This window comes from Neofelis nebulosa, chromosome 16, assembly GCF_028018385.1.
Source record: "Neofelis nebulosa isolate mNeoNeb1 chromosome 16, mNeoNeb1.pri, whole genome shotgun sequence".
NCBI classification, from domain to species: Eukaryota; Metazoa; Chordata; class Mammalia; order Carnivora; family Felidae; genus Neofelis; species Neofelis nebulosa.
This window is the reverse complement of record NC_080797.1, coordinates 14,089,656-14,207,928: the sequence shown is the minus strand read 5'-3', so window position 1 is coordinate 14,207,928 and position 118,273 is coordinate 14,089,656. Positions and strand designations below refer to the sequence as shown.

General features: G+C 61.9%; 10 protein-coding genes across 33 annotated transcripts; 4 read left to right on the top strand and 6 right to left on the bottom strand.

The window, feature by feature from the left end:
• Nucleotides 1-6,675: 6,675 nt before the first annotated feature.
• NOTUM (notum, palmitoleoyl-protein carboxylesterase) lies at nt 6,676-15,150 on the bottom strand. 2 transcript variants are annotated; one of them, XM_058703878.1, is made up of 12 exons: nt 15,061-15,150; nt 13,453-13,814; nt 12,297-12,349; nt 12,121-12,216; nt 11,589-11,649; nt 11,090-11,148; nt 10,619-10,721; nt 9,714-9,905; nt 9,489-9,589; nt 8,797-8,944; nt 7,585-7,632; nt 6,676-7,354 (listed from the first exon to the last, which is right to left on the bottom strand). In XM_058703878.1, the coding sequence occupies exons 2-12, from the start codon at nt 13,785-13,787 to the stop codon at nt 7,048-7,050; spliced, it is 1,503 nt and encodes a 500-aa protein (XP_058559861.1). In that variant the 5' UTR covers nt 13,788-13,814; nt 15,061-15,150; the 3' UTR covers nt 6,676-7,047. The 2 variants fall into 2 exon arrangements, with proteins under 2 accessions (XP_058559861.1, XP_058559862.1); XM_058703879.1 differs by lacking the exon at nt 15,061-15,150 and adding an exon at nt 14,689-14,798.
• A 14,054-nt stretch (nt 15,151-29,204) lies between these two features.
• Nucleotides 29,205-56,601, top strand: ASPSCR1 (ASPSCR1 tether for SLC2A4, UBX domain containing). Of its 13 annotated transcripts, none has more exons than XM_058705431.1 (17): nt 29,205-29,402; nt 30,624-30,679; nt 32,256-32,370; nt 33,687-33,787; nt 41,044-41,101; nt 42,015-42,088; nt 42,438-42,837; nt 49,319-49,458; nt 49,591-49,672; nt 50,046-50,112; nt 50,876-50,938; nt 51,497-51,549; nt 51,679-51,773; nt 54,784-54,835; nt 54,970-55,039; nt 55,119-55,294; nt 55,552-55,654. In XM_058705431.1, the coding sequence occupies exons 1-16, from the start codon at nt 29,301-29,303 to the stop codon at nt 55,283-55,285; spliced, it is 1,695 nt and encodes a 564-aa protein (XP_058561414.1). In that variant the 5' UTR covers nt 29,205-29,300; the 3' UTR covers nt 55,286-55,294; nt 55,552-55,654. The 13 variants fall into 13 exon arrangements, with proteins under 13 accessions (XP_058561414.1, XP_058561412.1, XP_058561410.1 ...); XM_058705429.1 differs by lacking the exon at nt 55,552-55,654 and adding an exon at nt 55,427-55,520; XM_058705428.1 differs by lacking the exons at nt 29,205-29,402; nt 51,679-51,773 and adding exons at nt 29,576-29,819; nt 30,078-30,366 and having other exon boundaries at nt 55,552-56,601.
• A 259-nt stretch (nt 56,602-56,860) lies between these two features.
• CENPX (centromere protein X) lies at nt 56,861-60,248 on the bottom strand. 2 transcript variants are annotated; one of them, XM_058705444.1, is made up of 5 exons: nt 60,122-60,248; nt 57,655-57,706; nt 57,444-57,497; nt 57,110-57,198; nt 56,861-57,014 (listed from the first exon to the last, which is right to left on the bottom strand). In XM_058705444.1, exons 1-5 carry the CDS (start codon nt 60,149-60,151, stop codon nt 57,000-57,002), a joined length of 240 nt encoding a protein of 79 aa, XP_058561427.1. In that variant the 5' UTR covers nt 60,152-60,248; the 3' UTR covers nt 56,861-56,999. The 2 variants fall into 2 exon arrangements, with proteins under 2 accessions (XP_058561427.1, XP_058561428.1); XM_058705445.1 differs by having other exon boundaries at nt 57,110-57,195.
• Nucleotides 60,249-60,386: 138 nt separating this feature from the next.
• Nucleotides 60,387-68,556, top strand: LRRC45 (leucine rich repeat containing 45). 3 transcript variants are annotated; one of them, XM_058705425.1, is made up of 17 exons: nt 60,387-61,048; nt 61,604-61,665; nt 62,087-62,157; nt 62,408-62,586; nt 62,839-62,967; nt 64,024-64,136; nt 64,467-64,525; nt 64,777-64,854; nt 65,130-65,265; nt 65,351-65,428; nt 65,519-65,630; nt 65,754-65,824; nt 66,254-66,346; nt 66,650-66,742; nt 67,294-67,464; nt 67,539-67,686; nt 67,897-68,556. In XM_058705425.1, the coding sequence occupies exons 1-17, from the start codon at nt 60,829-60,831 to the stop codon at nt 68,091-68,093; spliced, it is 2,010 nt and encodes a 669-aa protein (XP_058561408.1). In that variant the 5' UTR covers nt 60,387-60,828; the 3' UTR covers nt 68,094-68,556. The 3 variants fall into 3 exon arrangements, with proteins under 3 accessions (XP_058561408.1, XP_058561409.1, XP_058561407.1); XM_058705424.1 differs by having other exon boundaries at nt 60,388-61,048; nt 67,291-67,464; XM_058705426.1 differs by lacking the exon at nt 62,839-62,967 and having other exon boundaries at nt 67,291-67,464.
• A 465-nt stretch (nt 68,557-69,021) lies between these two features.
• RAC3 (Rac family small GTPase 3) lies at nt 69,022-71,349 on the top strand. 2 transcript variants are annotated; one of them, XM_058705442.1, is made up of 6 exons: nt 69,022-69,156; nt 69,699-69,770; nt 69,993-70,110; nt 70,240-70,302; nt 70,713-70,872; nt 71,118-71,349. In XM_058705442.1, exons 1-6 carry the CDS (start codon nt 69,122-69,124, stop codon nt 71,246-71,248), a joined length of 579 nt encoding a protein of 192 aa, XP_058561425.1. In that variant the 5' UTR covers nt 69,022-69,121; the 3' UTR covers nt 71,249-71,349. The 2 variants fall into 2 exon arrangements, with proteins under 2 accessions (XP_058561425.1, XP_058561426.1); XM_058705443.1 differs by having other exon boundaries at nt 70,713-70,876; nt 71,118-71,315.
• Nucleotides 71,350-73,169: 1,820 nt separating this feature from the next.
• On the bottom strand, nt 73,170-75,064 carry LOC131497443 (L-xylulose reductase). The gene is made up of 8 exons (XM_058703710.1): nt 74,938-75,064; nt 74,765-74,862; nt 74,152-74,306; nt 74,016-74,058; nt 73,842-73,941; nt 73,689-73,753; nt 73,481-73,598; nt 73,170-73,354 (listed from the first exon to the last, which is right to left on the bottom strand). The coding sequence occupies exons 1-8, from the start codon at nt 74,987-74,989 to the stop codon at nt 73,251-73,253; spliced, it is 735 nt and encodes a 244-aa protein (XP_058559693.1). The 5' UTR covers nt 74,990-75,064; the 3' UTR covers nt 73,170-73,250.
• A 5,442-nt stretch (nt 75,065-80,506) lies between these two features.
• LOC131497588 (carbonyl reductase [NADPH] 2-like) lies at nt 80,507-82,823 on the bottom strand. Its single transcript, XM_058703973.1, has 8 exons — nt 82,668-82,823; nt 82,095-82,192; nt 81,837-81,991; nt 81,701-81,743; nt 81,514-81,613; nt 81,333-81,397; nt 80,986-81,103; nt 80,507-80,896 (listed from the first exon to the last, which is right to left on the bottom strand). Exons 1-8 carry the CDS (start codon nt 82,789-82,791, stop codon nt 80,793-80,795), a joined length of 807 nt encoding a protein of 268 aa, XP_058559956.1. The 5' UTR covers nt 82,792-82,823; the 3' UTR covers nt 80,507-80,792.
• Nucleotides 82,824-95,928: 13,105 nt separating this feature from the next.
• RFNG (RFNG O-fucosylpeptide 3-beta-N-acetylglucosaminyltransferase) lies at nt 95,929-99,841 on the bottom strand. Of its 2 annotated transcripts, XM_058702770.1 has the most exons (9): nt 99,495-99,841; nt 99,013-99,061; nt 98,362-98,464; nt 98,073-98,226; nt 97,735-97,823; nt 97,476-97,641; nt 97,150-97,296; nt 96,907-96,992; nt 95,929-96,825 (listed from the first exon to the last, which is right to left on the bottom strand). In XM_058702770.1, exons 1-9 carry the CDS (start codon nt 99,774-99,776, stop codon nt 96,744-96,746), a joined length of 1,158 nt encoding a protein of 385 aa, XP_058558753.1. In that variant the 5' UTR covers nt 99,777-99,841; the 3' UTR covers nt 95,929-96,743. The 2 variants fall into 2 exon arrangements, with proteins under 2 accessions (XP_058558753.1, XP_058558755.1); XM_058702772.1 differs by lacking the exon at nt 97,150-97,296 and having other exon boundaries at nt 99,495-99,838.
• Nucleotides 99,842-105,268, top strand: GPS1 (G protein pathway suppressor 1). Of its 5 annotated transcripts, XM_058702769.1 has the most exons (15): nt 99,860-99,960; nt 100,281-100,365; nt 100,927-101,019; nt 101,545-101,726; nt 102,180-102,344; nt 102,425-102,560; nt 102,668-102,745; nt 102,923-102,983; nt 103,420-103,505; nt 103,723-103,817; nt 104,064-104,169; nt 104,249-104,329; nt 104,415-104,552; nt 104,637-104,771; nt 104,859-105,268. In XM_058702769.1, exons 3-15 carry the CDS (start codon nt 100,942-100,944, stop codon nt 104,931-104,933), a joined length of 1,416 nt encoding a protein of 471 aa, XP_058558752.1. In that variant the 5' UTR covers nt 99,860-99,960; nt 100,281-100,365; nt 100,927-100,941; the 3' UTR covers nt 104,934-105,268. The 5 variants fall into 5 exon arrangements, with proteins under 5 accessions (XP_058558749.1, XP_058558748.1, XP_058558752.1 ...); XM_058702766.1 differs by lacking the exon at nt 100,281-100,365 and having other exon boundaries at nt 99,842-99,960; nt 102,926-102,983; XM_058702765.1 differs by lacking the exon at nt 100,281-100,365 and having other exon boundaries at nt 99,842-99,960.
• A 265-nt stretch (nt 105,269-105,533) lies between these two features.
• DUS1L (dihydrouridine synthase 1 like) lies at nt 105,534-111,110 on the bottom strand. Of its 2 annotated transcripts, XM_058702763.1 has the most exons (14): nt 110,954-111,110; nt 110,273-110,519; nt 109,728-109,836; nt 109,197-109,247; nt 108,813-108,925; nt 108,196-108,278; nt 107,862-107,965; nt 107,622-107,766; nt 107,417-107,513; nt 107,240-107,328; nt 106,689-106,834; nt 106,311-106,348; nt 105,991-106,066; nt 105,534-105,887 (listed from the first exon to the last, which is right to left on the bottom strand). In XM_058702763.1, the coding sequence occupies exons 2-14, from the start codon at nt 110,507-110,509 to the stop codon at nt 105,817-105,819; spliced, it is 1,359 nt and encodes a 452-aa protein (XP_058558746.1). In that variant the 5' UTR covers nt 110,510-110,519; nt 110,954-111,110; the 3' UTR covers nt 105,534-105,816. The 2 variants fall into 2 exon arrangements, with proteins under 2 accessions (XP_058558746.1, XP_058558747.1); XM_058702764.1 differs by lacking the exon at nt 105,534-105,887 and having other exon boundaries at nt 105,985-106,066; nt 107,413-107,513; nt 110,954-111,108.
• Nucleotides 111,111-118,273: the final 7,163 nt, after the last annotated feature.

Below are 118,273 nucleotides of genomic sequence, written 5' to 3'. Positions count from 1 at the left end.
GGAGGTGCTGGGGCTGACCCTGGCGCAGAGTTTTTGTTCTATTTGGGGGTTCATCACGGAGCTCCTCGCTCGTCCTTCCTCAACCTGTAAACCAGAGAAAACTCAGCTCTCCCATTTTGGGGCAGAAGTATTCATAATGTGTGAAATGCTTTTGAAGTTGGAAAACAACTTTCTAACTGTAAAAGTAGTACCTTGGAGGCCCAGTCAATACAGGAAAAGACAAAGAAAAGTCGCCTGTAATTCTGTTGCCTGACCATGAACGTCTCCTGTATGTGTGCCTACTTCTCTGGACTTTTCATTTAGAAAATTATAAAATTTGGGGCGCCTGGGGGACTCAGTCAGTTGAGCGTCCGACTTCTGCTCAGGTCACCATCTCACGGCCCGTGAGTTCGAGCCCCGCGTCGGGCTCTGGGCTGACGGCTCAGAGCCTGGAGCCTGCTTCCGATTCTGTGCCTCCCTCCCTCTCTGCCCCCCTCCCCCCCTCCCATGCTCTCTCTCTCTCTCTCTCTCTCTCTCTCAAAAATAAATTAAAAACTTGGGGCGTCTGGGTGGCTCAGTTGGTAGAGCGTCCGACTTCAGCTCAGGTCATGATCTTGCGGTTCACAAGTTCGAGCCCCGCATCAGGCTCTGGGCAGACAGCTCACAGGCTGGAGCCTGCTTCGGATTGTGTGTCTCCCTCTTCTCTCTGCCCCTCCCCCGTTCATGCTCTGTCTCTCTCTGTCACAAAAATAAATAAACGTTGAAAAAAAAATTTAAAAAAAAATAAATTTATTTTTGATGAAAGAGAAATAGAGAGTGAGTTGGGGAGGGGCAGAGACAGAGGGAGAGAGAGAGGATCCCAAGCAGGCTCCGCACTGTCAGCACAGAGCCTGACTCGGGGCTCAAACCCACAAACCGTGAGATCATGACCCGAGCCGAAATCAAGAGTTGGACGCTCGACTCGCTGAGCCACCCTGGGTGCCCCTGACACCATCTTTTTGAAGATTCCAGGCCAGTGGTTTTGTAGACTGTCTTTCAACGTGTATTGGCTGTTTCCTCGCGGTTATAGATTCTGCTAAATGCTCTTGGCAGGAAAACCACAGGGAGACGCGCGTGGCCTCAGGGTGCCCGTCGAGAGAATGGTGACGGGATGAGTCCAGAGCGGGAGGCCTGGCTGTCGCTGGGGTGGTGTCCCCAGCACGGGTCTCGTGGCCCCCGCAGTCCTCCCAGGCTCTCAGCAGCCTCTGGAGTCTCTCGTGGGCAGCGTTCTCCGTGAACACACACCCCCTTTACAAGTAGACTCGTAGCTGTCCTCTGACCTGATGTGCCTGTTTATGATTTTTCTGGAAGAGTTAATATTATCATAAAAGAAAGGATTCGTGTTGGTTTGCAGGTCGTGAGTCCTCCGAGATGGTGTCTGGACGCTGCAGGCTGGGGGAGGAAGGCCTCGCAAGGTACACCTTCCAGTCCACTGACACTCAGGAGGAAGGCGACCCCGCGTGCGCCCTTGGGAAGGGTTCTGCTTCGTCCCTCCAGGCGTCCGCCACGTGCTCTGCTGACCCTGGACCAGGGAGCAAGGGGACATGGGCCTCCGGCTTGGGGGTGCAGGGAAGATGGGTCAGCTCCCACCGCCCTGCGACCCCAGGGAGCTGGAAGGAAATCCTCTGCTCGGAACAGTTTCATTTACCACAAGCGGACCATGCTTTAGCCAAAGTTCATGGCTCAGCAAGTGGTAACGGTGAACCAAGCCGCATTCCTCAACCGCTCAATCGGTGGCTGGGGCACAACCCCCCGCATCCTAACCGAAGGGGTCCAGCTTGTCGCACTCGAAACCCTGAGCATTTGGGGAAGACCAGGCCCGGCGTGGCCAGCGCCATGGGGTGGCCCTGGGCGCTCAGGGATGGCCAGCACACCTGTGCGGGCGGCAGGCAGCCTCCCAGGCACCCTGTGGGAGGTGCGGTGAGTGAGGGGGCACCGCTGTGGGCTTCGGCAGAAGTCGACTCCCTTCCTGAAGACCGGACACCGCACAGACCTTGCTGGGTTTCCAGCTGCCAGCACGGAGATGCCTGGAAATCAGGCCAACATGCAACGAGAGATGCTGGAGAGGGACAGGCATGGCAGCAGCGAGAGTGTCCCGGCAAGCTGGGACATGGCCTGATAGTGGCCATGGAGTCCAAGTAGGGCAGCATCCCAGGGCCAGCGTCCATGGCTGTCCCACGTCCCCCCGCCCCTGCGGCCCCCTGGCCCTGCAGAGCACGGGGGGCCTCAGTGGCCCTGCCCAGGAGAGAGCTGTGGCCGGTGTGGCCCGGCCAGGGGCCTGGACGGAGCAGCAGGCGCTGTGTCTGAGCCTGGGTGAAGCCCCTTCTGGCCACTTAGTCCCGCATTTCCCTAGCTCCCTGCGCGTGGAGCCCGGCCCTGAGTTCTCTGTGCAGGCGGGCCTGAAGCACAGGGAGAGGCAGAAGAAGGGGGGTGGGGGGGTCTGCTCAGGGGCAGCCCCCCTGCCTGGGCCCTGCAAACCTCCCCTTGCCAGTTCTTAACCGCTCCCCGCCCGGAGGGGCCTACAGAGCTGGAGAGATCACACCAAAATCGGCTTCCTTTGCTTTGCAGTCGGGCTCTGCTGCCCACAGCGGTCCGCGTGGCCACGCTGGGGAACAGAGGCCAGGCTGGGGGGCTGCTTCGTGGCTGGGATGGTAGCCGGGACCCCTGGGAGCCTGACATGGGACACGTTCCAAATTCCAGACACAGACTCCCCAATTGCTTGGCGCAAGGCTGCTCGGTGGTGACGTCTTCTGTTCTCAAGCCTCCACTCACTTGTCACAATTAAAAAAACACCGAGAGGGCGCCTGGGTGGCTCAGTCGGTTGAGTATCTGATTTCAGCTCAGGTCATGATCTCGTGGTTCGTGAGTTTGAGCCCCGCGTCAGGGTCCGTGCTGACAGCTCAGAGCCTGGAACCTGCTTCACACTCTGTGTCTCCCTCTCTCTCTGCCCCTTTTCTGTTCATGCTCTGTCGCTATCTCTCAAAAATAAATAAACTTAAAAAAAAAAAAAAACACTGAGAATCTAGCTTCTTGTAGTGCGGAAACAGCAACTAAATGTTCAGTGAATTTAGCCTTTTTGGGGGGTCAGTGAAGGCCCCTCTGAAGAGGGGACAACTTGGCTGTGAGCTGAGTGATGCCACGAGCAGGTGTCCACACGACAGAAAGGCAGGGGTGGCTGCTGTGTGTGCTCAGGGGACACGGAGGCTTGGTAGCTGGAATTTGGGCACGAGGGCTGGCGGTGGGGGCAGGACAGCTGGGAGGGAGGCTCTGGAGGTCCCAGCCACTCTGATGGCAGCCACGGGGAGCGTCCGTGTGCACATCTTGCCCGTGCTGTCGGATATTTTGGCTTTTTTTTTTTTTTTACATTTCTATTTATTTTTGAAAGAGAGACAGAGACAGAGCGTGAGCGGGGGAGGGGCAGAGAGAGGGAGACAGAGAGTCTGAAGCTCAGAGCCCCACGTGGGACTTGAACCCACAAACTGTGAGATCATGACCTGAGCCAAAGTCGGACGCTTCACCAACTGAGCCACCCAGGCGCCCCGGATCTTTTGGCTTTTTCTGAAGTGCGGAGTTGAAGTTCCAGGCTTCAGGTCCCGGGCAGCAAAGCTTATGCTCTGGTCATCACGTACCGGAAAGCAGGGCCATGGGTTTGGAGTGAACGTTCTGAGCACTTTTTTAATCAACTTTTTACATCTTAGAGCAGTTGCAGGATCGCAGCAAAACTGCCGGGAAGGTCCAGAGCTTGTCCGCGTGCCCGCCCCTCGCGCACAGCCTGCCCACGCACCTGCCACGGTGCTGTCGGAAGCCTCGTGCAGGGACGTTTCGCCTGCTTGTCCCTCCCCCACCCCGGCAGCCCTGGATCCTTGTCCTGTCCCCAGAGCTCTGCCTTTTCCCAGGGTGCCTGGCACTTGGAATCACACAGCCTGGAGCCTTTGCAGACCAGCGTCTTTCACTCAGTAATATGCATTTAAGGTTCCTCTAGGTCTTTTCCTGGCTTGGTAGCACATTGTTTTTTAGTGCTGAGTAATTGTCTATCGTTTGGATGGACCACAGGTTATTCAAGAATCGGATGCTCGGGGCGCCTGGGTGGCGCAGTCGGTTAAGCGTCCGACTTCAGCCAGGTCACGATCTCGCGGTCCGTGAGTTCGAGCCCCGCGTCAGGCTCTGGGCTGATGGCTCGGAGCCTGGAGCCTGTTTCCGATTCTGTGTCTCCCTCTCTCTCTGCCCCTCCCCCGTTCATGCTCTGTCTCTCTCTGTCCCAAAAATAAAAAAAAAAAAAAAAAATGTTGAAAAAAAAAAAAAGAATCGGATGCTCAACCGAATGAGCCCCCCAGGCGCCCCTGGTCTTTTTTTTTTTTTTTTTTTTTTTTTTTTTTAAGTAGGCTCCACACCCAATGCGGGGCTTGAACTCACAACCCTGACATCAAGAGTCAGTCGTGTGATCTATCGACTGAGCCAGCCAGGAGCCCCCAACCCCCCTGTATTTAAAGTATGTCCTGAGTTGGGGCGCCTGGGTGGCACAGTCGGTTAAGCGTCCGACTTCAGCCAGGTCACGATCTCGCAGTCCGTGAGTTCGAGCCCCGCGTCGGGCTCTGGGCTGACGGCTCGGAGCCTGGAGCCTGTTTCCGATTCTGTGTCTCCCTCTCTCTCTCTGCCCGTCCCCCGTTCATGCTCTGTCTCTCTCTGTCCCAAAAATAAATTAAAAAAAAAAAAAAAAAACACGTTAAAGTATGTCCTGAGCATTTTTGTTCCCATGGGAGAGTAAAAGCAGCACCATTTCTAGAAAAGCCGAGAACTCAGTGTGGAGAGCCCTGCGTGTCACTTGCTGAGTACTGAGGTTTGGCCGCCCCACGGTCCTTGAGTGTCCTGGGCTCGTTTTGTCACTGGTCCGGCAGTGAAGCACAGCCCGGACAGGCCACTAGGCCGGTGGTAGGTCTCATCTCTCTCTTCTTCCTTGTCGGGAACGCGTGGAGAAGGGTTTGTTCATTTGGTGACAGAAATCCCGTCGGGTATAACCCACAGGTATGACGTTCAAAGGTGCACAGCCATCTGAGGAGCTGCCTGCTCACCCCCCAGCCCGCCTCGGACATCTGTCCGATGGTGCCGATGTTGCTGCCCCCCGCTCTTCTCTGCACAAAGAGCTGGGGTTTAGACGGCGCCGCTCGAGTCCCCTGTCCAGCTTGATTGTGGCCCCTTCCAGTGAAGCCCCCCCTGTTGGCCCCTCCCAGCCCCCTCTCCCACCGGGAGTCCCCCATCCACGGGGAGCCTGAGGAAGGGCCGCTCCCCCGAGCCAACAGTCCCCCCTGGATTCCCCTTCTTTCGTCTACAGCCCTTACCCACCCCATCCCTGAGCTCACTGTCTCCTTTGCCCTTGGGACCGCACGGGTTCCCACAGAAGACCATGGGGCCGCGGTCCCTGGAGACCCCAGGTGGGCCGCTCAGCGCCACCTGGGGAAGCCAACATTGGTGATGAGCGGGCCCAAGGTGGGCTGGGAGGGGCCGCGGCGCTGCTCGGCAGATGACACGGGCCCTCGGGTTCTGCCCCGATCCCTCTCCGCCCCACGGTGGCCCTGATGTGTTGGCAGAGCTAGCCAGACCCCAGGGCACGGCCCCCGACCTTGCTGGGCCAGAGGGTGCCGGGCCTCTGAGATTCTCCTGTTCTGGGAACAGGTCTGGGCTCCTGACACGTGTGGTGGGTGCAGAGCCCAGGCTGCCTGACAGGGATCCTCCCTCTGTCACAGAGGCGGCCTCTCCGGGCCTCAATTCCTTCATCTGTCACTTGGGGATTGTAATACTTGAGGGCAGCTGGGGCGGTTGGGGGGGGGGGGGTTGTCACCATGCAGGTATGCTGGGGTGCCCGAAGCAGGGAGTGCCCGGCTCCCCTCAGTAAGCCCTCTGGGCTCTTTGCCCCCCCGCTCCCCCTGCGCCGCGCGAGGTGATGTCTGTCGTCCAGCCCGAGGCGACAGGAACACCACTGGTACACAGCTCTGTGGGCCTCAGACACGGTGCGTGGTGAAAACAGAGGCCACAACAGAGGGTGTGCGTGCGTGCGTTTGCTGGGGTGCAGGGTCCCCGGGACCACCCACGGGAAGACTACCCCTGTGTTCTGGGAGGCAGGGTGGGGGCTGGGCCCAGCGGGTTCCGCCCGGGAATCTGCATCTTGGCGTGTGCACGGGTGACCTCATAAGAACCAATAATGCAGTGCAAGCTTTTAAGAACGCTTTAGCTGGATAGGGAGTGTTTTTCCGGGGTGAGACAGTTTGGAAATGAGATTGCTGGGGGTGGTGTGTTGCCGAAGGGGCAGGTGCCCCGCCAAGCACTCTGAGTGGCCTCGGTGCGCGCCGTGTGAACGTCCCCAGACGGGAAAACAGAGACATGGGAGCTGTGATTGCCATGTTGGTGTCTCACCTGTGCTGTGCCCGTGACTGGTATTTGCTGAGTGGACGAACAGGACACGAGGTGGGGTCCGTGCCCCCCACGAAGGGGTCAGAGGTCAGGGCTCCCTATGGCCCCCGCCCCCAGTACCCCTGCTGCCCTGGGGATGGGGGAGGGGGTGTGAAACGGGCAAAGTGCCCATTCAAATAAACACGCCTGCAGGGGGAGGCTCTTTTGTTGTCTTTTTTTTTCATTATTTAAAAAAAATATGTTACAAAACAATATCATTAATCATATATTTCTTATTTTCCTTTTTTAAAAAATTAAAGTAATAAAAAAGTCATTTTATAAAATAATACAAAAGGCCAGGAGAGGCTGAGGCTGGGGCTGGGCCAGCGGGCTGGAACCCGGCGCCTGGGGCTCCCCAGCGAGGGCAGGCGGGAGGCAGGGCTGGGGCTGGAGGGCAGGTCCACGGTCTCCCCTGGCTGGGTCCCCCCCTCCCAAGGCAGTGGTAGAGGGGCAGCGAAGGCTGCTGGGAGGATGGCCAGGGCCCTGTCTGTCCTAGGAGGGGCAGGAGAGGCCAGGCAGGTGGCCCTGGGGTGGGGAGCCCGTGGCGGCGGCCGGCCCTCAGTGCCAGCTCCCGGGGCGGGACCCCTAGCTGCCGCTGCTCAGCATCCCCAGCAGTTTACTGGGCTCCAGGCCCTGCTGCTGCGCCACGGTCTGCACGTCAAAGCCCATGTGCATGAGGAACTGGGCCACGTTCATCTCCTGCCCCGTGAACTGGTCCCGGATGGTGGGGCAGGAGGGGTTGCAGTGGGGCCAGGGGCAGCTGTCCACCAGGTGGACGGGGCAGCCCTTCAGGGGGGCTTTGCCGGCCTTGTGGCTGTCGTGCAGGCTTCTGTCCCAGCAGTGCAGCGCCCGCGGCAGCGAGGTCCCCTTCACCTGGACGTCCGTCCAGTGGCTGCAGACAGAAATCCAGGTGGGGCTCGCTCGGCATTGCTACCACCGGAGGCGGGCTGACTCTGAATTCTTGCCACACAGCCGGTTGTGTAAGCGGCATCGGAAGCCCGAGACAGAAGCCCTTCATACAGAGCCAGAGAAGGCAGGTGGCGGCCAGGTGGGGGGGTGGGGCTGTGGACGTTTGGAGCGAGAGCCAGGGATGCGATCTATCCAGGGCATGGGGACACTGACCTTCGGATGATGATCTCGTGGGAGAGGCAGGCGGGGGCGAAGCTGGCCCTGTTGGGGAGCAGACAGTCAGCTCACAGAGAGCACCTCCAGCATCTTCCCCACCCCGGTGCCCACAGGTCCTGACGCTCCAGCCCACGCCCCTGGGCACCTCTCTCTGGCTCCCACCTCCTTCCTGTACCTACTGCTCTGGACCAGGCCTTGTCCCCACCAACCCATGGGCTCCCCTACAGACCCTTGTCTCTTTCTGCCTCCTAACCCGGCACAGAGTCCACCCCTTCCAGGCACGGCCCCCTGGGCCATGGTGGGATGCTGACCCGGACAGGTGAATATTTTGCTGTTTGTTTGTTTGTTTGTTTAATAGGCTTCATTTCTAGATTCACATTAAATTTTTTTTTTGACGTTTATTTATTTTTGAGACAGAGAGAGACAGAGCATGAACGGGGGAGGGGCAGAGAGATGGAGACACAGAATCGGAAGCAGGCTCCTGGCTCTGAGCCATCAGCCCAGAGCCCGACGCGGGGCTCGAACTCACGGACCGCGAGATCGTGACCTGAGCCGAAGTCGGACGCTTAACCGACTGAGCCACCCAGGCGCCCCTCTAGGTTCACATTAAAATTGAGTGGAAGGTATGGAGATTTCTCACACACCCCCTGCCCCCACACCTACAGCCTCCCCCATTATCAGCATCCCCCACCAGATGGCGTGTCCGTCACAACTGACGAACCTTCAGTGACACACAGCTATCGCCAGAGTCCAGAGCCCCGGTGCACTCTCGTGCTGGACATCGTAAGGGTTTGCACAAACGGATGCTGACGTGTGTCCATATCACGGTCTCACACCGAGTAGTCTCACTGTCCTAGGAATTCTCTGTGTCTGTGCATCCCTCCCCCTTTTCCCAACTCCGTCCTCGGTACCGAGTGAGCTTTTTACGGACCCCGCAGTTCTGCCTTTTCTGGGATGTCACAGAGTTGGAATCGTACGCTATGTGGCCTTTCTCGGACTGGCTTCCTTCTCTTGGTTACGTGCGTTTACGTTTCCTCCACGTCTTTTCAGGGGTCAGAAGCTCATTTCTGTTCAGCGCTGGGCAATGCCCCTGCTCGCAAGGCGGCTTCCTGTTTTGCCATCTGTGAGGCCGCTATCTTTACGTCAAATGGTTTACCGCCTACCTAGAGGGGCGGGAGTGGGGTGGGGTGGGGTGGGCAGGACACTCACGGCACATCCTTGAGCGTGTTTCGAAGCTCGCGGCCCAGGTTCTGGATGTACAGCCACTGGCCCTCCTGCACCGGCTGTCCCGTGAGATGCACGTTGTCCACAGTCAGCTGGGCCTCATCAAACAGCCACTGCACCACGAACACGGGGCCTGGGGGGCACAGCTCAGCTGGGCCTTGCCTTGACACTCTACCCTCCACCCCGGGGCTAAGGGCCGCTGAGGTCCAGCCAGCTCCACGGCAGGCTCACAGGCCCTTGGAGTGCTGGCTACCGGCCCCCCTCACAGTGTGCTTGTCTGAAGAAGTACCTTGTTACCTCCCCCACCAACCTTGGCCTGGCTCCCAGGGTGTGCACTGTGACCACAACTTGGTGGTGGTGTCCCTTCAAGTGGGGGACTGAGGAGGGACGGCCGAGGCCCACCGAGGGCGGCACTAGGATTCAGCTGCCAAGCACATTCCTAACTGTGACTGTGGACAGGGTGACCCACTGTCCTGGTCGGCCTGGGACCGAGTGCACTTTCAGTGCTGAGACCAGGCAAGTCCCAGGCAAACCTGGACGGCTCAGTTCCCCCGCCCCCATGTGGGTGGCCTGCGGTCTCTGCACCCAGCTCTAGACTCCAGGCTGGAGGAAGCCTAGACCCACACCCCCTGCTCCCCACCCTGCCCCGCGAGTCCCGCCCGCAGCCGGCCCCTCACAGCGCAGGGTCGGGTAGACTTTGTAGCCAAAGAAGCAGTTCCACTCCTCGCCGTCCTTGAACTGGTGCCGACAGCGCTCCGGGACCACCCCGTTCCAGTACCTGCGCCAGGGCTGGGGGTCAGGCAGCCCCGCCCCGCCCCGCCACCTCCCCCCCCCCCGCAGCCCCGCCCCAGGCCCTCCGCCCCCGAGCCGGCGAGCCCAGGAGGCACCCCCGGGTCTGGCACCTGATGCCGCGGCGTATGGCCTCCGTGGGCGCGCACGTGACGGTGTCGACGCAGTCGGTTCGGCGGTACTGCTTGTTGTCCAGGAACCAGCCCGAATCAGCCAGGCCCCGCACCTGGATGGCCGGGTAGCCCAGCTCCTCCAGCTGCTCGGCCACGCGGTCCACGTTCAGCAGCACCCCCGTGCCCCCCGCGCTGGGGAGGAGGCAGTACGTGAGGCCGGGTGGCCGCGGTGGGGCGCTCGCCTCCCCCGAGCCCGCCCTGCCCCAGCCTAGGCCCGAGAAGGGGCCGGGATCCTGATGCTTCCCAGCTGCCAACACGCTCTGTGTTCCACATTCGTGTGCAAGACCCACAGGCCTTTGGGGGTCACGGAGGCACAGGAGGGGCTGGCAGAGCTCCCGACACTGAGCTAAGTGGCAGGTCACCCACTTCCTCCCCCTCCTCTCTCCCTTCCTCTGTCTCTGACTCGGTTTCCTTATCTGAAAACGAAGACAAAACATATGGCCTCAGACCCCCTCAGGTATTCCACCGATGTCCTCGGGGCCCTGCATGCCTGCAGGGGTGCAGCCACCAGGCGTGATCCCGCTTGCAGGGACCCCAGGCCTTGGAGAAGGTACACCGGTCCACAGCTAGCCCCTAACCGACTACCTAGGCCACCGTCATCCAAGGCTTCCCTGGCATCCAGCAACCTCGGAGTCCAGAAGCATCCTCCGGACAGCTTCCAGCTACACAGCACTGTGGAGCGGAACCCCTGTGACGCTCCAGTAACACAGACCCTCCTAGGTGCCCTCCCAGGCCTGGAGAGGCGTGAGCTCCCTGGAGCCCAAGGCGCAGCCCCTCCTTGCCCTCCACACCTCTAATCCCGCCACACCCCATGCACACACAGGCCCCCGCCCTGCCTGGCCCACCTGCTCCCTGCCAACAGCAGCACCTTGGCCCCGCTCAGCCCTTTGCCCAAGAGCTCTCGGACCACCTCCTGGATGATGAGGGCACCCATGAAGGCATACTCGTCTGCAAGGAGGAGGACCGTGGCTTCAACGGGAGGCCTGGACAGGAGCAAGGCCTCCCAGCTCCAGGTTGGAAGGAGGAAGAATTCTAGCTGGGGGTCTGGAGGTCCTTCCGGGGGATAGGGTCAGGGGCTGAGGTGAACTGAAGGGAGGTTGTCAGGTGCGTGAGAGATGGGGCCCCTCCCCAGGGGACACGCAGGAGTGAGGACCTCCGAAGGGGTCAAGCCAGCCCTGGACAACAGGCAGTGGGTGCTTGGGGCAGGCATCCCGGGACACACGGTCAGAGGATTAGAAGGAGTTACAAAACAGGGGCCCTGTCCTTCCTGCCGTGTCCTTCGGGGCAGAGAACAGAAGTTACAGCAAGGGACTCACTCTTCTCAGACTTGGACGAAGCCCCACTCCAGACATCGCTGGAGCAGTAGGGGATGAAGCTGTGACAACGGACGGTGTGAGTTTGCCATAGTCCTCTGCTGCCCAAGGCCCTCAGGAAGGACCCCTCCCCAGGAAGGGTCCTGAGGACAGGACCGCCTGGGAAAAACCTCTCGGAGGACAAGATCCTCCCAAGGACAGGACCTCCTGGGAAGGACTCCCCCCAAAAGGAAGGACCCTCCCCAGGGAGGAACACCCCCCATGGGACTCCCCTGGAAAGACCCCCCCCCCACCCAAGGACAGGAATCCCTCATAGGTAGGAACCCTCAGGGAGAATCTCCCCAGGAAGGACCCTCCAGGTGGGACCCGCCCCCAGGAAGGACCCCACCCCCGCCCAGGAAAGACCCTCCCCAGGGAGGAACACCCCCCATGGGACTCGCCAAGAAAGAACCCCTCCCAGAAGGACCTCCCCCCAGGGAAGGACCCTTCTGCTCCCTCTTACACCATGTTGGCATTCCACCAGTGGGGGTTTTCCTCTGGCTGGGAGGACAGGATCCCTGTGCCTGTGGTGTCGGAGGGCAGAGGCAGTGGGTCTTTCTGTTGGGAAGGGGTGTGTGGGGATGGGAGCTACGGGAATGTGTGGGGTGTGGGGGATCCTACTTGGCCACGACAAGGGAGGTAGGCCAGACTAGCCATCTGGACGTGACCCCCGACCTCCACCACCCAGCACTGGCTGCTGTGACCTAGGGATGAGGGGTGTAGAAGCAGCCATAGTAAGCCCCCCCCCCCCCCGCCGTTCCACTCTGTTACCTGTGGAACAGAGTGAAGGATGATAGGTGGGTGCCCCCTGACCTTAGGAGGGTGGGAGAACTGGGGGGTGGGCGCAGTGGGGGCTTTCCTAGGGCTCTAGGGAGTGAGGAGGGCAAGGGTTCTTCCAGAACTTGGAACTGTCAGCCCTACCCTACCCTGCCCTACCCCTCAGGCGGGAGCTGGGGTGGGGGGTGGGGTGAGGGGGGGATCGGCGACTTGCTGACCTGTGCGGGTGCGCGGCCAGTCTCTGGAGCTCATGAGGCGCCGCATGGTGTCATAGCGGGAGTCGCAGTTCTCCCGGTTGAAGCAGTACCAGCCACCTGCGGGCACAGCCACCATGTCAGGGCCCGCACGCCCAGGGGCCTCCGCCCTCCTCGCCGCCTCGGCTCCGGGGACGCACCTTCCAGAAAAAGGAGCCACCGCCGACTGCCCTTGGATTCCTTCAGGTAGTAGCTGCAAGGAGGGGGAGGGGGACGGGCGGAGCGGGTGGTCAGCTGGGGCCCGCAAGGACCCAGCTCTGGGGAGGAAAGGGTCATTCCACCTGTCGCCCGGCGCACGCGCCGGCCGCACGGGGGCGCCAGCGGCCAGGCCCCGCGGAGCGCGCGCGGCCCCGCCAGCGGTGGCGGGTCCCGGGAGGTGGCGCTCGTGGGGCGGGAAGGGCCTCGAGGGGCTGTGTGGTCCGTGGAAAATCCCCACGGCCCGCCCCGCGCGGGACCTGCTGTAACCTCGGCGCCGGCGGCGGGGCGCGGGGAGGGGTGGGGGCGGTCTTGCTGGGCTCGGGACCTCCCGGGGACCCGCAGTGGTGCTCGGAGACCGAAAAGCACCCTCTCTAGAGGAGCGTGCACGTGGGGCGGGGGCCCTGGGACCGCCAGGAAGGCGTGGAAGGGCGCGAGTACCACCGAGGCCCGACCTAACGTCCGGTCCTCGGGCTGTCGACTTAGCTGAGGGTGTGGGGGCCCCGACCCCTCCTCAACCCTCAGCCTCACATCCTTCCTTCGTATACATCGGGGCTGGACAGGGGTGAATGCCGCAGCCCAGGTCCTTCGGTCCCACCTGCGCCCCTTCCCCGTCCCTCTGGCTGGCTGGGATCTCAGGTAGTCCCGGCAGCAGCAGGGGGCGGACAGGGTCGCTGTGGAGCTGGGGTGGGGGTGGGGTACCGCAGGACTCTCCCCGCCCCGCTGCGTCGCCTCCTGCTGCTGGAGCCAGGGTCATCTCCCCGCCCAGAGACCGAAGGACGCGAGCAGCGGGGCAGGGCACCGGTGGCCGAGGGGTCAGTGCCCGGCCTGGCCAGAGGCCACCTCTCCGAGCGCTGCCCCCACCCCACCCCACCCCACCCCCGCTGCGGGTGCCCGCCCCGGGTCCTCCGCAGGGCCAGCTCCTCTGCGAGCCCGACGGGAGCCCTCTTACCCCCCACCCCGAGGAGGGGGGGCGGGCGACCAGCGCCGAGACTCCGTGCGTCCGAGGGGGCACGGAGGCCGGATGGCGGCCGAGCCCGGCGGGGCGGCCTGCAGGGGCGCGCCGGTCGGGGCGGGCGGGCGGGCGGGCGCAGGCCTTACCCGGCGGGGCTGCCGTCGTTGCAGGTCACCGACGTGTTGAGCAGGAGGTGCAGGCGCAGGTCCTCGTTGAGCTGCTGAGCCGAGCAGGGGTACAGGGACTGGGCCAGGCTTTTGACCTGCGCCATGAAGCTGTCCATGTTGCCCTCCACGGCGGTGAAGTCCAGCGGGAAGCTCTCCACCGGCTGCCCGGCCGCGGGTGCCGCCTCGGCACGAGGCGGGGAGGGCGGCGGGGGCGGCTGCTGGCCGCGGCGCCGCCAGGTCTTCCTGCCCTCGCCGCCCCCGGCCCAGTGCAGCAGGCCCAGCAGCAGCAGCAGCACGCGCACCCCTCGGCCCATGGCCGCGCCGCTCGGGCCCGCGGCCACCTGCGGAGAGCGGGCGGCCTTGAGGCGGCGGCGGCGGGGGTGGGGGCGCCGGGCCGGGGGCGCCGGGGCCGCGGGGCGCCGGCCGCGCCTGCTCGCCCGACCGGCTGCCCGCGCCGGGCCCGGCGGAGGAAGCGCGGGCGGCTCGGCGTCGAGGCTCGGGGGGCCGGGCGCCGTCGGCCTGGGCTGCTCGGGCTCCGCGCGCGGCCGGCGAGGGCAGCGCAGGGTCTGGGTGCGCTGGCTCCGGCCCGCGCCAATGAGCGGCGGGGGCCGAGCCTGGGCGTAGTTTGCGGGGGCCGCGGCGGCCCGGGTGCCCGCGCGTTAGATGTGCCGCCGCCGCCGCCGCCCGGCTCGGCGGAGGGGGAGGGGGCCGCGCTCGCTCTTTTCTTGGCGGAGGCATCGCCTTTTCTTCCCAAACCGCAAGCCTGACGGAGGGGCCTGGCCTACCCCGCCGCGGCCGCCGGAGGCGCTCCCGGCCCGGCTCCGTGGGGGGCAGCGCGGCCCCCGCGGTCCCCGGCGGCTCCATTCCCCCCGCGGCCGGCCCGGCGCCGCCGCCGCCGCCGCCGCCGCCGCCGCCCCCATCCCCACCCCCGCCCCGGGGAGGCTGGAAGGGGCGGCGGGGGCCGAGGGGAGGGGGGACGCCACGGGCAGGAGCGGGGCTTTTCCGCGCCGGGACTCCGCCTGCCGCGCAGGGGCCGGGCCCGACGGGCCTGGGGGCGCAGGGCGGGCGCGCTCACCTGAGCCGCCGGGGTCCCCCCTCACCCTGCTGGCCAGGCCCGGAGCCGCCGGCGGGCGACCCGGGCCCCGGCCCGCACCCCACCCCCACCCCCACCCCCTCCCACCGCCCGCCCCGAACGCGCCCGAGCCCCGCGCTCACCGCGGCCGGCCCCGCGGCCCCGGCTCCTCGGCGTCGCTCGCCCTGCGCCAGCCCGCTGGGACGCCGGCTCGGCTGCGCTCCCCCTCTGGCGCTGGCGCGGAGCCGCCCGGGACTTTTATCCAGCGGGGCCCCCGGGATCAAAGCGACGGCGGACACAGGGCCCCGCGCCGAGGGGCCGGCAGCAGCGGCGCCGGGGCCTCCAGGAGGAGCGGACAGGTGTGGCGCGGGGCCCCGGCGCCCTCGGCGACCTGCGGGGAGGCACCGGGCGTCCCGGCACGGCGCCACGGGGGAGTCGCCCGATCCTGCGCCCGGATGGACGGATTCTGGGCGGCCCTGGGAGGCAGTGGGGCCAGAAGGGGCGCTGCCACTTACCGAGGTCGGCGGGCCTCGGGGTGGGGTCCTGGATCCTCCCTGCGTGAGCCCTGGCTGAGTGCTCCACGCCGAGGACCCCCAAGAACCTTTCCGTGCCCCGGCCGCCACTGAGAGATGGGGAGGGGAGGGGGCGAGGATCGATGAGAGGCCGGCTGGGTCTCCCCTCAGTGACCCCCCCATGTGGCCCAGTCTGTCTGGCCCATCACCTCACCTTCCCAGCGCACCTCACCGAAGACAGAAGGAGATTCTTTCTCAGAAATCAAAACGGGGTGTGTGTGTGTGGGGGGGGCAGGTGTTTGCTTAGGAGGCTTCTACGGGTGGGTGGGGAGAAAAAAAAGCGTTTCTTCACCCTCCACACCCACAAAGTGCTGTGGACTGCTTTAGTAGACCTTTTCTCCTTTCCCCTCCCATCTACAGTCCAGCGGATGCCATCACACCCATTTTAAAGATAGGGAACAGGCCTTGCCTTTGGGGACAGGGGTCCAGAACTGGGTTGCGGGGGGGCTTCCTGAGTCCGTCTCCTAATTCAGGGCAACGGGGAGGCTGTGTTCACACACACACACACACACACACACACCCCCGGGAGGCACCTGCAGCCCCTTCTGGGGCAGGAGATTAGAGGCTGCCACCCCACCTCAGCCCCCCTGGATTGCTGCTGGCCCCACTGCTCTCTGTCCTTCTCACCAGGCCCGAGGCTGAGTGCTGAGCTGTACACACAGCAGGCAGCTCTGGCTGGGCTCTCAGGAAGACCAAACAGGGCCCCTGAGAGCTGGTGTTCGGGCACTCGAGGGATGTGAGGTGTGTAATGGAACCCTCAAAGCCTAAGATGAGTCTTAGGGGCCCCAGAGGTTGGCCTGGGCTGGAGTCATTCAGCTAAGAGAGGGCAGGCTGTGTGATAAGCACGGGTCCTCCCCACGGGCACCTTCAGGGAAGCTGTGTACCCATTTTCCAGATGAGGGGGACTGAGGCTCAGAGAAGCTCACAGATGTGCCGAGAGTGAGCTCTGTTCACTCAAAAATCCACACTGGCCGTCCCACCCCCACGTGGTTGGGTCAGTTTAAAGGCTTGGGACTGCCGGCCAGAGGTGGTAGCTTCGCACAGATTCCATCCAGAGGCATTCCACCTTCCCGCCCCCGCTGACCTAGGTATTGGGGACAACCTGCCTGGGAGCCCCCTACCTCTAGGAGCCCATTACTCCAAGTCCCAGGCGGGGAAGGTCGGCTTCCAGCTGGGTGGCATCATCGGGTTGGGTCGTGCCCCACACTGACCCGGCTCTGAGCCGTTTCCTGGCTGGGAGATCCAGGGCAGGACCTGTGACCTCTCTCTGTGCCTCCGTTTCCTCTTCTTTAAAGTGGGGTAATGACCGTACCTCTATCCGAGCTTCTCTTGTGGGATTATGGGAGCCCATGCGTGAAAGTGCTCAGCACGGTGGGCGGCCAGGACGGCAGTGGTGATTGCCAACGAAATTCCGGGACGAGGGAGAGCATGTATGTTGTGCTCACCGGTGTTTGCCGTAATGCGTTTTAGCCTGTACGTTGAACCAAAATGAGTTCTTGTTTTGGTTTATTCGACATAACTAGCAGAAGCGAAAAGCTTTCCCCGGAACGTTCCTGCCCGTCTGTCTGTCTGTGTCTCCGCCTTCGCCATTCCTGCGCCGTGCGACCCTGACCTGTCGCGGCAGTTGGCTGTGACACACTGACTCTGTCCTCTCCCTGCCGGCCCCCGAGGGGCCAGCTGTACCTTCTGCGCCCCAGACTCCCGCGCTCAGAGATTGCAGCTCCTGCACTCTGCCGGGTCCTCCCAGGACAGCCGGCCCTTCAGGCTGCCCAGCGCTGGGCCTCCGCTTCCAGGCAGACGCACCAGGCCCCGAGGCCACGGAGGAGGGCAGACCCTCGGCTGAGCAGCAACGGGTCAGATACCGCCTCGCAGCCAGGAGGATGGGCCGCGGTCAGAAACACGGGAAAGGACAGGCATTGGCCGGGGACGCATGGAGGACGTGTGTGCGCCGCTGGCGGGAACGTAAAATGGGGCAGCCGCTGCGGGAGACAGTTTGGTGGCTCCTCGGTGGGTTAAACGGAATTATCGTGTGATCTAGCCATCCCATGCCCAGGTATAGTCTCAAAACAATTGAAAACAGGTGTCCCAACAAAAGCCTGTATGGCACTGTCCGTGGCACCAGTACGTACAGTCGTCAAAAGGTGGAAAACCCGGACGTCCATCCACAAGTGAACGGATGGACAAAACGTGGTCTATACCATTCAGACATAAAAAGGAAGCATTGACACGTGCTTCGTAATGAGTGAATCTTAGCAACGTGAAGCCCAGTGAGAGAAGCCAGATACAAAAGGCCATATATTTTATGATTCCGTTCGTGTGAAATGGCCGGAATGGGCGAGTCCACAGAGCCAGAAAGCAGACTGCTGGTTGCCAGGGCACGTGGAAGAAGAGGGAACGAGTGACGAAAATATTCTGAAATCGGTCGAGGTGGCAGTTGCACCTGTGCGTGAACTCAATGCCGCGGAATTGTATACTTTAAAGTGATTGGTTTTAGGTTATGTGAATTTTACCTGGGAAAAACAAACAAACAAACAAACAAACAAACAAACAAACCCTATAGCTCCAAGGGGTGTGACCCATGGTGGTCACCAGGCTGGACGTAGGACACCACGTGACTGAGGATGTGCTCCAGGTAGACTGAGTGTCCAGGTGGGACATTCTCCCAGGACATGTGATGTGCACCCCCCAGCTTGCTCACTACATGGACGTCCAGGGGCCCCACATGGTGGCGGACGGAGCAGCAGAACCCCCAGCACCTGCTCTCTGCCCCCCTCCCCCCGCCTGGGGCTGGGTCTTGTATTGCCAGGTTTCTCACCTGTAAAGTGGAGACAAGAACAGCACGTGCCTCCCAGGGTCGTGAGAACAGGAAATGAGGCAGGACCAGCAGAAGCTAGGGGGCATGTGATATATGATGGTTATTACTTTGGCGTGCGTGGTGGCCATCCCCGAGGGACCAATGTAGGCTGAGGTCATGGCACCAAAGGCTCATGGAATGTCTGGAGGGTAGGAACTTAGGTTTGGGGACAAGGAGCAGGAACAAATCATCCTCCTGCGGTGGCCCACAGACCAAGGACGCCACAGATGCTGGATGTGGGGCTTGCCCTTCTCTGGCCTCTCCCCACGGCCACGTGCAGTAGACTTTGCTTTATTCCTGCCTCTTGGCTTCCTGGCTCCCATTCAGGGGGGCAGGTGCTTCCAGCTAAGCTCAGATCTGGCATATGCTCAGCTGCAAGGAAGCTGGGGAACTGAGAACCTGGAGTGGGGTTTCTTTTCTTTAGGAGGGGTATCCCCAGACACGGTTTGGGGGTGCAGGGGCTGCCGCCTGGGCAGGAAGACATGGGGGAGGGAGCCGGAGACCTCAGGTGAGTACACGGGTAACTGATGGGAGCTGTGTTCCACGTGTGAACATGTGCCCAATTCCTGGGAAGCGGCAGGCAGAGAATGAATGAACGTTTTGGGAAAAACAGAGCTAGGGCCCAAGCTGGGGCAGGTTCAGGGCCCAGGCTGGCCGAAGCCACTGAGGGAGAGGGAAGAGGGCGCGGTGGAGGGCAGTCCGTGGTGCGGGGGTCCCACCTGAAACCCCGTGTGAGGCCTTTCAGACCAACAGCGCGGCCAGAGGGCCGGGCCTCCAGGACCTCCGGTCATGCGGCAGCTGTGGACCCGGCGCCCTTGCCCAGATGTGGGACCGCCCTACACCGCACGGCTGGCTCCCTCCTGGGGCCCCTTGAGGGCCCTGAGTCTGGCTTTGCATAGCAGGAGGGCTGCTCTGAGCTCCAGCTGTGGCCTGCCCGCCGTCTGGGGCCCAGATGCCGCCTGCCGGCCTCAGCCGCCTCGCCTCGCTCTCCACCACCTGGGCAGCTCCACACCCCAGCTGCTGGCTTCTGAGGCCCCAGAGGGCACACAATCCTGCTCCCCCCAGGGGCTTGCTCTGAGAGGAGGCCTTGCTCCCTGGCCAGGCAAGAGCCCATCTCCAGCTCTGAGCCAGGGAAGGGGCCTCAAGGCCAGAGCCTGCAGTCACAGAATCTGAACCCTCTTTTGGGTTCCCCCAGGGTCCCCCCTCCCCCATTCATTAGCAGGAAATCCCCCCTGGCCTCATACTCCCAGACCTCGATTAGCAAAACGGCTTGCCTGGTGCGGGGGTGTGTGGGTCTAGGCCCTTTACAGACACTTCTAGGCTCGATGCGGGGACATGTCCTCTCCTGAGAATCAGGTGGCCATTCGCAGGCCTGCCCTGAGCAGCCTTGGGATCACTTGGCAGAAGGGACCATATATATACCCCTTATCCTGGGATTGAGAGAGCCCAGGAATTAGAGCCCCATTCACGTAGGGGTGAGGGACCCCAGGGCTGCGAGAGGAAGCTACATCATAGTGCCCCCTGTGACCGCCTCCCATCCCATCCCATCCCATCCCAGCGAGCAGAGGACCAGTGCAGGCTTTCTTGGCCCCAGACTCAACCCCTGAGGGCCTTGGGTCCCATGCAAGGTCATTTGGCAAGACCTGATTGCCTCTCTGCGCCCCTCCCCCATCCTGCCCCCCCCCCCCCCTCCCTGCAAAGCCTCAGCTGCCTGGTGGACCGTCCTGGCTGGAGGACCCTCCCGGACGCCGGCCGTTGGCTGCCCCCTGGGCTAACTGGAGTGTCAGGGCCCACCTGGGAACGGCCACCCTCCAAAGCTGGCAGGAGGAAGGGGATGGGGATGGGAGGTGCTTCTGGAAGATCTGTGGAGATGGGGCTTCCCAGGGTGTCACAGGTGCCCCACCCCTGCCGTACAGGTGAGGAGGGGCCTGGGGAGGTCAGGCCCCATGGGGAGGGCCAGAGCGGCTCCCCCTCGGCTCTGACAGCTGCTGGCTCCTTTGCACCCTAATGAGCTCCAGGCCAGCTGGTCCCCATCCGTGCAGCCTGCTGGTCCCCAGTGCCGGCTGCAATAGCGGCTGCAGGCCAGGGAGGCCGGGCCATGTGACCTTCGGCCCGTCCTCCCTCCCACCCTGTGATCTGCACGTGGCCTCTAGGGAGGCAGAAACAAACCCTCAGATCTCGTCACTGGGAACCTTTCAGCGCCAGAGACATCAAAGGGGGCAGCGGGGGCGGGGGCGGCAGATGCTTCTCTTAAAGGGCCACACCACTTTTTAATTCAAAGCAGATTCTGGGAACAGCTGTCTAGCTACCGCGTCCTCCTCGTTGTCGGAGGAGGGAGGACAGGGGCCAGAAGGAGTGGGGAGGCAGCGATCCCTGCCCTCCCAGCCCACGGCATTCGCTGCTCAGAACCCGTGAGAGGGTAGGTAGGGACAGTGCTGGGGCCCTTCCAGATTTCAGAAGAGGGCACTGGGGCTGAGTATGTCACTTTGCCAGCCGGCAGGGTGGCGACTTAGAAACTCAACTGTTTCATGAAATCAATACTCTGATCATTCTAACACGTGTGTGTGTGTGTGTGTGTGCGTGTGTGTGTGTGTGTGTGTGTGTGTGTGTGTGATGTTCTTAGTGCCTGGGGACCACCCACCTTGCTCCATGCGGGGGGGGGGTGGGGCGGCAGGGACACTGTTGGCTCACCTGAGCCCTGTCCCTAGGCTGTCTTCTGGGGGATGGGGCAGATGATAGGAAAACAGCTGCCCCAGGACCCTCATGACTCAGAGCAGAGTGGTGAGTGTGGAGGTCGCCCGGAGTCATTGTTTCATTCTCTGGCAGTGAGAAGTCACTGCCTTAACGAAAACACAGATAATTTCCAGAAAGATCTATGTTGGAAAATAGATGAGGCTGGTTAAGTTAAAAATGCCATGTAACCACGATCGTGTGTGTATGTGCATGTAAACACACACACGCATGTACATATATTTTTTAAAGTTTTTTTTTTTTTTTACTTATTTATATTGAGAGAGAGAACAGAAGGGGCAGAGAGAGGGGGAGAGAGAGGATCCCAAGCAGGCTCCACGGCCCCCAAGCAGAGCCTGATGCGGGCTCAAACTCACAAACTGTGAGATCATGACCTGAGTTGAAACCAAGAGTCGGACATCTGATCGGCTGAGCCACACAGGTGCCCTTATACGTATCTTTTAAATGCGTTTTGCTGAATTGTAAGTATGGCACCGGGCAGGGCCTCCCCCAGGGGCCCAGCACAAGGTGAACCCTCAAAAACTACTTGCTCCTGGAGGTAATAGGAGCTTTGTTTCCCAGGCCAGCCAGGCGCTTGTAACCTACAACATATGACCTGAGGTCCTAATAAAACCACATCATTTCTTTGAGCCATCATTTCTCTGGAAAATACAGCCTTGGCCCCATTTGCAATGCCCAGGAAGGTAACCTGTATTGCTCTCCTCCTCCCTCAGCATTTGGGTTGGGCCAGGCCAGGAGATTCTGTGCCTCCTGGGGCGAGGACCCCAACCTGGTCTTGCGGCCTGGCTCAGGGCCAGCAGAGGCCCACTGTGGGGCACTCACTGCCTGTGATGTGCTCTATGGCTTGGCCCCATCTCCTCGGCAGTCAGGGCTGCTGCCGCTGTCCTTTTACAAGTGAAGAACCAACCCCCACCCTCCATGCAGCCCGGAGTTCATGCCCTGACCCCTCCCTAGGCTGTCCAGCTTGTGACCTCCCCTACAACATCCGCTTGGGGACGCTCGGCACTCTGGGTGCGGTGTATGGAGGTCGAACTGGTCCTCGAGCAGGGTCATGTGGGCTGCGGTGAAAATAACACACAAGGGGACATCCGTGCCACCCGCTGGGTGAGAAGGAAGGAGGGGAAGAATTTACACCCATGTCCCTTAGCATTCCGATACATGCACTTGCTTATCTTTGCAAAAAGAAACACGGAACGGCTACCTCAGAACTGAAAGAGGATGGTTTTCTATGGGGTGAGTAGGAACGGACCAAGAGGGAGTGATCCTTTCTGGCTGTCTTGTGTTAAACTTGCAACTTTTGATGCCCATAAATATCTTGTATAACCAAACATAGCATTCAATCAAAAAAGATGAAAAAAAGACCCTAAGATTCAGAAATAAATGAACCTATGTACCAGATGACCGTAACTGCACAGAAAAAGAGAATTAATTCAAATAAAATTTGAACACTATACTCTGTACTTCTTTAGCGGTATCTGTTCTGAGGACAAAAATAACTACAAAGAGATCTTGAAATTTCCTTAGTAGGTCGGTAGTTAATAGCCAGATTGCTGTGGTGATGCTGAAGCTATTTGGAGGGAATTTTGTGACAGAGAATGGGTTTTTTGTTTGTTTGTTGCTGTTTTAAATTTTTTTTTAATTTAACATTATTTATTTTCGAGAGAGAGTGGGGATGGAGGAGTAGAGAGAGGGAGACAGAAGATCCGAAGCTCGATGTGTGCTGTGACTGCAAAGTCCTACGTGGGGCTCGAACTCGCGGACTGTGAGATCATGAGCCGAAATCAAGAGTGGGCCGCTTAACTGGCCAAGCCACCCAGGCGCCCCTTGTTTTGTTTTTTATTTTTTTTTTAATTTTTTTTTTCAACGTTTTTTAATTTATTTTTGGGACAGAGAGAGACAGAGCATGAACGGGGGAGGGGCAGAGAGAGAGGGAGACACAGAATCGGAAACGGGCTCCAGGCTCCGAGCCGTCAGCCCAGAGCCCGACGCGGGGCTCGAACTCACGGACCGCGAGATCGTGACCTGGCTGAAGTCGGACGCTTAACCGACTGCGCCACCCAGGCGCCCCTTGTTTTGTTTTTTAAAGTAGGCTCCATGCCCTATGTGGGGCTTGAACTCATGACCCCAAGATCAAGAGTCACATGCTCTACTGACTGAGCCAGCCAGGTGCCCTGGAACAGAGAACATTAGTAAACACACTGTTACTGAAAACAAGCATTGTCACTGTGGGGAAAGGGATACCTGGTTGAACCATGTAGATTTGCTTTTTTTTTTCTTTTGTAGAATAAAAAATGGTTGAATATTGGTAATTTCATATTGTTCAACCAAATATAAATATGGAATGAGGGGAGAGGAAGAAGCCTGAGATGTGGTTTGGAGGGAGAGACATTCTATGCCATCAGGATGCCAGCTCTGTCCCTGGCGAGGTCGTAGAAGGCAGAGGGGCTCCGTAACGCTGAGCACGTTCAGCTCCAGGCCTTGGCTTCTAAAGCCCACTCCCTTCTCATGGAGACTGGGGCTTCCTTGAGAAATGGCAGATTTAAATGGCTGGGGCAGGGAACATCCTGGGTGAACCTAGGACATCTTGAGTGGCAGAAGTGAAGTGCTCCGAGCAGAATGGAAACACTCAAAAGGATGCAGGGAAGATGTCACTGAGAAAGGTGCCTGCAGACCAGCTCAGAGTATGGTATCCATGTTAGATTTCCCAATGGTGTGTAGAAGTTCGGTGATTTGTAAGAGATTGGCTTGGCTCTTGGGAAACACACACCGAAGCACTGAGCGGCAAAGGTGCACGGTATCTCCAATTTATTCTTAAATAGTTCATCAAAAACTTACACATCTATATCTACAGAGAGAGAGAGATCATAAAACAAGTGGGCGGCAGGTTACAATTGGTGAGTCTAAGAGACACACAGGAGTTCCTTGTGTTGTTCTTGCAACTGTCTTCTCCTCTTCCTCCTCCTTCTCCCCTCCCTCCCCCTCCCCCCCCTCCTCCTTCTTTTTTTTCTTTTTAATTTTTAAAAAAATGTTTTTATTTATTTTTGAAGGAGAGAGAGAGAGACAGAGCATGAGCGGGGGAGGAGCAGAGAGAGAGGGAGACACAGAATCCGAAGCAGGCTCCGGGCTCTGAGCTGTCAGCACGGCGCCTGATGCGGGGCTCGAACTCATGAACCGTGAGATCGTGACCTGAGCTGAAGCCGGACACTCAACCATCTGAGCCACCCAGGCGCCCCCCCCCCCTTCTTCTTTAAAAAGTGTTTTATTTATTTTGAGAGAGAGGGAATGAGTGGGGGAGGGGCAGAGAGAGAGAGAGAGAGAGAGAGGGAGAGAGAGAATCCCAAGCTGGCTCCTCACAGTGAGCAGAGAGCCTGACGCGGGGCTGGAACTCACCAACCGTGAGATCGTGACCTGAGCTGAAATCAAGAGTTGGACACTAATCAACTGAGCCACCCAGGTGCCCCCTTGCAACTTTCTTCTAAGTTGAAATAATATAAAAATAAAAGTCATCCCCCTTCAAAAAATAAATAAATAAATAAAATGGGAGCATAGGAGCCAGCTTTAAGGAGGTCTCACTGGCTAAATTTGGATCAATTTGACCATCGAAAAGAATAATTGAATGGAAAAAGAATCTATGAATTCATATTAACATTTAAGAATTTGTTTTTAATTTTTTTAATGTTTATTTTAGAGACAGAGAGAGACACATAGACAGAGCATGAGTGGGGAGGGGCAGAGAGAGAAGGAGACACAATCCGAAGCAGGCTCCAGGCTCCCAGCTGTCAGCACAGAGCCCGACGTGGGGCCCGAACCCATGAGCCCAGCGAGATCATGACCTGAGCCAAAGTCACAAGCCCAAACGACTGAGCCATGCAGGCGCCCCAACGCTTAAGAATTTTTTTGGCATTTCTTGACCAAGAAAATGCCTAGTAAATGTGAAGGAAATGATAAAGTTAGAAAGTCATGATTTTGCAATCATAAACGTAACGATGGATTCAGACACTAACCGTCAACTGATGCTAAAACCATTGGGTAAATGGTCATTGAAAAACATATTTACAGTCTCAAGGAACTACCCCACACATGGTTTATTCACTCTATGAGGGACCTTGGCCACGGAGGAAGCTGGCAGAACCCACCCTGGACGAGTGTTCAGACTTCACTCCCCACTAATAGGACAAGCTGATGTCCTGGACCTCCTGATGGGCTGTCGCCTTTGCTGCCTCACTGATCCGAACATTTAATCCCGGAAAGGCTGAGGCAGGACCAGACTATTGAACAGTCTAAAGAAAACGGGTCTGGGTTCTTACCAAATGCAAGTGTCATGAAAAATTAAAACAAGCAAAACAAAAGATCGAGGGTCTGTTGTGGATTAAAAGAGTGTAGGCAGATGTGATGAACAGACACAATGTGACAGCCAGCAGTACAGGACTATTTGGGGACAAGGGTAATTCTACAGTGAGATGTGTATTAGATAATATCCTTCTGTCCATGACTGTCTGCTTGGCAGGCGCAGGGGTGGGTTGTTGTTAAGTAGGGGAAGGTCCTGCTTCTTAGGGGGTGCTGCTGAGTTGTTTGGAGGGAAAGTGCCTGGATATTGTCAACTTACTTTCAATATAAACAAATATGCAGATATATACATTTATTTATTTATTTATTTATTTATTTATTTATTTGAAGAGGGGGTGGGGAGAGAGAGCACATGGGGAGAGGGACAGAGGGAGAGATTGAGAATCTTTTTTATTTATTTATTTATTTATTTATTTATTTATTTATTTTTTAATATATGAAATTTACTGTCAAATTGGTTTCCATACAACACCCAGTGCTCATCCCAAAAGGTGCCCTCCTCAATACCCATCACCCACCCTGCCCTCCCTCCCACCCCCCGAGACTGAGAATCTTTTTTTTTTTCAACGTTTTTTTTTTTATTTATTTTTGGGACAGAGAGAGACAGAGCATGAACGGGGGAGGGGCAGAGAGAGGGAGACACAGAATTGGAAACAGGCTCCAGGCTCCGAGCTGTCAGCACAGAGCCCGACGCGGGGCTCGAACTCACGGACCGCGAGATCGTGACCTGGCTGAAGTCGGCCGCTTAACCGACTGCGCCACCCAGGCGCCCCTCGAGACTGAGAATCTTAAGCAGGCTCCACACTCAGTGCAGAGTCTGATGCGGGGCTCGATCCCCCGACCCTGGGATCATGACCTGAGCTGAAATCAAGAGTCGGACGCTCAAGTGACTGAGCCACCCAGGAGCCCCAGCACATATGCAAATATAAATGCACAGAAAGAAGGCAAATGTGACATGATGTTAGCAGTGATGCATCTAGAGGGACGCGTAGAGAAGGGCTGGAGAGCAGTACTTTATTAAGTGTTTAGCTTGTCTATAGATGTCCTTTATTTTCAGTTTTCATTTATTTAAGTAATCTCTACACCGAATGTGAGGCTTGAACTCATGACTCTGATCAAGAGTTGCATGACTGAGCCAGCTGGGTGCCCCTAGAGGTCATTAAAATTATTTATTATTTATTATTTAAAAAAAATTTTTTTTTTAACGTTTATTTATTTATTTTTGAGACAGAGAGAGACAGAGCATGAACGGGGGAGGGTCAGAGAGAGGGAGACACAGAATCTGAAACAGGCTCCAGGCTCTGAGCTGTCAGCACAGAGCCCGACGCGGGGCTCGAACTCACGGACCATGAGATCATGACCTGAGCCGAAGTCGGACGCTTAACCGACCAAGCCACCCAGGCGCCCCAATTATTTATTATTTTTTAATGTTTTATTTATATTTGAGAGGGGGGGAGGGGCAGAGAGAGGGAGACACAGAATCCGAAGCAGGCTCCAGGCTCTGAGCTGTCAGCACAGAGCTCGATGTGGGGCTCGAACCCAGGAACTGGAGATCATGACCTGAGCTGAACTCGGACGCTTAACTTACTGAGCCCCCCAGGCACCCGCAGATGTCATTTTTTAATTGAGAATTTTACTGAGGTGATTAGAGAGTCATGTGGAATCGTAAGAGATAATACAGAGCTATCCCTCGTGCACTTTGCCTGCTTTCCCACCATCACGGCATTTGGCAAAACCACGGACGAGATCACAACCAGGACGGGGACGTGGGTACTGTGTACCCCCCCCTTCCCATTTCCATGAGGGTCCCTGGCATTGTCTCCCTAGATCTACACCGGCTTCGTTCCCTCCCCCAACCCAGTGGCCCTAACGTCTGGCGACCCTTCGTTTGTCTACCATTTCTAAGATGCTGCCCTTTCCATAGAGCTGCATCCACGGAACTGGGATGCCCGTAGCCTTAGGGGACCGGCTTTTTCTCACGCAGCACACTGCCCTGGGGAGTCGCCCAGGTGGCTGTACCCGGAGCTCGTTCTTCCAGATTGAGGGGTGGTGTTCCGTGGCGCGGCCGGGCCTCCACGTGCTCAGCCGCTCACCCACTGACAGACATCTGGGTCTAGGTTTGGGCCATCACAAATAAAGCTGCTGTGAACACTGAGGTACAGACCTGCCCTTTTCTGAGATAACAGATTTGGAAAGAAAAACACGAACTGTAAAAAGATGCCCGACAGAGACCTAAGTAAAGACTCCCCTTCATGGCCTCGCATACCTCCCAAAGATGCCCTTTGACCCCGCAGTCTCCTCCACGGCCTCCACTGTGACTGCTCCCTGGAATCTGGGTAGCTCAAGGCTGTGTCTGAAGTGCCCGTAGGAGGTGATGGAGCCCTAGACAAGTGTGCTGAGGTGCAGAGACGAGCTGAGGGCGGCAGGCACAGAGAAGCAGCCTCCCTCCCAGTAGAGCAAATACACGGCCCTAATGTGTGTGTTCAACCCTGAGCGTGCACACACGCTGAAGGCAGGTGAGGGGTCTTCCTACTGTGGTGGTGAGCTAGCATGTGCAGGACCTGGAGTTTTGGGTGTTTCCTGCCTTCAGAGGCTTGTCAAGCGTGGGTCTGGCAGACCAGGGCTCTGAGCCAGCATCCAGTGCTCATCCCCGGGGCTTGTTTCCATAGGTGCCTCACTGTATACCTGGTCTGTCCTGCCTGGTCTGCATCAGGTCCGGCCCAGCCAGGCTACCAAGGGGAGGTGGTCTGCCCTGACTCTCCTACCTCCCGTGGCCAGTGCCCCAGTGTAGATGTCACTGAGTCTGGGGTCCCCTGCCTCTGCCAGGTGAGGATGGGCTGCCGGAGGGGCAGGCACAGTTGCAGGGGACTATGTATTTGTTGTACTATCAATGGTCAAACGGATATCTGCCAAGAACCTGTCCCATGCCAGGCTCTGCTCCACGCACTCTGCTCTGAGTCCCTGCACAGTGCAGGGCCCCAGGGTCGGGCCTGCTCCAGGTCGGGACAGCAGCAAACCAGTGAGCAAGCAGCAAAGTCCTGTCCCTTGGAGACAGGGGATCCCGAGGGGATGCCTGTAGGCTGACATGCTGAAAAGGCTGGGCTCAGGGAGACTTGGGGTGTACGGGCTTGGCCGCCACATTACTGCCGTTGGGGCTCCGATGGGTTAAAGAGTGGGGGTGGAGAGCTTGGCCAGGCAGTGATTAGAAATGCCCCAAAAGTGTCTGCTCACAGACAGTGAGGCCGATGTGAGCAGGCTGGAGTGGACAGCACGAGGTGATAGCAAGAGACGTTGTCTCTTAGCCAGCAAAGACCTGGCAGTGGCTGGTAACCGGGCTTGACCAGAAGACCTCCCAAGTGCCTCCCATGTGAAACCTCCAATGTCCTGGGATGCTCCCTGGCCTCAGGGGAGGGGCGTACTGAGGGCTCAGTGGGACACTCAGGTCACACTGAACCTAAAGGACTGCTGCCTGGACAGTCAGGCAGGACCGTGAGGGGTGTCTCTGGAGTTGCCCCGTTTTCTTACATATGCATGCACATGTGTATTTGTCAGTATACGGGTACGTGTGAGATGAATGTGTCACCCACATGAAAGTGAGACAGCACCCACACAGGTGGGACAGTAGGACCCGACACGCCCCTCCTCTGCAACCTTCCAGACTCCCACTGAGCCGGGCTGCAATCAGGGCAAGCACCTAACACATAGAATGTTGGTGTCAGACTTGCTCTGCTCTTGAGCTCGTGGCCGGCCTTTACCCTGAGCCGGTCCCTGGCCTTCACACCACCCCCCAGGGCCGCAGGCGTAGGTGACCATTGGGGACTGGGGGACAGTGGGCAGGAAGGGGGGCAGGTAGGCGGGCACTGGGGTGGAGGAGCCAGGGTTGAAGGGCAAGCGAGGTACAGGCCGGCCTGGGCGCGGTGACCCTGCGGGACCGGGAGCCCAAGCCTGGCGAGCTCGCAGCCCGCAGGGCCGGGCCGGGCCCAAGAGCCACACTGCGCCCGTTGGGGTGCCCGCGCGGGGCCACGCGGTATCCGAGAGCTCCCGCGCTCAGCGGCGGCGTCGGGGCGGGGCCAGGGCCGAGGGGCGGAGCCCGGACGCCGGGGCGGGCCCGGAAGCGTGCGCGGGCCCCGCCCCCAGGCCCCGCCCCGCGGCCGCGTGGCTCTGCGTCCGGGCTGTTGGCGATAAAGTGGTTTGACGCCGAGCCGGCGGCGGCGGATCACGTGAGCGGAAGATGGCGGCCCCAGCAGGCGGCGGGGGCTCCGCGGTGTCGGTACTGGCTCCGAACGGGCGGCGCCACACGGTGAAGGTGACGCCGAGCACCGTGCTGCTGCAGGTGCGGTGGCGGCGGCTGCGGCGGCGGCGGCGGGCGGTGGCGGCGGGCGGCGGGGGCGCGGCGCCGGGTCCGCTCCTGCGGTTGGCTCTGGAGCGCTGCGGGGGCGGGGCCTTCAGGGGCGGGGCCTGAGGGGGCCAATGAGCTTCCTTCTGGCGCGGCGGGCCCGCCCCCTTCAGCCCCGGGCTCCTGCCTCCGGGACTCCGCGGGTCCCAGCGGGGGCCGGGGTCTGGCTGGCTGGAGTCGGGGGGAGGCACGTCCTTCCACCCCTCCGAGTCCGCCGCAGAGCCTCGAGCCGTGTCCCCATCCTGGGGCGTCCTTCGGCCAGGTGTCCATTGGATGTGCGGCCGTGGCGTCTGGAAACCGATTTGCTGAGTCACTCGCTGCACTTCCCTCCCGGGCAGCTGTTGCATTAAAAAGGCTTATCGGGGGGCGCCTGGGTGGCGCAGTCGGTTAAGCGTCCGACTTCAGCCAGGTCACGATCTCACGGTCCGTGAGTTCGAGCCCCGCGTCGGGCTCTGGGCTGATGGCTCGGAGCCTGGAGCCTGTTTCCGATTCTGTGTCTCCCTCTCTCTCTGCCCCTCCCCCGTTCATGCTCTGTCTCTCTCTGTCCCAAAAACTAAATAAAAAACGTTGAAAAAAATAATTAAAAAAAAAAAAAAAAAAAAAAAAAAAAAGGCTTATCGGGCCCCGCGGTTCAGGGGCCAGTGCTCGCCCTACGGTCTGCCGGGAGGAGCCCCCATTTGTGGGGCGGTGGCGGTCTGAGCCGACCCGAGTAACTCAGTGTGTCTGCCGGGCCCGGAAGCGGGGATCTCCCGGGCCAGACGGGCGCCCCAAGACCCACCTGCGCTGGCCGAGTGTGCGGGTGGCTCATGGAGAGGACGGTGAAGCACTGCAGGCAGTGGGGCCCAAATTTGAACTTTACTCTCTCTGCGTGGGGCGAGTGTCCCAAAGTGCGGAGGGAAAGGTTTGTGGCGGTGGACTGTTGGAGACCCAGGGTGGAGGCTGTCCCGGGAGCTGGGTGACGAGGCAGGCCCAGTGAGGAGAGGGAGAGTGAACACGGGTTGCAGGTGAGGCGTGTGGATCCGTTGAGTGGACAGTCCCTCATGTGGTTTGTACTAGGCTTGGCCTGGAAGCCAGTTAATCAAGAGTTGGACTCTGTGCCTGCCGACCAAGTCACCAGGCCAGACCCAGTGGCTCACAGTCCTGTCGTCTGACTCCTAGGTTCTGGAGGACACATGCCAGCGGCAGAACTTCAACCCCAGCGAGTACGATCTGAAGTGAGTGTGCTAGGGTCCGGTCCTGGTCTGTCGGGGCCATCCGCCCCTCCCAGGACCCTGCCTCGGGGTGTAAACCAGCAGAAACCTACTGTCTCACAGAAACCCCAGGTCCAGGTGTGGGGCAGGGCCACACTCCCTCTGAGGCTCTAAGAGAGCAGCTTCCTTCCCTGTCCCAGCTTCCGGGGCCTCCAGCTGCTCCCTGGTTTGTGGCTGCACTCGGCCTCTTCCTCCTCCTCACATGGCCTTCTCCCTGTGTGTCGTGTGTCTTTTCCTTTTCTGTCTCTTATAAGGACACTTGTCATTGGATTTAGGGCCCACCCAAATCCAGGATGACCTCACCTCGAGATCCCTAACTCAGTTTTATCTGCAAAGTTCCTATTTCCAAGTAAGGTCCCATTCATGGGTTTTGGGGGTTAGGATGTGGATGTGTCTTTTTAGGGGTCTCTGCGGAGGGTTTCCGTGTGTTTGTTTGTATCTGTTCTTGGTGGGGCTCTGAGGGAAGAGGAAGTGGTCGTGCAGATGTGGGCAAACCTGCAAACTTTCCCCCGCAAACAACTGTGTGGATCCTGGCGGCCTCGCGGTGCCCCGGAGTTGCATGCCTGGGTCTTAGCGTGCGGGCGTGTTTCTCAGGAGAGGGCTCTTGGCACGTCCTCAAGTGGTCTATTTTTTTTTTTTTACTAAAAAAAATTTTTTTTTTAACGTTTATTTATTTTTGAGACAGAGACAGAGCATGAACGGGGGAGGGTCAGAGAGAGGGAGATACAGAATCTGAAACAGGCTCCAGGCTCCGAGCTGTCAGCCAGAGCCCGACGCGGGGCTTGAACTCACAGACCGCGAGATCATGACTTGAGCCGAAATCGGACGCTTAACCGACCGAGCCACCCAGGCGCCCCTCAAGTGGTCTAAAACAACAAAGGAATCAGCACCCTTCCTTGGTGGCCTGTGGGTTTCTGTCCCACCTGAGGAACTTCTCCCCTTAGTGACTTGTCTTGGTGTGGCTGTCCTCACCTCAGACAGAGGAGAGCCTGTGCTGCCACTGAGAATCCCAGGGCCCTGCTCCAGGCTCCGGGCTGTGCCCTGGCATCCAGTCACAGAGCTTCGAGCTCTTTCTGGTTTCCCCGACCTGCCCGAAGCAGGTTAGAACTTTCCCGAGCAGAGCTAGGTACATACACCCCTCAGTAGCTCTGGGGTGCATTTTTATTTTCTGAATCTTCTGGGCCTGCTACTGCTTCATGCCTGGGGAGGGGACTGGGGCGCCCCCTGGTCTGTCCACGAGGGTGACCCATTTCTGGTTTCTCCTTCTTGCTCTGTCCTCGGTGGCTCAAAGCTGAGTCAGTGTCTACTTTTCCTTTCCTTTGAAAGCTCCGCCGCAGACAGGCATCCACTGTCTCTGCAAGCTGGCAGGCTGTACCTGTGTTCCTGCAGCCTTGGGGGCACTGGCTGGGGAATCGCCACGTGGACGCGAACACCGCTCGGCTTAGTCCCTGCTCCCGGCAGGGCTGTGCTGGGCACTGTGTGCAAGCTGGGCTGTATTAGGATCTGCAGGGCAGCCCGTGAGCTGTGGCCTGTTTTGCAGGTTTCAGAGGAATGTTCTTGACCTCTCTCTCCAGTGGAGATTTGCCAACCTGCCCAATAACGCCAAGCTGGAGATGGTGCCTGTCTCCCGGAGCCGCGAGGGGCCCGAGAACATGGTAGGTGGCTCCCCTGGAGGGGCCCGGCAGCGCTGCGTGTGGCTCTCGAGTCCGGGCTGTTGGGACGACAGGACGCTGTAGCGGGCTGAACGGGTGGGGCGAGCTGTTGCCGTGATCGGAGGAGGGGGCGGCGGTGAATGGAGGGATGTGCCGGGCGAGGCTCGTGTCCTCACACCCTCACCACTTTCTCAGGGTTGGTGGTTGATCGGAAACGAGTCTTTCGGTCCCTGCTCTGAACTGGTCTTGGGGGGTGGGGGGCTACCTGTGCTGTCAGCCAAGCACCTCGGAGCCTGCGGTTTCCTGTGGACGTGGTGCAGCCTCGCTTCTGGCGGGAGCGCACGTGGCCCAGGGGCTCAGGCCTCACCCTGGGCCTCCTCACAGTCCTTGCTGGGACCACAGCCCGAGTCTTTGACCGTGGCCTGCTTCCCACCAGATCGATTACTTAGGACCTAGAGATTGAGCAGACGACAGCACAGTTGCCGTGGGTGGAAACAATAACCACAGTGCTGGTGTATCTCTGCAAGCCCCCCAGACACCGCAGGGGAGGTGGTTCATCCCTGCCGAGAGACAAGGCGGCTTGGGCCTGCGGACATCAGTTAGCACTCCGGAGCCCATCGGGAGTCGGGCGGCGGGGACCGGCCCCAACACCCCTCTTTTCACATGGAAGGAACCCTGACTTCCCTTGGGGATTTCTTGGGGCTGCCGGGGGTGGTAGGGAGCTTCCCTCGCGCTTTCACACAGAGCGGCTCGTCCTCTGTTACTGGGACTCCATGTAAAGGCACGCTTGAAGAAAAGAGTGTCTTGGCCAAAGTGGCAGGGATGCGGGCCTGGGCACCCAGCACTCACCGTGACACACGGGCCTCAGGGAGGTGCTCGTGGGCGTAGGGACACATGCTCGCCCCGGCTCTGCGCGCGCGTCCTCCGGTGTGTCTGTCACTCAGCGGAAGGACCCGAAAGGAGTGTCTTCTCTGGGGCTGTAGACTTACGTCCCCACTCGGTGCAACAGTTGTTGCACACGGAGCTTCAAGAACAGTGTGTTCGTTTGTGAAAAACGCTCAGAAGACGTAACACGCTTGTCATTTGTCTCTGCGTAACAAGTTAGCCCAAACTGTGACGACTGAAGACACAGCGACGAACGTGTGTGGGGTGTGCGGGGGGGGGGGGGGGGGGACAGCGCTTCCTTACCCCCAAGAGTCCGCGTCCTGCCGCCCACGGGATCCCGAGGCCCCGAAGGAGAGGTGTGTGTGTGTTCTCTGACCTGTGCCCTGGGCGGCTGCTTCTCTTCCTGACTCGGTTTCCCAATCTGCACCCCTCAGGTTCGCATCGCTCTGCAGCTGGACGATGGCTCCAGGTTGCAAGACACTTTCTGTTCAGGCCAGACGCTCTGGGAGCTTCTCAACCATTTTGCACAGACCAGGTGAGCGTCAGCGAGCAGGTTCTGGGCCCTGCCCTCCATGGCCGAGGCTGCTGCTGGGTCGGCGGGGCTGGTCTGGAGCCACAGCCCGAGGTTCGCCGCGGCCGGAGGGTGTGCCTTAGGGCCCTCCGATCTCGCCGAGAGGACGGGTTTGAGATAAGGGGGCCGCCTTCATCAGCTGCCCCCAGCAGGTGCTGGCCACCGCAGCTCATCCTTTTTCCCTGGCTTCCTGTCGTGACGGTGGCGCCTTGCCCTCCCGGAAGACAACGCCATGCTTCTGTCCTCGTGGGGGGCTTGGTGAGCGGTGAGGGGAACAGGGAGCTTCTGGGCTCCTCGGTGGATAGAGGCTTTAGGTATAAAACTTCCTTAGGAAAATGGGTCACGTTTGAAAAGAAACCGTTAACGATATTTGACAGGTGTCAGTTTCCATCTGGTAATTAATGGTTTAAATGTTAGTCCTGAATGCGTCAACGTGGTAGCGTTTTACTTTTCTGTCTTTCATTTTGGCGTGGAAGTCTTTGTCCTCTTTTGAAGGTCTTGGCCCGCGGCATAGAAGGGACCGCGGGAGGGCGCAGTGGTCACTGTGTGGCCCCGGACAAGTTGCTTGCCGTCAGGGGCGGTGTGAGGACAGGAGAGCAGGGCCCGGCCCTGAGGTTTGTCTGGGCCCGCACGGGGACGGGGTCGCCTAGGAAAGCCCATCTAGTCTGACTGCAGTGCCCGCCGCCCCTGCCGTCACCGCACCCGGACTCCTGCTCCCCGCCGGCGTCGTCCCGCGCGGGCTTCCTCTTCCCGTGTCTCCTGTGTCGGACCTTCTTCCCACGGGGCCGTGGGGGCGGCTGTGCCGAGAGCAGGGGGCTCCCCTCCGCTCCTACGGGCCTGGGCCCCTGCGGCCGGGCCTGCCTCCCCTCCAGCCAGCCTCGACATCCTCCGCGGGCGCTCCTGGGGGCCTTGGCAGCCCCTGCTCGGGGGTCTTTGCTAGTAGAAGCACGTGGCACGCCCGACAGCAGTCCGCGGGCCGCCTCACTGTGGCGCCTGCTGTCTTGCTTTCCTAAGGGGGCGGGGGTGCTCCTGCGGCTCAGAGCCCTGTGCCGCCGGCACCTGCCCTCTCTGCTGCTGCTCCGTGCTGCTGGGAAGATGAGGCCTCCGTGTCTGTCTCTCCTTTGTCCTTTCGTTCGTCCGGCTCAGGCCGGGCGGGGCTGAAGCAGGGAGCCGGGGCCTGGCCTCGCAGAGCTGACCTCTGTGAGGAGCTAACAGGCAGTCCTGCAGAGCCACAGGAAGACTTCGCAAGGGAGAAGGCAGGGCACCTTGGGACGCGGTGGGGCAGCATTTTCTGCGTGGCGGGGGAGGTCTCAGGAGCAGCTGTACCAGGATCTGGGAGGGAGCCCTCTGGGTCTAGGGGGCATTAAGTGCAAAGGCCCTGTGGCAGGAACAAGGAACAGGAAGAATTCCTGGAATACAGGTGTCATTCTCCCTCCCAAAAGGCAACTAAAACGATAGGAGAGGATTTTACAAAGGTATTACTCAGAGCCCGGGCGATGGCAGCACTGGGTCACGGGTGAGGCGGACGATGGCTGGGCAAGGAGGCTAGAGTGGGAAGGCAGGTGGTAGATGAGGTGTAAGGAGCCATGGGGCCTGAGCTGCCTTCTGCTTTATGCTGCCGGCCCTGGAGGTGGTCCTGGGTGTGGAGCCTCAGGGCTCCCTGGACAGGGAGGGGTGCCCTTACTGTTCAGGCTGTTGCAGGAGCATGCCCCCCCTGGGTAGCTCCCAGAACACTCGCAGCTCCCACTATAGGAGGTGTGGGTGGCTCCCCGGATCACTGCCTGGGCACTGGCAGCCGACTGCACTGCCCCTCGGAGCCCAGATGTCTGAGCAAGCCTCTGGCGTGTGAGGAGGAGACCGTGAACTGCGGGGACAGAGTGACAGCCTCTGTTCACGTTCTGTGGACGGAGAGGCAGGTGGAACAGAGCTGGGTGCGGTCGAACAGGCAAGTGCAGAGACCAGGGGGAGCCCTTGGAAGCAGGTGGGGAGGCGTATGGGTCAGCCGCACCCGTGGCTCAAGTGGCCACAATCCTTGCTGCGCGTGAGGAAGCTCGCGGGTCTGAGGACCCGCCATCCTGCTCGGTTGCCTGAGGCTCGGCGGGGCGGGGCTGGTCGGCGGCCGCCCCTGGAGTTGAGGGTACAGGGTCCTGGCCGTTTTGGCCGAGGCTCGGGAGGGAGCTCACCTCCTCTGCGGGAGGAAGAGACAGAGCCAGGCGGCTGAGCGTCAGGGTGGGACAGGCAGAGGTAGGTCTGGGGCCCAGGCAGCTGGCTCCGGGAAAGAGAAGAGGGAGGCGGGGGGTGGGGGGGGGGTGGGGTGGGAATCGTGGCAGTGCGGTGGAAAACGGTGCCAGGGCCGGACGCTGCATGTCCAGACTGCGGCGCACCACTGTGAGCACTGGAGCCGGACGAAGGGACACCGCAGGCCTGCGGAAAGGCCCCAGGCTCCCGGCTGCACCACCAGGAGGGCGGCTGACCGGTGCCTTCACCTGCTGCAGAAAAGCGTTTCTCCTACAATTACCTGTCAGAATATCAGAGGCGTGGATGGAACCAAGCGGTGTCTAGGCCTGAAAGGTCGCACGGTCTCCCCTTGCACGTGCTCTGAGGACGCTGCCGGGGCCACCGCAGCGAAGGGCAGGCAGGGTCCACCCGGGAGGGGCTGGACACGCGCGCCAAGAGTCCCGCCTGACGGAGGGATGCGTTGGCTCCCTGCTCTCGAGGCTGGGGCTGGCGGCGAGGCGTAGCTCAGAGTCGGGCAGCCGGGTCGCCCTGCCGTGAGATCCTCCCTCCAGAGGAGACTGCAGTACTTATGTGCAAATGAAACCGAACAGCGTCGGAAACCTGGAAACCGGTGTTTCCAAAAGACCCCAGTCCCCTGCGACGGATTCTGTCCCCTGCGGCAATGCGTAGGATCTGGTCCCTCGGCCGGTGGTGGCTGGAACTGGACAGGGTTCCGGTGGAGGGTGCCGAGGGCTCTGGGACTGGCCTTTCAGGACCGGCCGGTGGGGTCAGCTGTTCGATGGAGTGTGAGGAGCGGAACAGGGGAGTGGAGACAGCTCTTGGGAGAAGCTGGGTGGCTTCAGGAGGAGCTGGGCCCCTTATGTCGGTTTAGTTGGCCGCGGGGTGTCCGTGAATGTGCGTGAGTGGGAGCAGAGCAATTTGCCTCCTCTACGTGCTGCTTACGAAGGTACCGTAACGTCTCTAGAAGTTTCCTCCCGGCACCCTTGCCCCAGCCGTGCGGCTGCTGCCCCATCTGTGTCCCATCGGCTCCAGGCAGGGGGGCGCTTCTCCGCTCGCGCTTTCCTGGGAAGCTGGCGCCCACTAACCAAGGAGCAGGGTCCACAAGAGGGAGGGCAGGCAGCATCTGTGGCCACAGTCACGGCCCCACGCCTGATTCACAGGGCTGGGCGGAGCCGAGCTAGGATCTTGCAGGGGCTGTGCCTGCCACTGTGGGACACCGCTGGTGTGGACGTGTGCATGATCCTGGGATGGATCCTCACGCAGCGGGGACGACGCGCCAGGACTCAACGGCAGCTCCCGTGCTCGCGGCGGGGGGGGGGGGGGGGGGGGCAGGCAGCTCTGGGAATTCCAAGTCTTCACAGGACAGGATGAGCGGGAAGCGGGTTTTTCAGGAGGAGGTAAGCCTCTGAGCAACAGGCTTGGCAGGGAGCCGTCAGGTGAGTGCGCGTCCTGGGTCCGCTGTGGGTCAGGTCGTGGCTCCTGTGCACGGTGGCTCTGCCCTGACCGCCAGCGTCTGGATCACCTAACTGGCCACGGGACGTGCCACATGTGCCACACGTGTGGGCTGCAGAGGTAATTCAGACTTTTCTGGTAGCCACATCAAAAGAACAGGTGAAATTAATTTCAGGTTATGGCGGACTTGACTCAGTGTGCCCAAAGTACTGTGCTTTGAACATGTGATTAACGGGAAAATGAGACATTTTTACATTCTTTGTTGGACGGAGAACTTTGACATCTGGCGCGTCTCACACTTGGACTGGCCTTCCTACGGCTGCAGCCGTGTCCGTGCTCAGTGCCCACGTGGGCCTCGTCGCCGCCGCCGCCTCTGCTTGGCCTGACCGGCCCTCCCCCCACCTCCTCCTCGGGCACGTGCTGCAGGGAGGGCCACCAGGAGAGGGGCTCTGTCCTGGTGCCCCGTGTCCCCTGCTCCAGCCCGTGACTCTGTCTCTGAGGTGCGTCTGACCGGTCAAAGCAGCAGGGCCTCGAACATCCTCGAGAGGGGCTGCCTGCGAGTTTGGGGACCAGCCTGCGGTCACACTGAGGGGGTGCATGAGCCACGCCCCAGAGCTTGCGGGCGGCCAGAGGTGTGGATGCCGGGGTGTTCGTTCAGAGCTCTGGGGCACCGTCCCCCATCTTTCCTTGGGAAGAAAAGGAAACTTCCCTCTTGAAACTGACCCTGCTCGGTCTGCCCTGGAGGAGGGGGCCCCGCGGCTCCCTGCGGCCCTGACCTCACCTCCCTGTTGGGATACGAGTGGCCCGGCCCCTCGGGATGTGGCCTTGCCTCCTCGTGGCAGCCGAGGCTGAAGTCACAGCTCTGTCAGTCCCAAATAGGTAATGTAAATAGAAGGGTCCGGATGTCTGGCTTGCCTCCCGCATGGCGTCCTGCCAGGAGCTGGCCCTGGGTGGACAGACATCCCGTGTCCGTGGGGACAGCATGTTTGTGGCGAGTGAAGCCAGTAGCAACAGAGTCTCTGCCCCGCCCGGCCCTCCCGCCGCCCCGTGGCCCAAGTGGGAGCGGCTTTGCAGATCTTCCGCGGGGCTAGAGCCATCCTGCTGACCGAGGCGATGTGCGAGGAGGGGCGGGTGGGCATCCGCGGAAGGTCTGCGTGACGCCCGGCCTTGAATGACAGTGCTGCCTGGGTTGGGGACCCAGCTCCCTCCAAGAGAGTCCTGGGGCTGCCGAGGTCTGCTGCTCTGGAACAACCCCCCCCCCCCCCCCCCCCCCCCCGCCTGCCGTTCTGGAGGGAGAGCCCCGCTCATTGGCCCGGGGGGTCTGGAAGCCGTCGCGGCGCCCCTCCCCTGGCACGTCTACTGGCCTCTCCATCAGATCCCCACATGGGAATGGGAATCCGATCCCTCTGGAGGAGCCGCACATCAAAGCCGGGCTGGCGTTTGATGTCCAGGGGCCTTGAGGGCACAGAGATGAGCAGGCCTTCCCCGGGCACCGTTCCTGTTCCGCTCCGCTCATCCGTCCCCACCACGACGTCAGGTGCCAGAGGAAGGTCCTGGAGACGGCATGCCTGGCCGGGGCTCCTGAGGGAGCAGCGAGGGCCCACTCGGACCTGGTGGGCGTCGGCTCAGCCAGCGTGTGGCCGGTTTTCTGAGTCCAGGTGGTCCAGGACCCCATGTCCCCACTCGCCCTTGCTGGCCCTGGGATCTGGTTTGCTAGAACACACCTTCCTTGGCTGAGGTCCCTTCACTTTCCCTGTCTTGTCTTCAGTAAGAAAAGTGCGTGAGCCTGGCCGGGGGACGTCACCGACACTTTTGGGGTCCTGTATTTTTCTGAGGCCTGGGCTCACTGAGTCTTGGGCCAGTCCCAGGTCTGCAGGGGTGCTCCCTGGCCCTGCTGTGCACGTGAGATTACACCTTTTGTGGCCAGCCCCCTGCGTGCCTCTGGTTGAGGCTGGCAGCCTTCTCTGGGGACCAGCTTCTTCACAGCTGTGGGTGTGGGGAGAGCACGGGTGAGTTCCGTGGGGGCTAATGGGCCTCCCACCTTCCTTTGGGGACTTTGGGAGGGCTGGTCAGGCTTGGGCAGGGACTCCTCCGGGGGTCCCAACATCTAGCTCTGGACTGTGGGTCCCAGCTCTGGGCAACAGGCAGAGGAAAGCAAACAGGAGGAACAGAGAGAAAAAACCCACCCAGAGGATGGGATCACGGGTCTTGGGGACGGTCCTAGGCAGCCGTGCGCTCAGAGTGTCCGTGTGCGGCTGGAGGCCCTGCTGCTTGTGGTCACCAGCTCAGCTGCCGAGTCGTCTCGGCCGAGCCTGCATGTGAAGCCCTGAGCCCTGGTGGGGCCGTGCAGCCTGGCCTGACGTCACCCCAGGTCTCCCGCTCTGGCGGGCCCTGCCCCTCCGACTCGCCCTTCTCATGGGAGAGGGCCTGGACAGGACACCGCAGGCGTGGTCTCCAGTGGGTGTCTATGAGGGCTTATTTCAGTGACGTGTAGGAGACACGCTTTGCTGCCTGCAGTGGGAGGGCTCCAAAGCCAGGCCTCGGCCTGCCCGCTTGCCCCCTGACCTCCACGGTCAGCACAGGGCCCCTAGCACAGGTGGTGGTGCACAGGTGCGTGGGGGGGGGGGGGGGCAGCACGTGTGCGTCCTGCTGTCCTGTGAGCGCGTGCAGCTGTGCTTCCTGGGCCTGTTCCCTCCCGTGTATGGGTCCCGTTTACGTCAGTGGCTCGGTCTGGTGCAGGTGGGTGCCCGCCGCCATCTTACCGGTGAGCACGGCCTCGAGGAGAGGAGGGAGGATGGAGGGGAGGGTGGCATGGCAACCTGGAGGACGGCGGTGAGGGGTGGGGACACCTGGTGCCTTTGCCCCTGCGTTGCGTTGGCCCAGCCTGTGCGTGTGACAGCAGCTGGGGCGCCTGTATCGCCCTGTGCGCCAGCACCCGTGCCCTGCCCTGGTCTTCACCTTTTTGGTGACTGTGGTTTCAGTGGCTGTTGTGAGCCCAGCCCTGTGCGGTGTGACCGCTGGGCTGCGGCCAGTGGGTGTGCTCCACAGGGAGGCCCCTCCCTGTCCTCCCGCCTCACGGCCCGAGGTCACGCTTGCCCCGGGGTCTGGGCAGAGGGGGCAGCGTGCCTTTGCTCATGGCCTCGGGGGCCTGGCCTCTCTCCTTGGAGTCCACTTAGTGGGTGCAGGCCCTGAGCTGCTCCTGGGGCTCTGGGGTCAGCAGTCCTCTTAGAGGATGGCTTCCCAGGGCTCCGGGATCCTTTCTCGTCGTTGACCTGCTCAGCTGACCGTGATCTGAGGCTTGTCTGGGAGGTGGCTGGTGCTGCTCTGGGCTGTGAGGCTGGGAAACACCCCCACGCCCTTTGGGCCGGTGGCTCCCCGCCAGGCGTTGGCCACCTCCTCCTGGTGGCCCCGAGGCGGCCAGGGTGGGCCCGGCCCCGGGGTCCTGCCCGGGTGCCCAGGGGGCGCCGTCTGAGGGCACCGGGTGTGCCTGCGGCTGGCCTGTGACGTCTCCGTTGCCCCCCCCCCCACAGGGAGTGCCTGGAGCAGCCGAGCGAGGCGAGCCCGGTCTGTGTGTACATGCGGGACGAGGTAGGTTAGCGGCCCGGCCCCACCCGCCTGGCCCCAAGTCACCACACGGGCCCGGCCCCACTTTCCAATCTGGAAAATTCACTCTCTCAGACCCGCCTTCAAAGCAGCGAGCGGGGAGACGGCCTCTGAAAGCGTGATGTGTTCCATGGAAAAAAGCGGAGTGCCGGCTCCGCTGGCACTAACCACGGGCCGCCCGGGCTGCTCCCCAAGCCTCCTCAACGCCCTGTTTGTTTTCTCAGCGTTTCTCAAAGCCCGAGAGTCACAAAAGTGGTTTCGTTTTAATAAATATTTGCTTTGCTCCGTGTTTTGATCTTTTTCAAAACCGAGGGCAGCATAGTGTGGGCGTAGCCCGGCTCCGAGGCCCTGCCCGTCCCCACCCGCCCGTCCGTGACGGGGGGCACCCTCCTGCTGCTTAGTCCCCTGCCTCACAGGGGCTTTTTGTTTTGAGCCTGGCCAAGTGCCCTTTTCTGGCCCGGGGTGGCCACTGTCCCCAAGGGGCCCCGGGAGGATGCTGGGGTTTATTTATCCCAGTTCGAGGTCCCCTGACGCAGGGCCGTGAAGGGCGGGGGTCCCAGGGCTATCGGTGGGAGGGACCTGCTGGGACCCATCCTCCCGTAGAGGAGACAGACCACGGGGCCCCGGGCGCTTGGGCCTGGGTTGAGGCCGTCGTGGTCGGGTCAGCCCACGGAGGGGGTCGGCGGGCCGGATGTGGCTGACTCCGGCCTGAGCCTGCCCACCCAGGCCGCAGACCAGTGAGCGTATGCTCAGGTGTCTGGCTGGGGGCCCCCGTGGTGCCTGTGCTCAGGCCGAGGGAGCTGGTGTGAGGAGGGCTTGGCGGGTGGGGCTCACGGTGCCCGTGTCCGGGCGGCCAGGTGGGTGAGCACTGTCAGCAAGTCCTGCTTCCTCCTCACAGGTGACCGGCAGAGCCTCCTTGCAGAGCACGACGCTCAAGTCTCTAGGTCTCACCGGGGGCAGCGCCATCATCAGGTGGGGGAGCCCTCCTGTCTTGTTCACTGAAAAGAGTGGGGTCTGAAAGAAACGGTGGAAAAGTGAAAGAGAAGATGTGCCCCATCTCGGTCCTCTCCCCTTGATCTGAGGCCACTGCCTGCTGGCTCGTCCTGCCTGGGGACCTGGGGGGGCGCTTGGTGCCACGGGGAGTGGCTTGTCGCTGCGTACGGCCAGCGTAGTGGCCCCTGGACGGCGGGCCGGGTGGGGGCGGCAGAAGGCGCTGAAACCGGTTTGCTCCTTGCCGGAGGACCTCCCTCAGGGCCGTGAGCCCCAGGAAAGGGAGGGCTCTGTGTGGCGTTTCACTTGCTTTCCGGGTCTGCGCCCCCAGGTTCGCCATGAAGCGACGTGATCAGGAGCCTGGGGTCTCCCGGACCAAGACCCCAGGGGGCCCGGCCCCCTCCCTGTCGGCCGACCAGGCCACCGGCGGCCCTCTGCTCCCGCTGAACTCGGCGGGGCTCAGCCAGGGTGACGTGAGCCATCAGGATGAAGTGGGCACCTCGGGGGCCAGCCGCGTGGACGCTCCAGCGAAGCAGATCTCGAAGGAGCCTGCCCCCGCCCCCTTTGTTCCTTTCTCAGGTGGGGGACAGCGACTGGGGGGCTCGTCCGGGCCTGCCAGGTCTCTGACGTCACCTTCAGCCAAACCGCCGAAGTCCTTCTCCGGCCCGGGAGGCCCCTCCAAGCCCAAGAAGTCGAGGCCTGGCCAGGAGCCCGGGTCAGAGCCGGAGCCGGTAAGGAGCCCCAGGCCACGGCCGGCGGGCAGGAGGGCGCGTGGTCGGCTCTCCTGGGAAGCCGTGGCTCGGGTTCTGTTTGGCCTCAAATCAGTTGCGCCGAGGCCCCGTTTTAGATGTTCGGTCTGGTGGGTTTGGACCAACTCGTGCCCCTGGGACCGCGTCACAGCCGGGGGAGCCCACCTGCCTGGTGGCCTCTCTGTCCGTGTGCGGGCTTCCGACGCTCCCGCCCTGCGTGCCTTGGAGCCGTCGTCCCGCGCCCTCTGCCTGGGCCCCCGGGCCCTGGCTGGTACCGCCTCGCAGGCAGCTGTGGTGCTGGCAGTCCCCTCGGTCTGCTGCTGCTAGCCGGTGTGCGGGGCGGGCCTCCTCCTCCGGCGCGTTCGCCTGGTGAGGTTTGGGGTTGATTCCCCGCCGAGCCATCCTTGCGTTGCAGGGACCCGTCTAGTTGTGATGCTCTGCGTCCCTGCTAGCTTCTCTGTTGGTGGGAGTTAGCGTTTCAGTGGAGGGTTAGCGTTTGTAGTGTCTGTCGTTCGTAAGCAGAGCATCCCGTGGGCATCGTGGGGCCCTGGCACCCCTACCTGCATTCCTGTCTCCTCTGGGGCCCTTGTCGTTCTTCCAGGCCGCACACCTGGGGAGGGCGGAGGGGCAGAGGCACCTGTGCTTGTGGGGGTCGTGGGCAGGGGGCGGCTCGGCCACAGGATTGAGCCTGCGTCCTTTCAGAGGGCCGGGAGGCTGGGGCTTGCTCACCTGAGTGGATGGGGGCCGAGCCAGTCCCGAGGCTCATGGACGTCCACCCTGGAGAGGTGGTGGTGCTGCCGCCCCGGCCCTTGTGCTGATATTTGGGCCATGTCAGAAACCCATCCGCAGTCCCCACTCTCCTGGCCTTTGTGACTTGGGCCCAGAATCAGTGGCCAAAAGCAGACCCGTGTGGTTGGGGTGAGCGCATTCTGGGGTTCTGACTCCCAGTGGGCCGGCTCTTCCTGGGGATCTCTGGGTTTGGGAGCTGGACGCTGGGGCCAGGGCGGGCTGTCCCTTTCTCCCATCCTGAAGTCACAGAGGACTGGTGAGTGGGGCTTGTGGACGGCTGGCTCGGCCCAGGCACTCCCTGGCTCTCTGGGTCCCTTACGAGGCCGCGCATGGCCCTGTGGGCACCTGGGGGGCAGGGGGCGGGTGCTGGCTTATGCTGTCCTGTAGCGGGTGACTGTCTGGGCACAGGATCCCAGTGTACCCCCAAGCACTGAACCTGGGGCCCCCAGGCAGGAGAGGTCCCAGGCAGGGTGCGCCTGGCCGCCAGCAGCGTGTGCCTTTGATCTGGGGGCCCCAGCAGCTGGTTGATTGTGGAGCGTCCCCCACGGCTTGCCCGCCCGCCTCGTGCCTCCTGTCACTAACAGCCCCACACCCGGAGGGCTGGCCGGCCACGTCAGCCCTGGGGGGGGAGGGCAGAAGGGAACAAAACAGAACTTTTGGGGGAACTTCAAAGGTACACTTTGGTAATCAAAACGAGTTTCCAAGTTTTCCATTAATGTTTTGCCTGTGTGTGGTTTTGGATTTAAATAAAGAGTCAGAAGAGACAGGATAAAATATAGGCAGGTCCTCGGCTGAGAACTGGGATGGTTTACAGACCCGGGCGGCTCTTGCCTTTGATGTCAGAACATTAATTATTAGAAGGTAGTTTTACTGGCCATCAGAGCCGGGCTCGGGGAGAGGCTGGGGCTGCCCGGCGGCCCCTGGCCTGTCCTTTGAAGTCCTTCCGCCGGCCCAGGAGGCCGCCCCACAGCCCTGTGCGTGGCTGGGCCACAATCCCAGCAGGCGCCCCCCACCCCCAGCCGGTCCAGGGGTCTCTGATCAAAGGCCCCGATGCCCCGGGCAGGACAGGCGGCTGGCAGCAGTCTTCCCTTGCCTGACTCTCCGCCCTCAGAGGCGGACCTGGGGCTTCCTTGGTGTCTCCTTGGTGCCTCCTTGGTGCCTCCTTGGGGCTTCCTACCTGCGTCTCCAGGCAGCTGGCCCTGGCCCTGGCCCTGGCTGGCCCTGCCCCCTGCTTTATGGGCAGGTTGAGTGAGAGCACGTGGGGCTGGGAGGAGCCCAGCCAGGGCCTGGGGGTCCGAGCAGGCCCCCCTCCTCTCGTGCTGGGGCGCCTCTCCTAGCATCCTCCCCTGAGCACACCCCACTGTCCCCCGCGTATGGGTCCAGGGCACGGTTCGAGCCTGCGTCCGGCGTGTGCGTTCGGTGCTGTGGCCGCCCCGGGCTCCGGCAGCAGCCCAGGGGCCCAGCTGTCCCCAGAGGCACAGCGGCGGCCTTAACGGGAACGCCGCTGAGGTTGGTCGGCAGATGGGGCGGCGGCCCGGAAGGTGCTGGCCCAGTCTTGCAGCGGTTTTGAGGGCTGCCAAGGGCCCTCCAGCCGTCTCTGCCACAGCTGAATGTGGGGTGGAGATGCCGGCCTTCGAACCGTAGTGGAGAATGGGTACGCGGGGTGCCCTGGTCCGCAGAGCTCCGGCAGGGCCAGGTGGCCTTCTGTGGATGGGCCGGGGGTTTCGTTGGCAGGCCCTCATCCTGAATGGACCCGAGGGGCGCTCTCTGTGGGACCGTTCCCGGTCCTCTGGCGTGGCACGTGTGTCCCCACCGCGTGGGCGTCCGCCCCCCTGTACCTGCTGACCTCGGGCCACGTGTCCTCCCAGGGGCAGCTGGGAGGCGGAGGGGACCCCGCACCACACCTTACATTTGTGTATCTCCGTACCGTGGGGCGTTCGTGCGCCTCCTTCGCGGTGGCGAGCGTCTGGTCACGCCACGGGCGTGTGGGAGCCTCGGCCCGTCCCCCCATTTCTTGTGCTCAGGGTGGGCGGCCTGGGGAAGGCACCGCCTGCCCGCGGCCTCGGGTGTCCTCGGCGGTTCCCTCGAGCAGCCCCGCCGGGACCAGGCCTGGCCTCGCGCCGGCTCGGCCCTGCGGAGGGCGGAGGGCGCCGGCTCTGTGAGTAACTCGGGAGGTTTGGCCCGCGGCCCTGTGTACGGATTCATTTAAGCTCCAAGCCTCAAGGGGAGACGCTTCACATTCCCTCTGACCAAAGACCATTGTCAGAGGACAGTCTGGGCCGGGAGTGGGGAGAAAACCAAGAGCCCTCACGGGAAAGCTGGAAAATCTGGGGTTGAGGTCACCCCCAAATAGTTTTTACATTTTTTCTCTGTGTGTCATCGCGTCCCGGAAAATTACTGTCAAGAAAATGAACCCTCAGCCGCGGCAAGGCCACTTCCGACAGGAGGGGACCCGTGTGCGCGGTGGCCGCTCCGCCACCGGGGAGGCAGCTGCTGGAGGCTGGCGCCCGGCCCGCCTGGCCCTCCATGCCTGGTGCCGGGCTGGGCCTTCAGCCGCGCTGAGCCTGGCGTGGGGCTGGGGGTGGGCGAGGCCCCCTCGGCCCCCTCTGCAGCCTCCCTCACTCGATCCGTCCTGGCGAAGCAGGGCGCTTTCCAGTGTGGCCGGGGAGCTGGGCTGTCACCCACTGCAGGGGCGCCTGGCCAGTGTTCGCGGCTGTGCGGACAGCTTTATGTTCTCTGATCTGTCCTCCGTTGTCCTTTTCCGGACGTCCTCTTGTCTGTAGGACCCTGGGTGGAGGCCAAGTCCGAGAACCTGCCGGGTCCTGCGTTTGCCAGACAGGAGAGCCCTGGGCTGGGTCACGTCGGCACCTCCTCCCTCAGGGTCACACCTGCACCTCAGTTGTCCCATCTGTCACGCACACTCGGGACAGACCCTTGGCCCTCGGGCTGTGCCCCCATCGTTCTGCCCGGCCCCTCCCCAGGCACTTCCAGGATAAGGGGTAGGGGTGAGGAAGACGGGCCAGGCCTTGAGCCCATGAGGCGGGCAACCAGCACCTCTGCAAGGGTGACCCGGGCCCAGTGATGTCATGCTCTTTGGAGCCGCTGTCCTTTGCATGGCTCCCCCGCAGTCTCTGGAGCTGACCTGGAGATTCGGGCCCTGAAGGCCAGCTGTCAGGGTTCCTGAGAAGGTTCTGGGCTCCATTGTTCTCAGCCCCCGAGCCTGTGGCCCCAGCAGCTTCTCCTGGACCCCACGGCCCTCAGCCAGCGCCTGGGAGCTTGGCGCCCTGTGCTGAAGGTGAGGGCCACAGCCCCCGTCACACTTGATGCCACGTACGCTTTCTCCCTGAGGATGTCTCATCTCAGAGCTGCACTCTCTGTCTAGAAACATCCGTAAACCCGCCTCGGATGGGAGCCGTGCGTATAACTGCTGGGACCAGGGAATAGTAGAGGAGGGCGGCTCGCTGGCCGAGCGTCGGCCGTGAGCAGGACGAGGGCTCGGCCTGGAGTCCGCCCGGCTCTGGCCTCCCCAGCCCCACTGCGCCTCCCCGTCCCCGCCGGCCCCTCCTGTCTGCGGGGGACATGCTCTCCTGGGGAAGGCCAAGGGGAGGTATTCGAAGCCCCCTGGCTTCTCCCTCCATCATTTGACAGTGGGATGGTACTTTGGTCCATTCTCGTGGGCCAGGGCCTCCTGGGCCAGGACATGGTGGCCGCCCTGAGACTCAGGAGGTTTGGCCCCGAGCTCTGCGGGGTGGCTCGTTCCCAGCTTTTGGCTTCTGCTTGACCAGATAGGTTTTTGGAGCAGAGTGAGATGCAGGAGGAGAGAAGGAATCAAGGGTAAATCCAACACTGAGAGGGATTTTGTTAGGTTTATTTTCTGACCAAAAGTCAGTGGCCCCTGAGCGGCACGAAGCCGGTGGCTGGTGTCCTCTGTGTCCCCCATTCTGGGAGCAGTCTGAGGAGCGTGCTGTGGGCCTTGGGCTTATCGGCATTGCCGGGGGCCTGCAGTCCTTTTGGCTGCCCCAGGCTGTGCCCCGGAAGTGCCAGGAGGAGGGGAGGCCCGAGTGGGCAGGGCTCCCTGGGGCTGGCTTTTCCGCAGGGGAAGCGCTCAGACTCCATTCGGTGCCCCGGACTGCTGGATTCTCGGGCCAACTCATGCCCAGGGCTGGGTCCTCCAAGGGAGAGACTGTGATACGGTGGCCTTAGAGCTGCTCATTAGCCTGCAGGCTTCGTGCTTGAGTGCCTGGGGGCCTGGCGCTCGTGCCCTGGCGGTTCCTGGCTCAGGCCTATCCGCGTCCTGCCCTCGCTCCCCCCAACACCCTGCCCCAGGCGCCCCGGCCGGCTCTTGGCCCTTCTGGAATGCAGGCGCCGTGGCTGTGGGGGGCAGCCTGGCGCCTGGCATCTTGTTATAAAAAGCTCTGGTGAAGACTGCCCACAGTGGCACAGGATCCTGTGGCTGCGAAGGGGCAGCCCCCAGGGGCCTCAGCCAGCCACCTACGGGCCCTGCTACCCAGGCTCTGGCCAGCCCTGCTTGGCTGCTCTGCCCCGGTGCTTCAAGGTCAGGGGGGGCTTCCTGGTGAGAGCCCACCCCCCTCCCCTTCAGCGGGGGAGAGCCGTATCACGAGGCGTGGCGTCGCTGGGCACTCGACCTGAGACTGCCCAGGCCGACAGTCCTCACGTGTGGCTGGGGAGTTAGCCCCGGAGACGCCCAGCAGGTGCGCTGGTCCCCAGATGCTGGGCGGCCCTAGCCCTCGATTGGCCTGAGCGTGGTCGTCCCCCGGGCGGTGAGCCTGGCCTTCGGGGCAGGCTGGACCGTGTAGAGGGCTCTCAGGAGGGACCTCTGGGGAGGTGTGCTCCTAGAGCCTGCCCGGCCCGTGCCTGGGTGTGGAGAAGAGGTGAGGTTCCCCCACAGGGGCAGGGCCAGAGGGCTGGGACCTGCGCGGCTCGGTCGGGCCCGGCTCCAAGGCCGCCTTGGCGCCGAGAGGGGTCACACTGGCAATTACCCACCCGGAGGCGCCTCCGGCCAAGCGAGCCCTGCCTCGCAATTTCCATCGTCGCTGCTGCCAATTAGGAGTGATGCCGTCCCTTTCTGCGTCCCCAGGGTGGTCAGAGGGTGGGCTGGGCTGCTCCCCTAGAGAGGGGAGGGGGGGTCAGCCTGGCCACGTGGCCAGTGGCTGGCAGGTTTTTGCCAAACCTCTAATTTGGGGGCTGTCACTTCCCCTGCCCTCTTGTGGAGTCCCCGATGTGGCCTCGCCCGGGGTGCTGTTCCCTGAGTTTGCTCTCTATTCGGGGGACCCTGATAACTGGCAGCTCCGGAGGCCTCTCGGTGCTGGGGCTTCCAGAGACGGGAAGTGAGCCAAGTAGCTACTAGGGGAGCCTGTCACCCCAACCCCCAAGTCCCCCGGCAGTGAGGGTGCCTGCCTGGCATGGCTGAGCCAAGACTCCAGGGCCGCGTGCTCTGCTGGTGAATGGGGGTCTCCATGTCAGTGTACCTGAGCAGGAGGCATGGAAGGAGGGTCTCCAGTCCTGGACACCTGGCCCCGGTCACGGGCTGACAGGTGGGGCCGGTGAGGGTATGGGCTTGGCTCCAGCTGTGGGTCCTGGGTGACCCGGCCCCACGGAGTCAGGAGACCAGGCTCCTGGGGGCCTGCGGCAGCCGAGCCCTCTGCCCACCCAGCCGGTGGATCGGGACCCCGTGGTGTGCCACCCGGACCTGGGAGAGCTGCTCCAGGCTTGCCCTGCGGAGCTGCCGGATGACTTCTTCGAGGTGACCGTGGACGACGTGAGGAGGCGCCTGGCCCAGCTCAGGAGCGAGCGGTGGGTGTGCCCCAGCTGTGTCGGCGGCGCTTCCTGGTCCCTCGGAGCCCGGGGGTGGTGGGTGTGGCTCCTCCTCACTGGCTGGCCAGGGAGACCCCCGACCTTCACACGCAGACTCGCCACCCCCTGCAGGAAGCGCCTGGAGGAAGCGCCCTTAGTGACCAAGGCTTTCAGGGAGGCTCAGAAGAGGGAGAAGCTGGAGCGGTACCCCAAGGTGCGTAGAAGGGCTCGGGGGGCGTCTGACCACGCCGCTGGCTGTGGTCACCGCCTCATTGCAGGCTTGCACGGCCACGGTTCGTAACCAGTCAGCCCTGTTCGTGATGAAAACACGCTGACGTGTTTTTACAAACGCGCGTGGTGGGGCTTGACCAGTCCTCGTGTGCAGCCTGTGGTACAGTGAGCTGAGGCCACAGCCCTGGCCAGTAGCATGGTGGGGACAGCCGGGAGCGGGTGCTGGCTGGCACTTCCACCTGCCCTGGGCCTGGTGTCTTCTGGCCCGGGTTGGGGGACCGGCCATCGTGGGCCCAGGGTACAGCCGGTGGGGACTTTGGCCGTTCCTGCTGACAAGTTGCCTTGTCCTGGCCCAGGTGGTCCTGAGGGTCCTGTTCCCTGACCGCTACATCCTGCAGGGCTTTTTCCGCCCTAATGAGACAGGTCAGTGGCCCCACCGGGGTGTCTGGGCGGGGGGGGCCCTCTGAGTCCCGCCTGGCTTCCTTCCAGGCCATGGGACTGCGGCTGCTGGGCCTTTGGGGGAGACGGGCGTTTCCGGGTTGTTGGTTGTATCTGTGGGGCAGCCTGTGAGCTTGCAGAGCGTGTTGGGGGTGTGGGCACGGGGCCGGGGGGCCAGCTCGTGTCGGATGTGTACCTGGCCAGCCTGGTGGTGCCCCCGCGTGCCCACCTGTTCAGGGCACGGGTGTGATGGAGGGGTACCCAGAGGAAGGGTGGGCCCCCGCCCCCCTAATGTGGGAGTCTCTGGCTTGGAGCTGCGGCTCCCCTGGAAGGAAGGCAGCAACGCTGCCAGTTCTGAATGAGGTCAGCGACCTCCTTGGTGACCTGTGCCCAGGTCAGTGAGGGTGGCAGGCAGGCCCCCACGGTCCCTGGGATGCTGTGTAACCAAACCTTTGTACCCGGGGCCCCCATAGGGCAGAGCTCGGGTGGGCAGGGTAAGTGGTAAAGGGAGGGATGCTCCCGCAGCAAGCTGGGGGCCTAGCCAGGCTGAGGGTCTCAGAGTCCTGTGGAAGGACCATGCTTGGCTTTTCACCCCTGGGGTGGAGGCGGCTGAGCTGCCTGGGGCTGCCCGTCCCATGGGGTGTAGGGGGCTCTGCACAGAAGCGGGACGTGGCTTGTCCCGTCCCAGAACGCGGACCGTGCCCGTCCCATGGGGGCTCTCGGCTTAATCCCGTCCTCCCTCCTCCAGTGGGGGATCTGCGGGACTTCGTGAGAAGCCACCTGGGGAATCCTGAGCTGCCATTCTATTTGTGTGAGTCCTCCTGCTGGACACGTCCCGGCAATGTCTGGATCTCGGTGACCCCCGACCCGTCCCAGCTGGGGCTTGGAGAGATTTTCCTCTAGAAAACAACATCGTGGGGTGGGCTGGGCTGGTCATGCAGTAGCCCGCCTACTGTGTAAGCCCCGCTGGTGTCTGAGGACAAGTCCGAGGAGAGGGGAGAGGCAAGGGGAGGTTGGCTTTTGCCCCCTCAGCACCCCTGCCCTGCCCCCTCTCCCTGACCTCCCCTCCCAAGGGCGTCTGGGTAGGGAGGGGTCAGACCACTGGGCTTCGCGGGGAGTTGTGTGGGGCTGGGGCTCCTTGTAGGTGGGCCCGCCCCGGGTCACCCACCCCCCAAGCCCCTTGCCCGGGTTGTAGTAGTAGCAGAGAGGCGGGCAGAGGGCTACAAGCTGAGGGGGCTCCTTGGAGATACCCCAGCTAAGGCCTTGGGCCCGGGGCCTGCCCCTCCCCCTCAGGCCTGTCCTCCTGTGGGGGTCCGGGGATGGGTGGGGGGCGAGGTGGCTCTGGGCCCAGACACTTATCTTTTCACAGTCATCACTCCTCCAAAAACCATCCTGGATGACCACAGGCTGACCCTCTTTCAGGTACTGGCACCCTGGCGGGGATGCGGGGGGCCAGGGGTGCAGGTGTGGCCCGGCTGGCTCTGTAGACGTTGGGGGGGGGTGCACCAGAGGGAGACGAGCGCCTCTGAAGCTGGTGCCGGGCCTTTCCAGCCTCCCCCGCTTCCTGCCCTGGCGGGGATGGGCCTACCCGGCTGGCTGCCAGCCTTCCCGAGCCGGGACCGCCTGCATCCTGCCCCGGGGTCTGGGTGAGAAGGGGCTGGGGGGGGCGGATGGAGGGTCAGAGGCCTCACCCGCCTGTGGCAGGTCCCCTGGGGTGGCAGCTGTGGGGCTAGTGTGGCACCCGGCTGCCCGGCCTGCTTCCCTGCCCCTGCTGGCAGGGCCGTGATGGGCCCTCCCCGCTAGCTGGTGTCTGCTTCGGCCGACCCTCCCCACGGCCCCCAGAGCTCCTGAAGGTAAGGTGAGGAGTGTTGATCCTGTGCCCTGCTGGGCTGCCTTCCAGAGCCAGGAGGAATGTCCCGTCCCTTTGCCCCCCGGGAGCGTAGCCTGGGGCCTCCCCAGCCCTCTGGCCTAATGGTTTCCTCTTCAAAGTCTTTTCAGATATTTTAATTAGTAACAGAGGCCGGCCCTTGTTAAGTGGCTGGCAGGCCCTGCAGAGGTCTGAGTTGGGCCGAGGGGGTGTGCTTGCTGCCTGGGGCTGCCACCATTGTCAGGAGGGCGGGGCAGGGGCTGGAAGCTCTCCGAGGAAAGGAGTCGGGGTGAAGTCAGGGCAGGCGGGAGCAGGGAGCTGTGCCCCCCGCCCCCAGCTCCCCTTTCTCAGCCCTCGGGAGCCCCAGAGGCACTGGGCCTCTTCCTCCAACCCGCCCTCCCACCTTCCCTCCCTCCCTCGCTGGCCAGCCTGTTGATAAACATTGAATTTAGGAGATGCTTTGGAATGGAGGGGGACCAACGCCGGTCCCGCCCCACCCCCACCCCCCTCCCCCGCCCACGCCCCGATTAGGAGCCCTGGGGTGCTGTCTGTTCTGTCCAAGCGGCCTGATTCCTGGTGACACCCTGCCCCCTGCTACCAGCAGCTGTCTCCTTTCATCTGTCAGCTCAGCCTGGAGCTGCGGGGGCCTCCGCGCGGGGTGGCGTCCCCGCCCGCCCGCCATCAGAGAGCTGGCAGGGCTTGGGGAAGGAAGCCTTCCTCCCTCGTGTGGGTGAGCGGGCGTGGGCGCGGAAGCCGCCGGCTTTCATGTCCCTGGCACGGCTGTGCTCCGGCTGCTGGCTGCCTGGGAGGCTGCCGGGAGGCCGGTCCCAAGCTCCAGAGAGTGGCAGCTTGGGGTAGGTGAGAGGGACGGTGGCCCAGCTGCCCTTTTTGGCCACTGGGCCAGGGCACTGAGTGCTGGGAGAGGTGGGGCTGAGGACGAGGCCTGGGAGGATGTGGGGGGGGGGGGAGGTTTGCGGTTGGCAGGCACAGGCGCCCCCAGTGCCCATTGGATGGGCTTCCTTTTTAGTCCTGGTGCTGCCCTGGGCCCCGGCACCTCTCCCACCACCTCGCTTAGGGCCCGAGTAGCAGCCTTAGCCGGTCCTGAAGACTGCCGTGAGCTGCGTAGACCTCAGCCTGAACAGAGGCATAGACTCCTTCCTGGTGGTCACAGCGGCCTTCTGTGCTGTCCCTTCACCCTTTGTCTGGTTGGGATCGCAGAGACGCGAGCAAGCTAGTGGGATGCTTCTGGTGGGTGCTGAGCGGGGAGGCAGGGAGGCTGGGTTCAGGAGGAGTTGCCCCAAGGGCCCGAAGGACTCCCAGCTGGGTGAGAGGGGTCCTTCAGGGCTTTCAGCTCCACGGCCCCCGGCTGTCCTGCCAGGTGGGTTCCGGCGGGGTCTTGGGAATGTGCCGAGAGTGGTCCAGGTGCCTGGGAGGTCAGCCAAGTCAGGGTCCGGTCAGGCTGGGGCTCCCGGGGAAGCTCGGAGCCCTGTTGTCTCTGCCCCCCTCCTGCCCCCAGCTTCTGTGCCTCCCGGGCCCTGGGGCAGCCCTCTGTACGCCCCACAGGCTGTCCCTGTGACCCCAGGTGTCCTGACAGAGTGATGGGGCCTTCACATCAGCCTCGTCTTTGGCCTTGGTCTCAGCGTCCCCAGGCTTGGCCTTTGAAACTTCCTCCCGGAGAGCAGAGGGGGCGCTCTCACCTGTGGCTGCCCTTTCCAGTGAGGGCTGAGGACCAGGACCCTCTGGCCAGCTTTGGGGCTTGCAGCCATGGTCCTCGGGTACAGAGACCGGAGCGGTAGACCGTGGGGCCCCTTTGTGGGCGGCCCTGAATCTGCACCTCAGATTAGCCCCTGCCTCCAGGGAGCACGTCAGGGCCTATGTGACCCATCCCTGTCCTGCACCTGAGCGAGAGCCCCGCACCACTACCCCCCCGTGGGAGGAGACTCTGGAGAGGCAGTTCCTGGACGCCCAGGGCGGGGTGTGGGGGCCCCGTTGCGGTGCCCTCCCTGTGGCCAGGGCTCCACACCAGTCACTTCCAGGTGACCGCCCGATGCTGAGTCAGGGACCTCGAGCCTGAGCTTTGGGGTTCTGGGTGGCGGACACTCAAAGGTAGCTGACCCGGTACCTCCCCGCCCAGGACTTTCAAAGCGCCTTGGCTCCAAGAGCCCCCGCTCGCCATGCCTGGGCCTGGGCCGGCTGAGGGGCCCCCGCTCAGCGGGTATGGGGGCTCCCCCTCCCCCTGACGGCAGCCCACCAGCTGCTGCACAGACCCCCGCGCTCTGGGTCCTCTGAGCAACACTGCCTGTTCTCTTCCTCCACACCAGTCCCGTGTATCTGTTTTCATCTCCCCTGACCCGTCGGCCTCTTACAGGCTCCGCTGAGGGTGGGGGCTTCTAGGCCTGTTCCCCTGGGTCATCAGGAATGCCGAATGCATGTGCCGCGAGAATGTCCTGCTGGTGTTGGGGCTGGCTCCCGGAGGGACCCCTGTGGTCTCACAGCCAGCCCGGCTCGTGCTGGGGATGGGGGGGTGGCACAGCGGGACCCAGTAGAGCCGGGAGGGGTGGGGGGGGCAGTTCCCGGGAACAGGGCAGTGGACTGCGCTTGTGGTGGGGACCTGGCTGGGGCGTGGCCCTGGTCGGCAGAGCCCTGGGCCCGGTGTGTGGCGCTTAGCTTCCCATGCAGCCCCCAAGAGGCCACCACGAAAGTGGATGCGGCCCGCCCTGCCCACCTGCCGCGGCCTCTGCCCACGGTGCCCACCTGATGCCCCGAGCCCCCTTCTGTTCTCCCTGCAGGCAGATCTCTTCCCTGCTGCCCTCGTGCACTTTGGAGCTGAGGAACCAACAGGTGGGCGGGGAGGAGATCTGGGAGGGAGATGTGTGCCCAGTACCCTGTTCCCAGGCCGCGTCCCCTCCCGGAGCAGAGCAGCAGCAGGGGGAGGGGGGCCCTCCATGGCCTGAGGTGGGCTGGGTGTCCCGCAGGCCTCTTCCTGGAGCCCAGGCTGCTGGAACGCACCGTCTCCCCGTCTGCGGCTGACCTGCTGGTGGCCAGGTGAGTGCCCGCGGTGGGGAGGGGCGAGTCCCTGCTGTGGCGCATCGGCCCTCCTGCATCTCGGCCTCCTGCCCCCCAGGCGCATGCCCCGGGCTGCTGGGGCCCCGCCCCCGATGCCAGCCCCTGACCCTGCACCCCGTGACTTGGAGCCAACGGCTGAGGCGGGGGCAGTGGGGCTCCCTGAATCCCGCCCCGAGACGGCCCAGCCGGTCAAGAGGGATCTGGGCAAGGTGCCCAAGTGGCTGAGGCTGCCAGGTACCGTGGCAGGGTGCAGTGAGGGAGGGGCTGCCTGCCGATGGGGAGGCCCTCGGGTCATCTTGGAGCAGCGGAGGGAGGGGCTGCCTGCCGACCCGGGGCCCTCGGGTCACCTTGGTGTTGGCATTGCAGCCGGCAAGAGGTGAGAGCCACCAGCCTGGAGGTGCCCTGTCTGCCAGCTGCGGGACCCCTCCCCACCCTGAGCGGGAATAAAGGCGTGAGCTGCTCTCGGGGTGCTTCTGTCGTCCTTTCTTCAGAAAGGGACCCCACCGCGCCCTGCGCGCAGCTCCCCACCCTGGGCTCATTGATTCTGCAGCCGGTCTGGACCCGCGTGGACCTGGGGGATGCCGCTTGCCGGGACCTCACCCTGGCGAACAGAGGCACAGACAGGTGTCCTCCCTGAGCCCGTTAATTGCCCCTCCTGTGAGGACCCCAGCGGCCCCAGGCGTTCACTGCCCGGCCGCCTGTCTGAGCGCAGTGGCCGCGGGGCACGGGCTCCCGCCAGCCTCCTCTTCGGGTCTAATCACTTCCACATGCTCCCGGCGCTTTGAAGCCCCTAACGCTCCCTGAGGAGAGGGGTGGGGGAGGAAAGTTGGGGGGCCATCATGGGAAGGGGTGCAGGAGGGAGCCAGCGGGGCTAAATTAGGGAGGACGGGCTTGCTGTCCAGCCCAGGCCGTCCTCGGGTGCGGGCTGCCCGCAAAGGCGCAGATCCGCGTGGCAGGCGGGGCGGCTGTTGTCCCTCCCCAGGGGACACCCTGCGGCTCAGGTGTGGGAGCCCCAGGGAGGTGGGTGCCGTGGGGTGCCCCGGCCCCCGAGCGCCCGGGGGCAGCCGCACCACCCAGACGGACTCTGGACAGGTCCCATGCAGCTCGGTCTCCGGCGGGGCACGGCCTGAGGCCACGGAGCCACCCTGACCTAGCTCCAGGTCCCTCCTGCCAGCAGACCCTGCCCACACGGCAACATTGCTGGGCCGTGGCAGCCCCACAGCCACGCACCCCGCCGGGAGCACCGTCCGGCAAGCGGCCACATGCGTGAGGGCTCGGATTTCACTGCCCCTCGCTGTGGTCCGTGGCAGGGTGCTCACAGGCGCAGTTCGGTGTCCTCCTTTCTCAGGGCTGGGCTGCCTTCCTACCAGCACGGAGAGGGGCGGCCCAGCAGGCTTTGAAGCAACTTGACTTTGGGTGATTAATGCATCAGGGAGGCGTGCCCGAGAGGCGGCTTTGATTTATTGATGTTGCCTTGTGAGAGCAAATTTATGGCTCAGGGAAGCACCTTCTGAGGGGAATATCAAATGGTTAAAAGGTTACACAGCAGCTTTGATGTCGGGGTGTCAGGACCGTGCGCACCTCCGCTCACTCGAAGGCGCACAGGCCACCTGCTCCAGCAGCACCCCGCTGCTTCCTGGCACCTGCATTCGGAGGACCGGGCGCTTCCCTGACACCCGTGGGTGTGAGGGGAAGACGCCTGCCTCCCCGTCCCCTCAGCGACCTTCCCCACTCCATCTGCTGTGTCCAGGCAGTCAGCAGCGAGGCAAAGGAGACACCAGGAAGGGTGGGGTGTCTGCCAGGACCCAGCTCAGCCCTTGGGGCCGGCGGAGAATGTCGGGTATCAGGAGCTGCTTGTCTGTAGCCAGAGGCCACCGAAACGTGGGCACGGGGCTTCAGCCTTGACTTGGACAGCAGGCCGCAGTGGGGGTGGAAGTCCCTAGAAGTCCAGGAGCTGTGGAGGGGAGAGGCGCACTCAGAACCCACAGGTGCCAGCCCCGCTCCTGCTCCCGGAAGGGCAGGGCGCAGGCCCCAATGGGGGCCACCTACCAGCTGAGGCAACACCTTTTCCAGCTGGTCCACGTCCACGAGAGCCAGGTCCTCCGCCTGGGCCTGCCGGACGCTGCGGATGGCTGCTTCTGCCGTGACACAGGAGGAGAGTGTGCAGGGGTGGAGGACGGGGTGCACCTCCCCCCAACCCTGTGCGCGGCTGGCAGCTCAGAAACATGGGGCTCTCCAGGAACACAGAACTTAGGGGCTGGTGGGAAAATGGGAAAGAGGTGTGTGTGTGTGGTTTCCCAGCTGAGAAACGTGAGGGGAGCAGTGAATGGTCGGGACCGGCCTGGGGGCCACCAGAGGACGCTGCCGGGGCCCCTTGGCTCACCCACAACGAAGATCTTCAGCAGGTCCGCCGTGAGCCGCAACGCATCCCCGCTGACTGCAAGGTGCAGGGGAGTGAGTCACAGGATCCGTGCCCCTCTGGCCACCCCTGTCAGGGGCCGTGGCCCCACCCCGACCCCGGCCTCCCCAGGGCGCTGGCCCTGTGCCTGGCGGTCCCTGGGTCTGGCCCCGCCTCCCAGCCAGTGCCCACGAACCTTTGGTCTTGTCATCCTTAAAATGCAGCTGCAGAAGCTTGCCCACCAGCTCCTGGGGGGGGGGGGGGGGGACGGGGGACAGAAAGGCATCAGTGGTGGGCCAGTGGCCCAGCACCGTGCCCTGCCCGTGGCAGACCCCTTAGGCACTCAGTTCCGGCTGCTGGAAAGACCCTCTGTCCAGGAGCCTTCTGAAAGCTGGGAGACTGGGTGGGGAGAGGCCTCCAGGGGAGGATCAGACACGCGGTGGACAGGTGGGAGCGGCCCAGATGCCAACCCGCTGCTCCCTGGGCTCCAGGACAGTCCTGTGCTCCCACCCCTGGGCCCCAGGCACTCTCCTCGAGGGGCCCCTTGGCAGGAGTGTCCGCACCACCAACACTGCCTAGCTTGTTCCAGACCCTGCTCTCGGCGCCAGGTCAGCTCCATCTGGGGTCCCTCCCCGGGGTCTACCGCGTGCGGGGCCTGCAGTGCACAGGGGAGTCTTCCTGTACGGGCACGGGTGCCGTGAGCCACACAGCTGTGCAGGGGCCGGGCTGCTCCATCAATAGGCGGTCAGGGTGGACAGGGGAGGAGGGGAGCGGAGCCTGGGCGTGTCTGCAGGGCCTCCAGACAGGAGGGTGGGGCGAGGGCGGGTCCAAGCTGAGACTCCTCAAGGTAGGGGACTTGAGCCCCTGAAGGATGGCACCTCTCTGCAGAGCCGGGGGAGGTGGGAGGAGGGGCAGCCAGAAATGGGGTGTCATGCAGGGAAGGTGAGTCGGGGGCTGGCCAGCCCTTGACTTTAGCCACAGGAGGTGGCGCTGCTCCACCCGGTGCCACTCGGCAGAGCCTGAGGGCAGAGCAGAGGGCAGGACAGGGAGTGGATGCCTTGGGGCCCAGGCTCAGGAGGGTAAGAACTTGCCACAGGGTCCCTCCAGCAGTGACTGTGAGAGCTTGGCGCCACCTGCTGGTCTTTCTTGCTGCTTCACCAAGAAGGTACCAGGAAAGGCCCAGAAGGCCCTGCTGCCCCACCTGCCGGGGAGGGGGGGGGGGGGGGGGGACACGGACCCCAGGAAGACCTACATCAGCAAGGCTGCTGCACCCGGGGGGGGGGGGGGGGGGAGGGACGGCGCTGTCCAGACCACTGAAGGGGTCGGCACCAGCTGAACACGGTGGTTCCCTAAACAAACAAGTAACTCAAACTCGCGTTGGGCAGGACAGCCTATAGGCACTATGGTGCTCTCTGGCCCTCACCTGGGACAGCCCTGCTCAAGGGTAATGATCGTACCCCCAGCTCTCCAGTTATAATTGCGGGGAAGCACTCTCATGACCACCACTCTGCCAAATCATTCCAGCCTCAGTGACTTTCCCTGTTAGGTCACAACCCCTCCTGGGGTGGCCAGGGCTGAACCACAAGCCCGGGTGACGAAGAAGAGGGGGCTGAAGCAGAAAGTGAGCCACAGAGGATCCCTGTGTCTGTGCAAGGGAGTGACTCCTACCCCCCGGGACTGGCAGACCTCCCTTCTGCTATCAGGGGCTCAGAAACCACTCATAGCGGGCAGGGGGCGGGAGCCAGCGGGGCCTCCGTACCCACCCAGCTACCCAGAACCGCCCTTACCAGGGCAAAGGGTGAGGCCCTGAGTGGAATGGCCTGAGTGTAACCCTAGTTCTGCCTCAGTTTCTCCACCAGTAGGTGAGGAGGGTCCCAGTACCCAATTCCTAAACGGACTCATCTGTGTCAAGGGCCTGTAACCGAGCCTGACCCAATGACACTGACTGCAGAGCCACACGCACAACCCGGATGGAACACAAACAGAAATGGTTTCAGCTTGGGGCACCTGGGGGGCCAACTTCAGCTCAGGTCATGATCTCGCAGAACCTCAGTGCAAGCCCCGGGTGGGGGCTCTGTGCTGACAGCTCAGATCCTGGAGCCCGCTTCGGATTCTGTGTTTCCTTCTCTCTCTGCCCCTCCCCTGCTCATGCGCTCTCTCTCTCGCTCGCTCTCGCTCTCTCAAAAATAAGTATAAGTAAATAAGTAAATAAAAAAATAAAATAAGTTTCAGCTTGACTCAGGTGAGACACAAAGCCCAGGACTCTTGATAGGGAGCAGGCCAAAGGGAAGCTTTAGAGGATGCAGGCCGCGGGACTACCTGCGAGCCCGGCGCAACCACTACGCAAGGTGGTCGCCGGATCCCGGAGCTCCCGTGGCTCGGCGGGCGGCGAGGGTTGGGGTCACACGCCTCTGCCTGGTTTCCGCAGACCCTCTCCCTCTGGCCGCCAACCAGGCTGCCTACTCCACCCTAGGCTACTCGGCTGCAGGACCCCACCCGCGGAGAGCCAAGGGCGCGCGGGGCGGGGGTCGCGGTCGGGTTCTGGGAACGGGCCTGCCCCACAAAGCACCAGCGGGCGTAGCGGGGGCGGCTCGGGGCCCGCACGTGAGCCACCCTGGGGTCCCCCGCCCGGTCCCCGCCCCCTGCTCCGCCGGTGCGCTCACTTTCCGGAAGCCGCCGCTAGTTCCTTCCATGACAGCCGCCGGGACACGCGCGCTACAGGGTCCTGGGAGCCCCAGGCCAGTCTGTCCCGGGCGCAGCCTCCGAAGTCCCGCCTCCGCCCCTCCAGCCAATCAGTCCGGAGCGCGCCCTCCGCATCCCCGCCCCCTGGGCCAGAAGCGCGTGCCCACCCCTTCGTCCCTATTGGCCCGCGAAGATCGCTCCTCCTCCTCCTCCTCCGCAAAGCCTCCTGGGAGTTGCAGTTTGCGCTCGCCGTTCCCGGCGCGCCTTGCTCTTCCTGGATACTGAGGTTCGCGGCGGCCGCGCGGACTGGCGTCTGCACGGGGACGGTCCGGAGCGTGAGGGCTGGGGCCTGGGGCTCGCGGACCGGCCTCGCCGCGGGAGGTGCCGTCGACGAGGGGTCCTCACCCCCGCCGCCTGGAGCGGCCCCCTGCTCACTCCCCGGCCCTGCCCTCATGGGGTCTCCCTCCTGTAGAACCAACTCACTTTGTTCCTCTTTCCTCGGCTCCTGAGAACTTAGGGGAGTGCCTGTGCTCCGCACTGAGCGGTCCGGCACCGTAGGCCCCCAGGGGACGGGCCCTGCCCCCTTGTCCTCAGGGAGAAGAGCCGGGTAGCAGGAGCAGGCAGTCGCCTTCCCTCTGCTTCCCAGCCCCAGCCGGCTCATGGTGAGGCCTGTCCCCAGGAGTGTGCCATGGAAGAGTTCCGGCACTCCTACAGCCGGCTGTGCAAGGAGAGTGGGGCCGAGCCCCAGGAAACTGTCCTGCAGCAACTGCAGGGGCTGCCACGGGGTCGGCTGGACCTGGCCACTCAGAGCCTGACCGTGGACACCTGCAGGGCCTTGGGCGAGCTGCTGCAGAAAGAGACACTGCTGACGCAGCTCACCCTGAGCGACTGCATGCTGAGCGAGGAAGGTGGGCCGGCACCCGAGGGCCCGCAGGGGCCAGGGCAGCCCTTGCAAGGTTGGGGTTGGGGTCAAGCCCTTTGCCTCAGGGCAGCCTGGACTTGCTTTGTTTCTCGCGGTTTGCTGCGCGTGGTCCACGTTCCTTGGCAGCCTCTGGCTCAGAGGTCTCCCGTCCCGACCGTCACACTTCATCTTTGTGAGGTTTCTACTCTGTGCTGCAGGCAGTTGAAGCAAGCGGCAGCGCCCCTGACAGCTGCTGGCAATTGAAACCTGGCAGCAGAGGGCAGTTTCTCTTTGCAACAGAGAAGTGCTAGGTTCCCCTGAGGAGAATGCCAGGGTGCTGGTGAGCATGAGGTCAGGAGCCTGGCTCTGTGCCTAGCAGAGGTTACAGATGTCTCAGACCTGACACAGCAAGCAGGGCAACTCAATTCGGGCATGGATCCTGACCAGTGGGGGCCACTGGGACAGTCGTTTCTCCCTTATGTCTGGGAAGCTGGGCTGTCCCAAGCTGGAGCCCATGGGGAGGAGCTCAGGGGCACAGAGTGACCGTCCTGCCGCCTTACAGGGGCCACACTGCTGCTCCAGGGGCTGTGTGCCAACACTGTTGTGCGGTTTCTGGATCTAAAGGTGAGCAAGTCTGCACTCGGGCGTGGGACTTGAGACCCGGAGGGGGGCGGGGGGGCGGGGGGGCGGGGGGGGGGCGGGGTGTGTGTGTGTGGAGATTTGAGTGTCCTAGCAACCTGCAAATGTGGATGGTGGCTGGATACAGTATCTGTAAGTGCTCTCGGCACACAGGGCTCCCTACCGTCTTCTGGTGGTCTCGACTGGGGGGTGGTGTGTGATTTGAGGTTAGGAATGTGAGTTCCAGAGTGTTCGTTCAACAAACCGCTCCAGGAGGCCCACTCTGGTCAAGGAAAGCACCTCCCGCCCACAGCCGGCCACCTGGCCTCATCCACTGTCTGACCAGGGCCCTGTGGGGTATGGACATGGCATTTGGAGCCCAGCGTGTGACGATGGGGAATTACCAGGCTGCCTTTTCCTGCCCTAGGGCAATAACCTTCGAGCTGCAGGGGCCGAGGCTCTGGGAAAACTCCTCCGGCAGAACAAGTCCATTCAGAGGTGAGATGTGGTCCTCGGGTCGGCCCCAGAGGGCACGTTCTGAGGCCTGAGAGAGTTCTCTTGAGCCCTCGTGGCCCATTGTTTGCGTTTCGTATCCGTTGGTAGGGAGCTGACAAGTTTAAGTTACTCACGTGGCTGCAGCTTTTCTGCTAGAGACCCTGAAGCCTGCACCTCCCCTCAAGCCCCTCCAGACCCTGTGGCAGCAGGGTGCTCCCTGGGGCCACACGCCTCACGTCCGCCTTTCCTGCAGTCTCACGCTGGAGTGGAACAACATGGGTGCGTGGGAAGACGCCTTCGCCACCTTCTGCAGGGCCCTGGCGGACAACGGGGCCCTGCGGCAGCTGGATCTCCGCAACAACCAGATCAGCCACAAGGGCGCAGAGGAGCTGGCCCTGGCCTTGACGCGCAACACCAGCCTCCAGCAGCTGGGTGAGGCCTCTCTGCACTGGCCTTCTCCCGAAGTCTGAGGTCTGGGGCTGTCGCCTGCTGCTCCCTCGGCCCTCCTGCCGCTTCTGTCCTGTTCTGGAAGCAAGTGGGTGGAAAGGTGCTGCGGGGAGGGGCCCGGTTTGCTGGGCTCCTGCTCAGTTGGCGACCACAGGAAGTGCCCTTCCCCCAGAGGAAGCATCCCAGGCTGGGCCAGCCATCTCCAGGCACGTGTGGTGACAGTGGATTTCCTTCCAGACCTGCGCTGGAATGACATCGGCCTCCTGGGGGGCCGGGCCCTGGTGAACTGTCTCCCCCGCAACAAGACCCTGTGGAGGTTGGAGCTGGCGGGGAATAACGTCCCCGGGGACATTCTCAGAGCTGTGGGTACGGGCACTCCGGGCTGCCGACAGCTCGCCCTGTTTGGAGCCGGGAATAAAGCTGATTCCCTTGGACGGGCCCAGCCACTGAGGGAGGGGCAGCTCGGGGCTTGGGGCAGGGACGCGTAGAAGCATCGTGAGATTAGCCTAAATCAGAAATGGAAGTAGAGGGAGAAGGTTCAAGGGAAGGAGACAGTGGCAGTGAGCCCGCGGAGAGCCTGCTGCCTTGTGCTGCTCCAAGCCTGCCTCGGGATGTGCGCTCGCTCCTTAGGCCTGTGAGGCACGGGGTCACCTGGGGCGTGGGGTCTTGCCCCGATGGCCATACCACTGCCTTGGTGGCCCAGCCACAGATGGGAAGGAGTCACCCCAGAGTTCGTGGCTACACGTGTAAGCTGTGTATAAGCACAGCCACCCAGACTTTGTGGCCCCCTCCCATCAGTGACCCCAACAACTCAACCCCGGGCCCGGTTGGACAGTCTGCCACTCCCCATGGTTACTTGTCCTGCCAGCAGCACCGGCCACCCAAGGGCCTGAACTTGGGCTGGAATCCTGGGTGGGGCCACCACCTCCTGCTGGGCCCACCCGGCCGGTGTTGTCCCGAACTTCTCCTGGTCCCTCAGCCATTATGATTACCCTCAGTGCCACTTTGGGCTGGCTCCTCTCCAAATCTTGCCGGAATCTTTCTGGAACACAGGAGATGAGTGTGGTATTCGATTCTGGGGGGTCACGCTGTGGATTCTGACCTCTGGGGTGGAGCCCAAGTGCCCAGGAGAGCGTCCATCTGTGGCAGCTGGGCAGTCTCCCCACGTGCATGCCCCTTGCACTGGGGGCCTCCCGGGCTCCTGGCCCCACTGCTACCCACGCCTCTGCCTCTGGTGCATTGCGGGGAGGTCTCTCTGATTTGTGGGGTAAGGCTGCCTCACACAGTGTCGATTCCCAGATGACTGGCTTCTGGGTGCGGGGCCGGGCTGGCTGCTGGCCGCTCCTGGGCTGAGCAGCCTCCTCCCCACCCCCCCCCCACCCCACCCCCACCCCCGGTGGATAACTTGGCTCTTTCCAATAGAGCAAGCCATGGACCACAACCGGGACCGGCAGACCACCTTCCGAGAGAACCAGGCCCGCACCCATGTGCTCAGCAAGGAGGTGCAGCACCTCCAGGAAGAGAAATCCAAGCAGGTGAGCTCCGCAGAGCCTCTCCCCAGCTGCGTGGACAGAGCTCCCCTTGGTCCCCATGCCATGGCCGTCTTTCCTTCTCGCAGACACCAGTGCTCCCCCAGGGCGGCCAACACGTAGGCCCGAGAGGCAGCCTCTTGGTCTGACCTCCTCTGTCAGGTGGGCGGGCGGGCGGGCGGGCTTCCCCTGTGCAGGAGTCCCAGCCTCCCTTTGGATGAGGCCAGTGCTTTCCTGTTCTGCTGCTTCGGCGGGCGTCTGCTCTCCTTCCTGCTTGACCAAAGGGAGCGGGCAGGCTCCAGGTCCTGACACGGCTCTGGCTGGCTCTGTCCCCAGTTTCTAGACTTGATGGAGACGATTGAGAAGCAGCGGAAGGAGATGGCCAGGAGCAGCAGGTGAGCGCAGCCCCGGGACCACAGCTCACCTGGGGCGCCCGAGACTTGGATCCTCGGCACCTGCCCACCGACGCGGGGGTGGCGTGCTCCCCGGGGGAAGCTGGCTGCAGGATGAGGGGCGGCACCGAGAACTTCCCGGCCCAGCACCTGGAGCGTGGTGGGAGCATCAGGAACGGCAGCTGCCTCCAGAGCCCAGGGGGCCCGGGAGGGCTCTGAGGTTTGGGCCTCTTGGACCTTCCTTCTGTTCGTAGGGCGTCAGCTATACGCGTGGGGCAACTGCAGGAAGCCCTGAATGAGAGACATTCCGTCATCAATGCCCTCAAGGCCAAGTAAGCAGGGGTGGGGGGCACGAGTGTGGTTGGAGGGTGGCTTCAAAGCGCTTTAGTGATGTGCCCACGGGCAGAAAAGAGTGGGACAGACAAGAACCCGAGTCCTCAGTGTGCAGAGTGGAGGTGGGAAACGGCTGGGCTGGTGATCCTGGAAGGCTTCTCGGAGGACGTCAGCTCTAGCTGAGGTGAACAGTGGCCAGCAGGAGTGAGAACAGCAAGGCCTTTGCGAGGCCCGAGGTGAGGCAGGGGCGGGGCTGGCGTCTCCCTCCGAACAGGCTGCAGATGGCCGAGGCCGCCCTGGCCCTGTCGGAGCAAAAGGCCCAAGGCCTGGGGGAGCTCTTGGCTACCTCGGAGCAGGAGCAGCGAAGCTTGGCGCAGAGGCAGGCAAAAGAACACAGGCTAGAGCAGCAGGTGAGCAGGGGAGGGCTGGGCGCAGGGCGGGCAGGCGGTGCCGGGCAGGGGTGACGGGGGCGCCCTTGCCCTGCCTCCCCCGCAGGAAGCTGCGGAGAGGGAGTCCAAGCTCCTCAGAGACTTATCTGCTGCCAACGAGAAGACCCTCCTCCTGCGAAACCAGGTGTGGGGGTGAGGGGCCGGGCCCCCTGAGGAAACGGGTGGGGCCCCGGGGCCGGGACCCAAGCTTCCCACCCACGGTGCTGCTTCCCAGGTGGACGAGTTGGAGCGGAAGGTGGGATCTCAGCAAGAGCAGCTGTTCCTGGCCAGGCAGGAGCTGACCAACACGGCGGCCGAGCTGAAGACCAGGGCCATCCAGGCTGAGGGTAGGCGCATGCGGGCCCACAGCCGAGGGGCCCGGAGAGGGGTGGGTGGGTGGGTGGGTGGGTGGGGAGCGCCGGGAACGAGGCGCCCCCAGCGAGTCCCACCCATGCTCTCCTCGCTTGCAGAGCGTCTGGAACTAGAGAAGAAGAGGTCCCGGCAGAGCTTGGAGGACTTGGAGCGGCTGCGTGCCAAGGAGGTGCTTGTCAGTGACCCCATCAGGCCTCCTGCTGTCCCCGCTGTCTGCCCGGGGCCTGCAGAAGCCTCAGGGTGGCACGGTGTCCCCGAAGCACACCCCTGGCCGTGCTCCCCTTGACTACCTTGGGGGTGCCTGGCAGTTCTTGGCCAGCCCTAGCAGATATAACACCCAGGGACTCCGACCAGGCTGTAGAAAGGACCCCGGCACAGGCTGCCGTGTGCCCTGTGCCACCCTGTGTGGCACTGGACTGTGCCCTCCACCCTTCCTGCAAAGCCGCGTGGGGCAGCCCATTCTCGGGAGGAGCAGCGTCCCCAAGATTTGCCTGCCTCCTGGGGTGGGAAGGGAAGCCTCCTTCCACGGCAGGGGGTCAGGGGATGCCCGCCCGGGGGGTTGGTCTCCCAGCCCTGCCCCCACCCTGTGCCTGGGCAGATAGAGCACCTGACTCGCCGCTTGGAAGAGAGCGAGAAGGCCATGCAGGAGAGGGTGCAGAGGCTGGAGGCCTCACGGCTGTCCCTAGAGGAGGTGAGCACATGCCAGTTGGGTGCTAGACTCTGCCTTTCTCTGGGGCACTCCTTCTGTCGGTCAGAACCTCTTCAGGCCCGCCCCCCCCCCCGCCCCCTCTCCCCCCGCGTTCAGGACCAGTATCTCTGTGAGGCCAGAGGGACTTTCCTACGGTGGGACGTGGGACCTCTTGGCCGTGGCAACTCCCGGGACACTCTCAGGAGGCTGGTGCAGGGCACCCCCGGCCCAGTGGCCGGGTGGGGCCACAGGGGTCCTGGCTAGGGGCAGGAGAATAGGCCCAGCGGGTCGCTGTCTGTGGGGCAGGAGCTGAGCCGAGTGAAGGCGGCGGCTCTCAGTGAGCGTGGCCAGGCTGAGGAGGAGCTCATCAAGGCCAAGAACCAAGTCCGTCTGGAGGAGGTAAGCCCGTGGCCAGACACGCCTGGATTCCACAGCTTACAGTGCCCACCGGGGAGCGAGGCCTGAGGGGCTGATGTGTGCACCGGCCAGACCTAGGCCGTCCTTTGGTTCTGTAGGGGAAGGTGGGGGGACAGGAGCTCCAGAGGTACGGGGGCAGCGAAGAGTCAGAACAGGACAGGTGCAGGACACATCCCACCCCCTCCCCCACCAAGAGCCACTGTCGTGCCACCCTGGGATGGGGGAAGCGGTCTGCCCCCGTGCAGCCTGTGATCGCATGGCCACAGCCAGGACCCAGAGGGCAGAGTGGTCAGCCTGGGGGTGGGGAGGGGGAGCGGGAAGGGTACTCTGTGTGGGCTAGTTCAGGTTGAGCCTGCTCGGAACACACACACAGAGTGACTTCAGTTACGAGCAGTTTTCACGCTGCAAGGAAAAGTTCCCCTGGGGCCGAGGCGGCTACTCCACAGGGAGGCCCAGGGCCAGGGCGGGAAGCGGCTGGCAGGCCTCGGCCCTTCGCCCCTGGGCTCAGCAGCCCCCCTGGGTGCCCACAGCAGCAGCGCCTGGCTCACCTGGAGGAGAAGCTGCGGCTGCTGGCTCAGGCGCGGGACGAGGCCCAGAGCGCCTGCCTGCAGCAGAGGCAGACGGTGGCCGAGGCGCAGGCGCAGGCCGGCCAGCTGGGCCTGCAGGTGGAGGGCCTGAGGCGGCGCCTACAGGAGCTGCAGCAGGTAACTCGGACTTTGAGGCGCCCCCCCCCTCCCGTGCCCTTCCCCCGCCACACACTCACCCCCACGTCTGGCAGGAACTGAGCAACAAGGACCAAGAAAAGGTGGCAGAGGTGACCAGGGTGCGGGTGGAGCTGCAGGAGCAGAACGGCCGCCTGCAGGCCGAACTGACGGCCCAGGAGGCTCTGAGAGAGAAGGTGGCAGCGCTGGAGCGCCAGCTGAAAGGTGAGCTGAGCCCCCAGCCCCGGTGCCCTCGCAGCCCAACCTGTCCTCAGTGGGCCACCCGACGACAGCCGGCCGGGCTGCAGAGCTGAGCCTGGCCTGGGTCTCAGCTCCCAGGGGCGCTGGATGGGGTCTGCCTCTGTGGGACCCCGGCCAGGGCCCCCCCAGGCCCTCTCCCCCGCTGCCGTCCTCCCTGAGGTTCTTCCCCTGCAGTGATCACAGGTGACCACCGGGAGGCGCTGCTGGACAGGGAGAGTGAGAACGCCTCTCTCCGGGAGAAGCTTCGGCTCAAGGAGGCTGAGATCGCCCGGATCCGGGAGGAGGAGGCCCAGAGGGCCAGCTTCCTGCAAAATGCCGTCCTGGCTTATGTGCAGGGGTCTCCCCTGAGGGCCATGAGTCCCCAGAAGTGAAGGGAAGCAGGGGGACTCCTAGAGTGGCAGGAAGGCAGCATCTCCCGGACATCTGTGCCCCATCCCTGCCCGTCCCTTCCTCTCAAGGGACAGCCCATCAGGCTGGCAGTTTAAGGCAGGGTCTACAGCTGGAGACTTGGAAAATCGGTGCCAAGGCGGACCAGCGAGCGGGGCCACTGCTGCCCAGCGCTGGGGTGCCCTGCTAGGCAGGCACGGGGCTAGTCAGCCAAGACGTCCCCAGGGGACACACCGTGGGCCCCAACCCCAGTCCTTCGGGCGGGTCCCAGGGAACATGCCTGAGATGTGTTTCAGAAGCAGCAGCCACAGGGGAAGAAAATCCAGAAGACCTGCACCCCCTACCCCTCACAATCGCCTTTTCCGGTGTGCCCACAAACGCTCCTTTCCCAGTGTAACCGGGAGTCCTGGTTCTTTTGAAAATACAGAACTTTTACACTTTGTGATACATTTTGGGCCGGTGCCTTTCCCCACATGTGTCTGTGCTCCCAGCCACCCAGGAGACGCTCTCGGGCGTGGCTGTTGCCCTGTGGGGACGTGGGGCTGCGGGGGCGGGGTGGGGGGGACCGGTGACTGCCAGCACCAGCTGTCTCCTGGTCGCGGGCCGAGTGCATCTCAGCCCCTCTGTCGGCGGTCCCTGGGCAGGCGCTTCCTGGAAGAAGCCACAGGCACACAGACGGCCCCACACACGGCCTGGTTGGGGGGCATCGCCTGCCTGCGCTGACCCCCGGCCCGTGGCATGGGTCCCAGGGGCTCCGGGGACTGGCTGGGGATCGCGGCGTCCCCACCCCTCACCGGAGTTCTCCGGGACCGGGCGAGTGCCGGGCTCGGGGCGGGCCCGCGCCCCCCGCGCCCCCCGCCGGCCGCGCTCGGCTGTCTCCGCGCCCGGCGCTCGGCGGCGCTCGGCTGTCTCCGGCCGCTCGGCTCCGCGCTCGGCTCGGGTCCGCGGCCGCTGCGGCGCCGGGCATTTCTCCGCAGCTCGGCTCGCGGCCGCGCCCGCCCGGCCCGCGCCCATGCAGGCCATCAAGTGCGTGGTGGTCGGCGACGGGTGAGTGCGCCGCGCGGGGGCCGCGGGCCGGGCGGGGGCGGCCCCGGGGACCCCGCCCGGGCTGGGCGCAAGGCTCCGGGGCGCGGGAGCGGCGGGGGTGCGGGGGGCCGGGCGGGGCGGCCCTCACGCCCCGACGCCCCTCCCGCGCGCGCCCCGGGGTCGGGCCGGAGCGGGAGGGCGCGCTGGGGCGAGGTCCCCGCTGGCCGCCGGGCCGCGGGCCTCCGGCCCGGGCCCACCTGATGCTGCCCTGCCGCCGCCCGGCCGCCGGGTGGGTGGGGCCGGGCCTCCCACCTGGGCTGCGCCCTCCGCCGGGCCCACCCGCCCGGGTGCCGGAATCTCTGAGACGGCTCGCCCCACCCCCACCCCCAGCCCTGCCCTGGGGAGGCCGGCCCGCGCTGGTCCTCCTCCAGCTCTGGGCAGCTGCGGATCTGCCGGGCCGGGACCCCTGTGTTCGCCTCTGGCTGCACGGGAGGGGCTGCCCTTGCTGGGCGGAGGGCTGAAGCCTGGCCCGGGAGCAACGTGGGCTCGCCCTCTGTCCACAGCGCCGTGGGGAAGACCTGCTTGCTGATCAGCTACACGACCAACGCCTTCCCGGGAGAGTACATCCCCACCGTGTGAGCGCTCCGGGCGGGCGGGTCTGGAGCTGGCCCGTCAGGGCCTCGGGCGCGGTCTCGGTGTCGTGGGCCCACCCCCACCCCCACCCCCCCACCCCCAACCCCCGGGCTTCGAGGTCAGGCGCGGGAGGCCCCGGTCTGGGCTGCTCGGGTGGGGCCGGGGCGCTGCCACACCTCGCGTTCTGTGCGGGCCTGGACCGACCTTCCCGCTCTGCCTGGCAGTTTCGACAACTACTCTGCGAACGTGATGGTGGACGGGAAGCCGGTCAACCTGGGGCTGTGGGACACCGCCGGGCAGGAGGACTACGACCGGCTGAGGCCACTGTCCTATCCCCAAACTGTAGGTGACGACAGGGCCGCCCCGGGAGCTGGGTGGCTTGGGTGGGGTCCTCGTCGGGATATGTGGGGGGGTTGCCATTTGGAGGTCCTTGACCACTCCCACCAGGGCCCCCTCACCTTTTCTCCCAAGGACGTCTTTCTGATCTGCTTCTCTCTCGTGAGCCCGGCGTCCTTTGAGAATGTTCGAGCCAAGGTAGGGCAGTGTCGCAGGGAGGGCTTGTCTGCGGGAGAGGGGTTGTTCAGAGGATTTGCCCTGGCAGGGTGGGGGCTCTTGCCTGAAGACCTTAGGCAGCTTGTCCTTCGGAGGCAGGCGAGGTCTTGGCACGGGGTCTGAAGGTGACCCGGGACAGTGACGAGGGGCTGCGGTGAGGTAGGGGTGGGGGGTGAAGCTCTCAGAGAAGGGAGGGCCGCTAGGCCCTTGAAACTTCCCGGTAGGCATTTTGTCCTGGGTCACTTTCCCACTAATCCCAGTGAGGCTCCAGGAAGGGCTGAGGGTAGATCCAGGGACCAAGAGGAAGGGACTCTTGGGAGCCACGGCCTGCTGCGGGCATGGCTGGGGGAGAAGCCCTCAAGGGGTAGGGGTCAGAGCCTCCATCCCCGCAGTGGTACCCCGAGGTGCGACACCACTGCCCCCACACGCCCATCCTCCTGGTGGGCACCAAGCTGGACCTCCGTGACGACAAGGACACCATTGAGCGGCTGCGGGATAAGAAGCTGGCGCCCATCACCTACCCCCAGGGCCTGGCCATGGCCCGGGAGATCGGTGAGTGGGCCCTGCAGGGCCTTGGGATGCCGGCGGGAAAGGGACAGGAGGCTTGCTCTGGAGGGCACAGTGCTGCCCCCTGTGGGCCCCCACCTGTGCTCACCCCTTACTTGCACACACCACCCCCCCCCCACCCCTGCCCCGCTGCCACCTCCCTTGCTGTCCTCCCCCTCGCTGAGTCCCATCCTCAGCGTCCCCTACTCTCGCTGTCCCCTCATCACTGTCCCCTCCCTCGCTGCCCTCAGGCTCTGTCAAGTACCTGGAGTGCTCAGCCCTCACTCAGCGGGGCCTGAAGACCGTGTTTGACGAGGCCATCCGGGCTGTGCTCTGCCCACCCCCTGTGAAAAAGCCCGGGAAGAAGTGCACGGTCTTCTAGAGCCAGCTTCTGGAGGAGTGACCCCGCCCGGGCCCGTGCTTGCTGTCGTGTCGAGATGTTTGGTGTCCCTGAGTCTGCTGTGGGGGAGTGGTGTGGGTGGGGAGGGGGAAGAAGCATGGGGACAGGGCTGGGGCCGTGGAGTCCTGTCTGCTCTGTCTTGTCCTTCTGGGGTACAGCTCCAGCTTTACCTGGCCCCCACGGGAGGCTGGAAGGGAGCAGGGTCTCCCTCGGGCTGCAGGGGCAGGTCCAGGGCAGCCCCAGGATGGGCTTCCCGGTGGGGGAGGTTGGGGGGATGGGTCCGGTTCACGCGCCCCAGGATGGGGCAGCCCTTTCTTCTTTTATACAATAAACATTCTCCACCACCATCTCCCGCCTGTCTGGCTACTTGCCTCTCTGCCCTGGGGTGCCTGGCCCCTCACTTCCCCCATCGAGAGTACAGAGGGGTGAGCTTGACCCCACACCCTGGGCAAGAGGAGAGAACGACCTCGCTCAGCTGTGTCAGTCCCCAAAGGAGGTGACCCAGATCAGAACGGGAGCAAGGACATGTAGCCCCTTTGGGGTGAGGAAAGCCCCCCTCGTGCTGACTTCAGGCCTCGGGGAGGGGCACGCGCTGGGGAGGCGGGCTTCGGTGCAGCAGCTCTCAGGTGTGGGGAGGGGACAGCCTGCGGTCAGGGCCCATGGAGTCCCTGGCAGGGCTCCGCAGCGCCCGCACCCACCAGGGCTGGGCCACACTGAGCTAAGTATTCAAGAAGAGAAGTGGTCAGGAGGAGAGGTGGCCAGTCTAGACAAAAGCGTGGTGGTCAAGTGTGGTTCCTCTGGAGTGGCAAGGGGCTCTGGAGCGGCAAGGGGGCCGTGTGTCAGTGCCAGAGTCAGAAATAGTGGGAGGGAAGGTGAAGGTCAGCCGGGGAGCGCCGCGGGGGACCACAGTGCAGGAGCTCGGACTTCACCCGAGGCCGCAGGGTGCCAGTCCAGGCAGGTGCTTACGACACCAGGCCTCCCCATGGTGTGCACAACAGGCTCCCGCCGGCTCAGAAGAGCCAACTGTGAGAGTTTTCAGGAGTTTCGCTAGCCAGTTGCTAAACTGCCTTTATTAATAATTATATACACTTACAATGAGTCATATCAGAAAATGAGCAAATACTCCAAACACCCGTTTTTGTACACAATGCTATCGTCTAGGTGTGTGGGGTTACTTGTGCCCGTGGCATCTGTGTGGTGCGGATGCCACATGAAGGTGGGACACTGCACATCTGTCCCCACACATCTGCGCCCAGCCCCGCCCTCAGTAACATCAGATTGGGGGGGGGGGGGGGTGTCCCTACCCTGTGGAGACCGGCAAGTTCGAGCAGGGCCTGGCAGACCGAATCGTTCAGGCCTAAGGCAGGAAGACACGCGGGTGACACATGGGCCAGCTCTCACGTGGGGAGTCCTTTGTGAGCCACAAAAGTGGTACGATGTCCTTCCAGTATTTGAAAACTGTCACCTGATCTGGCAAAGAGGTCGATCAGGTCACTGACAAATTAGCGAAGTTCCAACATCCGTCTTCCTTGTTCCACTTCTGACTCGTTCATTAATGCCGATAAACATCAACCGGTGTCTCCGTGCGGTTACACCCATGGAGCTGGTTGTCAGAACGCCGCTGCTTCCAGCCCACAAGCCTCTGGACGGAGCCAAAGGCCATCCCTGGTCAAATTCACCGCCGCGCTTAGGAGCTGGCCTCCTGGATGGCCTCGCCTCCCAGGCCCTGCCAGGAACTTGGCCAGGTCTGAAAAATCTCAGGCACGGGAGCCAGGCTGCCACCTGGCCTGGGCTGTGAGTTGAACGGGTGCCTGCCTACCTGGGACTCATTCCCACCCCCGAGCACTGGGTCCTGCACCTCCCGACCCCTTGCCAGCGGCCTAGCAGTCAGTGTGCAAACCAGGCAGAAGAATCATGTTTATTGGAGAGATGGGGACAGGGGTGGGCTCAGCACGAAGCAGGGGTTACGTTAGGCAGAGGAGACTCAGGTGGCCAGGAAGCCTCCGTCCACCGGCACGGTGGAACCTGTGGTCATGCTGCTCCGGTCACTCAGAAGGAAAAGGATGACGTCCACCACATTCTCCACCTCTGTGGGCAGGGTGGAAGTCAGGGCACAGGTGGAGGGGGCTGCCCTCATCCTTCCCTCTCACTTCTCACCTACGTGGGTATGGGGGCTACTGGTGCACCCCCCGGCTGGGCTCCTGCCTGACTCACCAGCAAACCTGCCAAGTGGGATTCGATCCAGCATGGCCTTGGCCTTCTGGGGGTCGCTCCAGTTGGCCTGGGCCATGGGGGTCATCACCACTGTGGGGTTCACCGCATTCACGCGGATCTGCACCAGGACAGACAGGAGGTCAGCAAGGCAGGCTAGGCGCCCAGGGCATGAGGGCTGGGTGTTGGGAGGCGTCCCAGGGGGGCTCACCTTGTGTGGCCCAAGCTCCAGAGCCATCACCCTGGTCAGCATGTCCATGGCACCCTTGGTAGAACCTGTGAGGAGTGGCGTGCCTGGAGCCTGACGGCTGCAGACTTGGGGGTCGGTGGGGTTCGGGCAGGAGCACATCTGGGGCTTACTCACAGTAGACGCTGTGGTTGGTTATTGCGCGCTGTGAGGCCTGGCTGGAGATATTCACGATGGCCCCCGGGGCCCCCCTAGCTATCAGGCCCCTCGCCACGATCTGGAATTGCAGAGGGAGCGTGAGGCAGAACTCGTCACCCACTAGTTCCCACCCCAGCCCTGAAGGCGGCTCACCTGAGACACCTGGATGACAGCCCGCAGGTTCACATCGAAGGATCTGGAGGCAGATGGAGAGACCCCGGTCAGGGACTGGGGCTGCTGCTGCAGGGGACAGCCCTGTCCCCGGGGGCGTCTACCCTGGTCAGCTCACGTGTCACACGCCTCCTTGGTGACCTCCAGGAAGGGCTGCAGCAGCGCCACGGCGGCGTTGTTCACCAGCAGGTCCACGGGGCCCACACTGCCCAGTGCCCGCTCCGTGGCGTCCCAGTCACCCAGGTCCACACACACGGGCTCCACCCCAGGACACTGTGCGTAGCGGGGGGGGGGAGGGACAGCTACCAGCGGCTCCCCGCCCCAAAAGGGGCGCTGCCTCACCGATCTTTCAGCCTGACAGGGGGCGGGGCTAGAGGTCCCAGAGGATACCTTCTTGGGGTTCAGAACGCAGGCTGCTGAGGGAGGTGGTAGAGGACCTAACGCGGTCCCTGGGCATCTCGGGGCTTGGTGACCTGGAGGCTGGCCCCGCCTCCGGCCGGTCCACTTCCTGCGTCCCAAGGCCCCGGGCCGGCAAAGCAGCCATTTCTGCCTCCTTCCAAGCCCAGGGGGCGTTGCCGTTCCACCGGAGGCCGCGCGCCCTGGGAGGGGCTGCTCAGGGTCCTGGGTCAGCCCCTGCGCCCCGCGCCTGCGCGTCCCGGCCCTCTCGCCACCCCCACCCCCAACCCGCCCGCCTCCCGCCGCCCCCGGGGCCGGGACAGAGCTGCGCCTACCTCGACGACCAGGCTGTCCAGGTCGGCCCGGGTCCGGCTCAAGGCCACCACCTGCACCCCCGCCGCGTGCAGCGCCTTGACAGTGCCGCGCCCGATGCCTGCGGGGAGCGCGGCTCAGTGCGTGCGTCCCCCGCCGCGGCCGCCCGCCGCCCCAGGCCGCCCCGCAGGCCCACCTTTGCCAGCCCCGGTGACGAGCGCACGGCGGCCCGCGAGCCCCAGGTCCATGACTGGCGTTCAGTGTCTGAGTGTGGCGGCCGTCGGAGGGCGCGGGGCGGGACGGCGGAGAGGCGGGGCGCGGAGGGGCCAATCACAGGCTGGTGTCCGGGTCAGGGGCGGGGACATGGAAACAGCACCGCCCAGGCGGGCGCCGCAGGCGCAAGGGAGTGGGGGCGGCGGGTCACCTGAGCCCGAAAGCTGTTTAGCGGTTTCCGAAAGCAGAGCCCCGGAGAGCACCGGTTCCCTGCCAAGATTGTTCCAGAAAAGGTGTGCTGGTTAATACCAGAAAGAACGTGTAGCTACACGTGAAATGCAGAACTCAGCGCCAACATATCTTGCTTTGTTTCTGGGAAGAAAAGTTTGGCAAAAGGGATCGCATGACCCGCACCCCCACCCTACCCCATGGCTGACGCAGGTTCTCTCACAGTGCCCAAAGGGAGAGAGTTTGGACAACTAAATCAGCCTGAAGAAGCCAATGCCAACAAAGCCCCACCTTAACCTGGTGAGGTAGAGTCCCCTCCCTAAGGAAGGAAAAAAACAAAAACAAAAACCTCAAGGTAACCTGGCTGTGCGCATACATGACAACATCCCTCAGGACCTTGTAACATGAGATCACTTAATCAGACTGCATGTTTGTGTGTTACCACATATGGGGGACAAAGAAGTAGAAAACACATTTGAAAAACTATGCCACGTGGTGCTTGGGGCTCAGTTCTTTGGGTACGAACCCAACTGAGCTGTGCTGGCAGGAATAAAGTTGCTTCCTGGGAAGTAAAACCTCAGTGTCGCGACTCTGTGAGAGTCCTGCTACATTACTTGGGGACTCGTCCGGGATTCAGAGACAGTGCGTTTCCACCTCCTTTGCTGCTGGGATACGAACCTCCGGGCGCCGGGGGACCACTTGACCCGCAGGAGGCTACCCCTCCCGGCTGGGGGTGAGGACCCCGTGTGCGCCAGCGGAGCCCGTGAGGCCCAGGGACCAGCTCAGGGAGCGCCCATCAGACTAGTATGAACCCAGGTTCGTTTTGGCAGACCTGCCCCTAAGAGGCAGAAGGGGAGCCTGGTCACCCCCCAGGGCTGCCTTAGTAGTTCCTCGAGGGGACTGGGCACAAAGCTGCAACTCCAGGGCGCTCCGCGGCGGGTTGGAGTCACCGTGTGACCGTGTGTGGGGACTGGTCTCTCATTCATTTCCTGGGTCAATGACTATGATAGTTAGAGCCAACTGTCTCTGGTTAGCTTACCTCTGAATGGGAGCTTTAAGGAATACTCCCAAGGGGCCAAACTCCCTTTGTTTCAGGGAAATTCCCTGTCTTCTCCGGACTGACATGCACTGCCTTATTGCACCAGTGAAAAACAAAGCAAAACAAAAGAAACCTGGGGTCTGCTCCTCTGTCTGAGCCGACAAGACTTAAAACTGGGAATTCTCTTTCTCTGCCTTCTGCTGGCACCTCGCCTCTTCTGCCTTCCCCTCCCCCCCCTCCTGTTTCTGCACCACTTGGGGGCGGCCTGCAGAACGGGCTCCCCAATGCCTCAGGCACATAACCACCCCGCCCCAGAGGTCCTAGAGTGGAGACCACACACTTCAGATTTCCCCACCAGGACTCTAAGTAGCAATTAATCACGGGAAACAAATTGTCTTCGGTGGACCCAAGTAAAACGTATTTAGTGTTTAAGTTAATTTAAGTTTGTTGGTTTGATAGAGACAATGTTTATCAACATTAAAAAAAAAAAACAACAACTTTTACTCTACCTAGATTTGCAAATAAGCTCATGTGATCTCTGTTCCAATTTAACAAAAGGGTGACTTAAAGTAATGGTTAACTTTGTCTCATAGTTTTCGTGAGTAATTGTTAAGATAGCTTTCAAAGTCTTTGGTAACTTAAAACTGTTAGGATGTCCTTGGAACCACAGTAGAGGGGACGGCCATCTTGCCAGTGCAATCCAACGAAAAGCCCCTAGTAGGGTGCCAGAACGAACTGGAGGTCAACCAATCACCGAGCGACAGCACGACCTGACATGAAAAAGGCCCACCCGGACCTAAACCTGGAGGAGCTGCAGCTTAAAAACCCCACCCCACCACACCTGGGTGCGGCTTCCCTGGCTCCTCTCTCTCTCTCCTTGAGTCACGGAACCTCGCCCGAGACCTTAGTTCCCAAATAAAGCCTTTGACTGCTAAAATTTTTTAGCTTCTGACTCCTACCTTTACCCTGCCTTACGCCTGACCCTAACAAAAACGTTAAACTTTTTGCTTGCATGATAAATTGGGTTTTAATTCATTGGCTATCTAACGAGACAAGAGGCTAAAGCACTAATTACTAAGTTTTTTTTTTTTAACATTTTATTTGTTTTTGAGACAGGGAGAGACAGAGCATGAACAGGGGAGGGTCAGAGAGAGGGAGACACAGAATCTGAAACAGGCTCCAGGCTCTGAGCTGTCAGCACAGAGCCCGACGAGGGGCTCGAACTCACGGACCGTGAGATCATGACCTGAGCCGAAGTCGGCCGCTTAACCGACTGAGCCACCCAGGCGCCCCTAAAGCACTAATTACTAGATGTAGGTTTGCGCTTTTGACTGGTTGCAGAAAAATAAAGATATTTGGATCTGTTAAAAAACATGCTTTGTGCTTGATTCTTATGTTTGCCATCTAAGAAATTCTGATGTAACAGTTCACAATTGATTACTACTTAGTTTTTACTGGAGACTAAGGTTTCTAAGAGTTAAAATTCTGCTAAATGTAGTTGAGACTGATGGAAATAAGGAAAGCAACTCTACATGTAGAAAACTAGACATATAAATAAATATAAGGTATGGAAATACATTTTTTGTTAAAGGTAAACAACAAAAAAAATAATTTTGTCCTAAATAAGACTGGTTGTTTGGGGGAAAAAATGGCTCAGGTCAAAATCTAAAAGCAAAGGACAGTTATAAAAAGGTTTATGAAGAAAAATCTTTAAAAAATTGTACATATGGTCATGAGGTCTAAGGTCAAATCTTTAAACTACGCTAAATTAGCCACTATCTTTTTTTTTTTTAATTTTTTTTCAACGTTTTTTATTTATTTTTGGGACAGAGAGAGATAGAGCATGAACGGGGGAGGGGCAGAGAGAGAGGGAGACACAGAATCGGAAACAGGCTCCAGGCTCCGAGCCATCGGCCCAGAGCCCGACGCGGGGCTCGAACTCACGGACCGCGAGATCGTGACCTGGCTGAAGTCGGACGCTTAACCGACTGCGCCACCCAGGCGCCCCTAAATTAGCCACTATCTTACAGACACAAAATAAAACCCCGGTGGCCTTCCTGGATAGGTTAAGGGAGGCTCTCATTAAATATACACTGTGGGCCACTTGACCGACCCTTGGGTAGATTCTAACTGCTGTACCCCTACACCATCCCTTGTAAGCTTGAAGAAGCCAGAACGGTCATCATCCCTGTTCCCTCACAGCAGACACAGGCCCTGTTCCAGGGGAGGAATGAATAGGGAAAGGGTGAACATGAGGCAGAGAGAGACAAGGGACCTCAGGGAGGCAGACTACAGCTGCAGGTGGGAAGCTGAAGAAGCAGATGGGGTTCTCTCCTTGTGAAATCCCTTATGGGCACCCTCCCCCCCATTATCAAGGGCATAAGGGGGGGATCTAAATGAGACAGGCAATCTAACCCTAAGACAACAGGTGTGAGCCCTTGCGTCTACCCTAACCACCTTATACCACTAGGTCAGGGAGCGATTACCTGTGAGTCTGACCACAGAGGCTCACCCTTTTAAACCAGGAGATGCTGTATGGGTGAAGGAGCAGAGCGTCCAACCCCTAAAACCCCTCTGGAGAGGACTGTTCATTGTCATTTTGTGCACCCCTACGCAGGAAAGTCGCTGAAGCGGGTCCCTGGGTTCACTACGACAGAGTGAAGCCGGCATCTCGAAACTGGGAGTGCCTTCCTGATTCATCAACGCCGTGCAAGCTGACCACAGGAAGAAGCAACCTGCAACTCCAGGGGGCTCCGGCCCCGGGAGACTGCAGCCCTGCTTTAGTCACTTGGAAGCTGACTGACCTACGCACGGCAGAAGCTTGAGGAACCGACGGTCCGATGAAACAAGACTGTCCTTATTTTCTATACGTTTCCGCCTTGTTTTTCACTGTTACTATGATTCTTGGTCTACTTTTCACCATAGGATTGGCTGAGGCTGCCCCGGGCCGGCTAGGAATGGGGGGAGAGGTTTCTGTTAGCACTCACTAGCCAAGCAGCAAACCAAAGTGCTCAGTGCTATCTATCAGAATCGCTGGGCCTTAGATTGCCTGCTTGCTTCTGAGGAAGAAGTTTGTGAAAAGTTTAGCCTCAGCAACTGCTGCCTATAGATAATGAGGAAAAAGTCATAGAAAAGATCACAGATCAAATCAAAAGGATTACTCATGTCCCTGTCCAGACCTGGAGTGGTTAAAACCCCGGAGAGTTATTTGGAAACTAACTTTCAGGGGATTCAAAACTCTCATAAAAATTATCCTCCTAATTCTGGGAGGTTGCTTAATCCTACGGTGCTTAGCTCCCTTGGTTGTACCGTCTGCTTCCAATCTCACTGAGGCCATGATTTAAAAAAAAAAAAAAAAGAGGACAGCCATACATGAAATGATGCTATAGAAATATAAGCCTTTAAACCAAGATGGTGCTCTTTAACCCAAAAATAGAGGGGTCCAAGCATCAAAGAGGGGAAAGTGGCAGGGTTCCCTCCCTAAGGAAAACAAACAAACAAAACCCTCAAGGTAACCTGGCTATGAGCATACATGACAACATTGCTCACGATCCTATAACAGGAGACCACTTAATCAGACTGCATGTTTGTGTGTGTTACCATATATGGGAGACAAAGAAGTAGAAAATACATTAAAAAAAAAAAAAAACACCACGTGGCATTCGGGGCTCAATTCTTTGGGTACGAACCCAACTGAGCAATGCGGCACAAATAAAGTTGCTTCCTGGAAAGAAAAGCCTGGGTGCGGTGTCACCACTCTCTGTGTGGGAATCTTGCTACACTGGAAGGGAGGGGAACCCCTATCATCCAGGCCCGTTAGCAGACCACCAGCACTGTAAAAAAACTTGCACAGGATGAGATAGGAGGATCGGGGTCATCCGGGGTTCACGGTGGCCGGCAAGAGCAACCGGCATTGCTTCCTGAGCCTTTAGGGTCATTTACAGATAGATGTGACCCGGGGGTACATGGCATCTTCCCCAGATCCCAGACCCTCTAACCTCTCTGACCGGCGGAGGTCGGAGCAGCAGTGCTGGGCTGAAGGGCGGGGCCAGAGCCTCAAGGGGAGGGAACGTGGCTGCCCTCTGCCCAGGGCTGATTGGGGGCGCTGGGGGAGGGGGCGGGGCACGGACGAAAATCTCTGTGTAAGAAATCGCTGCCCTTCAGCTACAAGACAGGGTCGCCGTAGAGTCCGGCTGGCTTTAGGATCTGCGCCCTCATTTCATGGCAAGTGAAATGTGTGCTCCCTCTCCCTGATCCTCCCCTCCCAAACCCCGGCACGCACTGGTTCCAGAGAATGGCCTCCATTTATTTAGGGAAATCCAGCCGGCACAGGGAGGACACAGTGGGTGGGGGCGACAGGGGCGGGTTTCATGGCAGCACGAGTGTGGATGCGGTGTGTGCCCAGATGCAGAGTCTGGGTGGGAGATGCGTGCGCGAGCGGCTTGGTGGTGAAGGCGTGGTGGGGCGGTGGGCGTGACCGGGGCGTGGCTGGGCGGTGGGCGGTGCGGGGCGTGGGCGGTGCGGGAGGCGGGCCTGGTGCCCCGAGCGCCGGCTCCCCGGCGCCGGGCGCTCTAGGAAGCCAGGTACCCGGCGTCCACGAGTATGCCCGAGCCGCTGGTGGAGGCGCTGCGGTCGCTGAGCAGGAAGAGGATGCTGTTGACCACGTCCTCCGTCTCTGCGGGGATCGGCGGGGGACCGGCGAGATCAGCGCGGTGTGTCCCGGCCGCCCTGCTCGCGCCCTCCGCTCCCCGAAGCCCCGCTGACCTGCAAACTTCTGCAGGGGGTGACGCTCCTTCAGTTTCCGGGCGATCTCGGGGTCCGTCAAGACTTTCTGGCCCATGGCCGTCAGCACCACCGTGGGGTTCACGGAGTTTACCCGGATCTAGGGCCAAGGGGCCGAAGACGGCGGCCTCAGCGAGTAGATGAGCCTCTGTGCTCCCCCCCCACAACTGCGGAACTTGCTTACTGTGTTCAGTCAGTCGCTGCCCAGAGCCTTGGATGGTCCTCCGGCCTCTCCCATGCCGTCTGCCGCCCCTTACCATTGCCAGCCCCTACCCCTGCTCCCCAGCCCACCTTTGTGTGATCCCCAGGTCCTCCCCTCCCATGCCCACCTTGTACGGCCCCAGCTCTGCGGCCATGGCTCTGGTGAATACACTTATTGCGCCCTTGGTGGAGCCTGTGGAGGGAGGGCAGCACTGAGGACCCCTTAGCCCTCTCTGCACAGACGCTAAGCCCCAGCGCCCAGGATCTCTTCATGGATGGATGGGGTACGGGCTGGGCAGAGGGACTCACTGTAGACAGATAGGTTGGGTAAAGTGACATGGGCCACCATGCTGGAGACATTGACAATGGAGCCAGGCACTCCGCGGTGGATCATTCCCCGGGCCACGATCTAGAAACCAGGAGAGGGGCAGCCTGATCTCACTGTACTCCCGGCCGGGCCTTGTCATCCCTGGGCCTTGCTCCCCCACCGGCTCACCTGGGACACCTGCACCAGTGAGTACAGGTTCACACTGAAGGTCCTGCAGAGGGCAGACAGTCAGAGCGTCCATGGCCACATCGGCCCCATGTCCTCAGCAACCACTCCCCAGTCCACCTGCTGTCCTACTCCCCACCTGTCGAAGACCTCCTTGGTGACCTCCAGGAAGGGCTGCAGGGGCACCACGGCAGCGTTGTTCACCAGCAGGTCCACGGGGCCCACGTTGCCCAGTGCCCGCTCCGTGGCGTCCCAGTCACCCAGGTCCACACACACAGTCTGTATCCCGGGACACTGTGGAGAGGCAGTGGTCAGTGATCAAAGAGGTGGTCCCAGCTGGCTCATGAGGCACCCGGAGCGTGTGGGGTCAGGCTTGGGCCGTGACCGGGCTGCTCACCTCCTTGGAGAGGCTGACTAGGTCAGTGTCGGTGCGGCTCACGGCTACCACTTTGGCTCCCAGGGCATGCAGGGCCTTCACAGTGTCCCTCCCGATCCCTGCAGGGGGGCACCGGGTGGGCAGATACCCCAGTACATCTGGGTCAAGGCTGAGGACTGAGGCTGCAGCCTCTTCCACTCAGGAAAGAGCAGTGAGGGGGTGCCAGCCAGAGTCAGAGGCTCGGCCGGCCAGGATCTGGCCAAGGGAGGCCCCAGAGAACAGCTCCTTTCCACTGAGCCCAGGGAAGAGACCCTGTCTGGATGTCCCCGTCTGCGTAGCCTGAACCTGAAGGCCACTGTCTCGGGTGGAGCGTCTTGCACTGACCAAGTAGAGGCAGTGTCCTGTCCCAGGGCGGCCTGCTGGGTGGTGGACGTCACCGGGGCCGCGGTGTGGTAGGGAGGCAGGCACTGGCGGGGAGGGCTGTGACAGGCACGGAGGGACTCACAGACCCCAGCACAGGCCTGTGAGGCTTCAAGTCTGGCCACCTTACTCTCCACCTCGGCCCCTCCCGCACCCCCACCTGCTCATATGTACCTTTCCCTGCCCCTGTCACCAGGGCCGGCAGGCCTCTGAAATTCAGTTGCATGGTGCTGACTCTGAGCCTGTGTGCAGCAGGAGAGGAGGGCAAGGAGGTTTTAAAGGCCTGTGGCGGGGCCATTGGGGTGCTGTGAAGGAAGGGGGGGGGGCTGGAGGCACAGGGCAGGGGCGGGGCATCACTGCAGTCTCTACTTCCTTGTTTACAGGAATCTTCTGCCCTCCCCAGCACAACTCAAAGGTGCTGGTCAAAAGCTGCACCACGAGGTTTGGAAAAGGAAATAAAGGAGCTTGTGGGTGGCTCAGTCGAAGTGTCTGACTCTTGAGACCGGCTCAGGTTGCGATCGTGCATCAGATTCCATGCTGAGCTTGGAGCCTGTGTGGGATTTTCTCCTCCTCCCTCTGCCCTTCTCCCCAAATTGCACTTTCTCTCCAAATAAATAAATATTTTAAAAAAAAAAAACAGAAAAGAAAAATAGGGGCACCTGGATGGCTCAGTCACTTAAGCGTCGACTTCGGCTCAGGTCATGATCTCACAGTTCATGAGTTCGAGCCCCGTGTCGGGCTCTGTGCTGACACCTCGGAGCCTGGAGCCTGCTTCCGATTCTGTGTCTCCCTCTCTCTGCCCTTCCCCCACTCATGCTCTGTCTGTCTCTCTCTCTCACAAAAATAAAAATAAAGATTAAAAAAATTAACAACAGGGGCGCCTGGGTGGCTCAGTCGGTTGAGCGTCCGACTTCAGCTCAGGTCACGATCTCACTCCGTGAGTTCGAGCCCCGCGTCGGGCTCTGGGCTGACGGCTCAGAGCCTGGAGCCTGCTTCCCATTCTGTGTCTCCCTCTCTCTCTGCCCCTCCCCCGTTCATGCTCTGTCTCTCTCTGTCTCAAAAATAAATAAACGTTAAAAAAAATTAAAAAAAAAATTAACAACGACAGCAACAAAAACAGAAAAAAAATTAACCGTGCAGTAGGAACGTGGCCCTTCTTGGATGGTGGGGACGGATGGGCTGGAGCTGGCCCCTGGAAGCCTCGAGCAGGCGCCCCTGGATTATAGCCCGGGCATACTGGGTTCGAGGCCGTTCTCCTGCCCTGCTGGCCCCGACTCCACCGCGGCCCTAGTCTGTGGCCTCCAGAGTCTTCCTCACCGGCCCCTGGCCGGCCTAGGACACCCGGCCCTGGCTTCCAAGCCCAGAGCCCAATCCGATCCACAGGTGTGGCCACCCTACCGGCCTCATTCCCTCTCAGGTGTGGCTCGGGGAGGGGGTGGTTCTCCCTCCCGGCCGTCCTGTTTTGGCTCCCTCCCCCTACTCTGAAACTTCATCTTGTCACAAATCGGTGGACTCCTCCGGGCACCAGAGGCCTCACCGGGCTTCTCCTCTGTGCCACTGCACCTGTGGGTTCTGATGGCGATTCCACTTCTGGCAGCAAGCCCCAGGCCTGTCCTGAGCACCTTCTGGTCCCCGGTCCCGGGCCTCGCGGGACCCATGCCGCTGTCCACAGGGTCGGGGGTCAGGGCAGGGCACGTGACAGGTCTACCGGGCCCTCCCTATCCAGAGGTGTGCCCCACCGTCGCTCCCTCGCTCAGACCCGGCCAGCGCCCCAGGAAGAGAGGCTCCCGTCCTAAAGCCCATCCTGCCTCTCGGAGACCCCCTCAGTCCTGCAGACCCAGCTGGGCTTGCCCCCTGGGCGCGTCCTTGGCTGGCGAATCGTCGGCGAGCGAAATGGAGGGACTCCTTGCCCTGACACGGGTAGCTCATGCGGTCTGGCTTTCTTCCCAGACACCTGTTGGACATTTGTTCCCAAGAGGGACTCACGGTGCCACCTGTGGGGGTGGGACAAGGAGCCGGTCCTGTGTGCGAGTGAGGCTCCAGAGAGCACGTTAGCCAGGTGCCTGGGAAGCGCCTTTCTGCAGCGCGGGGCCGAGCTCCCATCTGCGGGATCCACCCGCAGGTCTCTGAGGTCCCCAGGAGAGAGCACACCTGCTTCCGCCTCTCTCTGAGCCCTGGGGTACGGCTTCCATGTGGCCTGGGGGACAGTCCCCAGCCCCCTGCCCACCCTTTGCCTGATCTGCTCGCAGATCCCTCTGGGGAGTGTTCTCCCAAACACCCACAGCTTCAAACTGTCTCCCTACGTCCCTCAACCCACACCCCGAATCAGGACACCCGGCAGCACCTGCCCCACTCCACCGAGGCCACCACGACATTCCAGACACATTCAAGTGCTACGGATCATTTTTATTCTGAAATCATTCAGGATTGCAAGGATAGTACAACCGTTTGCTCTGAACCGTTTTGAGAGTAGTTTGAAAAACTAGCACCCCATCGCCCGCAAGTAGCTTAGTGTCTGTTTCCTTCAAATGGACATTATCCTGCACACACACACACACACACACACACACCAGCCAAGGACTAACACTACATGTCCCCACCATGTGTCCTCAGCTCCCTTTCAGGTCTTAAAAATTGTCCCAGTGACGTTCTTGTCGTAAAGAACGGCTTCATTGAGGTATAGTCGATAGATAATCAGAAATTCAACTGAGCAAATATTGAACATCTGACTTTATTAATCAGTTCGTGGATTAGGCATCATCTCATCCCCAAGCAGAGAGGAACTCCGTTGAGCTGCAGAAAAGGAAGGGTTTTTAAGGAAGAGAGGGAATGGAAAAAAGGAAATTAGTAGCAAAGTGCATTGTTTTAGGCCAGGTGGCCCTCCTAAGGGGAACAGAAGGGGTCCCTCGGTACATGTCCTGGTGCTGACCAGGGCATTCCCCAGTTGACTGGCTAACGGGTCCCTGACGTGAGTGACTACATTTGGGGCCTCGCGGTTTCCTTTTTACCAATACTAAACTGCACAGATTTAACGTACAGTGAGAGCAGCTGGGGCCCAGCCCCGCGAAATCATCACCACAACCAGGGTCATAAACAGACCGATCGGCTCCCCAGGCTTCCTCGTGTCCAGCCGCTTCTGTGCTTGTGGTGGCAACACGTGGCCCAAGCCCCTGCCCCCAAGCGCCCCAGCGCGGGAAGACTGCTCCCCATTGCCCCCCGTCCCCCCCACTCAGCGCATCCCCGGAACTTAACTCTCCTGGCCGACCGGAAACGCCCCATTTCAGTTCTGGGTAGTGAAAGGGCCCAATCCAAGGTCACCGTTGTTGGGGCTGGCTCATCCCTCTTGTCTCCCTCACTCCAGGACACTCTTCAGTCTTTCCTTGACCTTTATGACCTTTTGGAGACTGGAGGTCGGTTCTTTTGCGGAAAGTCCCTCAGCTCCGCCTTGCCCGGGGTCCATCGCGATTAGATGCTGCGTGTCTCTGGTCAGGAGCGCCAGGGAGGCGGCGCCCTGTCTCACAGCGCGCCGTCAGCTGGTGACCTGTGTCACCACTGGTGCCGTTAGCTCCCACCCAGGGGTGGAAGGTGACGGCACTAGACCTCACAGCTTGGTCCTTCACACTAAGAAGAACGTGGCTGCTGTAGCTTCGTGTGTCCTCTGAATCGCGGGCAAACTGTCCCTGTGGTCACACGGACTCGGAAGTACACAGGGAAAGGAGTTCTGGGTCCAGGGGCGGCCGTGCGCAGCACGCACCCACCGGTGCAAACTCGTCACGGAGCACTCTTACAGTGCAAACAGACCCCTCACTCCCCAGGGACCCTGTGTCAACGCTACAGCAACAGTTGGTGTAAGGGTGAGGCTTTGTGCGGCCGCAGAGGGGCGGCGTGTCTTCTAGGACTCAGGTCCCTCCTGCGGGCCTGGGGCTGGGACGACCCCTCCCCCCCGCACCCACAGCACCAGGAGGCCCTTGGGACCTGTGCCGGGAGTGGCCACCTGCCACACCCCACGTGCCCCAGCATCCCAGCTTCTGCCGGGGTCTCTCAGAGCCGGGCCGAGACCACGAGGGTGAGTGACGGGGCCCGCGTCGGGGGGCAGAGGTGACAATGTGCAGGCCGGGCAGACCCCCGGGGGCCGGAGACCGGGCAGAGGGACGAGGCGGCCTGGGGGCCTCACACAGCCCCACGCACACCTGCCCCAGCTCACACACGTACACACCCACCCGCACGCGTTCCCCACCCCCAGGCGCACCACACGCACATATACTTCCCCCACGCCTGCTTTACTGACTGTTTTCTACCCCTGAGATTCTGAGTTCTTCAGCTCACCAAATCAGCCCTCCGGGGGCCTGCCTCTGCCCTCTGCTTCTGGCCTTGGGCCTCTGCCCTCTCCCCTCTCGCCTCGGGCAGACTGCGGAGGCTGTCTTCCCAGGGATACGGCCCTGAGTCAAGAGGGTGAGGGCACTTGCACCCCAGGGCAACAGCGGAAGGGGCGTCCATGCCCGGAGCAGGGCTGTGGAGCAAAGGTTTGCCAGGGGCCCTCACACCTGCCCCGGTGCCCGACACGGGCTCATCAGAGTCTCCGAGAGGAAGGTCACGAACAGCATGACCACCCACCCACCGCAAGCTGGCCTGTGCTCTGCACTGGAGGTGCGTGTGGCGGACCCACTGGGGACGGGGACAGTGAAACGGGCCACAAGAAGGGTGTGACCCAGGCTGTGGCGGGGGCGCCCGTGCAGGGAGCCCCCACCCGGGGCCGGGGCGAGGAGCGGGCGCCCACCTGCTTGGCAAAACGCCAGGCCTCTAGTATTGCGGGTGGTGGAGAATTCGCGGCCCAGAGAGGTCCGCCCTCACCTCTGCTCCTGAGATGCGACCTCCAGGCCTCTGCAGGGTCCCGCCTGCCAGGCATGTCTTGGCTCGCCTGGGGGCCTTGGCCACGGGGTGGTCTCAGGTACGACTTGTGCGGGGGGGCTTCAGGAGACGTAGTATCAGGCCCGGCCTCTGGGGACGGCTGGGGTCCAAAGGTCGGCCAGCCACACAGGCGGTAAAAACCCTGGACACCGAGGGCTCAGGCAAGCCTCCCTGGCTGGCAGTGTTTTGCGTGCGTTGTCACATGTCAGGACTCTGAGGGGAGGAGACAGTGGGAAACTCCCCCCCACCCCTGCCCAAGCTCTACCTCGGTCTCTCCCTGTGGTGAGAGGGCCTGGGAGGAGGACTTCGTCTGGATCACGCAGCAGGTGCTGTGAGATGGGGGGCAGGGGGGAGGGCAGGGAGAGGCTTCGGGTGCCCAGGGGCACCACATGAAAAGCCTGGCTGCAGCTGGACAAAGGTCGTTCCCAGGCCTCTGGGCTTGCTTCTCAGGCTCTGTCCTTGAGGTCCTCGAGAGGGAGGGAGGTTTTAGTTGACTTTGAGGAGAGCATCCTTGAGTAGACCTGCCTGAAACCAGACCTGGCCACTTGAGCTGCAAAGAGGACACTTGAGCGGGGTGGGGTGGAACTGAGTCAGAGCTGGCTCGGATCAGGGACAGGTGGGCTCCCGGTGGGGGGAAGGGACTTCCCACCGAAGGGCCAGCCCCTGCGAGGCCCACTAGAAAAGGCTGGGCTCCAGGCTGTGCTCAGGAAGGGTATGGAGGCCTCCGGGAGGCTTGGGCACCGGACAGGCCTGTAAGGAGGCCACCCGCAGTCCGGATCCCACCCTGCTGTCTGGGCTGGAAGGTTTTTCGTTGGGAGGGCCTGGAAAATTCCATGGCTGGGAGGTGCGGACGGGCACGGTCTCTACACCTACAGAATGTGGACACAGTGCTTAGAAACCAAGGCTGTCTCCCGAAGGGCATTTCGGTGCCACGGGGGGTGCAGGTGCCCTTGTGCTGGTCGCGCTGAGCAAGTGGCAGCCTCCCGCTGTGGGACCCGGCCCTCCCCCAGAGCCAGAGCCACAGCCCGGTCGTCACCCACGGCTCAGGCCAGAGCCTGCATCTGTTCCGGACCTTTCCTCAGTGCCACTGGCCACCTGCTGCCCACCAGGACCCGCTGGTTCTACTTCAGGAGGAGTTCTTGATCTGCCTGTGCCCCCATTTCCCTCTCCCCGAGGCCGGGTCACCCGCACTCTCGCTGGCTCCCAGCCACGTCAGCCGGTAGAGGCCCGGGCTCTCTCCCCACTCGCCGCAGCTGCTCCGTCCACCCTCTCAAATGTGCGCCCAGGAAGCCGAGCTGGCACATCAGCTTCTCTGAGGGTCGTCCCTCTGGGTCCCCGCACCCCCGCTGTGGCTCCCGCCCCCACCGCATCCACTCTGTGACTTGCGACAGGCAGGACCCCAGCACGACAGGGTGCTCCGCCATTATTTCCCTAGCACTACACTGCGGAGCGAAGGAACGATGAGTGAGCGAATGGATGGCACATTCTAAGACAAGGGACTGCCAGCTTGTGGCTGCAAAGAGCACAGGCTGTGGGTGCCGGCACGGGACGCTTGTGGCCGAGTTGGTAGGGAAGGACAGGCACGGGCACGTACAAGATGACCACAGGAGAGACCTCTGCCTCCACAGCTGGCCCGCATCCGAGACTGGGGGCAGTACTGTGTCACAGTCAATAGGACAGTTATCAGGACAGCACTGTCGATGGTGACCTGTCCTGGACATAGGGCCCCCGAATCCGTAAGTGGAGATTAACAAAACACAAACCACCCAGAGCAGCATCAGGCTGAAGGCAGCACGAGGGGGCTTCCTGGAGGAGGCAAGAGGCAGGCGCAGCTGAGAGAAAGCTGGGAGGGGGAGAAAACCTGTCCAGGTCACTGGACACAGGCCACCACTCCTCCCTCACTGGTCGTGTGTGCACACATGCACCACCACATGTGAATGTGAGCACGTGTGCTCGGGCACTCACATGGGGACACACACGGACACGTGTGTGCGCACACAGGCACACGTGTGGCAGCACTCGCGTGTGCTCATGTCTGGCCAGAGGGACGGAGGTTCATCCATGACGCCGGGCTGAGCCAGGAGTCAGGCTTAGCCACATCCTGTCACTGTGTTTAGGGTCCACTCTGGCACTCCCCATGGCCGGTCACACAGGCCGGTCTCAGGGGAGGACGGGCCAAGGCACGTTGGCTGCTCTGACCGGCTCTGGGTCAGGTGCCTCCTGGGGACGCTGCTAAGCCAGATTTGCACCTGGGCCAGGAGCTCAGCCTGGTCTTGGAGCCTTTGAATACACCCAGAGGTAAGACTGGGGATGCTCGCCTCACTGGGGCGGAAGCCGAGGGCCGCCTCAACAGCGCATTTTGTTTTCTTCTGGACGCCGAGGGGACAGAAAAGACCTAAGCCCTCCAGGACCCCATCATCTCTGGGCATGAAGGTCTGTGTGGCCGGCAGTCGGCAGGGGTGACGGTCCCACGCCGACCGCATGGGGCACCCAGGTCAGATCTCTCCCCCTGGGCCTCTGTGCTCCCAGCAGGGAGTGGGATCCAGGGCTCAGGTCACCCCAGGAGCTCAGTTTGAGGGAGGCTTTGCCTCTGGGGGTGTCTGTGGGCTCAGTGCCAGGCCTTTCCTGCCTCAAGCACCCCGCTGTGGAAAGGTGTTCAGGCTCGTGGGCACCATAGAGAAAGGGTTCCTGCAAGGTTTCCTTTGAGGGCCTTGGAGCCGGCACCCTCCGTCGGGCCACATGGGAGGCACCGCCCCAAGTTGGAGTGTGAGCCACGAACCACAGCCCGAGAAGCCAATCGACGAGCCCACTAGCTTTCCTGTGTGGGCTTGTTCTTATCTTCACCCACCGTGGCCAGTCCTCACCACGTCGCTGGGGCCCGGAGCCTTAGAGGGAGAGTGATGGACACCTGGGGAGGGGCCACGCTCAGCCAGTGGCACTGGCCGAGTCAGCTGGGCGTGGAGGCAACGATCACAGCTGAGGTTCGGGACTTCTCTGGCCTTCCCACCGCTGCCTGCACCTGCCGTCTCCCGAAAGCCCCGACCCCGCTCCTGGGGGTAGAGGGTCTCCCCTCTCCCGGAAGCTGATTCTTTCACAGCCTGGCACCAGGGCTTTGGAAAATAAGAGGGAGACCTTGGGTGTCAGGGTTATTGGGCAGGGGTCCGTCCCCTGGAGGCTTCTGGGTCCTGGGGACACTGCCTGCCTTCAGACTGCTGACAGCTTCTCCGGTGGGAAAAGGCCTGAGGACCTCTGCTCCCCCCACTATGACAGGATGATAGCATAATGTGTAAGGTGCAGATGGGGAGCCCTGGCCGCGGGTCTCCTTTGCCAAGAGACTAAGCTCTTTCCAGCAGGGGAGTGTTCGGGCGGGTTTGCCGGAGGCACAAGGGCTCTCTGCCAGGGTGAGTGTAAGGCAATGCTCCTGGGAAAAGCCATCTTGCCTACTCCCAGGATTAGGACGAGGGATGCCGAGCTCGGGAGGGGCATCAAGATTCCTGCCAGCAGGCACTGGGTTCTCCATCCTGCGGCCTTGCTCAGTGCATGGAGAGGATGGTCCTTTCCCCCAACATGACGGTGTCCCTGGGGAGTCCGACGACCCCCCCCCCCCCCCCCGCCTTGGGAGCTGGCCCAGCTTAGGTGAATTTCTGTCTCTTAGGCCCCAGCAGACCCTCCACCAGCTAGTGTTTCCTCAAGAACAGCTATAACTCGCCCCTCGGATCAGAGTAGAATAGGTGAAAAACAGACTGAGATTTACAACACACTGTCCTCTCCATGAGCTAAAAACGTGGGGCCAAACAACCACAGACATTTGCCTCCAGGGGTGATCGATGGATCGATCGATTGGTTTAGAGAGCACGAGTTGGGGAGGGGCAGAGAGAGAGGCAGAGAGAGAATCCCAAGCAGGCTCCGCGCTGTCAGCACAGAGCCCAACACGGGGCTCAAACTCACAAAACCATGAGGTCATGACCTGAGCCGAAACCAAGAGTCGGTTGCTTAACCGACTGAGGCACTCAGGCGCCCCTCCATTGGTGATGTTTTAACAGGTTTCCAGACTACCCTTCCCACTGTAAATAACTGTGGAGCCTGACGAAATATGCCCAGTAGTTGTTTTCCGGAAGTGGATAATAGGCAGCACAAGACTTCCGTCCCTGGTGGATAGAAACCCCTAAGATTAGACCCACGGATGCTCTGCCTGGGGTAGCACCTCCACCTGAGGGGCAGGGAGCCAGAATCCAAGAAGAACATATGATCCTGCCAAGCAGAGGAAGCAGATCAGGATTTGAGGCAATTGAAGGGGCTGGGATCTTCAGGCCTGGCGTTAGAGAGGAGGAGGCTGCACCCAGAGGTCTGTGGGTGGTCTCTGTCTGGTTCCCTTCTAGACCACGGCCGAGGATAGGGCTGTACATGTGCAGGGTAAGATTACCCAAGAGGGGTTAAAGACAGACAGAGGAGTAGTTGTGGACCAGTGTTGGGGACCTGGGAACTCTGGCCCAGCCAGAGTAGACACGGCTTGTCAACACCTCATTCACTCCCTGGGCATCCACCTAAGACCTGGAAAGTCTGATCCTTATAAGTCAGGGCCACTAGAGGCAAGCTTACTCTTCTCTCTCTGAAGCCCTAATAAAATGTACAGGGGTGACAGTTCGGAGACCGAATCCCACTAAGTCAGAGGCCCTGGGGAAACACGATAAGTTTTGCACAGATAACCCTAAAAAAGCACAAAACCAAAACTAGACGAGTTTAAAATGATCAGTCAGTAATTAAACTGTCTACCAGAACAAACATCAACACTCTTCAGAGGAAGATAACAGAATCCAGACTTTCTATGGCATATCATCTGCAATGTCCAGTACACGTGAAAATTTTCTAGAAATGAAAAGAAACGGGCGTCTGGCTGGCTCTGTGAGAGGGGCATGCAACTCTTGATCTTGGGATTATGAGCTCAAGCCCTACTTTGGGTGTAGACATTACTCAAAGAAATAAATTTTTTTTTAAAGTAAAAGAAATGAGGGGCGCCTGGGTGGCGCAGTCGGTTAAGCGTCCGACTTCAGCCAGGTCACGATCTCGCGGTCCGTGAGTTCGAGCCCCGCGTCAGGCTCTGGGCTGATGGCTCGGAGCCTGGAGCCTGTTTCCGATTCTGTGTCTCCCTCTCTCTCTGCCCCTGCCCCGTTCATGCTCTGCCTCTCTCTGTCCCAAAAATAAATAAAAAACGTTGAAAAAAAAAAAATTTTAAAAAAAAATAAAAAAAGTAAAAGAAATGAAAAGAAACAGGAAAATATTATCCACAGGCAAGGAAAAAGCAGCCAGTTAAAAAAAGACTGTCTTGATTTACCAAACAAGAGTTTATTTTTTAAAAACTTTAAAAAAGTTTATTTATTTTGAGAGAGAGAGAGAGAGAGAGAGAGAGAGTGAATGCAAGTGGGGGAGGGGCAGAGGGAAAGCGAGGGAGAGAGAAAACCCCAAGCAGGCTCCATGCTGCCAGTGCAGAACCCGACACAGGGCTCGATCCCATGAACCAGGGGATCATGACCTGAGTTGAAATCAAGAGTCAGATGCTCTACCTACTGAGCCACCCAGGCCCCCCTATCAAACAAGACTTTAAAGCAGGTATTACAAACACGTTCAAAACGTTATGGGGCGCCTGGGTGGCTCAGTTGGTTGAGCGTCTGAGTCTTGATTTCCACTTGGCTCGGGTCATGATCTCCTGACTGTCGGGAGGACTCCCAGCTGCAGACGCACTGGCACGTGCTGGCTGAAAGCCGGAATGTTCCTCTCACAGCCACAAGTGCTCAGTAGGAACGCGACCGGCCTTGGCACGCTCGGCGTCACCGGTAATCGGTACCCACCAGGCCCGCGCTTCTCCACGCTCCCGTGTGACTTCAGGCCAGTGGCACGCAGGCAAAGGAATGTGTGTCCCTTCTGGGCCCCTGGTGGGCACGTCAGGCATCTCATCACTCTTGTCTCTGCCACTGTTCTGGCGATGCTGGGCCGCTCGGAAACCACAGCTGCTGGGCCCAGGGGTAAGGGGCCGGGTCCTGACTCGCACAACCCCCCGCGTGGTGTGGACAGACGCACGGTCAGGGTGCAGTCATTTCTGCCCGGCACCGAGCCCGTCCTGACCAATGCTCCATGACGGCTTCTTGTTTTTTTAAGTAAAAGCAACAAATAATCTAATTCTAGCACTTGTTGTTGAGAAGCCTTGTCCCCATCGGACTGCTCCGGGGGCCGTGTTGGAAACCTTACGACGGTGCCCAGGAGCATCCGCGTCTGGGCTTCGCTCCGCACCTCCTGAGGCCGCCTGTCCACCTGCACCAGGGCCACGCTGTCTCGATTCTGTGGCTCCACCCTGGGTCTTGAAGTCAGGCTGAGTCCTTCCACTTTGTCCTGTTCCCAGATTGCTCTGTGGATCCCACATGCTGAGCCTTTCCACATAGACTTTAGATTCAGCCGATTAATGTTTTTGTGTCGTGTTTGTCTGATTTTGGGGCCAGAGTCACGCTGGCCTCACAAAATAAGGGAAAACATCCCCTTCTTCTCTGTTTTCCGGAAGACTTTGTGTAATATTGATGTTACTCCTTCCTTGAATGTTTGGTAGAACTCATCAATGAAACCACCTGATCCTGGATATTTCCTTGTGGGAATGTTTTTGTTAATACATCGCAATTATGTAATACATATGGGCTGTTCCGATTTTGAATCTTATTGGCTCACTTTCTAAATACCGTCTTTATTGAGATATCATTTGTATCAAAAGGTGTATGGTTTGGGGCACCTGGGTGACTCAGCCGGTTGAGCGTCTGACTTCGGCCCGGGTTGTGATCTTGTGGTTTGTGAGTTTGAGCCCTGCCTCGGGCTGGCTGCTGTCGGCACAGAGCCTGCTTTGGGTCCTCTGTCCCCCTCTTTCTGCTCCTCCCTCACACCCTCTCCCTCAAAAATAAATAAGCATTTAAAAAAAAGTGTATGGTTTCGAAGCGTGTAATTCAGTGGTGTTTATTATATTCGCAGAGTTGTGTAACCACTACCGCTGTCTAATCCCAGGAGGTTAATCCCCATTATGCACGGTGGGATGGAGTAGCCACAAATACGGAGTTAGCTAATACTGAGCCACTGTTCTTAGAGGAAGTGCACGCACGCAGGGGCACATGCATGCACACACGGGCATGTGCCTGCGGGCACACGATACATAGATGGCAGGTAGCCCTGTAACTCAGAAGAGCAACTCCTACTAGAGAAAGTGAGGTTCAGAAACCTCGGGTGAACTTGTCACTCGGCCAACAGGTGCCGAGTGGGGATTCACAGCTGGTGCGCCTGGCCGGAGCCGCTCGCCCGCCCTGCACCGAGGCTGTCTCCATCCCGGGGGCTCGCCTGGCTGGACCTCAGCCGGGCACGCGCAAACCTGGCGACTCGGTCATTATTCGCGTCTTCAAATGACCAGGAAAGCAAGCACTGATTTTGGGATTCCAAATGTCATGAAGCGAGCAACCTTTCAAACACAGAATCTGCCAACGTGTGTTCTCCTTGTCCCGAGAAGGCCCGCACCCCGTCGGCAGCCGCTCCCCACACACTCCGAAAATTTACAAAATTTTGAACTTTTTCTGATTATACATCTACTGTGTGTCCGTTATAACACATACTTTGTGGGGGGCCTGGGGGCCTAGCTCAGGTCATGATCCCCCAGTTCTGCGCTGACATCGAGGAGCCTGCTTGGGGTCCTCTCTCCCTCTTGCTCTCTGCCCCTCCCCCGCTTGCACCATCTCGCTCAGAATCAACAGTGAAAAAAAGAAAGCTGCTGTTTGGTGGTGTCGCTGTCCCCGGGGGGGGTGGGGTGGGGGCGGTTTTGAGCTCACTGAAATTCGTCAGTCCCACCTCTTGTTCAGACCCTCCCAGTTCTCCAGCCCTGACGGAGTGAAGTCTGGGGCCCCTCCCCGGCAGCCCCAGGTTCTGAAACCCATGACATTTGACTCTGTCCTTAGGGTGCGCTTTCCTCCTGGCCGTGTCCCAACGAATCACAAGCAGATATTACCTACGCACACAGCTGCACACACCTGCGTGGTTCTACACCATGTGCACATGCACACACACAGCCATTCACACTCACGTGCGCACACACCCACGTACGGTCACGCACACTCCTTCCTGTGTATGCACACGCTCATCCATATACAGCCACGTACACATGTGCACACCTGGTATACTCGTGTACGCAGCCACGCACACGTGTGCACACCCACATACGCCCACGTACACGACTGCTTACATGTCTGTGTGTCCACAGTGTGCCGAGAAAGCAGGCGGAACAGGCAGGCGTGTGACCTGTTCGTCGTTCCCTGCGGGACCCCTCCCCCAAGCCCTCACCAGACGCTTGGTTCACAGAGTCCTGAGGGCAGCCTCAGGCTTGGCCGGCAGGACTGCCTGGGGTGGAGCCTCCTGGGGGCAGCGGCTGGAGGCCGTGTGGCCCCTCTGGAGCTGAGCCTCAGCTCCGAGGTGCCTTGCTGGTCCCTTAAGCCAACACAACCCAAACGGAAAGTGAAGATCAAGCCTTTATTCACTTATGGCAACAGCACAGCAAGGGGCCGGAACGGAAGTGCCAGCTCCTGGTTCCACTCTCTCCTCCAGAAAAGGCACAGTCGGGGGTGTCATCTGCTGGGGAGGGGCTGCCGTGCTGCAGACGGACCCCAGACAAGAGGCTCCTGCTTTCTGGACTTGGCTGGGCTTGGGGGGAGGGGAGGGGAGGAAAAGTACTACATGGGGAGTCAGAGTGCAGAAATAAGGCCTCGGCCAAGAGCCCCCCCCCGCCCCCCCCCCCCCCGAGGAAATGGCCTCCGGATGGAGATGCCCTGGCAAGAAGTAAGCTGTGCCCCAAGCACGGCCGGAGTCCTTACTGCAGCCGCCCTGAGACCACGGTGCCCTTGCTGGGCACCGAGCCTGGTGTGCGGAGGGCATTCCCCCAGGGACCTGCAAGAAAAGCCTCCACGCTGGCCTGTGGTCAGATGAAGGGTCCCGCATGTGACCCTGGCCTGGAACCCCCTCTCCAGCCCGGGGAGGAGGGCAGGACGGAGCCCTGGGTGCCGTAGGCCAGCCTCCTCCCAGGCCCCTTCCCGTGGGAGCAAGCCTTCAGGGCTGGGCTGGGGGGAGGGGCAGTGTCTCCCCTTCCCACTTTCCGGGGCAGCCCGCACGTGGCACAGCCTGGACCCCTGGTCACCTGGCCCGCCAGGGGACCTGGGGGAGGCCTGCACGGCGCCCACATGTGGCTGTGGCCCTGGATGTGGCCGTGACCACCTGAGAGAGCCAAGGCCAGGAGGGGTCAGCATAGTTCCTGCTCCATGGGTTAGGAATCGAGGGTCACCGAGAGACGAGGTCACTCTGCTTGCGCACGGGACACCAGTCTGTGTCCGGGTAGAGAAGGCAGTGGACAGACTTAAACCTGGGAAGGGGACAGGGTGGTCAGGTCTGCCGGGGGTGGGGGTGCGGGTGGCGACAGAGCCCCTCCCCACTGCCCACTCACCGAGTGGGATCCTGCTGCAGGCTGAAGCCTCCTGCCACATTCACCACGTTACGTGGGTTCTCAGGACCCCCGTAGCTCAAGGTGACCTGGACGAGGGGAGGGGGCAGGTCACTGTCCCGGGACGAGCCCTTGCCGCCCCAGGAGTCCAGCCAGGAGCGGCTGCCCTGCCCTGGCTTCCCGGTCCCCCCAGGGCGGGCTCACGAACAGCACGGAGGGGTGACTGCGCTGAGAGGTGAGGCTCACACAGAAGACGAGGCTGGCATCCGGCTCAGGAGGGTGGCTGGTGCACGTGCGGGGGCAGCCCTGCTCAAGCCACCTGGCCCTTCCTCCGGCCCGGTCTGCGACGGCACTCGCCGCCTGGGCAGGCGCCTGCTGCCGTGGGCCCGTCCGCTGGGGAGGGCACAGCGGCTGTCCCTTCCAAACGAGCCAGCACACCCGAGGCCCTGGGGCCCAGCAGGCCAAACGCGGGTCTGCAGCAACTTCGCTGCGGTGCTGGGAAACCCTGCAGACCCCTGGTCGGGGGCAAGGCCCCCGTGGGGAGGGCGCCGGGAGCACCCAGCGGGCCGTACCTGCTGCAGCACGGCGTCAGGCGGCAGCCTCTGCAGGTTCTCCAGATGGGAGTGGAAGAGTGAGCTAGGCAGCAGACGAGCACCCAGCAGCCCCTCCACGATGTAGCCCACCGTGCAGTCGTCCGGCAGCCGCACCCGCTCAGCAGTGCTCATGAAGCTGCCCAGGCTGGCAGGGGGCCGGGGGGAGCTGGTCAGGGCCCCCCTCGGGCCTCAGCACCAGCACCTCGGGCCTCCCGGCACCCCTGTGCCCTCCGCTCACCTGGCCCAGGGGCTCATCTTCAGAGCGAGCCCTCTGCTCAGGCAGAACCCGGCCCCACCGGTAGCGAACCAGAACTTGACTGTGGTCACCTGAGGAGGAGAAGGATACCAGTCGGGGTGTCGTCCTTGAACTGCCCACGCAAGTGGCAAAAGTGCCCCAGGGCACAAGAGAGCTTCTGCACCCCAGTCGCCCGGCGCCCCAGCTCCTCCCACCGCACCTCCTTGCTTGCCCGAGCTCTTGCAGTGACCCCCTGGGGCGGGGTCAGACACCGGCCCCCCAGCCTCTCCCCAGCAGACCTCCCCCCTCTCTCAGCTGTCGCCATCAGGCCCAGGACTCACAGTTCCGCCTCCCTGGACTCTCTCGGCAGCCTCGATGGGGTGGTCGAGGCTGGGCCGCCCCAGGTAGACATCCTGGCTGGGCGAGAAAGCGGACAGCAGCTGGAGCAGGCCTTCGGGGTTCACGTAGTTGTCGTCATCCACGTGGCAGAACCACCTGGGGGCAGTGGGGGAACTCTCACGAGTGAGGGGCTGGCACGGCTGGGGGACTCCCCACCCCTGGCCCGGGTGCGCGGGCCCAGCCTCAGCCCTGGGCTCTCCAAGGGGACACAGGGGCACGGCCACCACCTACTTGCGTCCGGACTCGATGAACTTGTCGTACTCCACTGCCATCTTACAGCATAGCGCCTGACGGGTGCGCACGGCTGAGCAGTTGGTGTTGATTACGTGGCCGCCTGGCGGGTTGGAGAAACGGGGAAGCCTGAGGGTCAGGGTGAGTGAGGCCTGCCGCCAGCCCACCCCGCAGAGATGAGGACGAAACGTGGGTGTCCAAGCCGGCCTTGCCATCTTGTCCCGATCAAAGGCCCCGGGCCGGGTCTAACGACAGCCCTGGCCTGGCCTCACTTGCTGACCTTGTGGCTGAGCCCTGAGGCCCAGACAGGTGACGACCACCGGGAATCCCATGAGTGCAAAGCCACTCTGGGGTTGAGAGCCCGTGTGTGACTGCCAGGAAGGGATGGTTCCTTGCTGGAGTGCCTTCAGGGAATGTGGCTCCAGCCTGATGCCCTGGGACGCCTGCCCGTGGGTACATCGTGGCTGGCAGGGTGGGTCCCTGGGTGCTGGGCTGGTGGCAGGCAGGTGTCCTGGCTCTGTTCTCTACCAGCCGAGTGACTTAACTCCCGGACCTCTGCACCCAGCAGGGAGACAGGTGCCACTGGACCAGAGCACACACGTGAGGGGCCCTTGGGCACGCTGGCAGGGCCGGGCTGGGGAGGGCACTCACCTCCCTGGAGCTGTAGCTCAGGGTCATCCCCATCGGTGAAGATGAATGTCTGCGGAGAGACAACCTGTGAGGCCCCAGGTGGACAAGGATGGGGTTGCAGAGATGGCCAGGTTGGGGTTGGGCTGGGGGAGAGGGGAGGGCGATCCGCAGCACCTTCTGGTGCTCCCACTGGATGTTTTTGGGGTCTCACTCCAGTGTCAGCTGAGCGAACCCACCCAGGTCTGGAGCATGGGAAGGGGCAGCAGGGTGTGGGTCCTGGGTCCCCACAGACTCAGAGCGAGGGTCTGGCCCTCCCTCTGGCGACACAGCAGTGGGTAGCGAGTCCTGAGGATGGGGTGTCAAGTCGCGGGCTGGGGGGTAAGTCCTTGTGGGGACAGGGGTGCCAGGGGTCGCGGGTGGCTGCGGTCCTGGGTCGGGATCCTGGGCGGGGGGAATCCCAGGGATGGGGGTCCCGAGGGCGGGGATCCAGGGGCGACGCCCACCTGCTGGCGGGCCCGGGAGATCCAGGTGCGCAGCAGCAGCCCGAGGCGTGGCCCGTGGTTCTTCTGGGTGGTCTTGACCGCGATGAAGACGTCGTCCGGCCGCAAGCGGGGGGCGGTGGCGAGTCGGCCGGGGGGCGCGCGCGGGCCGGGGCCCGGGGTCGGGGCCGGGGCCGGCGCGCGGGGCAGCGGCAGCGGCAGCGGCAGCGGCAGCAGCAGCAGCGCGGCCAGGGCCGCGGCCAGCGCGAGGCAGGCCCGGCACAGCGCCCCCCGCGCACGGCTCATGCGGCCGCGGGACCCGCCGGCTCCGCCCGGGCCAGGCCGCGCCGCGGCCCCTTTAAGAGCCGCCCCGCCCGCCGCGAGCCGGAAGCGCTGCCCCGGAAGCGGACGGCGCTGCCCCGGAAGCGGACGGCGCGCCGCGGCGGGGTGGGCGAAGATGCCGCTGCCGGTTCAGGTGTTTAACTTGCAGGTAACGAGCCGCGGCCGGCGGCCCCTCCGCACCCCCCCCCGACCTCCCCCGCCGCCGCCGCCGCCGCCGCCGCCGCCGCCGTCGGGGCCGGAGCCGGGCCCCCGCGCGGCCTCCCCTCCCCGCGGCCCGGCGGCCTCGCGCAGGGTCCCCGCCGTCGGCCCGGCAGGCGCGGCCGGGCGCTAACGCTCTTTCTCCCTTCAGCAGCAGGCCAGCTGTGTGTCAGGGTCGGGGGGTGCAGAGAGTCAGGACAGAATGAGGGATAGCCCGGCCCCCAGCTCGGCCTCCTCGTCAGTGACAGATCTGTACTGCACCCCTCACAGCAGTAGGTCAGACCTCTTCCTGCCGGGCACGGCCGGGGACTTCAGCCTGAGCGCCAGCCTGTCGGCCTGTACGCTGCTTTATGAGGTACCTTCCAGGACAGGGGGCCCAGGAGCGAGCGAGCGAGCGCGGGAGGGGGGCAGAGCCCCGCCCGCCGGGCCGGCCGGCAGCGCAGGAGGGTCCCCGAGGTGACGCCTCCCCGCCCCCCCCCCCCCCCGCGGGCTCCCGGTCCTGCGGCCCCCGCGGCCCCCGCGGCCGGGGCGCTCCCGGGCGGAGGCCGCGCCCGCTTCTTCCTTAGGGCTCGGAGGAGGCTGCGTCAGGACGGCGGCTGGGAAAGAGCAGGGCCGGGGGAGGGGGGCCCGGGGCAGCGGCGCCCCGCTGTCCGCTTCCCGCGCCGGAGCCAGGCGGTTAACGTGGCCGCTGGGGGCTGTCTGTCCACCAGCCAGCCGGTCGTGCGCGGGGCGGCCTTGGAGAGGGGCCTGGAGACGGGCCGGGGGCGGGGAGGGGCAGAGATGGCCGGCTCTCGGGGACAGGATCCCGCCAGGGAGACAGCACCGCGGGCAGAGGTGACCTCAGGGCGCAGTGAGGGCTCCTCGCCTGACCCTGGCCGCCCGGCTCGAGGTGCCAAGGTGCTCCCCCGTGTTGCAGGGGGCCGTGGAGCCCATGCAGATCGATGTGGATCCCCAGGAGGACCCGCAGAACGCACCCGATGTCAACTACGTGGTGGAGAACCCCACCCTGGTATGGAGCCCGGGGGGCGCTTCCAGGGGTGGGCAGGAGGGGACTGACACCTTGGCCGGGCTCCCCACTCTGGCCGTGTTTTCCTCGGACCCAGGAACCTTAGGGCTGTCCCGCTGCCCACTTAAAAAGGGTGGTAGCCCAGCTGGAGACCGTGCGCCCTGCTTCTCTCCCACGTGGAAGAGCCCACGGGCCACGCCACTGTGCATCTTGCCTCACACTGAGGACAGGTCTTCCTTGGGGCTCGACCCATAGAGCACTGCTGCTTTACCGTTAACCCCGGGGACCGGCAGGAGCGAGGGGTGCCCCTCCGGCTCTGGCCGTGCACCTCCTCAGCCCCCGGGGCAGAGCTCTACCCCAGGTGGCCATTTCTAGAACTGAGTAGTGGTCTGGTGCCCGCACGTGCATGGGGCCTCTTGGACACGGGAAGAGGGTCCGTATTTGGGTCCTGTCCCTGTCCTTGCCAGGGCCTGGGACCTGGGGTCCCGCCGGGCACAGTCTCCATCCACTCCCCCCACCCCACATCAGGATCTGGAGCAGTATGCGGCCAGCTACAGCGGGCTTATGCGCATCGAACGGCTGCAGTTCATTGCTGACCACTGCCCCCCGCTGCGGGCGGAGGCCCTGAAGATGGCCCTCTCCTTTGTGCAGAGGACCTTCAACGTGGACATGTACGAAGAGATCCACCGGAAGCTCTCGGAGGCCACCAGGTGAGGGCAGGGTGGGAGTAGGCACCAGGACCCGGGCATCGTGTGTCCTCCTTGGGAGCAGCCCAGGCAGGGGGCCCTTCCTGTGCCCCTGCGACCCCTGACACCACCCCCATGAGGACACTTAGTAGCAGCACTGCCTCTGTGCGGTGACCTGGTCGTCCTTGTTGAAAAGCCAGGCGGGGCAGCAAATGGCAAGACGGACTAGGTTCTCACCCTTCCTGCTACGTGGTCGTCACTGTTGTCTTGGACTTTTCTGTGTGCGGTGACGTGCGGTTATCCTGACATCAAGCTCGTGGAGACAGTTTCTCGCAGCTCGGCGTGGCTGCAGGACTCCTTTCCCATGGGGCGCCCGCACCAGGCTGAGGGCCCCTGTGTTCCTGTGCTGGCCGCGGGGGCTCCCCCCGTAGTGGCTGGGTCAGAGCGAGGGGCCCCTGACGGCCAGGTCCTACGCAGGGAGCTGCAGAACGCGCCTGACAGCATCCCCGACGGTGGCGTGGAGCCGCCGCCCCTCGACACGGCCTGGGTGGAGGCCACGCGGAAGAAGGCCCTGCTGAAGCTGGAGAAACTGGACACGGACCTCAAGAACTACAAGGGCAACTCCATCAAGGAGAGTATCAGGTGCTGCTCGCGGACGCAGGGGAGGCGGGCGGCCAGGCTGCGTGGCCCTAGGCCCAGCTCGCTCATGTCTGGGCCCACAGGCGCGGCCACGACGATCTGGGTGACCACTATCTTGACTGTGGGGACCTCAGCAACGCCCTCAAGTGTTACTCCCGGGCCCGGGACTACTGCACCAGCGCCAAGCACGTCATCAACATGTGCCTCAACGTCATCAAGGTGGGTCCTGCCGCCGCCGGGTGCGCTCTGGGAGGGGCTGCGGGGCAGCAGCGCGCCTGGGCCAGCAGGGGGCGCCCCGGGCTGAGACCACCCCACCCGCCCGCCAGGTCAGCGTCTACTTGCAGAACTGGTCTCACGTGCTCAGCTACGTCAGCAAGGCGGAGTCCACTCCCGAGATTGCCGAGGTAACGCTGACTCCGCGCCGACCTGCCTCCTCAGACCCTGCCCCCGGGACCCCTGACGCCCACAGGCCTCCGTCCTCGGCAGTCTGCCCTTGTCCCTCTGAGGCCGGGGCGGCGCCCCGGGGAAGGACGAGGGTGTGGAGGGTTTTGGTGGCTCACGTGCTCGACTTTCCCCTGCAGCAGCGTGGGGAGCGGGACAGCCAGACCCAGGCTATCCTCACCAAGCTCAAGTGTGCTGCAGGTGAGGGCCCTGGGGCGCAAGGACACCACCGTTGCCCCCAGGGCTGGGGGTGGGCTCGTCGAGTCTCAGAGCCCGGTCAGGAGCCTCATCACACGCATGGCCCCAGGTGATGCCTGTCTCCTCAGGTTCTGCCAGGGTGTGGCCCGTGGGCAGAGGCTCAGGCATTGCTCTCAGCTGCTATCACTTCTGGGCCCCTGCTCAGCCTGGGAGGGCTCAGCCTAGGAGTCCTTTGCGGGAGCGACCACACCTGTGCACAGCTTCCCCGGGCCCTTGATCCAGGAGGGTGCAGAGTCGGAGCTCGTGGGCGCGGTCCCATCTTGATAGCCGGGATCCTGACGGAGGAGCGCGTGGGGTGGGAGGGGCTGGGGCTGATGGCCTGGTGAGGCTCTGGCAGCTTCCTCCGGGCCCTGGCTTTATTCTACCTCCCCACCCCTAGGCCTGGCCGAGTTGGCTGCTCGAAAGTACAAGCAGGCCGCCAAGTGCTTTTTGCTGGCTTCGTTCGATCACTGTGATTTCCCCGAGGTTAGGAGCCCTTGCTGGGACTTGGAAAGCAGGGAGAGGGCTCGTGGGTTGGGCTCTTTACTGAGGGGTATCCCCCAGCGGAGTCCTCGGCAGTCTTTGAGTGGGTGGCAGGCAGGGCAGGGGTGACCCAGCCTTGCCTCTGGGCCGCCCCCTCGCATTGCGTCCTGACCGTCAGTGACCCTGGGCATCTGGATGCAACTCCTTTCTTGCCCTTCAGCTGCTTTCCCCCAGCAACGTGGCCGTCTACGGCGGCCTGTGCGCCCTGGCCACCTTTGACCGCCAGGAACTGCAGCGCAACGTCATTTCCAGCAGGTGCGTGCGGGGTGGGTGCTGGTCCCGTAGCCTGTCCCTCTGGGGGGCCCACTCTCTGGTCCTGCGTCTGCCTGGCCCGGCCCTTCCCCTCCCCTCCCCTCCCCTCCGCACCCCTCCCTTCCCCTCCCCTCCCCTCCCTTCCCCGAAGCCTGAGGGCTGCCACGCTCAGGGCTGTGGGCCCCCCTCCGTCGGCCTTGGGAGCGGGTGCGCAGGTGTGGGGCCAGCTCTGAGGGTCTGCACCCGCAGCTCTTTCAAGTTATTCTTGGAGCTGGAGCCGCAGGTCCGGGACATCATCTTTAAATTCTACGAGTCCAAGTATGCCTCGTGCCTCAAGATGCTGGATGAGATGAAGGTGAGGGGCCTGCCGGATCTGGAGGGCGGTCAAGGCAGAGGGCCAGGGGCAGCTGGGGGCTGACCGGTCTCTTCACCAGGACAACCTGCTCTTGGACATGTACCTGGCTCCCCACGTCAGGACCCTCTATACCCAGATCCGCAACCGCGCCCTCATCCAGGTAGACGTGGGGGGGACAGACTCGAGGTGGGGTGCCTCGCACGGGGCTGGGGGCCACGGGAAGCTGACGCGCCCTCTGCCCGCAGTACTTCAGCCCCTACGTGTCTGCTGATATGCACAAGATGGCTGCAGCCTTCAACACCACCGTGGCGGCCCTGGAGGACGAGCTGACGCAGCTCATCCTGGAGGGGCTCATCAACGCCCGCATCGACTCCCACAGCAAGGTGGCCACGCTCGGGCCAAGGTCGCGGGCGCGGGGAGGGATCCCTGAGGCCTGATGGGCACTACCGAGCCCCGTCCCTCCACAGATCCTGTATGCTAGGGACGTGGATCAACGCAGCACCACGTTCGAGAAGTCCCTGCTGATGGGGAAGGAGTTCCAGCGTCGTGCCAAAGCCATGATCCTGCGGGCGGCCGTGCTGCGCAACCAGATCCATGTCAAGGTGAGGGCGGGGCGGCCCTGGCGTGTGGGAGCCGTGGGGCGGGCACACGCTCGCCTGCCGGGCTGAGCAGCGGTGTCCCCACCGCAGTCCCCTCCCCGCGAAGGGAGCCAAGGGGAGCTGACGCCGGCCAACAGCCAGTCGCGAATGAGCACCAACATGTGAGAGCACCCAACAGCCTCCGGGACAGACGGTCTGTGCCCACCCCCTCCCTCCTCCTTGGACTTGGACACGTGGGCTTCCCATCACTTGAGATACTTCTGGAGGTGCCACCTGTGACCCCCACCCCCCGGGTTTCCATGTCTAGCTTCTTGTGCTCCTTTCACCCTGTTGTGCCCTGTGCTGGGGGCCCTGGCCACACGGACTGCTGGTCAAGGCCCTTCCCGGAAAGACCTGCGGGGCTCACCTGTGCGGCACGCCCAGAGCCCCCACCCAGTGGCACTGCCTCCCCACCCCTGCAGACGTCCCACCTCCATCCATTAAAGGGCCGCCTGAGAACATGCCCCTTGTGCCATTCCTTCCCGCTCAGTGGGTTTCTAAGGCTCCTCCGGGAGGGCAGGGGCCGGGCCTGGTCCTTCCTTGTCCAGGCACAGAACCTGCTTCCTTGGGCTCCGTCCCTCAGCCAGGCAGGGTGGCAGGGAGGGAGCCGAGGCCAGCCAGCTGCTGTTAGGGAAAGTTTCCCGCAGCAGAAGGTTCCTTGTTCTGCAGGGCCCCCCACCCCACCCTACCCTCCCAGCCCCCACACACCCTCTCCGGCACTCCGAACACATCTTTGAAATGATTTATTGTTCGCTTTTGAACACACATGTTGCTAGGAGGGGGCAGGTCCAGCCTGGGAGCCTGCTCCCCGGTGCAGCATTTCCGGGCTCCCGGCGTAGGAGAGGGCAAGACCAGCTCATCCTTCCGTGTGTGGAGTAGCGGGAGATTCCCTGAGTAAAGGCGTTTCCTCCGGCGGGACGTGGTGAGGCTTCAGCAGCCCCGGGGCCTCGGGTGGGGGGCTGCATGTCGGGCTCCAGCTGCCCTTCAGGCCAGGGCGCCGCCCACCACCTCAGGAAAGCTGCCTAGCCCCCTTCCAGGCCAGAGACTTCTCCAATTTGGTTTTAAAGAGCAATCCGTGACCTGGCAGAGAAGCAGGAGGGAAGTGGGGCTCAGGAGGCCAAGGGTCCCACTGTCCCCCCGGGGGACCAAGGGAGACGTGCTGACGGCAGCAGGTGCCCCTCACCTGGGCAATCTGCGGCCTCTCTGAAAGCTCGCTTCTTGCAGCAGCCCCGGCATAGGTTGAACACGCATCTGTTGCCCTGGACACAGGAGAGCTGGTGGGCCTGAGCAGGCTCCCCGGGAGTACCAGATGGCTACACCCCTGGCCAGGGCGCGTCCCGAGGCCGGGCAGAGTCGGCCTCCCCGAGTGGCTAAGCCACTTCAAGGTGCACCCTCGACAGACGGACAGGGGGCCGCTCCCGCAGGTCCTGGGCAGCCCGGGGACCACCCTGCCCTCTGACTGCTGAGGCCGAGCTCTGCTCTGGGCGGCATGGTCAGACTCACCTTTGGGTTTCCACACTGATCACACTTTGCATATTTTGCTGAGAAAAGAACAAAAGCAGACATTGGTTGAGATGAACCCATCCCCCAACTGCCACTTACACACGGAGTCCCCGGTGGGAGTTCTGGCTGCCGCGGCCAACCAGGCGGTTCGAGGAGGACGGGCGCAGCAGTCCCTCGTCCCCCCCCCCCCCCCCCCACCGGGGCCCCCATGGTTCTCTAGGTGTTCGCCACTAGAAGGGCTTTCTCAGGAAGGTGGCCCCAGAACCCAGCTCTGCCTCTCAAGTGGCTGCAGGAACGCATGGGGAGGGCACAGAGCCCCCTTGCGCTGCTCTCTGTAGCCATCAGAGCCACCCGTCCCTGGCAAGGGGAACAGCTCACGCTTCAGCGAGGGGTCGAAGGTCTTGTGGGGGTTCCTCAGCTGCTTCTTCTGCTTGTTCTTGGACAGGACATCTGTGCCAGGCTCCTCTTCCTCCAGGGCCCGCTTGCTGCGGGCACCCCCGTTCTCCTTGCTCCCTTCCCTGGGCCTGAAAGGGAAGGGTGGTGGGCAGGGCCGGGGGCACCCGCGAGAGGCCACCCGCCAGCCCAGGCCCATGGCGAGGAAGTGCCCGCGCGTCCCCGGTGGCCTCAGCAGCTTGGCTCTCGGGTCACTCAGGCTGTGGCTGGGCCTGAGTGGCCACAGATGACAGCCAGCCTCACCTGCAAGAACCTGGGGGAAGCTCAGGGTGTCAAACCTCGTCCCCAGAACAAACGCACCTGGGATCAGAAGCACTTAAAAAGAATCAATCCCCTCGTAGACAGAAAAAACATAAAACCGAAGCCCCCGCCGACAGAGAAGCAAACGTGACACCAAGGGATGGAGCCGCCAGCACCCCCCACCCTCCAGGGCTGCAGAGGGCAGGCCCGGCCCCCGGGGCTGGTGTGAGGCTCACCCTGGCCGGAAATAGGGCTGACAGATCCAGTGGAAGAAAGGCAAGCCGCCAGGGGGCTTCTCTCCCTCCTTCTGCCTGGACATATCCTCCTGCAAAAGCCCAGAGAGCCCTGCGTCGTGGAGCCCGAGCCCCTGAGCCCCTCCCGCCTGCAGCAGCCCTGCCGGCCCCAGCACCTGCCTGACACCGCAGCTTCAGCTCCTGGCTCACGGCCGCGACGCCCTCCAGGGTCTTCGCTTTGGCGAGCTCCTCCCGAAGCTGCCGGTGCACCTGCAGCCTGAGGCAGAGGCGCTGTCACCTGCCTCGGCCAGTCCCGAGGCAGAGCTCCCCCAGGCGCGGCTCAGACCCAGCGGTGTGTGCCTGAGGGGGGGGGGGGGGGACTCACGTGTGGTGCCACAGCTTGAAGAGGTGGGCCCGGACGCAGGACAGGGGGCAGGGGTGCTGCCGCACGATGTCCAGGTATTCCTCGGCCAGCTCCCACACGGCAGGGCTGCGGCCCTCAAACAGGGCGGGGTTGTGCAGGTTGCCCTCTGCGGGGGAGGGGGGGCGGGGGGGGGGGGCTTGAAGCTGCTGGAGAGACGCCCCCCTCCCCTGCCGGGCTGGGCCCACCGCCTCACGCCCCCACCTGCGCTCATGACCCCCTGCACTCCCGTGTCCCGGATGCAGCGCTCCACGTCCTGCAGGCACTGGATGTTCCCGTTGGCAAACACGGGGATGGTTACCGCCTTCCTGTCGGGGGCAGGTGGAAGCACGCTCAGGAACACCCTGTCCCCTCAGCCGCGGGGGCGGCGCCCCAGCACATGGCCTCTTCTGGCCGCGAGGCTCCCTACCTGCCCTGGCCACCTCGTCCCCACCCCACCCCGCCTCCCCCCAGCACCCAAATGGCTGGGCACCTGGCTTCAGGGCCGGGCTGCACGTCTGTCCCCTCATCCGCCCGCCCTCCACCCCTGCCCACTCACCGCACAGCCTTGATATGCTCCCAGGACGCGGTGCCCGACAACGGCCCCTTCTGTTCCTTGGTGCGCCCGTGCACGGTCAGCAGCTAGAACACGGCAACGCCCGGGCTCTACCCTGCTCGTGGCCACACACCCCGGGCCGACCCCAGGGGAACCCCCTTGCTTTGGCATCAGCTTCCCACGCAGAGCAGAGCAAAGGCAGCCTTGCGTCCAGCTGGCGCAGCGTCTGCCCGCGTCCCCGGGGTCGAGGCTGGTGGGCTGCCGCCCAGAGCTCCCGTGTCCCACGGACCCACCCAGGATGCAGAGCCGAGAGGCCCAGCCCCGTTCGAGGGCCAGTCTTGGCCCAAAGTGGCAGCACCCTCGAGCCCAGCTCCAAACGTGTGAGGGAAGGCCGGGCCAGCACCAACCTGACCTCAAGGCCGGTGGCAGGTGGGGAGAAGTGAGCTGGGACTCGTCCACCCTACTCAGGCCCCACCCATGGTCACCACGATCCTAGTTCGCCCCAGAGAGTTTGCTCAAGGGGGTTCCTGGGGTCCAGGAGCCTCCACACCTGCTTTCAGGTGCAGGGGACACGGGGCAGGGGAATAGCGCTCGGCCCTGTGAGCCCACGGCCCGCCTACCTGACAGCCGGCCTTTTCCAGCATCTGAGCGTACTTGACGGTCTTGTCAATCTCTGGGAAGACACGGATTTTGCACGTGACGGGGACAGAGAGCTTCTCGTGTGCCAGCAGAACTGCGAAAACAACAACCGCCTTCTGAGAAGCATGGTGTGCACCTGCAGGCAGGCTGCAGGCAGCGGAGACCCGCCTCCGTCCACCAGGGCACTGGAGGGGTGGGGACCGGGTGGGGACACCTCCCCCTCCCTCCTGCACCTATGGCTCCGGGCAGAGCCCCTCCTGCAGCAGCGAGAGCACCGGGGCCGGGACTTGCCTGCCAAGGTCTCAGGGCCACTTCACCAACTACGCCCCAACCTGACTCCCCACCTGTGCCCAGGGCCAACTCACTCATTCTCTGGAGCAGGTCCCACTCCTCCTGCAGGAAGGCCCCGTAGTGACCTGCATGAGACAGGCACGGCCATTAGCACCCATCCTCCTCCCGCGGCCACACACAGCACGAGCACCCCCCACCCCAACCCCAAGCCATCCAGAGGGGCAGCAACAATCAGGGAGGTGAGCAGTGGGGGCAGGTTGCCCAGCAGAACACCCACCCTCCATGGTTTCTCACCAGCCAGCAGCCCCTCGGGCTCAGTGAAGAAAGTATGAGCCCCACGCCCGGCGGTATAACCTCCTTTCAGCAAAGCCCATTTACCCAGATGGAGCCCAGTGACTCCCGGGCACTAAGGGAAGTGACAGCCTGAGAGCCAGCAAACCCTGTCCCTCCAGCGCTGGAGAAGAGCCACCTCCAGAGGGAGCAGCAAACAAAGGGCTGGGACACCACCTGAGCTGCCACTGCCATCGGAGCAGGGTCAGCCACACCCTGGCCTCCATCCGGGCACCCTGTGGGTGCTCAACACAGGAACCCAGAAAGGAACTCACCTCGCTTGGCTATCATCTGCGGGCAACCCAAATTCAGGTCGACGGCATCACAGTAATCCTGGGCCAGGAGAGCCGCCTGGACAAACACCTCTGGGTCATTGGCACAGAACTGGAAAACACGTACAAGTTGCCACGAACCTGAACCTGATACCCTAGACCCCCACAGGGGTTCACACTTGACCCAGTGGAGACAGGATCCCAGGGTTGCCTGCAGGATGTCATCCCGTCCTAAGTGTTTATATTTGGTGGGTTCCCATGTCACAAGGAGTCGTCACAGGATCACATAATGTCTCAATTGTAGCAAAGTTGGGATCATGGATTCTACACAGCGCAGAACGTTCTTCCCAACCCTTGGCTAGAGCGCGGTGACAGCCGGCCAGTGGTGTCAGGGGCTGCGAATCTTCCAGGGCACCCAAAGTGTCCCTTCCAAACCGGGCCACCTCCCGGGAGGAGTAAATGTCTTGAGACCAGCCGCAGGTGCCCTCGGAAGCCAGGTGCTTGAGCACCGCGCCCCCGCCCCTCCCCTCGGCCGCCACCCCGCCCACCTGCACGATGAGCGGCCGGTCCTCGGGGCACACTTCGCAGTACAGGTTGTCCTTCCGGTAGTTGGCGTCGCGCACGAAGACCTGGGCGTGCAGCATGGGCGTGTAGCAGAGCTGGGCCCCGTGCCGGCGGCTCAGCAGCCTCCAGGCCAGCTCGCTCTGGTCCACCATGGGCGCCACCACGTGGCGAGCCCCCCCCAGGGTGCGGCTCCAGAACTCGAAGCCCTGCAGCTTCGGCATCGTCCGCACACTGAAGGGGGAGACGGAGGGCTCAGCCGCAGGCGGCGGGGCGCCACGCCCGGGGACGGCGCCGACCACCCCGAGGCCGCTCCAGTGCAGCCTGACGGCCACACACTGGGACATCAAGGGCAGCCGTGTGCGCGGCCCCGAGCTGAAGCCCCTGGGCCTTCGCCCCTGCGCGCCGCGGCTCCGGTCGGGAGGGCCGCCCCGCCCGCCTCCCTCCTCACAAAGGCGGCTCCTGCTCCGCGGGAGAGGGCGGGAAGCGGGAAGGCTCCTTGTCCGGGCAGGCTCGGCTGCGCCGGCCCCGCACCCTCGCCAGCCCCGCGGGCCGCGAGGCCAAGCCACTGGCTCGGGCGCCCGCCGCGCGTTCCCGGACACCCGGAAGCCACAGGGAAAAGCCCCCGAAGAGGCCGGGGCGCCGCGGCGTCACCGCACGACACCCACCTGCGCCCGGGCCCTCCCGGACCGCCGCCAGGGCCTCTGGGCGCCAGGGCGCGGCGCGGGCTCCCTCGGGGCCCGTCAGGCCGCCACGCCGGGGCCGCCGCCCGGCCCAGGGCTCCGCGCCGGGGCCGCCGGAAGGTGCCTCCGCCAGGGCGGTCCGGGCGGCCCCGCGGTGCGGCGGGAAACGCGTCCCAGGGAAACCGCGCCAGGCCGCGACGGGGCCCGCCCCGCGAGGTCGGAGGTCAGAGGCCCGAGGTCGGCCGGGCCCCGCCACGCCTCGCTCGGGCGGTGGGAGTGGCGCGCCGACCGCGGGCGCCAAGGCCCGGCCGGCGCCCGCTTTCGTCTCCGAGCTCCGCCTCTCTCTTCCAAGGGGGCCGCAAGCCCCCGCCCCGGCCCTGCGCACGGCGGCCCCGGCGAGTCCCCCGCTCGCGCGCAGCCGGCCGGAAGTGCTGCTTTACGCGAGGCCACACCCCCGCACTTCCGGGCTCCGGCCCAGGCCGAGAGCGAGGCTAAGCCGCGGGAAACCCGGGGCGTCCCCGGCGCCGCGCACGCGCAGAGCGCCCCCCGCCGCGGGAATCTGGCGCAGGCGCACCTAGAAGCCCCCACTTCGCGGGGGCCGCGGCGAAGCTGTGTCCGGGCGTCCCGGTCGGCAGTCTTGCCTCCTGGCGGCCCCGCCGAAGCCGGCTTCCCTTCCACCAAAGGAGCCCTGTAGCCTCAGCTTTCCCTGCTCAGCGAGGAACCCGAACCTCTGCCTCCGCGGCGCGAGCTCCGGCTCCTCGCAGTGCACGCACCTTTGGTTTAATTCACAGGCCCCTGCGCACCAACCCGACAGGGCGGAGAGCCGGGTGCCAGGCGTTTCCACCCTTAAATGTCTCAGCATCCAACGGATAAAGATAAAAGAAAAGCGATAATAAACATGAAAGATGAGCTAACCCACCTGAAAAATAACACTAACACCAAATATCTGTCCCCTGTGCCTGCCATGGGAGTCAGTGGTCACATTGGAGTGCTTGGATGCAACTGGCCTGATGAGATGTGCTGTGTGAAAGACACGCCAGATTTCAAAACTTGGTAGGAAGGGAAGAAAGTGTAAGAGTTCATTAGTAATTTAAAAAATACCGATTACTTGTTGAAATACTACTACTTAGATTGACTTAGATTGACTACGTTATTAAAATTCATGTTGGTTTTTTTCTTTTGATATGGCGACTAGAAACGTTAAATTTACATATGTGGGGAGGGTTTCTGGAACAAGGCTGAGGACCTCTCCAAATCTCTTCTCAAACAGGCAATGGTAAAGCAGGACAATATTGTTAAAAGCAACCGTTCCAGGAGTCTGGAAGTTGACTAAAGGCCTACAACGTTTGAGAGCACAAAAAAAAAAAGAAAAAAAAAATTCCTGAGGGGACATCAGGGACACCTGGCTGGCTCAGTCAGTGGAGCGAGGGACTCTTGATCTTGGGGTTGTGAGTTCGAGCTCCAGGTTGGGTATAGAGACTACTCAAAAATAAAATCTCTTTAAAAAAAAAGATCGAGGGGCGCCTGGGTGGCTCAGTCGGTTAAGCGTCCGACTTCAGCTCAGGTCACGATCTCACGGTCCGTGAGTTCGAGCCCCGCGTCAGGCTCTGGGCTGATGGCCCGGAGCCTGGAGCCTGCTTCATATTCTGTGTCTCCCTCTCTCTGCCCCTCCCACGTTCATGCTCTGTCTCTCTCTGTCTCAAAAATAAAATAAACGTTAAAAAAAATAAATTAAAAAAAAAAATCGAACATTAGTAAAGGTTAAAAACAGTGGCAGTCCGAGGAGTTTCAGGAGGGGGCTGCTTTCCTTTCCTCCCACTCCAGGGCAATTCCACCAGAGCCAGACAGGCCCTGAGGACTTGAAAGCCCCACAGGGTGTTTGTGAACAATTGCCATCAAGGTGGACTGCAGCCACCTGGTAGCGACCCACCCCTCAGCTCCCTGAGGCTGGTCGAAGCCAGCACAGTCCAGCCATGGTCGAAGCCAGCACAGTCCAGCCAGAGATTTACAGGAAACTCAGTAAGTCAAATGGCCACAGTTGGGCCTTGGTAAGCCCCCCAGATGTCCCTGGTGGTCTGCAAGGCTGTGTATATGCTCAGGAAGGACCAGAGAGGGCCCCAGCAGTATACTCATGTCTGGCTGTATACAAGGCTTTGCACAAAAAGGAAAAGCCGGGCTGAGCCGTAAACTGCTTGAGCTTTGAACGCGTCCCCAACCTGCACGCAGAGCTGTCCGCAAAGGGCGGAGGGCTTACTTGGTCAAACATTGGAGCATTACCTCTAGCCAACAATTGTCCTTAAACTATAGTGACCCAGAGGCAATTTTAGGAAATCAGACTCACACGTTGGAAAAGAAACAAAGAAAAATCTAGCAGAGGGGCGCCTGGCTGGCTCAGTCCACAGAGCCCACAACTCTTGATCTTCGGGTCGTGAGTTCAAGCCGCGGAGTCTAGCAGGGATACCAGTGGCCACACACAGGGGAGGGGACAGGCTCCACAGCATTCATAATCCAGGCAAGGTACTGAGTAAGCAAACAGTAGTTCCAAAAACAACACTAAGGGATGGGGGTGAGGAGGTCAAAACCTGGAGTTTTTACAACACATTGTCTAAAATGCCCAGTATTCAATAAGACATTGTAAGACATTCAAAGAACCAAGAAAATTTGAGACCTGTACAGGGATTGTAAATCAAACACACACTTCCACGTGAGCGAAGGGTCAAAGAAATCAAAAGGGAAATTTTAAAAAGTGAGTGAAAATGAAAACAAAACATCAAAATTACAGGATACAACTGAAGGAATTCTTGGAACAAAATTGTGAGCTATTAACTCCTACGCGAGACAGGAAAGAGGCCAATCACCCAAACCTCCACTTTAAGAGCAAACCAGCAGAATAATGGACATACTAAAAATTAGAGCAGAAAAACATGAACAGAACACAGAAGAGCTATAGTGAAAACACTGAAAACCGAAACTGGTTTCTTTGAAAAGACTCAACAAAATTGACAAAACTTTAGCTACACTGGCAGAGAAAGAATAGAGAAGACCCAGATCGCCAGAATCAGGACGTCATCGCGGAAATGAGGACGAGATGACCAGAAGGGAGGGCTGAGAAGAACAGAGAAGTTCGATAAAACTGACCAGCTCCCAGAAAGAGAAGATTACTGAAACCGACCCCAAAATAAATCAGGGGCGCCTGGGTGGCTCAGTCGGTTAAAGCCTCCAACTCCTGATTTCGGCTCAGGTCATGATCTCGCGGTTAGTGAGTTTGAGCCCTGAATCGGGCTCTGGGCTGACAGTGTGGAGCCTGCTTGGGATTCTCTCTCCCTCTCTCCCTCTCTCTCTAAATAATAAATAATAAGGAAGTAAATAAATAAATAACAAGGAGGCACGTTGTATTCGTAATTTAAGGTCTACAAAATAAAAGCCCCGGGCCCAGATAGCTTCAGTGAGTTCTAGGAAATATTCAAAAATTCACACCAATCGTCTACAGACTCTTCTAAAAAAATAGAGGCGAGAACACTGCCTGACTCGTTCTGTGATGCCAGGAGTGTCCTGATGTCAAAACCAGTCAAAGGCTGGACACTAACATTCTTCATAAGCACAAAACTCCAGGAGCATAAGAGGACTTACACACCATGACCAAGTGGTGTTGGCCCCAGACGCAAAGTCGACTTGCTGTCTGAAGATCGGTGGCTGCACCGTGTGTTAACGGCGTGCACAGACACATGATTATCTCAATAGATTCAGGAGCATTTGGCAAAATCCAACACCTACTCAAGATTTAAAAAAAAAAAAAAAAAAAAAAAAAAGGCCTTGATGAAGCAGGGATAGAGGAGAAGAGAGGGAGGGACTTCCTCTACCTGATAAAAAGTATCCAGAAACTGCAGCTTCTAATGGACACAACCGGTGAAAGGCTGAAGGCTTTTCCCCTCTGATCAGGGGCAGGGCGAGGGTGTCACCCTCTGACCCAAAACGGTGCTGGCGATTCTGGTGGGCCCAGCAAGGCAGGAAAAAGGAGTATGCGCCCTATAGATAGGAACAAAAGAAAATGCCTCCTTTTGCCAGGATCGTTTACATAGAAATTCCTCGGCAAAAAAAAAAATCTACAGCTAAGAAGTGAGCTCAGTAAGGTCAATACACAAAAGTCAATCACATTTTTTAAGTCGTCTCCGTGCCCAATACGGGGCTCGAACTCAGTACCCTGAGATCAAGAGTGGATCGCTCCAGCAACTGAACCAGCCAGGCGCCCCTCAATCCAGCTTTATATACGAAAGCAAACATGGGGAAACTGAAGTACTCTTCATGACGGATCCAACAGAAATTATTTACCTATAAATCTAACACAATATGCACCAGGATCTGTATGTTGATGATTACAAAATTCTAATGAAAGAAATCAGAAGGGGGACGCCTGGTGGTCTCAGTCAGCAGAGCATGTGACTCTTGATCTCAGGGCCGTGAGTTCATGCCTCCTTAGGCAGGGAGCCTACTTAAAAATAAGTTTAAAAATTGAGCGGCTGAGTGGCTCAATCGGTTGAGCGTCTGACGCTCGATTTGGGCCCAGGTCATGACCTCATGATTCGTGGGATCGAGCCCTGCATCAGGCTCTGCGCTGACAGCACGGAGCCTGCTTGGGATTCTCTCCCTCCCTCTCTCTCTCTGCCCCCTACCCCATCTCTCTCAGAATAAATCAACTTTTGAAAAAAGAACAAGGAAACTGAGGAAGATTCTCTATCATGGTTTGGAACGGCACACCATGGTCCCGGCGCAGACCATTCAACGTCGTAGAGAGGTCAGTTCTCTCCAATTTGGTCTATAGATTTAGTCTAAGTCTACACAAGAAAAACCCAGCCAGTTCCTTGTAGATGTGGGCAAGCTTACTCTAGATTTATATGGAAAAGCCAAGTGCCCGGAGGAGGTAAAGCAGTCTTGAAAACCAAGACTCCAAGGGGAGGGCTGTTCTACCTGGTGTGGCCCGGGGCGGGGGCGCGGAGCCCAGGGGTGCACCTGCACGGATTCGTCCGCACAGACTCTGGCGACGATGCAGAAGCAGTTCAGTGGAGGAACAGGAGCCTGTTCCAAAAACGGAGCAATTGAGCCTCCACAGGTGCAAAAAACCAGAACCTCAAACCCTCTACAAAAAATTAACTCGGGGCCCCCCGGGGTGGCTCAGTCGGTTGAGCGTGGGACTTCGGCTCAGGTCATGATCTCACAGTGCGTGGGTTCCAGCCCCGCGTCGGGCTCTGTGCTGACGGCTCGGAGCCTGGAAGCTGCTTCGGATCCTGGGTCTCCCCCTCTCTGTACCCCTCCCCCGCTCACGCTCTGTGTCTCTCTGTCTCTCAATAATAAACATTTAAAAAAAAATTTTTTTAATTAACTCAATAAAATGTGCAACTATAAATCTTTTATTTATTTATTTTTTTTTATTTTATTATTATTTTTTTATTTATTTTTTTTTTCAACGTTTTTTATTTATTTTTGGGACAGAGAGAGACAGAGCATGAACGGGGGAGGGGCAGAGAGAGAGGGAGACACAGAACCGGAAACAGGCTCCAGGCTCCGAGCCATCGGCCCAGAGCCCGACGCGGGGCTCGAACTCACGGACCGCGAGATCGTGACCTGGCTGAAGTCGGACGCTTAACCGACTGCGCCACCCAGGCGCCCCAACTATAAATCTTTTAGAAAACACACAGGGAAGTGTCTTTGTATACAGGGTTGGGTGAGAAACGGTGACACGTGACGTCAACGCCGTGATGTATGAAAGGGGAGCTTGGTGACGTGAACATCGCTGCAAGTAAAACCTTCCGCCACATGGGAGCCTGGCTGCCGGGCACCGAGACACGCTACAGACGGGGAGGAGGCGTCTGCGTCCCGGTCGCCGCCCGGGATGTAAAGATCTGCCCAAACAGCAAAACCAGGGAGCCCGAGGATCCTCTGAATCCGCCTGAAGAAACCGAGAAGCGATGGAGGTAAGTGCGTAATTATAAAGGACGTTATGATCGCACACGCCTTGTCCTTTCCTTCTGCGACTTCACAGTCGCCTGGGTGAACGGGGGCGCGTTGGGACCGTGACCCGCAGAAGGTCACGTACTTGCCAACAGCGGCCATGGGTCACGGGCGGGCGCCAGCCCTGCGGCCGGGGGAGAGGGCACGGCTGGCCCTTGCAGCCCAGAGGCGCGCCTGGGGGCAGCCGGGGCGGTAAGTAGGAAGGTTAGGAGAACGATCCCAAGACGGGCACTCGCCCGCCGTTCTCTTGGCCGTTTTGGTGGCAGAGCGAGGCCCCCTCCTTCGTTCCTGACACCGGCGACGTGGTAATCTGGAGGAAACGGGCAAACTCCTAAAAACACAGGCTGCCGCAACTGAGTCCAGGAGAAACACAACACCCGGAGGGGCCTCTGACAGGGCCCGTGACGGCCGCTGAGAAAGGGACGCTGAGTCTCCAGGGGCACGGATGGATGGTCCCAGGCTCGCGATGGCCTTGGAACGACACGGAGCGCCGGGGGCGGGGCCAGCGAGGGCACGGGCGCCCCCACCGCAGGCGCCTCGAGGAGCCGTGTGGTGGCGGGAGACGCTTCTGTCCTGGTTGCGGTGACAGTTGCCCGGGTTCACACAGGGGATACGGCTGCATGGAACCGCACGTTGTACCGGTGTCACTTTCCGTGCGCGCCTTGCTCCGTAGAGACACTCGGTGCTATCACGGGGAAACCGGGGTTGGGGGGGGCGGTACACAGGCTGGAGAGGACCTCCCGCACATTGTTTGCAACTTCCTGTAAACCTATGTTTATATTTCTAAAGCTTCGTTCAGGGGCGCCCGGGTGGCTCAGTCGGTTAAGCTTCCGACTTCGGCTCGGGTCATGACCTCATGGTTCGTGGGTTCGAGCCCCGCGTCGGGCTCTGTGCTGACAGCTTGGAGCCTGGGGCCTGTTTCAGATTCTGTGTCTCCCTCTCTCTCTGACCGTCCCCCGTTCGTGCTCTGTCTCTCTCTGTCTCAAAAGTAAATAAACGTTAAAAAAAATAAAAAAAAAAAATAAAGCTTCGTTCAAAGGAAGGATAACTGACAGCGGCCAAGACACGGAGGCAACCCGTGTCCGCCCACAGACGACGCGTGGGGAAAGAGGGATCTCGCCGGGCCGCGAACAAGGAGGAAATCCTGCCATTCGTGACATGTCCCGACGCCGGGACTCTGTGCCGAGTGAAACGCGTCGGGGAAAGACCGGCACCGAGTATCTCCGTCCCTCGGGGAGTGTGAGAGGGGGCACGGTGGAGGGGCAGGGGCGGAGGGCGACGGACTGCACAGGGACGCTC

Bases quoted from the DNA above. Each gene is read 5' to 3' on its own strand.
- RFNG (XM_058702770.1), bottom strand. From the start codon at position 99,776: ATGAGCCGTGCGCGGGGGGCGCTGTGCCGGGCCTGCCTCGCGCTGGCC. The intron at 97,297-97,475 runs GTACGGCCCGCT...TGCCCTCCCCAG, and splicing joins CTGACGCCGTGCTGCAGCAG to CGGACGGGCCCACGGCAGCA. The intron at 96,993-97,149 runs GTGAGCCTCACC...CCCCTCGTCCAG, and splicing joins ATGCCAGCCTCGTCTTCTGT to GTCACCTTGAGCTACGGGGG.
- NOTUM (XM_058703878.1), bottom strand. From the start codon at position 13,787: ATGGGCCGAGGGGTGCGCGTGCTGCTGCTGCTGCTGGGCCTGCTGCAC. The intron at 12,350-13,452 runs GTAAGGCCTGCG...CCCTCCTTGCAG, and splicing joins AACGACGGCAGCCCCGCCGG to CTACTACCTGAAGGAATCCA. The intron at 7,633-8,796 runs GTGAGTGTCCTG...GCTCCCCAACAG, and splicing joins AACACGCTCAAGGATGTGCC to GGCCAGCTTCGCCCCCGCCT.
- LOC131497588 (XM_058703973.1), bottom strand. From the start codon at position 82,791: ATGGCCCCGCCACAGGCCTTTAAAACCTCCTTGCCCTCCTCTCCTGCT. The intron at 82,193-82,667 runs GTACATATGAGC...GCCCCCCTGCAG, and splicing joins GGTGACAGGGGCAGGGAAAG to GGATCGGGAGGGACACTGTG. The intron at 81,104-81,332 runs GTGGGCATGGGA...CCTTGGCCCTAG, and splicing joins CAGAGCTGGGGCCGTACAAG to ATCCGGGTAAACTCCGTGAA.
- RAC3 (XM_058705442.1), top strand. From the start codon at position 69,122: ATGCAGGCCATCAAGTGCGTGGTGGTCGGCGACGG. The intron at 69,157-69,698 runs GTGAGTGCGCCG...CTCTGTCCACAG, and splicing joins TGCGTGGTGGTCGGCGACGG to CGCCGTGGGGAAGACCTGCT. The intron at 69,771-69,992 runs GTGAGCGCTCCG...TCTGCCTGGCAG, and splicing joins GGAGAGTACATCCCCACCGT to TTTCGACAACTACTCTGCGA.
- DUS1L (XM_058702763.1), bottom strand. From the start codon at position 110,509: ATGCCGAAGCTGCAGGGCTTCGAGTTCTGGAGCCGCACCCTGGGGGGG. The intron at 107,767-107,861 runs GTGGGGGCGTGA...CCTCCCCCGCAG, and splicing joins GCAGGGGGTCATGAGCGCAG to AGGGCAACCTGCACAACCCC. The intron at 106,349-106,688 runs GTGAGCTGTTCC...TTCTTTTCTCAG, and splicing joins CTTCGACCCCTCGCTGAAGC to CAAAATATGCAAAGTGTGAT.
- LRRC45 (XM_058705424.1), top strand. From the start codon at position 60,829: ATGGAAGAGTTCCGGCACTCCTACAGCCGGCTGTGCAAGGAGAGTGGG. The intron at 64,526-64,776 runs GTGAGCGCAGCC...TTCTGTTCGTAG, and splicing joins GAGATGGCCAGGAGCAGCAG to GGCGTCAGCTATACGCGTGG. The intron at 65,825-66,253 runs GTGCTTGTCAGT...GTGCCTGGGCAG, and splicing joins AGCGGCTGCGTGCCAAGGAG to ATAGAGCACCTGACTCGCCG.
- CENPX (XM_058705444.1), bottom strand. From the start codon at position 60,151: ATGGAAGGAACTAGCGGCGGCTTCCGGAAA. The intron at 57,707-60,121 runs GTGAGCGCACCG...CCCCCCCCCCAG, and splicing joins CTAGCGGCGGCTTCCGGAAA to GAGCTGGTGGGCAAGCTTCT. The intron at 57,498-57,654 runs GTTCGTGGGCAC...TGCACCTTGCAG, and splicing joins TAAGGATGACAAGACCAAAG to TCAGCGGGGATGCGTTGCGG.
- LOC131497443 (XM_058703710.1), bottom strand. From the start codon at position 74,989: ATGGACCTGGGGCTCGCGGGCCGCCGTGCGCTCGTCACCGGGGCTGGC. The intron at 74,307-74,764 runs GTAGGCGCAGCT...CGCTACGCACAG, and splicing joins TGGACAGCCTGGTCGTCGAG to TGTCCTGGGGTGGAGCCCGT. The intron at 73,355-73,480 runs GTGAGTCAGGCA...CCCTGCCCACAG, and splicing joins CCCACTTGGCAGGTTTGCTG to AGGTGGAGAATGTGGTGGAC.
- GPS1 (XM_058702767.1), top strand. From the start codon at position 100,213: ATGAGGGATAGCCCGGCCCCCAGCTCGGCCTCCTCGTCAGTGACAGAT. The intron at 102,984-103,419 runs GTGAGGGCCCTG...CCCCACCCCTAG, and splicing joins CAAGCTCAAGTGTGCTGCAG to GCCTGGCCGAGTTGGCTGCT. The intron at 104,170-104,248 runs GTGAGGGGCCTG...TCTCTTCACCAG, and splicing joins AGATGCTGGATGAGATGAAG to GACAACCTGCTCTTGGACAT.
- ASPSCR1 (XM_058705427.1), top strand. From the start codon at position 29,301: ATGGCGGCCCCAGCAGGCGGCGGGGGCTCCGCGGTGTCGGTACTGGCT. The intron at 49,459-49,590 runs GTGGGTGTGCCC...CACCCCCTGCAG, and splicing joins GCCCAGCTCAGGAGCGAGCG to GAAGCGCCTGGAGGAAGCGC. The intron at 50,113-50,875 runs GTCAGTGGCCCC...TCCCTCCTCCAG, and splicing joins TTTCCGCCCTAATGAGACAG to TGGGGGATCTGCGGGACTTC.